At 34.6% G+C, this 132,408-nt stretch overlaps 1 long non-coding RNA gene across 1 annotated transcript; it reads right to left on the reverse strand.

Moving 5' to 3' along the window:
- Nucleotides 1-58,993: 58,993 nt before the first annotated feature.
- LOC132010262 (uncharacterized) lies at nt 58,994-120,262 on the reverse strand. The gene is made up of 5 exons (XR_009402207.1): nt 119,942-120,262; nt 108,684-108,804; nt 93,268-93,323; nt 63,781-63,848; nt 58,994-60,860 (listed from the first exon to the last, which is right to left on the reverse strand). It is a non-coding gene; the product is annotated as an uncharacterized LOC132010262 (long non-coding RNA).
- Nucleotides 120,263-132,408: the final 12,146 nt, after the last annotated feature.

The raw sequence follows: 132,408 nt of genomic DNA on the forward strand, positions 1-132,408 counted from the left end.
TCAACTAAGTTTTGAGGAAAAAATTATTTGTTTTTGTGCTGTTACTGTGACTATGAATTTGGATGGCACACAGCATTGTTGTAAAACACAAAGGTCCTACTAAATTTAGAAAACTATGAAGCAGAAATGTATTTAGACTTGGCTGTGGTACATACATTATTCATAATTGCATCTGAACGGGTTGAGATATTCTGTTAATCCAAGATAAGCAGCTGACAGATTTCATAAAAATTAAGATATATATCTTCATATACATGCATATATAGATATGTATTCAATGGAATTAAATTACAAATCATTTGTAGAAATACTTATTTTTAAGTAAAACACTTTCTTGGATGTCCACCATCAATCAGATTTTTAAAATATTTTTAACTTTAAAAACTAATACAGTTCAAATTAAGTGTTCAAAAATGATTTTGATATTTTTTGTAACTGTTCTATAAACATCATTGTATTTTTTCAAAATTTGATAGTTTTCAAAATGTTCCACAAATCCATAAATGAAGCACCAATAATTTTTAATTTTTAAAGTTCTCAGTAAACTGTAGTTATTGAAAACATACATTAAATATAGGATAGTATATTTTTCCCAACAAAATCAGAGGGAAGAAAATGAAAGAAAATTTAAATAATGCTCAAGATTTGATTTTCATATTCTGTAATATTATCTCAAAAGACTAGACTTCTGAGAATGATCAGTTGAAGATAATCCTAGAATGAGAGCAGAATTAAGTTGAGAAGAGCTACAATTTTTCAAAATCTAAATTTGGCTAAATATTTTGGAATAATAACATTTTGTCTTATGAAGTATTTTTCAAAGAAAGATATTTTGAACGGAGAAAAAAGTATAGTGAAAATTTTGAGACTAAAATATGCATACATTTTAATACAGAAACAGAAGTCAAATTGAAGATACTCTCCTATAGGACTTCCATGTGGCAAAATTTCCTAAATTTAACAAGTACCTCAGGTCTTATGAGAAATAACTTTCTCAATTACAATACTACAGTCTGCAGAGAATCACTTGAAGTTGTCAAAATTTAAGATAAAACATAGGGCGCCTGGGTGGCTCAGTTGGTTAAGCATCTGCCTTCAGCGTAGGTCATGATCTCAGGGGTTTGGGATTGAGCCTGGCAATGGGCTCCCTGATCAGCAGAGAGTCTGCTTCTTTCTCTCCCTATGCCCCTCACCCCAACTCATGCTCTCTCCCTCTCACTTTACTCTCTCTTTCAAATAAATAAGTAAAAATCTTTTGAAAAATATAAAATATAACCACTGTTTACTCTTACTATGTCTTTTGTTTACATTTACAAAGATACTACCATCATTTCCAATATCAGGGAAGAAAGAGGGGCCATGTTGAGACCCCTAGACATAAAAAAAATCAGAGATTACTAAAAATGACTCTACGAACAAAATTTGGTAAAATATATTAAATAAATATTCTTTGTAAAACACAACACTTAACCTAGCAAATATCACTCAAGATGAAGTAGATAATCTGAATAGTATTAGATGAATTAAATAAATTAAAGCAATAGTTAAACCTTCTCAGAAAAAGAACTTGAGGGGCGCCTGGGTGGCTCAGTGGGTTAAAGCCTCTGCCTTTGGCTCAGGTCATGATCCCAGGGTCCTGGGATGGAACCCCACATCGGGCTCTCTGCTCAGCCGGGAACCTGCTTCCCCCTCTCTCTCTGCCTGCCTTTCTGCCTGCTTGTGTTCTCTGTCTGTCAAATAAACAAATAAATAAATCTTTAAAAAAAAAAAAAAAGAAAGAAAAAGAACTTGAAGCCCATTTGCTTTACCAGGTAATGTTACCCAACAATTAAGGAAAAAATAATACAAATACCTCACAAACTCTGGAATTTAAAGAGAAATAGTTATGACACCTCTTATCAAACCAGAATCATTCTGATACCAGAACAAAAGACCTTACCAGAAAGGAGACCAACCAGCATATTCTCTTATAATTTATCAGCATATGGAATCCAGCAATATATAAATGTATATAATGAATAAATGATAAATATATAATACAATTTATAAATACATGAAAATAATAATACATAACAACCAAATGGCATTTATCCGGAAAACACAAGAAAGTTTTCAAAATGAATCAATGTGATCTTCTTGTTAACGCCATAGAGAAGGAAAGCCATGTGATCATATTAATTGATATAGTAAAAGCATTTAACAAACTTTAATGTGTATTACTTATAAAAAATTATTATCACATTGGGAATAAAAAAGGATGTCCTTAAATGATTAAGGGCAGCTACAAAAAGGCCATTGATAACATTACATTTATTAGTGAAAGATTTAATGCTTTCCAGTAAGTCTGTGAACACAGTAAGAATAGCAACTCTCACCAATTTTTTTTTTCTGGTTGCACTGGAAATCAAAGCCAGTGCAATAATAAGAATAATGGTGATGAAAGAAAAATGCAGATTGGAAAGGAAAAAAAAAAAAAGATGTGTCCCTATTTACAGATGAACTGATTATCTTTGTAGATGATTCCAAATAATATATAAATAAATATCCAAACCTAAGTAGTGATGTTACCAATATCATAAGATATAAATTTGAAACATAACAGTCAATCATATTTTTATATAACAATGAACAGTTAAAAAGTAAAATTAAAAAAAAATATATTGTCAGGGTGCCTAGGTGGCTCAGGGGTTAAGTGTCTGCCTTCGGCTCAGGTCATGATCCCAAGGTTCTGGGATAGAGCCCCCCATTGGGCTCCTGCTGAGTGGGAAGCCTGCTTTACCTCTCCAACTCCTCCTGCTTGTGTTCCTGCTCTCACTGTCTTTCTCTGTCAAGTAAATAAATAAAAATTTTTTTAAAAATTGTCATAGCTCCATAAAATGAAATACATAGACATAAAAAAAAAAACCTGCCAGATCAGTGTGCAAAATTAAAAATCATGGATACAAGAAATCAGAGAAGACCTAATAATTCTATGCTCATGTACTGGAAAAGTTAACATACTTAAGATGACAATTCTTTCCAAGTTGATCTGTAATTGAGAATAATAATAATTGAAATTGAAGCAGTAATTTCATTTAGAGATAGAAAATCTGATTCTGAAGTTTATAATTAAGTAAAATGGCCAAAATCAATTTTGAAAAAGAAGAACATAGTTTAAAGGACTCACACTATTCAACTCTAAGACTTACCATAAGGTTGTGACCATGTAAACTATAGTACTGACAAAAGAAAGATACATACAGCATGTATTAATGGAACAAGATTTAATGTCCAGGAATTGGGCTATATGTGGTCATTTGATTTTTGACCAAAGCTCAAAAACAATTCAATGGAGAAACAAGTCTTCCTTGCTTTTTTATTTTCTTTTACCAAGTCTATTTTTTAAATTTATTTCAGCTTTATTGAGGTTTAATTGCTATGTAAAATTGTAAGGTATGTCAAGTGCACATCATGGTACTTTGATATATGTGAACATTGGGAAAGCATGCCTCCCACATTTATCATCTTATATATTTCCCTCTCTTCCTTCCTTTCTCCCTCCCTCCCTACCTCACTTCCTTCTTTCCTTCCTGGTAAGAACATTAAAATTCTACTCAGTAAATTTCAGGATGGACTACAGTGTTCTCAACTATACTCACCATGTTCTGCCTTAGATCCTCAGACCTCATTCATTTTTTGGCTGCAAGTTTGTACCCTTATGACCAACCTCTTTCAACTTCCCCCACCCCCAGCCCTTGAGCAAACACTATTTTACTCTGTGTTTCTGAATTTCACTTTTTTTAAATTTATTTATTTATTTATTTTAGAATCCACATACTGGTGATACCTGGCAATATTTTCTTCTTTCCCTGGGAGCTTCTCAACAAATGAAAACTTAAACTTCACACGCAAGAAAAGAAACGTGTACTTTATACCACACTTTGTATAATAGTAACACAAAATGGGTAATGGATTGATTTTTCAAAAGTAAACCTATAGGGGCGCCTGGGTGGCTCAGTGGGTTAAAGCCTCTGCCTTTGGCTCTGGTCAATTTCCAGGATCCTGGGATCCAGCCCCAGTCAGGCTCTCTGCTCAGCAGGGAGCATGCTTCCTCCTCTCTCTCTCACTGCCTCTCTGCCTACTTGTGATCTCTGTCTCAAATAAATAAATAAATAAATCTACCTTTTTTTAAAAAAAGCAGTTATATTTTTAAAAATAATAAATAAATAAATACCTAATCACATTAAAAAAAAAAAAAAGAAATGTAAACCTATAAAAATACTAGAAGAGAACAGATCAGAAAACCTTTGTGACCTTGGGTTTGGCAAAAAGGTCTCAGATGTGGTTAAAAAATACAGTCCATGCAAGAAATTTATCTTTGGCATGCCTGTGCTTACTTCCTCAGGCCCTGTATTTTCTGATTCAATTTTAGGAAATGAAAATTTGTGTAACTGAGAAACTGCAAACACTTTTTAAAAGTAGTTTGGGAACAACAGGAATACTGGAAAAATGGAAAGATATATTATGTGCAAGAAGTGAAGTGCAAGAAGGAAACACTAAAATTATACAGAAGAACTGTATTAGAAACTTTACAAAGATCAAAAAATTAAATATCCTGCTCTATATCTTACAACCATTGTTTTTATGACATGTATAAATGTCTCTATTTCATCTTCAGACATTCTGAACTTCATAAACTTAATGTTTTCTTCTGGAATGCAATCTTTCAATTCTGAAAGCCTTATATTCTTATTGTTTATCATCTGTCATTTTTTACAAATGGTGTAATAAACTCCGAAATACAAAATACATGTGTGTCTCTGTTACGGATGAAATTAAATCACACAATGGTCTCCAATTTTTCTTCTTTGAACAAAAGATAAATTAGTATATCAATAACTCTAGTAAACTTCTTATCCTCAAAATTATATGTCTGAAAGATTGGGTAATGTACTTTAAAAAGTATGTTATCTTTTCTTATTGCTCTTTTGTTTTTTGTTTGTTCATTGTTTGTTCTAAAATTGCAGACATACAATGTGAGGTATTGATGAGGGAGGCATATATATAAAAAATAGCATTTTGCCTATCTTCCCTCACTCAATCTTGTTTTATCGGCAGGCAAGATAGTAAAGTTGAAAGGCTTTTATACCATCTTAGCATTTCAGGTTTGTTTATTTGCTGTTTTCACTAGCAGAGCAGTGCTGAATTATCATTTATTTTCATTACAGTTTTATGGTTTGATTCTTATCATGAATTTCTATTTTTTTAAATAATATACCAGTTATTGGATACTCATAGAAATATGCATAACAGATAGTAGAAGAAATGTTTTATAAATCTCAATCCTACATTTAATAAAATGAAACTATACCCTCTTACATTTAATTTATATAATTCAAAGCTATTTTGTTCAAAAGTGTTTGGACAAATCCTGGTGTCTTTAAAAAGAGTATAATTTCATTAAAATTGAGAAGAAATTAAGCTGACGCATTTTAAAGTATTCACCGAAATTGAATTTCCATAATTCTGAATAAGAATATATTGAAATCATATTTTTCTAAACTAAAACAGCTTTTCTACTAATGCTAATTGGATTATATCTTTGGCTTACTATCTTGTTATTGCAACATATTTAATTATAAAAGAACATTAACAGTATTACAGTTGTATAAAACATAAAGATATGCTAATTTAAATTTGCTATATCTGCTCCCAATGATGATCAGAGAGACATAAAATTAAAGATTCCAAAGGCATAGTGTAGATTTTAAAACATGTTATCCATATTATCCCCTCATCATGCAGTTTTATAGATATCCTGAAATTTTAAATATAAAGAAAGAGATTGGTATTCGTATGGGATTTTTCTGATCATTCCTTCTCCTCAACAAACACACACAAACAGGCACACACACACATGCTATTTCATTGATACGTATATTGGTAGACTGTCACATATGGTGTGTTAATTAGTTAATTAATTTGGAGAACTGCCACAAATATTATGCATCCATGTTTACAATTTTTGAAATGTAGTTTATAAATCAGGTTTTAAAAATAAAAATTGGAATAAGCACAGGAAATCAGAATGTTAGACTAATACACAGGAACGAACATAAATAAAATATTATATACAAGATGGCTGATAATATTTTATAAGATATTCTCACATTAAAAAATATAAATAGCAGAATTTACCTAAAAGAATGGAAATTGTCAAAAGTACAATAAATGAAGTAAATTGTGAGAGTGAAATTATTCTGACAGCAGTTTATCTCTCTCTTTTTTTTTTTTAGTTTCTATCTCTTTCTGTCGATTTTCTGCTCAATTATTTATGTCATCTTTCTACTGTGAGTGAAATAATGTTCCTGCAGTGATGGTGGTTATCTGAAATAACAGGTAGATAAGATGTTTAGTGGTTGGCAAAACAGTGTTTCTGCTGAGATGGATCAAAATCTTTACCATGTTTTCTTTCCAAATATATAGGAATTATTTAGAAATAGTACCAGTATAATTGTATGTATAACAGAAATCATGCATAAAATAATCTGTTACTCTCTAGGGGTGCTGCTAAGGCTCACTACTGTTCACGTCACAAACTACAACATGAAGGTGTTTCACTCAGGATCCTTACAGGCTAAAAAAACTCCACTCTATCTAGTTTGGGAAGAAAGATTTTTAAGAAAATATTAGGCAATTCAAGACTCTCCTTGAGGACAGAGATCATACTTCACAGATATGCACCCAATGACATTGCCCAACCTTTTCTTCAAGTTGCCTAAAATCCACTGACACCAGAGCTCAGTGAAAAACTTCAGTTGCAGCTGTTCCTGTCTCCTTCAGATCTTGAGAAGATACAACCATTTCTACTCCAGTAGATAGGCTTCCCACCATGAGTTTCCTGCTCGCAAGCTTCCTGCACTGCCCTAACCGCTGTTCCTGCCTAAAGGAACCCTCCCCTTGACCCAATTTAAACTCACCTACTAGCAGCCAGCACAGCCCTTCCAAACTGACCCCCTGCACTGCCCTATAAAAACTCTGTAACCCTACTACCCACCCAGGGCCCAGAATTTAGAGTTTGAGCTCGTCTGGGTTCACCAGGGTAAAATAAACCTGAGTTCTCCTTCTCACTGGTCTGATTTTTTTCCCCCATAACACAGTAACAAAAAATGTTTCTCCCTTACACACTATAAAATTACTTGTAAATATGAAAAGAAAATATTTGGGTTTTTTAGGTCATTGAACATGACTTAAAACAATGTGCTCTAGTCACATTTTCTTCTATGCAGTAACATCCCCATATAATGAGCTATGAAGGAAACCACGTCAATTTATGTAATTCAGTGTTCTTCATCACTGACTTCTCAAAAGTGGGGCAACACAAACCCTTCTTCATATTCTAATTCAGAACCAAGTTTCAGCTTTTATTTCTCTAAATTTCTAAGTGATATCCACATTTCCTCTCCATCCATCCTAATTCTTTCTATTATTCTATATACAAATTTTAAAATGTAAAGTATGTAAAATAACTGCAGAAAGAGTCTGGAGGAAAAGAAAATTATTTAAGATTTATATATAAATGGGGGCACCTGGGTGGCTCAGTGGGTTAAGCCTCTGCCTTCAGCTCAGGTCATGATTTCAGGGTCCTGGGATCGAGCCCTGCATCCGGCTCTCTGCTCAGCGGAGAACCTGCTTCCCCCCACCCCCACGCCTGCCTCTCTGTCTACTTATGATCTCTCTCTCTCACTCTGTCAAATAAATAAATAAAATCTTTTAAAAAGAATTATTTATATATTAATATATGATAATGCAAAGGAAGTATATAAGTAGGTAATTCAATTCTTAGCTTTATAACTGATCACAAGACTGCAATTGGTATTTACGCCTTCTTCCTCTATATCTATATTCCTTCTGTTCACAAGCAGCTCTTTAGCTGATTGAAATTTGTTATTTGATGGGACGGACAATCCAAACCTTCATTCCTGAAGGAAGTAAGTTCACGCTGGTCCTTCCACAGGTGTTTACTTTGTCTTCCAAACACCTTCAATATTTAAGTATCCTCTCTCTTCCTTCATTATGTGGCATCGTATTTGCCTTTGTAAGAGGTATAATTACCCAATTTAACACTGGAAATGTTCATTTTACCAGTTTAAACAGTGGCATCTGAACCCCAAAATAGGAGATAATATTTCAGCTTTTATTTCAGGGGAGCCAGTGCTGCATTCCCTGGCAATTCCTTTTGATACATTCCCACCCTCGAAGCAATCCAACCTGGAAGAAGGCAAACTCTTTCTGTAAAGGGGCAGAAGGTGAGTAGTGTATGCTTGGGAGACCATATGGTGTCTTTTACAACTACTTGGTTCTACTGTTATCTCACAAATGCAGCCATAGACAACATATAAGCAAATAGGTTTGGCTGTGTCCCAATAAAATTTACAAAAACAGATAGTGGACCTCGTTTGGCTCACAGGCAATAGGTCCTTCTTGAAACTGTCTTAGTTTGAGTCTTGGAAATAGGAAATGAATAAATGTGGAAATGAAATATTAAACTTCATAGTAAAAATGCCACTTCCTATTCCACATTCTGAGTTCCCAAACCTGTGTATTTTGGCTCTAAGTGGGACATGAAAACGAATCTGTTTCCAATTCAAAACATATAACACAACCAGTAAGATAGAAATCCAGCTTTGCAAGCTAGCATCTGAGACCTAACTAGGTAACAGTTTTAAAAGGTCCTACTATTCTCGTGGTGAGTTAGACAGTAATATCAAAAATGTTATTAGGTTCAGTTGCCTTAATTAATTAATTAATTAATTACTTTAATCTTTTTGCTGTATATGATCAGAAGCAATGTTGTACAGGTGAAATGGTGATACGGGTATTCACTAATCCTGCAGTTTTATTGGCAAAGACATCTATTCAAAAACGTCAAACAAAACCCAAATATAGGGACACCTGGGTGGCTCAGTTGGTTAAGCAGCTGCCTTCGGCTCGGGTCATGATCCCAGCGTCCTGGGATCGAGTCCCACATCAGGCTCCATGCTCGGCAGGGAGCCTGCTTCTCCCTCTGCCTCTGCCTGCCATTCTGTCTGTGCTCACTCGCTCTCCCTCTTTCTCTCTCTCTCTCTCTGATAAATAAATAAAATTAAATTAAAAAAAAAAACCGAATATAATTTAAATGACATAAAATTGCCACTCTTCAATGATTTAAGGATATTACAATATTCTCAACCTGCCCCCAAGTGGCTGGTTGGTTCCCCATGAATATGATAACTTATAGGGCATGGGCATTGACCTTTCTGGCAGATCAGGCACTTTAGCATTGGCATAAGCAAGGTCAACTTCAGTGAAGGGAATTCCAATATTGATTAAGGATCCTTAATGTGTATTTTAAGGCTCAGTCAAGCCTATTTTCTGCAGATGTAATCTTTTTAAAATTATACACATCAAGTAAGACTTTAATGGCATATGATATATTTTGGTCCTTAGGACTGTGACATATTTTTTGCTACGATTAAAGTGTGGGCCAGTCAGGGTGCTCAGGTTGTACTCTATCTCTGTTGAATACTATAATGAACACCCACCTTATCTCTAGTAGATAAGTGGAGCTAATTGGTTTCTTCCAGCCCAATATCCACTTACCAAACTGCAGTAAGTTTGTTAAAACTGACACAACAAAATAGCATGGACTGGATGGCTTAAGCAGCAGAATTTCTTCTTATAATTCTGGAGGTTAGATGTCCAAGATCAAGGTGACAGCAGGTTTGGTTTCTTCTGAGCCTTCTTTCTTGTCTTGCATATGGCCATCTTCTCACTGCATACTTACCTGGTCATTCTTTGGTCTGTGTGTGTCTGTATTCTAATTTCCTCTTCTTAAAAGGACGCTAGTCGTATTGAAAGGGACCCACCCACCTTTCTCATTTTACTTAAATTATCTTTCTAAAGGTCCCATCTCCAAATATAGTCACATTCTAAGGTCCTGGGGCCTGGGATTTTAACATACAGATTGGAGGAGGACACCATTCAGCCCATAACACCATCCCATTTGAAATCTGGTAATATATTCTAATGGCATCATCTTGAGAAGCTTAGATCACAGAAAAGAACCACTAACAATAATTTTTAGTATTGTTGGCACTCCCTCTCGGTGATGTACGATCTAGGTCAAGATGAAGGGAATGATATCCCACATAGAGGGCCATTATTGAGAAAAGGATGAGCAGATGATATCTGGTAATTCTGCTTCAACATTCCTATCCCTCTAAATTCTGTCTGTTTACTGAAAGAAGAAAATGATGTCATCTCAGTTTCATTTATTACAAGTTGCTGTTAAATCCAGGTTCTAGTCAATGTCTCAGGAAATAATTAAAACTCATATTTTTTAAACTCATATTTTTTAATCTAGACATTGCATACAGAATTTCTGATAATTTCATCTGGTATAAATTCAATCTCATCTCAAATATGTTCCTTTCTTTTTGTTCTAATATTATCAGTATCCATACTGATACATACATATTTCAGAATTTTAATTTATTTTAAAACAGCAATTCTTTGGCACATAGGGTCTTTCTTCTCAGGATCAAAACCTGGTATTTCATGTGAAGGAAATGCTGGAATATAACTCTAGTTATAGTTAGGAACAGTGACTGGCATTGGTTGAGGAGCATGAGGAGAAATGATTATTCCTTGGCAAAACTCAAGGTTTTCTAATATGGCAGGGAAAAAAACCTTATGAGACAGGATGAAAGGCTGCTTATGATGGAAATAAAGCTCAGTGAAATTTAGATGTCAAGATGTTTATCCAGTCAATCTTTAAATTCTGATAAATATCCCTTTTCTAATTCTCAAGGTTCCCTTTTTTCTATGACAATATCCTGTTACATCACTGATACAGTGACTAGGGGTTAAACTTATTTTTAATTTGATGTTTATTTGTGGTTTGCAGCTATTTTAGCCCCATAACTGGAAGAAATGGTGGTTTCCTTTTAGCATAATCATAGAAAATATCTATTTCTCATAACATTTTCTTGTGTGAAATTAAAACTGACAAAAGGCTCATTCTGTAGGTTCTCCAATATATTTAGAAGAGCCAATTAGCCAGTTCTTTTATTCATCTTGAACTTTACAATATTTTTTGGCAAGAGACAATTATATCTCCCAAGAACTTGCTCTCAATTTGCAATTCATTACAGATGATTAAAGGAAATTATCTATTAATCATTTCTCCATTGTATGTCATGGGTTACTAGAGTCTCATACTTGAATACTAGAGGGATACTTGATGTTCTTTAAATTAACTAAAGCTAGTTAACCTATTCTCGATTCTCATTCTCTTAGAATGTGATAGTTGACATCCTGATAAATGTCAGTTTCTGTAATAAGCAGGGTTCTTAGAAGCAAACATCAAAAACTGCTCTTGCAAGTTTCTTCATAAAGTTTATTTATTCAGTGGTGTTTGCTGGTTCACAGACTCTCCGGTGAACCAGAATCTGGCTTAAAGGAGTGATTCTAAGAAAAAAGAACAAACTACAATGGGACCACAATCATAGCAGCTTTAGCTGTTGATTCTTGACAGCATGTACCAGAAAGACATCAACTGCTGCCTCCCAGAGTCAGATGAAGCTCCCACTGTCTCCTCAGCAACAATTAACACCCACACAATGCTTTCTTTCGCACATTGCTCTCTTCTAAGTGAAGTCTGCAAGAATACATCAGACTGGCAGCACCTATATTATATTTGTTTATTTATAGTTAATGGCAATTCATTTTCTGATTTCTACACTAAAGAACTATTTACGAAATGGGAGATATTCCCCAGATGTGGGAGTGGTATGCAAGATATGCTGAGCTGACTCAGTCAAGTCCAACTGAAGATCCTATGACAAATTTTGTTCAACTCACTGTAGAAGATGATTTGGTTAAACCAGTCTCTCAGTGCTCAACCTCTCCTCAGCCCCTGCTGATCCTAGCTTAATCAATTTAAGATTTCTTAGTTTTAAATATTAATTAATTAAGATTTCTTAGTTTTAAAGATCTTTTCTTAGTTTTTGATTAATGTTTTGAGATGTATTAAGGTGTCAGTTAATTTTATTATGATCTTGAGATTCATTGGGTTTTCTGAATCTGAAATTTGGAGGTTTTTTCCTTAACAATTCTGAAAAGTTTTTAATATCCTTTCAGTAAACATTTTTCATTTTTTTTCCATTTTCTAAGACCTTTGGTAACTCTGATCAGATATGTTAAATTGACTTACTTTATCCTACATGCTGCTTTACCTCTCTTTCATAATTTTAATTTATTTTATTTTGACTACATTTTATACAATTCAGTCCCATTCAAATTCTAGTTAAATGATCTTTCTCTTCAAATGCATTTAATATGTTGTTTATTCAAAGCACAAAATCTTTAATTTTGTTTATATATTTTTTCATATGTATATAAAGTCTGTCTTTTTATAGCTACAAATTTTTAAAATCACTTTATATATTTTCCTGATGATTCATGATATTTTCAATATTTTACTCTTTAAAAATAGTTTAAACATATTCAGCTAAATTAGGTCTCATATTATCAATAACTAAAGTCTTCATATGTTTGTTTCTAATGTCTTTTTTTTTTTCCTGGAAACTCACTTTCCTTCTTGCCTGTTTAATTGAGAGCTGTGTAAATTTGTCTTTGAAGTCTCTTGTAACTTTATCCATAATAATCATTTAAGATCAATGTGAAGTTGTTTTCCTCCTGAAATGGATCCCATAATCTTCTACTGGTTGCATGAAATCAATCTTTAAATAAAATTATCTAAAATTATCTATTTGTTTTGGAACTGTATAATATAAATTTATGCCATGAATCCACATAGCAGCTGACTTGTCGATCTTTATTTTCAATTAATATTTCTCAGTTTTTATTTTCTTCATTTACCCAATGTCTAGGTCAAAACAAAATCTTATTTACTGCTTATTTCTTCTTTGCAGATTTATTTCTTGTTTGTCCTTGCATTAAGGTCTATTATTTGAGGATCTTAGCTTTATGTAGATAATGATATTATGCTTTCTGTATTGTGTGGGCTCTAGGCTTTATTTCCTTCATTTCTAATCCTGCATAACCATTAAAATTAAGGTCAAATTCATTAAGTTTTGAAATATTTCTTTAAAGTGAAACCTGACTTTAGATTATCTTACCATACAAGGTTTTTCACTTTGATTTTGTTATTGTGCTCTGGAGTCTTTGATTTATTTTAACTCAAGGATACTTTATTTTATGGATTTTATTTATATATTTGAGAGAGAGACAGAGAGAGCATGAGTCGGGGGAGGGCCCCGGGGAGATGGAGAAGGGAAGCAGACTCCCCACTAGTGAGTGTAGAGCCCAATGAGGGGCTTTATCCCAGGACACTGAGATCATGACACGAGCCTGAGTCAGATGCCCAATGTACCGAGACCCCAGACACCTGTTAAGGATATATTTTTAAGCACAAAAAAATTATTGATCTTTTAAGTATATATTTATCAGAAGGGTCATTCATGGAATCTAGTCTATCATACTACATTATTCTATTGTTTAATATTCTGCAGGAGGAAAATATTTAGGAAAAGCATTTTCAGCTAGCCTATGGGTCTTCCCTCATAAGTAAGGGATTTCTTTTTTGTTTTCCTGCTGTTAGGATTTTTTTTTTTTAATCACTATATTTTGCAAATTTTGCTACAGCATGTCTCGGTGTTGGCCTGCTTTTGTTGATTTTGATGGAAGTTCTCTGTGCCTCTTGGATTTGGATGTCTGTTTCCTTCCCCAGATTTGGGAAGTTTTCAGCTCTTATTTCCTCAAGTAAACCTACTACTCCCTTATTCTTCTGGAACTCCTATGATATAAATGTTATTATACTGGATAGAGTCACTAAGCTCCCTAAGTTTATTCTCAAGATCCATGATTATTCTTTCCTTTGTGATCAGCTTCATTATTTTCTATTATTCTATATTCTATATCATTTATCTGTTCCTCTGGTTCTTCCATCCTTGTGATCATTACATTCAGTCAGTTCCAAATCTTGGTTATTGTATTTTTCAGTTCTGACTGATTATTTTTAACTCTTTTATCTCTATAGTAAGAGACCCTTTGAAGTCTTCTTTTTTCAAGCCAGCAAGTATCCTTATAATTGTTGCTTTAAATTCTGGATCAAACATATTTCTTATACCTGTTTCAACTAGATTTCTAGTGATGACCTTTCCTTGTTCTTTCATTTGGGATATATTCCTCTGTCTTGACATTTTGTCTAAGTCTCTTGTCTTCTTTTGTGTAGTAGAAAAACCTGGTATGTCTCCTGCTCCTGTAAATAATGGTCTTATGAAGAATTCATAGAGTGTCCAAGGCCTGGTATAGGAAAAGCATTTTCTTACTGATAAAAGTAATGAGAAATATGCTTATATCTGATTGACATATTTTTCACTAAAGATTTTATAATGAGTTTTAATTTTAAAGCTAAGTTACTTTTTACCTATTAAAGAGTTAAAGCTATTTGCAAGTGTCATGAATCTTAGGCATTAGGGAATATGAACCAAGATGACTTAGTCCTTATAAGACTTATGACGAGTATTAATTTATTACAGGTAGTAGGTGAATATAAATTATTAATTATGTCTCGATTTTTTCAATGCCCCTTCTATTAGTAATAACATGCATTCTATCACTGCTACACATCAGGATACCAGATATTCAGCAACACACTTTTTTATATAACTATGGTTTTTTGGTCAAAAAATGCTGCTTTTAAACAAAGAAAGCATTGACAGTGATAGTATAGTCACTGGAAATATTATTACACAGTTCAAAAAATATTAGTCATGGTCTTTAAAATGTTAAGTTCAATAGTACGATCTGAATATAGAATTCATTTGAGAGGATTAAAATAGCAAACTAAGTTTCATTACACCAAGTTCATTGGCTAATTTCTCATTTACCAAAGCAAGAAAAAAATGATAATAAAATTAAAGTGACAAAAATCAGCATTTTTACAGTCCTAGATATACTTAGGATTTATTTTCAATAGTCATCAAAGGGTAGATGCGTATTGTATTAAAGAGAAGCATAGGGAATAATTTTGGTTTATTCATAATTTGGGAGTGAAGTTTTATACAAGGGATTTTATATATTGAGAAATGACTTGATAAACTGATCTGAAATATAAATCATTACCCATCAGAGAAAGAGAAAATTTAATTTTATTTAAATTAGTAATAAATATGTATGTGGAAATGGTTCAGAGTATTTTAGAATTATATTACTCCAGGGGAAATCTTAACTAATATCCATTTCAGTGGTTATTAAAACCTAAAATTCCCAATTCTATAAAACAGCATAAAATTTTTATTAATTGAAGATATGAAGTATTCTACTGTTTCAAACATTTCTATTTTGGTAATGACTTAAGGTTACTAAGTGCTCCATTTTTTATATATAAAACTTATATGGAATTTGTGTGAACTTTCAGGTAAAGTAACACAATATTTATATAAGCATTTATAAATTTGTCATGTTATCTTATGAATTATGAGTTATGCACTGATTAGGATTATGAATAACAGTGACCATAACAACTAAACACCCAGCAGTTTATTTTCACAGATAACATCATTTTTTTGGTGAATAACCAGGGCTTGACTTATTTTGTGGCTTAAAAAATTTTAAATACTCAGGCTGAGTCTATTTTTCCACCCTATTGTCCATAAATTTCATTCTTGAGAGTATTTCCTTCTTCAGAAATCCAGTTCTGATCATCTGCACTCTTGTTCACAATGATGATTTGAGAAGATAGTACTAATACCAAGTATCAGAAAGTGCATTAGTGTCTTAATCAGTTCCAGTTGTTACAACAAAAATCTTATAGAGTGGGTGGCTTAAACAACAAACATTTATTTCTTGCAGTCGTTGAGTCTGGGAAGGCCATGATCAAGGTACTGACAGATCAGTCTCTCTCTTCCCAGCTTGTACATAGCTAGTTTCTTCTTATTTCCTCACATGGCAGAGATCAGAGCAAGAAGAAACTTCCCTGTCTCTCTCTCTCTCTTTTTTTTTTTTTAGATTTTATTTATTTATTTGACAGATAGAGATTACAAGTAGGCAGACAGGTGGGCAGAGAGAGAGGAGGAAGCAGGCTCCTTGCTGAGAAGAGAGCCTGATGTGGGGCTCGATCCCAGAACCGTGAGATCATGACCTGAGCTGAAGGCAGAGGCTTAACCCACTGAGCCACCCAGGTGCCCCTTCCCTGTCTCTTCATACAGGGATACTAATCTTACAATGAGGGCTCCATTATTATCTATTTATTTTTAATATTTTTAATTTAAATTTAAGTTAGTTAGCATACAATGTAGTATTGGATTTAACAGCAGAATTTAGTGATACATCAATTATAAATAACACCTACGTGGAGAACTCCATCTTTATGACTCCCAAAGGCCCCATCTTCAAATACCATCATCTCGAGAACGAGGGTTTCCATATATGAATTAGTTAAGGACACAAGCAAGCAATAATAACAATCAAGATGTGCTCTTAATCACTAATATCCTTCACTACTTTTTGGCATAAGCATGAGTATGTGAGGCAGTTCTGGCCAATGGAAAGTGGAAATGGAATCTGCAATTTTAGGGGGAAAAGGTAGAAAAGCTTAATTCTTTCCCTAAACCTTTTTCTGTGGATTTGCACCTGAGACTGCTAGAATTATCTGGCAATGTGAAAGGAGTTAGTCTGAAGAAAAAACCAATATGCTGAAAATGGCAGAATAGAGTGATAGAAAAAAAAATTAGTTTTGTTAAAATCTTGGGCCACAAATTAAACCATGAAGTCTCCTCTAGATTTCTATTCCACATAGCAGAAATATTCTGATTGCTAGAATGAGCTTATACATTCGGTTTAGTTTCTTTTATGTTTGTAACAAAGTGTCATGATTTTACAAGAGCATCAGTAGAAAGTAGTATAGTATGATATGTTTGTCTTACCTGATGATATGTGACTAATCTTCAGGTGTACATTTTGTTCCAAGTCAAGTTGTAAATATTTGTAAGATAAAAATAAAGGAAAAGAAATATAGTTATCCTAACCAAATAAAAGTGATAGGAATGACATGCTGGTTAGTATTGTTAGAGATTAAAATAAATAATATACTATCTTTTAGTTTATTTCAAAAATAATGTGCAAAATTCTTTACAATATGAAGAAAAGGTGTTTCTGTATACACTGCTGTTAGTTTTGGACATTGAAATACTGAACACATGTATGTCTTGCCACCATGATTTAGATTGTAACTTCAGAGGGATCTGATAAAGACACTATGAACTTAGGGGAACAGGTTTACAGAGACAATAGAAAACCATTATTTCTCTTAATCTATGAGAGAAAGTTCACTGGACAAATGTCATATCCTAATTACCTAACATGTCCTAATTATCCTAACTACCCAATTATAAATGTCTAAGCTCTGTAAAAGTTCTGGGAGAAATATTCTCATGTAAGAGTGGCAGTTTTTATTTTTTCACAAACATGAGAAATTTTTGCACAGTTGTGTTCTCAATCATTATTTGTACAGGGACCCTGTGCTTTTGTCTCCCAGTGATGATTATTCTTTGCTTTGGTAGCTTTTGTATACTTTTTCATTTTCGATAATGAAGTATTTTTATATTAATCCACACCTGTCAGCAAGGTACCTAAATAAAAGTTACTGATAGAACTAAAAAAGGAATGCAAATATCAAAAGGGGTAAGAATCTCTTACCTGTGTTATGTTCAAGATTTTCCCCTATTTGAGAATGTATGTATTTTGAATTTCAGGAATGTCATCGAATAAGTAGAATCTATTTGAAGCTAAGACTTATTCTTAAAAAACTTGTTTTCTAAGGAAAAAATTAAAAGCATCAGTAAAGAATAAAGGTAGACATATTTTCAAAAAGACCACTCAAAAATAAGCAACAAGTATACATTACTAAGTAACAGAATTTATCTTCCACACACATCAGAAGTTTGGACTCTTGAGAAGTTATTTTATGATGATAAATGCAAAATTACCATGATTTCAATGAGTCATTATCACAGAAGCCTGGACAAATTATGACTTATGGGTTAAGGATAATCTAGTTGATAGAAGACATTGAATATGTGTGTTTATGCCTATTAATGAATGATTACTTACAAAAAGGCAAAAATGAAGTCCCTATGCCCAGAAAAGAAAGTCACAATTCCTCAGAAGGTTGGTTTGAACCAAAATATGTAAGATAGAAATTGGTTCAATCAAAATAAAGGGAAAGGCTTTGCCTTACTTAAATACTTATATACACAAAGTTAACTTCTAGTAATAGTGTTAAATGGCCACATGGTAAGGTGGTTAAGCAAAGGAACCCTGGAATCCAATAGTCAGCGTTTCATAACTAGTACCAGGTTATAAACTTACAACTTCCACTTGCTAAAGCACGATTTTGAATAAATTACTTCACCTTCCTTTTTATAAGTTTCTTCATCTGTAAAATGCATATGATGAGAATAGAATCTCTGGTGCTATTGTCATTTTCAATTTCATAGGCAAAGAGCTTAGAACTGCCTAGACTGTGATAAGTATATATTATGTGTTGATTTTTTTAATGGGATGTCTATTATTTCTGAATAACATAACTATAAATTTTGCATGAACTAAAGCCGAGGTTCCTTAATGAGAAAAAGCAGCTTCATTCGTGGTATTCACTGTTCTAAGTTTGGTATACTTCAATGTATTGGTTTAATGGCTAAAGATAAAATAGATGAATTGGACTAGTTGGCTATCTGCTTTTATTTTAGAAAATTAACAAAAGAACTTTTGATGATTATGAATTCTAGCATGATTACTATTGAGTATTATTTTTTCAAAACACACAGATTATGAACTACTTTTGAGAAACTATGTAGATGTTGTAAACTGATATGTCCGAAGAACACTGATAATATTAACTTCACAAATTTGAGACATCTTAATAACCACAAACTATTTTTGCTGCTTTTGCACATCTGGTGTCTCTTTCTAAATTCTACAATCTATGCAACATATTTTGTTTGACAAAGACAAGGTTAACAATATTTCAAGAGTGTGACCTCCACTTTGAAATATTGAAAGACAAAATAAAAAGCAAAATATTTGAAATTTCAACATACATTGAATCTTTTCTTAAATGAGAGTAACTTTCTTTGTATATAAGACTGAATTGCTAACAGATACCATGCACATGTTCTTGGCAGCCTTCTGTGAATCACTTATGAACGTCAATAATAAATAAATGAAGCCTGCTAACTATGAAGAAAAATCATAGGAAGAATTGAAGTCCCTGTCATTAAATATGGATTGATAATTCATACAAATGCATTTAATATGTACTCTGTCCCGTGCTTACACAAGTTCTTATTAAGCAATGATCCCATTTTGTTTATATTGGCTTTCTACTCAGACCTTTCTATAATGTTTGCAAGACTTTTTATTCACAATAAACTTCTGACAAACCTAGAAAATACTTTTACATCAACAACTGTTGCTTCCGTTTTCTTCAAGCCCTTGACCCCAGTATACTCCTAGAACTGTGCATTGAGAGTCTGCAAGCTGATGTAGAAAACTTTTCTTGTGGACATTTCCCTGGCATTTCCAGGTTGAGACATAGAATCTTTATAACCTCAAAATGAAGGTCAGTGTCATAGGCATAAAACAAAAAGACAATTCAATGACAAGTTAACTTGATCCGGTTTTAATATGCTGCTCTGAGGACTTGATTAAAAATGAGCTACCTACAGAACAAAATGGACTTCATCTCCTTTGGGCAATTCTCAATAAATATTCAGAGAATCTCAGAGTAATTTATCAAAGGGTTATACTTTTCTGACAAGCACTTGGTGTATCAACATGCTATGTTGTCAATTAAGGACAGACTCAGATGGTATAACTTCCAGGAGCTGGGGTTCTCAATGTTCTCAAAAACATTGATAAGCCATTCAATATAGCTTAATGTAAGCGCATCTTACTACAGTCAGCCTGTACTTCTTCCTTAAGAAACAATTTTAAGTCTTCTCTAATGCAACAGTGAATGAATAAGGCACATGAATAAGGCCAAGGGTTATTGCTACATGATTCTTTTTGTTTGAATCAATTAATTAAATTATTCAAATATGCAACATACATATTTATATGAATATATATATATTAACTGGTTATTATTATGTAATTGGAACTATGTACAATAGCCTTCAAAAATTTTACCATAATGAAAATTTAAAGCAGCTTTTACCAGTTTCCTATTATGAGCATTTAAAAAAGTCACAACACATTGCCTATTATACTTTAACAGTAAGCAGAGTAATATTCTAGTAAAAAGACTTCTAGATAAGTAAATGAATTGATTTACACTTTAGATATGGAGATATCATCTAGATACATAGAAACACCTGTCAAACATAATTATTTTACTTTTAGTGTGGTTCATTTAAGTTTTTTTTAAATCAGTTACATCACAACTCTTGTTAGGCACTACTGACATTAGAAAATTTCTTACCTTTTTGGGATGGCTGGGTGGGTGGCTCAGTTGTTAAGCCACTGCCTTCTGCTCAGGTCCTGATCCCAGCATTTGGGGATCAAGCCCTGTGTCCTCAGGCTACCTATGGGGAGACTTCTTCTCTCTCTCCGGCTCCCCCTGCTTATGTTCTCTCTCTCTCTCTCTGTCAAATAAAAAATATCTTGAAGAAAAAGGGGAAAAAAAGAGAATTTCTTACCTTTCTACTAGAGAACTAATTATTCTAGTGATTCAGGTATTCACCGACATGCTAAATTACTTAATTCAATATTTTTTACCTTATTTTCTTCTTTCTTTCATTTGTAGCTCTTAAGAACAGCAGTAAGGATTAACTTAGTTATCCTATTAAACAACTGTTAGTTAATAGAAGAGAGAATTACAGAACAAACTGTGAGAATCATGAATAGTTCCTCTAAATTTGATTCACATTACTATTTAATACCCCATTTTCATCTTCAATAATAATGTAAGTTTTTTTTATTATCACATGGAAGTTTCATGTAACTACATAATTATATGCACTTATAATAATTATGGATCATAATTAGAACAGGTAATTACTATGTGAGCATATTTAATTACATAGTTGAACACTTAATGCATGCAAATGTACTTTGCACTTGAGAGTAATATATGCTGCACAATAAGTAGTTTTTCTGGAGCTCTTACCAAGTCAAACTCTTGAAATCAATAAAAATAGTAAAAATAAATTCAGATTTTAACAAACCTGGCTTGGAACCAAACTTAGGAAGGACTAAAGTATCTTTTAAAGGAACCAAAATGTATTCATTCAAATTTAATTTAGAATTCCCAATCTATGAAGATATGTTTAATATGCAGAATGTAAAACTTGGAAGTTTTAAGTTATTTTTCAGTAGTTTTGCTATTTTGAATTCTTGATATTGAAATAAAAGCTTTTGTATACCTGCTTTCTAAGCCAACATAGAATATAACCAAATATTTATATTCAAACTTAATATTTGTATATGAAAATAAACTAAATGGAATAAAGAACAACCAGAAAACTTGATGAATCCAAGATTCAATAGCATATATTCTGTCATGTATATATACCTAAATATTCCATAAATCTATTAACTCCAGACATAGCCTAACTATTCCTCATTGTGTTTTTAGACTTCTAAAACTTGTCCTAATCCTGAATTAGTGTGCTATTAAGGTTGGAATCAGCAGAATGTATTGTATATCCATTATTTTCCCTACGGGATGCATACTTTTTTGATATTCCTAAAGTCTGGCCTTTTTCTAACTATTTGACTAAAAATTTACTTTATTATAAATTGCTTATTTGACAAATGCAGTAAATTTTTTTCAACCTTCTTATTAAGTAACCTTTCTAATATTTTGTTTCTTCAGGTTTTTTTTGTTTGTTTGTTTCCTGAATTTTCCTCCTATAGGATTTTTCCATTTGGATCAGAAAATTATAGATAATTTGAAATGCATAGTGCATAAACTGAAGACTGAAAGATTCAGCAGAAGAATAATTATCCTATTTAACTGGTCTAGATGGACCTGAGCTTTTAAATCTTAGTCCCCTTCTCTAGATCTGTAAGTGCATAATATAGATAAAATTTGGATAATACTATTACCTACTAACAACATTATTGTCTAGATTAACTAAAATATTTCTGAAATGTTTGTTTCAATAAATAGAATATATGAAAAGATAATAACTAATATATATTCAACACATTTTCTATGAGGCATCTTGTAGAAGAAAACTCATTTAATCTTCGTAACAATCCTATGAGGACAGATTTGTCATCCCCATTTTATAAATGACAAAGTGGAAAGAATAACTTTCTGTTACTAAGAGATTAATAGCACAATGTATTATCCATGTGAATAAAATTTAAAATGGCACAGGTCACTAGCAAAACAAAAAAATTAAATCCAAGGAACAGACTTAAAAGAATTGGCAATAGTGTGTAGTCACAGAATTGGGAAGATTTTTGTATGCTGAAGGAAGGATATAGTACTTCCAAAATAGTGTGGTCCATGCAACTGGTTTTTGTGATTATAAGAAAGGCTGACTGTATCTGCTATTTCAAACCATTAAATAACTACTTAAAATAAAATATTTTGAATTTCAAATAAATATATTTCACTCGAATAAGGTAGAAATACAAAGTGTTTATTAAAGAATCGTGTTTTTATTGACTGTGCTTTGTCTATGTTCTCTGAAGTTTCCTGGTGCAAATTATCACCTGTAGTCTCACTTCTATAGGAAATATCTTTACTGTCTTACTATGCTTGGTATCCTTACTATCCTTGGTTTTACTTATGGACACTCCATGCATCCTAAAGGACAATCGCCTAATATATTTCAGGAATTATTGAGACTGTATAGCTATCTATTTACAATGCCATGTTTCACAAATTAAAATACCACATATAACATAGAGAGACAAGAACTTACATAGCTTAAAGCACAATATCCGTAGACCACTCTTACATGTGATATGGTTAAGAGCTTTGTAAATGTTCACATTTTGTTTTGCTTTGTTGTGTTTGTTTCGCTGTTGTTGTTGTTTTTCCTCAGTGGGTCATTTCTTAGCTTGCATCTTGCTCTGTGAAAGTAATTTAAGGATAAAACTCTCTTAAAAACAAATGTGTTGCTCTCCAAATAATATGTAACTAAGTGGCAAAGGAAAAATAAAGTAAAAACACCCACTCTCTGATGAAGTTTGTTGAAGGTTGAAGGAAAGTTATGTAAGGCTCTTTTAGATTACTGTAGTAGTAATAGTAGTAATTACTAGGAAATAAAAGGATAATTAAATAAATTTATGTCTTATACTCTTAATTCAGTGCAATCTAGAACTATAACTTTTTAGGAGCTACATTTCTAAAGGAAAGATTTTCTAGATTCCTTCAGAATTCACACTTGGGAGTCAACAAAATAACAGAAACACAACCTTTCCTTCTTAAAGCCATAAGGACATTACACATAGAAATCCCTTCTCCAACATTTCTTTTCTATTCTGTATTAGAGACACCCAGATGATGCTTTTATCACAACCTTCTCCAATTCTATTGTCAAAATTCCTAATGACTTTATGAGGATAAACCCAGTGGTAATCATTCCATTCCCCTATCAGCAGCACGTGACATAGATAAACCCATCTTGTTCCTGGAAAAACTTTCTTTACTTGGCTAAAAAGACACTACACTCCCTTGGTAATGGCCATGTCACTTTGGTTTTTCCTTTGGTTATTCACAGTTTTTTTGTTTTTGTTTTTCAGGGTTTTTTGGTTTTCCCAACCTGTCTCATAGAATTAATGCTACAATATTGCTGCTAAAAAAATCAGAAAAAATATTTTTTAAGAAAAAGGAAACACAGAAAAGTTATCAAAGGTAATACTTTGGTGATTCTTGAAACAGGGCACAACAAATTTCAAAATACTAAAATCATATGGAGAATTTATTCACAGTGAAACTAAATTAAAAATTAAACACAAAAAGATTAGTAGATAATCCATATATGTTTCTAAATTAAGAAATTCCTTCTAAGGGGCCCCTGGGAGGCTCAGTCAGTTAAGCATCTGTCTTATGCTCAGGTCATGATCCCAGGGTCCTGGGATCAAGCTGCCATCAGGGCATCAGGTTCCCTGTTCAGCTGGAGAGACTGCTTCTCCCTGTCACTCTGCCAGCTGCTCCCCTTGCTTGTGCTCTCTATCAAATAAATAAAATCTTAAAAAAAAATTCCTTCTAAAGAAACCATGGATCATGTCTTATGTTAAAACATTTGTTAATTTTTTATGCACTAGATAGCATTGGAACACAAAAATACAGATATCAAGGGTGCCTGGGTGGCTCAGTGGGTTAAAGCCTCTGCCTTCAGCTCAGGACATGATCCCAGGGTCTTGGGATCGAGCCCTGCACTGGGCTCTCTGCTCAGCAGGGAGCCTGCTTCCCTCTCTTTCTGTCCACCTCTGTCTACTTGTGATCTCTGTCTGTCAAATAAATAAATAAAATCTTAAAAAAATACAAATATCAGCATATTAATGTTCTTATAAAAATGTTGCAAGTAATAAAAGGCACCAAGAAAAACTATTTATCATATGTTACACTAGAATACCTCTAGTATATATCCTTACAATCACTAAAAAGGCAAATAGTCTAAAACAAAAATGTTGAAAATAGTGAATTAAAAATTAGTGATAGAATAACAAAAATAGCCAGTGATCATAGACATGAAAATATATTAAAAAATGAGGGTTGCCCCAAGGTGGGCCACTTTGGCATAAAGATTATTTTGAGTTAAAAATAATCAAAACCTAGCAGATGCAAGAAAATCTCTCTGCCTTTCCCTCAACTGTCTAAATTTATATTGGAAAGAAGAACTTGTGCCCAGAAGAGAGGTATTAACAGAAACTCCTCTTAACCTAAGAAACGTACCTGCTGAATAGGGGAACCTTTGTTTTTCCAAGCATCTCCTTTCAGCTTCTTGTTAATAATCTCTCCTCGGACCCTGGCCCCTCTCCTTAGCTCATGTAAGCCTTATGTTGCTTCATTGTCTTTGAAATTTCATATCTGTGTAGATTCCTTGTATGTATGCCTATTAAATTAGATTTTTCTCCTGTTAATTTGTTTCATGTTAATTTGATCCTAAATCCAGTTATAAGGACCATAGAACAGAGGAGTGTCTTTCTCTCCAACACTTAACAGATTGGAAAAAGTTAAAAAAATATTGGCTTTACCTTGCATTGGTGACAACAGTATGACTGTGATTTGATAAACAGTATTTGGGTAGTGATTTGTCAGTATATCTCAAAATCCAAAAACTGTACTCCTTTGAACTAGTAATTTCTATTCTAAGGGTTTATTCTGAATAGATAAAAAAAAATACATGCAAAAATTCAACCAAAGTTTTTGTAATAATTAGATGATTCTATGTAAACTAAAATTTCACAAGTAGAGGATGGACTAAATTGGGATAAATTTAGATGATTCTATATAAACTAAAATTTCACAAGTAAAGGATTGACTAAATCGGGATAAATTTTGGATTAAAACTCTGCATTTATTAGTTAGATATTAAGAATATCTGATGGCATTAGATAAGGAAAAACTATAACTGTGCGACCTTGAAAAACATTCATAAAGATTGGTGTCTTTATCTATAAAATGGAGATGTGATTACTAATATACAGGACTATTTTAAATATTAAATAATATAATAGTAATAACAACTGACATTTAACATCTGTTATTGCTGCTTACATTGCTAGAGGTCTGACACATGGTAAGTGCTCACTGAATGGCAACATTTGTATAACAGATAAAGGTAACTTATTGTTGAAAAAAAGTCATGGAAATTTTTAGCCACTAAAGAGGTATAAAACAGCACATCTTGTTCTATTTTTATAAAAATCTATTGCTTACATATGTGTATAACAGAGTGATGTGTGAATGGTTTTCTTAAAAGAGCTAACAGTATTTATAACTGGACAGTGGTCTTGAAATTATTTTTACTGTATTGTTTGTATGTTTCCATATTTCATGATTTTAAAACAAGAAGGTTGTTTTAAAACTGAAAAACAAATGAAGTAATTTTAATTTTGGAAATCTAGTAATGCATCACCTCTACAAGTTTCCCTGTGAGTAAATTAGGAGCTTAGGAAGTCCTGGTGTTATATCACACCATTTATTTGGAAAATATGGGTGGAAGTAGAGGTAAAGATTACCTGATTAGAGAGAAGTTTTAATAAAATGTAGTTTATGTCCATGGTAACTATGCCTTTGAAAGTTGTTGATCTGGCAATTCTTAGATTAGAATCAGTTCTAACAATAAAAATTAAAATGATGATTCTATTTCCAGTTATTATTTTTAAAGAGCTCTAGTAAATTAAGTTTTCAAACACATGACTTGTCTGATTCGTTTCCTTCTTAAGCTTTTAAACTTTATTCTCTCTTTCTTAAATATTTTGCTGTGATTCAAATACCCTTCATGAATTTTCTAGCTATGAATATGTATTTTCCTATCTTCTTTCTTCCACGAGGGCACTTTCCATTATATTGACCATTCTAAAGAGGATATGGACTTTTCCTTTCTCTCAGCATGCTCACTCACATTTTTTTTCCATGATACCATCTGCCTAATAGGCTTTGCTCTTTGAGATTACCATTGTGGATTCTTCTGTACATCCCCAGAGACTGTGATCCATGTTTTCTCATCATTAATGAAAATCCTTCTCATTTGAAGCAGATTTTCGCAACAAGTTTTTCTGCATGCTCTTACAAAATTTACATACAGAACAGTATGCTCATTTGCCATCCCTCTGGCATTAAAATATATTGGGCACACAGGATTTTGTTCCCCCCACCCAATTCACACTTGTAGCTCTCTATAGGATTAAAAGATTAGTGTGTATTAGCATAAACTCTAAGAAAACAAGGTGTTGTAAGGAGTGGATATTAATCAAATAAAAAGTTGTAATCTCGTGATTTTTATCTGTAATTTTTTAAAAGAAATATGCTGTGTCTTCAAGAAAATAGCGTTTTTAATAATATATAACAACTATATTACAGTATTAACAATATAATTTTAAATAGGAATGAAAGGAAATTGCATTCTGGTACTTAAATCCAATGATAATTGGCACTGGCATATTCTTGGAACATGTGAAGGATTCCTCTTTAAACCAAAGCAGGGCATTTTGCATCCATTAATAATCCTCCATTGGATTTAGGATTGAGACCCCCGAGTCTTGCAATAACTAGCAAATCTTTCTTCATCCCAGTTCCCTTTATCTGAAATTCTAATACATGTAGATGTACTTTATGTAACTTTTCAGCCTTTTGTGCCCTGAGACAGTCTAACATTTAGAGGTCTGATAGAGAAATGATCTCAATAGAAAGAAAACTTCTTCTTCTTTTTTTTTTTTTTGAAAGAAAACTTCTTATATAACTCCTTAAACTGGTGTTCTTATCAAAAGCAATATAAAAAGCACTACACTATTTTGATGTAAAGTTGCTACCAAGAGATAGGAATTTTAATTCTGGTTCTGGTAGTAATGGTGATCTTAATTTCTCAGAATCTTAACTACTCTTATGTAAAACAAGAGGGTTATACAGGATAATTTTAAAGGACCCTTAAAGATCTTTTTTAAAAAATCTATGTTTTATGTTAAATTGTGATATATACTATACTATCAAAAAAAGAGAGTTCCAGACAAGAAGTATAGATTTAAAAATCCATGATATTTTAAAATTTACTTCTGAAATTTCTGGAGCTCTCTTTGATAATTCTGATAACCAAATTTTTCAAATGGATCCTCATTTTATCAGAGAATATAGATATTTCATTTGGGAAAACACAGCAATGGAGGTCTCATTCTGTTGCAAATATGGTGATTTCTTTCATCCTCCTTAATGGCATGGGAATTTTGAGCAATACTATGTGCAATATTCTTTATGTTCATAATTTTATTTCTAGTTGACCCAGGCTAGGCATAATTAAGAGATGGATCGTTCTTTAATAGGGATCAAAAAACCATCTCAAATCAATACTGTGTCAGCTTGAGTCTTCTGGGAAGTAGATGCCAAGATGGAGTGGGAAGAGCAAAAATACATTAAGGGAAATGTCTGAGAATTCTTAACAGGGCAAGAAGCAAGGATAGGCAGGGAGAGCCTTTGTATAGCTGACTCTTGAGAAAGGAGTTAAGGGAAGAGAGTGGGTAAGAGGAAACTTGATACTCCAGAACTGCTCTGAGAAAGTCTCGTCAGGCAGTAGTCATGATTACCTGCTTGAGGTACCCACATTGAGTGGAAATGGTCCAGCTCTCTTGTCCCCACTGCACTCACTAGTTCACTGGGAGCACTCAGAAGTTTGGAATATAGGGGTGCCTGGGTGGCTCAGTGGGTTAAAGCCTCTGCCTACAGCTCAGGTCATGATTCCAGAGTTCTGGGATCAAGCTCCACATCGGGCTCTCTGCTCAGTGGGAGCCTGCTGCCCCCCTCCACACACCCCCGCCATGCTCCCCTCTCTGCCTGGCTCTCTGCATATTTGTGATCTCTGTCTGTCAAATAAATAAATAAAATATTTAAAAAAAAAAAAAAGATGTTTGGCATATACACCTCAGTGAAACCAGAAGACGCAGCAGGTAGAAACTGTGAGCTAACTCAACCTCTGGCAGCAGATTTTCTCTTGACAAGAAGATCTGATTGGCCACACCTCTATGGCTGCCACACTTAGTGTAATTTATATCTCTGCAATTTTACATACTATACTCATTGTACTCAATGCATATAAAATATTTAACTTTCAGGAAAAAGAATGGAAACACTCAAAATGAAACAAAAATAAATCCCTTCTTTGTTACATTCAAAGTAGATAACCCTTTGAGAAAGAATTTTGTCCTGTATGGTTTCTTATACAGTAAATATCTAGTAATATCTGGTAAGACTAAGTGACTGGCTACTTTCCTTATGAATTAATTAAAGTAATTAATTTGTAAGTAGGAAATTAACTGAGCATGAACACTGACAGTCTATTGGTGGGAACTCACTGTACTACCAGGTCATTAAAGGATACCTGTGGAGAGCCTCCAAGGAAATTTTATATTTGGTTAGATGCTTTGAATTTACTTGAATTTACTAAGGATTGTCCTTCATCCAAGTAAAATGGTCTTGCTATAGAGATTGTGAACTCTTCAAAGAGACCTCTATGTACGTGCAAGTTTTGAATAATATCATATATATAGGTATGCACGGGAAATTCACCTTGAAGGAATTTACTCTAAAGTTACTTTTCATGATATCTGCTAGGTTCATTAGCATTACTGTCTACCAGAACACAAGTAAGTATACACTATTGAGAGATTTATGAATGCAGGTGAGAATAGACACTGGCAAAAATATCATTAGCATTACTGTCTACCAGAACACAAGTACATACTACTGAGAGATTTACAGATACTGGCAAGAATGTCAGCAATAGCATTACATGAAGTAATACCACATGAAACTGAAAGAAATTAAGAGAGGAAACCACTAAGAGACGGGATGACTGAAAAATACAGATGAACCACAAGAGGAAGAAAAATTAAAGACAAAATTGAAAACTGAAAACTATTCAAATCTTTAATAAAAATAATAAAACAATTACAATATTAAAAGTTGGTTTACCCAGTTAGAGATCTGAAATCTTCAGAATACACTGAATAATTTTTTTTAAAAAATCATAACTCCAAAGACATTTCCTCTTTTTTCAGAAAAAATAGTGGAAATTATTTTTATATCCCACAGTTTGTTATAGCATATTGAATTAACATAACATATTGAATTAACATAAAACAATGTCTAAGTATAGAGTGCCATGCCTTGCATAATAGTGCCGTGCCTTTACAATTTTTCAAGTAGTTGGCTGTAACAGAGTGTGGGGGTTGGGGGGATGATGATAAAGAGCTTATGTTAAAGTTCTTTCTGACTTTTATTACCAGATTGAACACAATAACAGCTAATTAAAAGATTATGATTTTTTGCTTTTAGGATTTATAGCTTTGTCTCAAAAAAATGCATTTTTTTTACCTGAAGTTTTAGGTTACTATAATCCAGACAGTTAAGTCATAGATAAAGCATATTTTCTCCATAAAGTTGGGAAACATATTTATGAGTTCTGCTGTGATTTTTTATTTCAAAACTTCAGAATCATTAATCAAACTATCATTTACTTTTGACTAAAGTGAATTCTTTATTGGGTTAAAACATAAAGCATATTAAGATAGATTTACTAACAATTTAACTGTCCAGGTGCACTGCTAATTTACATTGAAATGAAACACCTATAACATATATAGCTGTGACAATGTATGATGTAAAAATTCAAAAATAATATAACCATTATTATAAACAAAACTCTTCAGAGTAACTGTAATTAAGAACACTATAGCTGAGAATCAACCTCATAAAATACCATAGCAAAAATTAATCTAATTCATCAAAATCAATTAATCAAACAGTATTAATTTTTAAAACAATTGTTATAACTATAGTGAAAATAAATCCAAATAAGATAAATAGTGGGGCACCTGGGTGGCTCAGTCAGTTAGCAGTCAACTCTTGATTTCAGCTTAGATTTTGATCTCATGGTTGTGAGATCAGCCACATGTTGGGCTCTGCACTGAGCACGGAATCTGCTTAGGATTCTCTCTCCCTCCCTCACCCTGTACCCCTTTCTCTCATGCTGTTGCAATCTCTCTCTCAAAAAAAATAAAAACAAAAAAATTTTTCTTAAAAGAACTAAAATAAAAAATAAACTAATAAGATAAATAGTATTAACTCTAGTATATCTGTGTATAAGATATAGTTACTGATATTTAACATTAAATATTATCATGCTTGTTTAATAATATAATCCAGATAACTTTTTAAAAAATTTTATTCACACAGTTTTAAGTTATCGGGATATGCAAAACTTAAACTGGGTACCAAAAATGTCAATATCTGACATTTTTAAAGCATTTACTCACATGCAATAAAAAATATTAAAATGAATAATATTGTGTGCTCACTCTATTCTGATTCATTCAAAGAGTGATGTTAGGCCCTTCTAAAAGTTTTATATAAAAATTTGTTGGAATAATTAAAATAATCTGAACATTAGTTGTACCTTGATATGTATTTTCTCATATGATTTCAGTAATCTAGACTCCTATTTACTTCATTAGGCATATTTCCAATCTTCTCCATTAAATGGATTCCAAGTACATTGAAGCTAAAAATGATACTTTGTCAATATGCATTTCTTAATGTTGAATAGTTGTGTAAAGACAACAGAGTGTACTTCCAAAAAAAGGCTAAGACTAGCTGTGCTCAAATCTGACGAGGCTGCCATTTCTGGAAAGGCCATTTAAACTGTGTGGTTCCAAATTATTTACCTGCAAAATGAGGGAAAATGTTACCAATGTCACATGACTGTTATGGGACTAAAATTTCAGAACATGCAAAAGTACCTCTAAGGCATTACATGTAGTGAATAGGTGGTGAATTCTGGCTTTTAATTATGACTGGGCACATACTCAGTGTTTTCTGATAAAGCAGATGTCATAAGATGACTTCTATCGAGGATGGAAAGTTATAGTTCCCACCACTAATATTTTAAATCACATATACTTAAGAATTCAAATCTAAGAAGAAAATAAAGGATATGTTATCATCAAATCATTGCATTTTACCAGGGATTAGAATGAAATCGTCTTTTGTTATAGATGAAGCATCATCATTTGTACAACAAAAAGTGTCAAAATCATTTTTTTAAAAGAATTTTTATTTATTTATTTGACATAGAGAGATCACAAGTAGGCAGAGAAGCAGGCAGAGAGAGAGAGAGGAGGAAGCAGGCTCCCCGCTGAGCAGAGAGCCCAATGCGGGACTCGATCCCAGGACCCTGAGATCATGACCTGAGCCGAAGGCAGCGGCTTAACCCACTGAGCCACCCAGGCGCCTCCAAAATCATTTTTTTTCTTTCATGATACAACTAATTTTTATTTTCAGAAAAAAATGTGTTTTAGAAAATAGAGGATTTTGAAAGAATGATGATCACAATTGCTGGAACTTTGATTCTTCTCCAAAAAGTCTCTTATTCTGCTACTATCATTCATCCTCATCATCAGATTTACAAACTAACTGTAAAAAGGATTGTATCATTATCTGTTATCACTTCAAAAACTTCTTTTTTCTGCTTGTCAACCACATGGTTCTCACACAAAGTTGAAAGATTTTTTTTTTCCCTCCCAAGATCACACTGAAAAGACACAGAGTGAACTAGGATTAGAATGTGAGGATTTTATCTAATGTAACTTTTATTCCAGGTATTCACCTAATTGCAAAATTCTACATTTTGATAGTTATTTTCAGTAGCTGTACACAGAATAAGATTTATTCGTCATGTGAACTAACTCATTCACCTCAAAGTCACTTTCAGAAATCTAGCATCTCACAATCTTTCCCCACTATAGTGCTTATCCATATACTTGAAAGGAAGAAATAAAAAAGAAAAACAAAAGAAAGGAAGATATGTTCCTTATTTGAACATGGTTTGTTTTAATTCATTTCTATGAAAATTTTTAATGCCAAGAGATACATTTCTAACTTTTTTTTACAAACATAGTAAAAAAAAATCATTTGGAAATAGTAAAAGCAATACAGAAGGTTATAATCTGAAAAGTCCCTTTCCTATAATCCTTTCCAAATAATATAACTTCATATAAGATAACACTGTGAAAATATTAAATATGTAAGTTCCCAATGCTTTAACTAAGCTTTTATGAAAAGTAAATTGAGACTAAAGGCCATAAATTTCAACATCACCAAACTAAAAAGAATGGAAAACTTCGAGTTGTAGGAAATGATCCTTTGATTTATTATAAAGGACCGAAATACCTATTAGACAACTTTTTGTACAATGAAGAAGGCACAGAATATTTATATGTTTGCTTCCATAAATATACTGAAAATATAAACAGTAACTAGAGTTGTTCAAAAAGTCTCTGTGTTTTCACTTAATCTTACTTTGTTGTTATCATGATAATCATGATTAAATTCTGATTTTTTTTTTAAGGAAACTTCCCATGAGTTTCAACTTTAATAGGTTTATTCTAAATGTAATGCTCAATCTTGATAGAATGACATTTATAGATCATCAAGTAAATTTGGACTCAAAAATTGAATTTGAATTTTCTCACCAACCTTGTAATATTTAACTCAATGACAAAGCTGTCACAGATCTTGATATAAATAATGGTAGTATGGATAGTTCTTATTTACTGGGAGTTAGAAAAAAAATAATCTATGTTTACTCTCTTGCACTAATTTCAGTGCAAATCAAAATTAATATTGCATGTGGGAAAATAATTTAATGGATAAAGCATAATAACTAGATGCATTCCTCAGTATTAACAATTCCTCATGTATCCAACCAGGAACCTACTCTTCCTATCATGTATTTTATATAGGCAATTTATTCTCTAATTTGCTTTAGAGATACCAACATATCTTGAATGTTGAATTATAAAGCTTGAACTGTCAAACAGATGCATGATTTATAGATCTTACCCAATCTGACTGCCTATTCAGCATCAGTATCTGGGAATCTCTAAAACCATCAGATTTGGTTTCCTATTAAATCTCCTCTCTACCACTGGGAGACCTTTGGGTTCTGGAATGATAATCAAGCACCATATGCAATACAAGTCAGTCTAGTGGTAAGTGGCTTATTTCCAGGTGTTATCTTGTTAATCCTGCTTAAAAAAAATGACTGATAAAAATTGAGGCTATCCTAACAGCCCCGAGGTTATCTCCCAGTTAGAAAATGCTGTCAGAAAACACACAGGAGAAAGGCCAGTGAGGTCAAAATTGCTTAAAGCATTGTGAGGTTGGAAGAATTTTACAGACTTGTTTTTTCACTCAGTCTTTTCTGCATTTCCTTCTATTTTAATAACCAGAAGTCTTCCTCATCCCTTGTAAAGGCAGAGCTGTCTATGCTATATAGATGTTCCATATTGTTTTAAATTTTTTAAATTTTTAAAATTTTTTTAATTTTTTAATTAACATATAATGTATTATTAGCCCCAGGGGTACAGGTCTGTGAATCACCAGGTTTACACACTTCACAGCACTCACCATAGCACATACCTTCCCCAATGTCCATAACCCCACCCCACTCTCCCAACACCCCTCCCCCCAGCAACCCTCAGTTTGTTTTGTGAGATTAAGAGTCTCTTATGGTTTGTCTCCCTCCTGATCCCATCTTGTCTCATATACTCTTTTCCTACCTCCCAAACCCCCCATGTTGCATCTCAACATCCTCATACCAGGGAGATCATATGATAGTTGTCTTTCTCCGATTGACTAATTTCACTAAGCATAATACCCTCTGGTTCCATTCACTTCATTGCAAATGGCAAGATTACATTTCTTTTGATGGCTGCATAGTATTCCATTGTGTATATATACCACATCTTCTTTATCCGTTCATCGGTTGATGGACATCTAGGTTTTTTCCATAGTTTGGCTATTGCGGACATTGCTGCTATAAACATTTGGGTGCACATGCCCCTTTGGATCATTACATTTGTATCTTTAGGGTCAACCCAGTAGTGCAAATGCTGGGTCGTAAGGTAACTCTATTTTTAACTTTTTGAGAAACCTCTATGCTGTTTTCCAGAGTGCACCAGCTTGCATTCCCACCAACAGTGTAGGAGGATTCCCGTTTCTCCATATCCTCGCCAGCATCTGTTGTTTCCTGACTTGTTAATTTTAGTCATTCTGAGTGGTGTGAGGTGGTGTCTCATTGTGGTTTTGATTTGTATTTCCCTGATGCTGAGTGATGTGGAGCACTTTTTCATGTGTCTGTTTTACATATTTTTTAAATTTTTTACCAGAACTTTATTATTGAATTCTGTATTTATGACAAGTTTTATAGTAAGTGATGCTGGGTTTTATCTTAATTTATTTTATTTTGTTTTATTTTATTTATTTTTTACTGTGAAAGAAGAGAACAGCTATTGGCAGACAACTAGAAGACCCTGAGTTTAAACCCATTTTCAAGGGTTAGAAAACATTTGTGTATCAATTTTTCCTCTATAATTTATATTCATGTTAATAACCGACTTTGTTTTTCATTATGTTGGTTTTAAGAGCCCTCTCTTCCTTCCTTCCTTCCTTCCTTTCTTTCCTTCTGTTTTTAAGATTTTATTTATTTATTTTGAAAAAGAGAATATAAGCCAGGGGAAGAGGCAGAGGGAAAAACAGACTCCTCGCTGAGCAGGGAACCCAATGCAGGGCTCAATCCCAGGACCTGGAGGTTACAACCCTGAGCCAAAGGCAGATGCTTAACCAATTAAGCCACCCAGGCACCCCAAGAGAACTCTCTATATTCAGATATCAAAACCTTTGTCAGATATTTGAATTGTAGTTATATGTTTTTCCTGGTTTTCCATTTTTCTTTTGATTTACTTTCTAGTTCAAGTTGCTTTTAGACTCATTATAATTGAACTTTTCATGGAGGCTATTTGAAGATTAAAAGGATAAGAGTTTTGTTAATTTTTTTCTAATAAAGTAGTAGATAACATTAACCCATAAACATTAGACTGAATTGTGTTAAAGGTTATTCTGATATTTGTTAAAAAGGTAAGGAATATTGGGGCACCTGGGTGGCTCAGTCGGTTAAGCATCTGGTTAAGTGACTGGCTCCTGATTTCAGATCCAGTCATGATCTCAGTATCCTGAGATGGAGCCCTACTTTCACGCTCCCTGTTCAGTGGGGAGTCTGCTTCTCTCTTCCCTTCTGGCCCTCTGCCCCTACCCCTGCTTGTGCACTCTCACTCTCTCTCAAAAAAAAAAAAAAAAAATTAATCTTGGGATGCCTGATTGGCTCAGTGGGTTAAAGCCTCTGCCTTCGGCTCAGGTTGAGCCCTGTATCAGGCTCTCTGTCCAGCAGGGAGCCTGCTTCCTCCTCTCTCTCTGCCTGCCTCTCTGCTTACTTGTGATCTCTGCCTAATAAATAAATAAAATCTTTAAAAAAAATTAATCTTAAAAAAAAAGAAAAGGTAAGAAGTGTGTATTCAGGACTATTGCAATAAGGGAGAAAGATCAGGCTCAACTCAGACTACAAGGATAAGTGGGAATTTATAGCCAGGGAACAGGGTGAGAAGTTCGGTGGATGGAAAATACTAAGAGGAGACATTAGGGTAAGAGATTGCTTGCTAAATTCATTTAACAGGATTCTTGCTGAAAGCAGACCAGGGTGATCAGTTATGAAGGGTGGAAGCATTGCCATCGAACTGATTGAGCTGGATGCTTGATAAAATTGGCCCAGACAGGCTGAAGACCTGGCCCAAATATGAAGCCTTATCCAAAAACAGCCTCGGGAGCCGAACTTAAGTTTCATAAAGGAGTTTTTGTCAATAATTTTAAGGTAAAAGGAACAAGGTGAAAATGAAACCCCCTTGATTTTGACTTCCAACTTAAGTCAGATTATCCCAGGCTATTAAATATCCCTTGGTAATAAAATAAGTCCGTGTATATGCATTAAAAATGCTGGTAAAGAGAAAGTGGGGCAAGAACAAAATATAATCAGGGATGCCTGGGTGGTTCAGTCGTTAACGCATCTGCCTTTGGCTCAGATCATAGTCCTGGTGTCCTGGGATCCCAGCCCTGCATCAGGCTCCCTGCTCAGCAGAAAGCCTGCTTCTCCCTCTCCTACTCTACCTGCTTGTGCTCCTTCTCTCACTGCACCTCTCTCCATCAAATAAATAAATAAATAAAATCTTTTTTAAAAAAGAACAAAATATATCTATATAGTTGTCATTTGAGATATATAATACCCACACATCAGGAAGCATGTGAGTGATCTTTAAAAAAAAAAAATAAAAAAAAAATATATATATACACACACACACACACACATATATATCAGTAATAAATTGTTAAGTATAATATATTTTGCATTCATAAACAATGACCTGTAATTGTCAAGGCACATGCAACCTGTAAACAAAATAAAATATTCTAAGACTGGAAGAGTACAGAAATTTGAGCCTTTTGTGCTTTGTGAAACATTTCAAATTTTAAAAAATGCATGACATTATAATCAAAGAGATTTGATTTTATTACTAGTTTCAGCTAATAGTTTATGACTTAATTTGGAAAAACAAAAAGATATATTACAATTGGTAAAGAAAAAAGACACCAAATGAACTTTGTTTTTATATGTAACCTGAGATGTCAAAAGAAAATTACATATAAATCATAATTTTATTATCAATATAAAAATATATATGTATATATGTATATTATTAGTTTGGTGACTGTTATGTAATATATATATAAAAAATTCATTTAAAACAAAATATTTGTGTGTTTAGGTTTGCTGGTTAATACAGTAGGAAAAATGCTTATAAAATATATACATACATAGTAATAAAATTCTTACAAAATTTTATCTGAAAAAATATTCATACGTAACTGAAAAGATAAAAATAATAATATGCCTTCATATTTTGCATTAGAAATTTTATGACAGCAATTTCTTTCTAGTTCTGTTATTCTTAATAAAAATGTGAAAGCATCATGTCTAGAAACCAATTTCACTGTCATTATGTATAGAAGAATAAAGGATGACTGAGTCTTTGTAAAAACAAAAAGCTGTAATATGGACATTTTTTAAATTCCTGATGAATGAAATGAAGCACTCATTACATTGCATAAATTAATTGGTAACCACATAATCCACATAATTCCAATGAAATCACAATGACTTTTGTGGAATTAACAGCTCCAGACCATCTTGCAATTATGTTAGCAGCACTGTTTCTCACATAAAAATGTCATAGAAAATAAATGATGTTAATATTTACCCTATGAATAACAGTTTCATAGTCCACATGGTGAGTTAAACCACTAATGGCTAATCAGAAATGATATAACAGTGATGCCAAGGAAATATAACTCACTATAAGAAAAAAAATGCTGTAGATTATTAAAGTAATTCCAACATAGAAAACAAGTAACAAATCCCAAATAAACTATTTAAATTAATAGGAGCTGCTGTTTTCTTGAGACATTACATATCATAATCAGATATAGAGAGTTATACAGACAACTACCCACAATTTTATGTCCATGAACAGAGTCAGAAAACAAAATTCCATTTTATAAATAAAAGATTGTATATATCTCCACCTTTTATGCTAATGTTTGTTTCATTGAGAGTATGTTTTCCTTTTCAATTATATAAAAATGTATACCCTTTATATTTTTATAAAGGTTGTCAGATTAAATATTTTTAATGTATGTCTCTTGTTTTAGAAGTTGATGTTAGTTTTACCTATATGTCCCATGAGCACTTGGCAAATATTTATTGTAATCATGTTAAACCCAATCATTCAAAGTAGTTAGAAAATAGAAATTGATTTTCTACTGTTAAAATGTCTTTATCAAATATTCTTAAAATATAAACGAAGACTTGAGAAATTCTCAAGTAGCATAAACACACACACACACACCACACAGATACACACATGCACACAAATATTTATATACGCACACACAAGTAATTTTTTTCTTCACAGCATGTTGATATGCATAATGTAAGTTACTTTGGCAAGTAAATCTGGCTTTCTCACTGGGTATTCTTCTCAAGGTTGCTGAGCTGAATATTCCTGGTAGGTTACTCTTTAGTAAGGCTCTAACAAGTTTCATCAGAATTTGATCTATATCAGTAAAGATAACAAAAGGATTTCGTCTTGAGGGCCAACCAACTCTGATTAATTGCTAGCATCTGCTTAGAATGTTATGTTGAATAGGATATTAACATTGTATATAAATTTAGCAAGAAAGAGCATTAAGAATATGATATTCTTTGTCCATTCTTTTACACAGTACAACAGAAGACTTGGCATTGAAAGGTCATCTTAGAAAACCAACTAATTTATTCATGGCCATTTATCAAGAAAAACTATTTTCCCTATCTTGTGCACACTTGTAAGTTTTATTCATATTGTAGATGCATTTCATAGAAATTATCACAACTTTTAATCATTTTAAAAGTCATTCTCTAGTACAGTATAAACCTCTTTATGGCATTATTTCTAATAGTACATGCTCAATAAATGTTCATTTCATGAATAAATGAATGAACAGGTGGTATTATTTTGAGGTTTAGACATTAATATCTTCTTAGCGGAAGCAACCCAAAAACAACTATTGAAGATATAGTTTAGTCTTGAGGCCAAATACATGTTCCATGTGTTAAATCAAGTTGGCATGATATATATTTCCTATTCTAATGGACTGTATAATTTAATTCATTGAAAAAGATTTCTTCTCTGCCAAAGGCAGATCTTTCATTTAACCTTATCACATGGTTTGGAAAGAGATTTGTTTCCTGAATGAGTTTAGCTTGATTTCTTTTGAATGCAGCCAAATTTGAGAGAATGGCAAAGATATAGACAGCAGAGAAAGAATGCAACCGTGAGCTTCTACAAAATAATTATTAATTCAGAAGTCTATTGAGTACTAGACATTACTGGAAAAGAGTTTTGTAATGCTATATAAAATGAAAAATGGCACACAACCCTGAAAGCAACGCATTTCTCAAATTTCAAAAATACCTATTTTAACAAGGGATATGCCAAGTACATGTCATTTTTGGCCTTTAACTATGAAAGTTTACATATACTTTTATCATCCACCTGCTCATTTATTTATGCAGTATATTATGTGCTTTTTGTGTGTGTCATTGACTCTTCAAGATACTGAGGATTCAAAGAAAAATAATATGGAAAATCTTCCATGGATGCCATTTGATTCACCTTGCTGGGTTGTTAAGAACATGGTGAGTATGCTTATGTTTATGCTGTCCAAGTATTGCAGTGGGTTCAAAGAATGAAATAATGTTGGGATCTCTTAATATATACTATTTAGAAGTTAGATAGTAAAATACTTCTTGAAAATGAAGATACTGCAAATAATTTTTATGAGCAAATATTTATTTAATTCTGTTATTTTATAAAGAAAAAGCTCTTTTGAAGGTCATGGACTTTTCTTTAGTAATTTCTAATTAATGTTAATAGTACAGATAACACATCAAAAACACAGTCTCCCATTTCCTTATTAAAAAAAATCGAGTGTACATTTTGTGCCAAGCTCTGGGATATAAAAATGAAAATATCATACTCTGTGCCCTTGATGAACTCATATATTTTTTTTTTTTAAAGATTTTATTTATTTATTTGACAGACAGAGATCACAAGTAGGCAGAGAGGCAGGCAGAGAGAGAGGAAGGGAAGCAGGCTCCCTGCTGAGCAGAGAGCCCGATGCGGGGCTCGATCTCAGGACCCTGAGATCATGACCTGAGCCGAAGGCAGAGGCCTTAACCCTCTGAGCCACCCAGGCACCCCGATGAACTCATATTTTAATGAACTTTTCTGATACATGCAAAATACAGGCTAATAAAATGCCTATTTCACCCTGAGGGTATTCAGAGAAAGCTTAGCTGAAACAAGTAGAGGAGCTGGAATAAGAATGGAAAAAGTGATCCCAATAGAGAGGAGAGCATGTGCAAAGGTAAGGTAAAATCAGCATCATAATATGTTTGCAAACAATGTTTTCCTATAGAAGGAGCATAGATTGCATAGGGGAGGGGTTACAGAGGAGAGCTTTGTGCTTTTTATAATACTATAGACTGAGCCAATATGAGCCCCCATGTTCCAAACCAGAGAAATGTAACCTAAAAAAACAGAGAGAAGGAAAGAAAGTAGAAGAGGGACAGAAGATTTGAAAAACCAGTGAAATGTCTTGGCCTTTCTTGGTTTGTAGCTATATCGCTTTAATCTCTTTATCTTTGATTTCATGGCCTTCCTTCTGTGCATCTGTGTGTCTTTAAATGTCTTTATAAGGATACCAGTTGTAGAATTTAGGAAATTACTCTGAAATCCAGTATGACCTCATTTTAATTTTGTTGTATCTTCAAATATTCTATTTCCAAATAAATTTATAGTTATAGGTACCAGGACTGAGATCTTCAACATATCTCCTTGGGGGAGGGTGAAGGGAGGCATAATTGGACCCATAAGGCAGACTAGGCATTTTCATGATATTGCATGACCCAAGATCATCATCACATATATGTGACAAGTCCAAATTTATATTACCTGTCTAGTGAAAGAATTGCTAGTGTGAGTGATTAACATAAAAAGTAATTTCAAGGGGCACCTGGGTGGCTCAGTGGGTTAAGGCCTCTGCCTTCAGCTCAGATCGTGATCGCGGGGCCCTAGGATTGGGCCCGGCATCGGACTCTCTGCTCGGCGGGGAGCCTGCTTCCTCCGCTCCGCTCTCTCTCTCTGCCTACTTGTGATCTCTCTCTCTGTCAAATAAATAAATAAAATCTTTAAAAAAAAAAAAAAAAGTAATTTCAAACTGTTTGAATTCCCAGAGCTTCTAAAAGGGTAAAAGAAAAGTTCTTTCCTAGTAGACTTCATACAGCCCAGCATGAGACGACCACAGAAAAACAAAAAAATCAAACAAAGCAGTAGCATTAAAAATCACATCATGAAACGAGCTACCATTAGGAACCATCAGCTGACACAAGGGACAGACAGGATGCAAGAGGAATTCATCTAGATTCAGCACATCTGTTGCTTACTGCAGTTCCTCGAGATCTACTTGCACGATGGATGTAGGTGGCTACTTCAAGCAAGTGTACTGGTAAATTTACTCACTGGTTTCAATCATCTTTTGATCCTGGAGTAGACATCAGCCAATCCTACTAATGCAACCCTTTAATAGACATCAACCAATCCTACTTTAATACAACCCTCAGATTCTCATAGTGATTTCTATTGGACAATGCCTCATATGATAATATTTTTAGGCTCGTTTTTCCACTGCTTTTCTGCATGACTATATGTCCAGTCTATTGACTGGTGCCCATGGGTTATAAAAGTTTAGCAATATTTCCAACGGTGAAGTATGCATCCCCTCAAATTCAAATAAAGCAATTAGATGCTGATATTCTGATCTATTTTGTCCAATGAATATCTTTAAATTAATATCCTTTATGAGCTTTGGTATCTTAACTAATCACATCTACAATGACCCAGTTTCCAAATAAGGTCACATTCTGAGGTACTAGAAGTTAGGACTTCAACATAATATATTTTTTTAAATTTCGATCTATAAAAGGCCCTTAGAATTTCAGAGATTGTATTCTAAATCAGAACTCTTCAAAAGAAATACATGAATCACAGACATAATTTTTAAATATCTATAGCCACATTTGAAAAATTAAAAGAAACAGGTAAAACTACTTTACTAGGTTACCCAGGGCTTTCTGAAATGGAAACTTCATGGAGAGGGAAGGGATGCTGGCTTTTTATCTAAATTATTTTTTCATATTTTAAAACATTAACAATAAATATTTTATTTATTTGTTAAACTTATATTCTAAGATACAGATTACATGTAGATTTTTTTTTTCAGGTTACAGAATTTTATTTTTTCAAAATGTTTTCCAATTGTGCATGTAAAATATATATACAAAAAGACTAGGTAAATTGATAGTGGCCTAATATGATGGAAAAAAAAAAAACACATTCTTGGAATTGTACATATGAGAAAGCTTTATTCCTTTATATTAGCATTCACAGTTAATTTGTGCTTGTGATATCAGAAGGCTTAATAGTATTTTAATTAAAACTATGCAGATCATTAATTTTAATCATTAATTTAATACTAAAAGATATGTGAATAGCATAGAAATCATCTTTCCGTTCTTTTTTTTTTTTTTGGCCAATTGCCATCTCGAGTTAAGGAAAAAACCTATAATTTTATTTTTCCTATAAAGCCCTGTTTAATTGTTGCCACCCTCTTCTCACCTACCCAGTAAGCACAGACTTTTCAGAGCTGGTAGAATAAAGCACAAGAGCGAAGTCCTGTCAACAAACAGCCTGCCTCACCTAAAGTTATTTTATAATTCAGCAGAGATAATGGTTAATGAGATTGATAAGATGGAACACTTCAGATAATTTTTTATTATCATAATTCCACCATCCACTTCTTCAGTGTTCTTTATTACATCAGCAGGATCAACCTTGCCCACTAACATTTGTCAAAAGGCAGAATTGTTCTAATTAATATCAACATTATACCTGGGATTTTAATGCTATATCGTTATTGAAAATTATATTTTATATTATTTTATTTATCTATATATTATATAAAAATAATATTTTTATATTATTTTGCAGTAAGAAGGAAAAAAGATTTTTTTAAAATAATATAACAATAACATAATAAGAATTTAATAATAAATAATTTTTACTATCATAATACTATGACTAAATGACTGGAAGCATCTTAAATGATTTCTCTTAAATGCAGCACCTGGGTGGCTCAGTCGGTTAAGCATCTTACTCTTGATTTCAGCTCAGGTCATGATCTCAGGGTCTTGAGATCAAGCCCTGCATCAGGCTCTGTGCTCAGCGGGGTGTCTGCTTGGAATTCTTTCTCTCCCTGCCCCTCTCTTGCCTCATCTCTCTCTCTCTAATAAATAGACAAATCTTTAAAATAAATAAATAAATGATTTCTCTTAAATCTACAAACAATAAAGAAATATTTTCAGAGCTTTAGGTATAAATAACAAGAAATATCACTGTATCATTCCTCCTCGTTTTGATCTGTGGCTCATGTTCTATCTAGCTACAATTTACCTAAAACGTAAGGCCTAGGAAGTGCTATTTGAATAGTATCTATTATTAATCAATAGGCTATTTTGACAAAATCATAACCATTCTATTGAAAGCACAATATTGTTGCAATATTTTGTCAAACTACCATTAAAGAAATTATCCTGGTAACAATTTTCCTTTTTAAAAAATTACAAACTAATATTATTAAATGGAGATTTAGCTAACTCTCTAAAAGCAAATTTCTCTTGCTTGTAAGTTAGAAATCGTCATCATTTGAAAGGCAATGTAGGGAAGCCTGTGTGGCTCAGTTAGTTAATCATCTGCCTTTGGCTCTGGTCATGATCTCAAGGTCCTGAGATGGAGCAGGCAACCTCTGCTCGGCGGGGAGTCTGCTTCTTCCTTTGCCTGCTACTTCCCCCTTGTGCGTTCATTTCCTCTCTCTCTCTCTCTGACAAATAAAATCTTGAAAGAGAAAGAAAGAAAGAAAAAAGAAAGAAAGAAAGAAAGAAAGAGGAAGAAAATAAGTATAGTGGTTACGGACTTGTGCAGGTTTAAATCTCGTGTAGATTTGATTCAGTCCAAGGATCAAGGTCAGTCTAAGGATTTGACCTTGGACAGATCCATTAGTTTCCTCACAGAACTTGAGAATAATAATAGTCCCTACCCCATAGTGTTATTGTGAGAAATAAATGAATTGATAAATATATAATACTTGGAAGATTTCAAGTGTTGGGTAGTTAGCTGTCATCATGTCTTCAGTATTAAAAGACAATGATAGTAATTGTGACAAATCACTATAATTGACAAAAGAAAATGGTGAAGAAACAGAAATTTGCTGATCGTATTTTAAGATATATTGAATTATGCTATAATTTCAAAGTGTATCCAGGTACACAGAAAATGCCCACTATGTCATAAGGGCCCGATACACACAATAATTATTTCTATTATTAGTGGTAGCAGTAATTGAATTTTTGAAACTAGGATAATTCTGATCCAAAACTGATAAAGACAGTGCAAAAATGAAATCATACAGGTCTTTGCCTATGAAGTTGAGCCAAATTTTTAATTAAACTATTAGCTAAATGTTTCTAACGCTGTGTTACAATAATGAATCATAACTAAAAAATATTTATTCCAGAAAAAATGTAGTTTATCATCAGAAAAGTCTATCCCTGTAAAATGCCACACAAATATATGCAACAGAAAATCATATTGTACAAAGTAATTGATACATTCAACAACTATTAATTGTCAAAGGTGTTAAGAAAACAGAAATAAACACAACTTTCTCCAACTAGTAAAGGTTAGCTATGTAAAATAAAATATATAATTGTACATAATGGAAAAGCATTGAAGCAATTGCGAACAAAATAAAGATTTATAGGATTTAAGGATAACATTCTAAATCTTTTAAAAAAAATTAGTCCAGATTCAGTTCCAAGCATTTAGATCTGATGTAGTCAAGTCCTTCTGGAGTATAACAGCTGATTTCCATCTTTGCTACAAATATTAGTTTTGAGAACATAGCCAATGCAATAAGACAGAAAATGCAGAAGGTTTGGTATTTTATCTAGAAAATCTAATACAATTCACAAATTGTTAGAAATACTGAGTTTAGAGGCACCTGGGTTGCTTAGTTGGTTAAGCATTTGACTCTTGGTTCTGGCTTAGGTCAGAACCTGACCCCACATCAAGCTGGAATGTTTCAGATGTTCTCTCTCCTCTCCCTCTGCTCCTCCCACTTGTGTGCTTTCTCTCTCTCTCTCTCTCTCTCAAATAAATAAATAAACATTTAAAAAGAAAAGAAATACTGAGTTTAGGGAAGGAGATAGTTAATCAATGGAGGAAATTAACATTTATACTCTCTATCTGTGTTTAATAAAAGCATAAATTCATTGTTTATGCAACACAGCCAGTGTTCCATGCAATACGTGCCCTCCATAATACCCACAAATTTTTGAACACTGAAAAAAATTTTTTAATTTAATTTAATTAAAAAATAAAAAATAAAAGCATAAATTAAGGATTTTCCTAAAAATAAATAAAAATTTAATGAGACACTTAAGGATATAAAATCATAGATAATATTTTATATTGTAAAGATGTCAATTATTGAACTGGATGATAAATTTAATATAAATTTAATCATAATCTCAGCAGGATTTTGTGTGGAAACATACAAAATTATCCTAAAATTTATATGAAAGAACAAAGTGTAGATGGAACTTTTTAGAAAGAATGAAAAGAGCAAATGAAAAACTTCCCTATTACAGTATTAAGACATATTTTAAATCCATCATAAATCAAACTGATGGCACTAACGTATTCACAGACAAATACAGCAATGGTATAAACCAGAGAAAGAAACCATGTACATAATGGGAATTTATAAATGATAACAGGACCAATCAGTTAGGAAAGAATGGATTGCTCATTGGGGATGTGAAATTAGCTCCCTACTTGGAGAATAATATATTAAATCATAAAATTATCCCACCAGAATAAAACACAAGTGAGAATATAAATTCACAGGATATTAAGATGTAAATAAAAAAATATATCTATATAGGACAAGGTGGGGAGAAACATTCGTATTTAAAAGGCAAAAATATGCAACAATAAAATAAAAAATGTGGCTTTATGGACATTAATAGTTTATTTTTATAAAGGATCTCACAGTAAGCACAGATTTGGAGAAGATAGGTGCAACAAAGCATAATAACATAGGACTGAGTCTAATGTACATTTTTAAATCTATGCAAATTAACATAATTTGACAGGCAATTCACATAAGAAATAATTAAAATGGCTAATAAACATACAAGTGATGTCTAAGCTCATTACCAACTAGAAGAATACATATTTATACAATAATTAGAAGTGGCTTTTTATCCACCAGAAAAGCAAGAATCTAATTTTAATAACATAAATTGGTTGTGAAATTGTGGAGAAACATGATTTCATGTCCTGCTGCTAGGAACATAAATTTGCCTAGCCCTCCTGGACAGCATTTGGGAAATGTTCTCAATGATTCAACAATTTCAGTTCTGATATATATACCTTAAAGAATCTTTTGCAAACCTACAAGATACATATACCAGGAAATGTCCTTCAATTAAAAAATTGATAAATAAAAGTTGGTTATAAACAAATGCTAGAATAAAATAAAGTAGTCAATAAGAATTAACTAAATCTGGGGCACCTGGGTGGCTCAGTGGGTTAAAGCCTCTGCTCAGCAGGGAGCCTGCTTCCCCCTCTCTCTCTGCCTGCCTCTCTGCCTACTTGTGATATCTGTCAAATAAATAAAATCTTTAAAAAAAAAATTAACTAAATCTATGTGTGTCATCATGGACAGAACTCAAAAGTAGAATATTCAGTGAAGAATAATAAGAAAGAGACGCACAAAGCTATGTAGCTAATATCCTGTGTGTAAAATTCTCAAAATGGGTATCTTTGAGGTGAAGATATGGTAGGAACTTAGCTTATTGATGAGTGAAGAACAGAATAAAACATAATTAAATAAAGGAAAATAGAGAAATTATTTGTGTATTATATATGGCAAATTTAGATTATTGCCACTGTGTATGACTGACTTAAAAACAAAAAAACAAGTTAGATAGCCAATATTCTTACTCAATTAACTCCTGTCAAAAAACCAAGTTGAACTCTTTTTTCCAAGTTGAACTTTTAATTAGAGATTCTTATAGAGAGTATTAATCCAGTAAGTTAAGGCATAATTTAACTCTAATGACCAAAACTTATATCTAAGCCTTACTACCTAAAATATATAAGTATTTTAAAAGGCTATAAATAAGGAGAAGGGAATTCTCTAACAGTTTGCTGATGGTTTAATTTTCCATCTAGCTTTCTGTGCATAAAAACCACAGGATAACCTACACTTAGTTGGGATTTTCAGCTAATCCATTTGTCTGTAGCAAAAGCTTTTATTCTTGTGGATAGTTTCTTTTATTATGAAGCAAATAATGATTAGGATAGAAAAGATAAAGAGAAATATAGTTAAATAGAAAACTTGCCGTATAGTGCATGAATTCAAATTTGTTAAATAATATCACATAGGCACATAGGGACTTAGTTGTTATGTATGTGCCATAACATTTGCATGGATTTAGTATCTTTAAGTATAAACTTACCTCATGTTAAAAAATAAATGCATATTTTCTGTCCTTCCTTGCCCTTTACCCATATTTTTTTAAATGCTATGTTATGCACAGAAAAACATCTATTACTATTGGTTAAAATATAAGAAGATAGATATGCATGCCATAGTTCTGCAAACAAATTTATATATTTTTGCATAGAACCATAGCTATTTCCTGAAACTCACAAAGCCACTGGTTTCAAATTAAATAATAGAATATTCCATATCCAAGGGATGAGAACATGAAAGAGGCATTACTCCCTAGACCATGTGAAGCTTCAGTGGGTGGCTTAGGCAGCTGATGATTTTCAAGGGAACAAAGAAAATATGAAAAGTTTTTCTAGCAAGCTGGACCTGAGTCATGAAATGCCGTAATTACTAGGTTTAGAAATCAATTCTACTCATCTTAGGAAAACTAAATTAGATCCACATAAAAAGGTATCTGGGAGTTAGTTAACTCTTTTTATTAGTAGCTGAATGAATACTGAGCATGGAACAATTGGTAGCAACTAAAATGGTTAAAATCTGAAGGCAGCATTCAGTAGTAAATGAAAACACTTGAGATTTAATGATGAAAATTTTATGAGATATCAAAACCTAAAACCTGACCACCATTTAAATTTGCTCACTTACATTTAATTTTTTTTCTTAATCCACTGAATTAGATGTTATATTTCTGGTGCATTTTAAACTTTCAGTAGAAATTTTTATTAAAATATGTTGATAAAACATACTAGCAAAACATTAATGATATACTTAGATGAACATTTACTTTAATGTATATAAACAACTAAGAAAGAAGAAAATGAATTGCTTTTGAAATTTGTATCTCTAGTGTTTGAAAACTTTGACATATTTTATAACTACTTAGGAAATGGAGAAACATTAAAAAATAAAACTACCCTCCTTTAGGAGAGTGTATTTCACAGCACAGACTGTGCCCGTCTACGGATGGCACACTCTGGGTCTCTCTGTTGGATGTGTGTCAAGTCAACAATAATTATTATTCTAAAACAAACTCAGAGAGCATCAAGTCTGGCTCAGGCAGATTACACTCCAGCCAAAGACAGGGGTAACTGTCATCTCTGTCATTCTTCTGGCTTTCAGAAATAGGAGGAAAAGTGCACAAAGAGTGGTTTACAAACTCTCAAATATGCCCCATGGATGACAAGGCTGTAATCTTCCATCCACCACATAATTGCCAGAAAGTGAGTGTAGATGTGCAAAAGGTGTAGCTACCATTCTGTATCTTCTTCCCGGTTCATTTGAAAAGGTCAGACCAAAATTCAGAAAATCAGTACCTATCACAATAGGTTGATCAGTATCTTAATTTAGGTTACCAGACCGTGGTTCAATGACTCGAGGGCAAGTAGTTTATTTCGAAGATGATTCCAGGAAACCTCCATAGAGGGGTAGGAAGTGAGGCAGGGCTGGGAAAGCCATTCATTTCCTAGGGTTAGTATAACAAATTATCACAAACCTGGTGACTTCAAACAACTAAAATTAATTACTTCATGGTTCCGGAGGTCAGAACTCTGAAATCAAGGTATCAACAGAGCCACACTCACTCTAAAAGCTCTAGGGTTTAATCCTTCCTTGTCTTTTCAGGTTTGATGGCTCTTAGCCCTCCTTGGTTGGTGGCAGTATACCCTCAGTCTGTACCTCCTTTATCACATGGCTTTCTTTCCTTATGTCTCTGCCTCTTTCTGACTATGATAAGAGCATTGTCATTGGATTTAGAGCTCACTCTAATCCAATACAATCTTAATTCAAGATTTCGATTAGTTATACATGCAAAGACTCAATCTGAGTTTCCAGATGGCCATTAATTTTGATGGGGGAAGGGGAGGGTCATTCTTCAAAAGGCAGACAATTACCCTATTAGGTAACTAGAACTCAATCCCAATGGCAAATTCTAGAAACCCCTGGAGAATGGAAGCCCCAAGAGTACATGCCACACACCCAAATTAAAGGAATTAACACCAACTTTTGTCAGTAATTGGATGAAGTTGTTGGGGGCGAGAGGGAGAAGGTGGCCGAGGATAGGAGGACTCGGGAGGGTCCTGCTCTCCATATTTCAGATAAAGTGGGTTCCATCCACCAAAGAAAGCTCCAGAGAAAAGAGATGCATATGTGAGTAGCTGGAAGTCCTTTGGTGAGTATTACAATGTTAAGACTTGAAGCAATATGGACAGGATATCAACCGCTTTTGCTCAGACAGTTAATCACTCAAGTATCAATTCCATTGCATCAAAAATTTTATTCCCTCACAAAATTTCAGTAAGTAAATTAACTAATCAATGTGTAAATAATGCTATAAAATACAAAAATTCATTTACATCTTTTTAATCAACTTTAAAAGAGACATGTGTTAGAATGGGTAATTAAAACAGTGAAATTTGTGGTTACCAAGGTCCTTGGTTTTAAACATTAGAACACAGTGGGGTATATTTTAAATAGATTAATGACTTGGCATGGTGATTTGGAAATGTTTCCCTGCCATATTCCCTCACCTACAAAAGAATTAGTACATACTGAGCCACTTTTACTAAGAGGGATAGATCTTATCTAGCAAGAGTGTGGAGGCAGAAAAAGGAAATAACTCCTAACCCACAGTAATTTTTTTCTTATATACAAATCTAGACATTGAAGAAGTTATTCACATTGTTCTTTTTTAAACAGTAGAGAAAGATCTTATGATCTGAAAGAAGAAACCCTAACAAGGGAGAGAAACATTCCTGAGCTCTGACTTACTAGAACTAAAGAGGTCCTTTGTTCATAGATGACCTGTAGTAGATGTTGCTTGGTGTCAATAGAAATTCTTTCATAATCTATAGTATATTACAAGATACCTGAGTCAGGTACCTTATGACTCACTGCATTTTGTTTATCTATACGTATATATGGTCACCAATTAAAAAATTCTTATCACCTTTCAATTTGGGAAAACAATTGTGGTTCTTTGCCTGCCATTTCTCCATTTTCTAGAAAAAGTGCCTTGAATTCTGAACTTCCTTTCGGAAATTTTACCATCAGTTTTGCAGTGGCTTAAACACCATCTACTCAGAAGTCCTGGTCACAAAGCAGAAAATCTTGGGAAGAAGAAAAATGAGTCCTCGAATAAGTGTGACCGAGTCAAGGAAGAAACTTGGAACCCAGATATGCCAGTCAGTACATGTAAATCCACCTAGTCATAAGTAGTCATCGGTATAGAGATAGTAACAAAGGCTGGTTGATCCAAACATAGTGAATCACAGGACTGGTTTAAAGTGATCAGGAAACTACCCTTTTAGTAGTTGTGATGATTAATTTTATGTAGCAACTTGACTAGGCCATAGTGCACCCAGACATTTGGTAAATGATTTTGGGTGTATCCATGAGGATGCTTCTAGATGAGATTAGCATTGGATCAATAGACTGAGGAAAAGAGACTGATTGTCCTCCCTAAAATGAGTAAACTTCATCCAGTCAATTGAGGGCCTGAATAGAATTTAAAAATCTGACTCCCTCAAGAGTAGGATGGCACTCTTCCTGTCTGGCTGCCTTGAGCTGAGGCATTGGTTCTTTGATGCCTGCAGACCCAAACTGAAACACTCTTTTTCTGTGTCTGCCACTTGCCAACATTTGGACTAGACCTGGATCACAGACTTTCCTGAGTCTCTTGTCGGCTGCAGATTTTGAGACCTGTCTGCTTTCATAACTATACAAGCAAATTATTTAAATCAATATCTATCTATATCTACATCGACATTTACATTCTGAATCTACATCTGTATTTAGATTGGTTCATCCATAAATTCCCTCAGACTTGATGTCTCCTCTTAGTAAGTTTTATCTAACAACCCCCACATTCTTTAGCTTTACATCCTACTGTCCTTACTGTATTTGGGATGGAGTGCAGTTCTATACTGGGGTCTCTTCTCCCCTATCACAATAGTCCTAAATAAAATTTGCTTTAACTTCTGTCTGACTCCAGTTTTGTTTGCATCCGTCTCTTTCTTTCTTTCTCTTGCTTATTGGTTCCGTTTTTCTAGAGAATTTTGAGAGATTTTGATACTGGGAGATAGGGTATTGCTGCACCTAAAAATGTAGAAGTGGATTTGGAACTTGCTGATGAGTAGAGCCTGGAAATGTTTGGAGGTATGTGCTTTAAAAAGCCAAGTTTAGGGGCACTTGGGTGGATCAGTCATTAAGTGTCTGCCTTTATCTCAGGTCATAATCCCAGGGTTCTGGGATCAAGCCCCACATCAAGGTTCCTGCTCAATGGAAAGTCTGCTTCTTTTTCTCCCAATCCCCCTGCTTGTGTTCCCTTTCTCAGTGTGTCTCTATCAAATAAATAAATAAATAAAAATCTTTTAAAAAATAATAAAAAGCCAAGATTGTCAAGAAGAGACTATTGCTACAAATGTGGGCTTTAAAGGCTACTCTGCTGAAGTCTCAGATGGACATGAAGAGCAGGTTGTTGGAAACTTAAGGCGATCATTACTATAAAAGTGGCAAAGAAATTGGTTGAATTGTATTCTAGTGTTTTGTGCAGTATAAAACTCAGGAGACAGGAAACTAGATATCCAGCTAAGGCTATTTATAAGCAAAATATTGAAGATGCAATCTGGGTCCTCCTGACTGCTTATAGTAAAATTTAAAAGGAGAAACATGAATCGAAGAAGGAATTGTTATGCAAAATGGAACCAGAAGTTGGTGATTTGGAAAATTCTCAACTTACTCAGATTGTGCAAAATGAGAGCTTATTCTGAAGAGAACACTAAGGGTGTTGCCAAACAGCCATTTGATAAGGAAATTAGTATGGGTATGAAGGACAAATTTAATCAGCCCCCATGGAGCAGGTGCCAGGAACAGAAATGGGATTACATGAGCAGAGGCACTGCCAGATGGAACTGAAGGAAGAAAAAGAAAATAAGATGAAAAGAAGGCTACTAGCAAGTGTTATCCTTTAAGAGCAGAGAAAATTACCCCTAAGGCAATGTAAGGATACTGAAGGCTGCCACTCCCCCCAAAGTCTGAGGGCCCTTGGTTGCAGAGTGCAGGGCCCTCACTGAGAGCTAAAGGGCTACCCTCCACCGAGTTGAAAGGGTGGCTTCTCTGTAGAACCATGGGCTGACACCACCATTGCAGTGGGCCTGGAGGACAGAACATGGAGCCAAAGAAGGGCATTCTTGAAACTTAAGATCTAATGGAATTTGTCTTGCTAGGTTTGGGACTTGTTTGGGACCTTTTACCCCTTCCTTTTTTTTTTTTTTTTTTTTTTCTTTCCTGTTTTCTCTCCTCTACCTGTCCACCATTGTATTTTAGAAGTACATCACTGGGTTAGTTTCAGATTCACAGCCAGAGAAGAATTTTGCTTCAGGATGACTCATATCTCAAGTCTCACTCACGTCTGACTTAAAAGATATTTAGATAAGACTTTAGACCCATGACTTTATAGTTGATACTAGAATTAGTTAAGACTTTGGGGCTATCAAATTGGAATTAATGTATTTGCATGGAAGAAGGACATGAATTTGGGGAGACCAGAGGCTGAATGTTATAGACTGAATATCTGTATCAAAATCTGTATGTTGAAACTGTAACCTCCAACATGACTATGTTTGGAGATGGGTTTGTGAGGAAGTGATAAAGGTTAATTGAAGTCATAAGGGTAACACTGGCACCCGTCTGCCAGGACTGATACCCTTATGAGAAGAGGAAGAGACCCCAGAGCTTATTCTCTTCCCACTGTGTGAGAAAATAGAAAGAAGGCAACAGTCTTCAAGCCAGACAGAGCTCTCACCAGAAACTAACATTGATGGCATCTAGATCTTAGACTTCCAGTCTCCAGAACTGTAAGAAGATAAATGTCTGTTGTTTAAGACCCTTATTCCATGGCATTTTGTTATGGTATCCTGGACAGACCAAAATAATAGCCTTCATGCCCTTGCTTATAGTCTCTCAATGAAACCAACACTGAGAACAATAGAGTTAAAATACCAGAGGAACCAAATCCATTTAAAATCCATCTCTGAATCACATCAAGCCTGAAGTCAAATTATTCCTTGACTATTCAAATATATAACCTATACAATTTTTTTTCTTTTTCTGCTTGAACTTGTAAACAAAATTGTAACTAGCACTTGCAAACAAAAGGCAACTGACAGATTAAAATTAACATCTTCATAAATGTAAGTTGGCCTGGACACTCTGCATTTCTAAAGAACAAGTGGTTCTAATGCACAATATCCAATAGACCTCTTCACTTAATGTCCCAGGTGGTTATCTTTAAATTGAACTTTTTCTGTAGTGATCCTATTATCTATGGGAAGTTAAAAAAAAAAGATTTAAAAATATATAAGTGATGATTAACTATTATTGTTATTGTCAGTTTGGGAGGCTATACCAAAATTGCCACAGATTCAGTGGCTTAAAAATCAAACATTATTTCTAATAATTCTGGGAGTTTGTAAGTCCAAGATCAAGGTACCTACAGATCAGTGCATGCTGCAAGCCTTGTTTCTGGTTTGCAGATGGCCACCTTGTTGTTATATCCTCACACAGCTGAGCTGGAGATCATCTCTCTGGTGTCTCTTTTTATAAGGACACTAATTCCATTCAGGAGGGCTCCACAATTACCTCCCAAAGTCTCCACTCCAAATATAATCATAGTGGGAGTTGCGGCTTTAACATAACAAATTTTGAAGATATACAAACATCAGTCTATAACAGTTGTATGCAAATATTAGGGGTTTGTTTTTGTTTTTGTTTTTTTACATCAAAAAAATATATATATATAATGTATTATTTGCCCCAGGGGACTCATCAGACTTAAGTCTGTGAATCATCAGTCTTACACATTTCACAACACTCACCATAGCTCATACCCTCCCCAATGTCCATAACCCAGCCACCCTATCCCTAACCTCCCACCCCCCAGCAACCTTTAGTTTGTTTTGTGAGGTTAAGAGTCTCCTAGGGTTTGTGTCCCTTCTGAAGGCTAAAGCTTTTAAAGCATTAGTGAGGGAGTCCTGTGAGCCTAAACCCCACTGTTGTAGAGCTTCCAAGCAGGCAAAGAGCTTCCAAGAACTGTTATGAACTAGCTGGTGTTACACAGGATGTTATAGCCTACCGCAGATAGACCACCGGGACATGAGGTACGTGCTACAAGCAACCTCAGCAGCAGCAGACGAGCAGCCTCGCACGTACAGCAGACCGCAGATTAACCGCAAGCGCCTTTGACGCAGTGACTGAACTGGCATATAAGCAACACTGGCCCTCTGCTTGTCAGAGTGTGCTCTTGGGACACTCTCGCTCAGATCATCCTCCCGGTCGATGCACCCAAAAGGTGTGCTCCAGGGAGGGGATCGATCACCTTCTCGGTCGATGCACCCAAACGGTGTGCTCCCGAGAAGGGGATCGGGCGGGAGTACCCTGGGCCCTCTCCCTAGCCCACGCGGCTAGAGTTGTCTGTCTTGTATTAGCTATTGTGTGGTATGCGCTAATAAACAGCTTTCGCTTTCAGTTATTGTGTGTGACCCGTTTGCTTCCACCATCGGACCGGCTCACTCCCCTGGGAGCTCCGTGAGCGGCAGAGAGCTCCCAATTAGCATGTTTCTTCTGAAAAATTATATATTTCAGTCTTGGTATGTCTCTGTATCTCTACCTCTACATACGTATTTAAACAGCTTTTGAATTATCATTCTATTTTTCTATTGCTATAATTTTTTCTAACATAGAATTTATACCTCTGAGGTACAAGTAAAACCTTAGAACTCAAATTCCAGAGTCTTCTTGAGAAAAATATGTAAATCAGGTTATCTTCAGTACTAGTCTCCTTTGCTATTTTGTTTTTTTCTAGATAGTGCTCAAAATAGTTTCCTGAGTCATTTTTGTTTTGCTTTTTTGAATATCACCTGTTTCCTGTTATGTTATGAAACTCTAATTGCTTATTCTTCACATGGCTATTCTTCACATGGCTATATATATTATAAATAAAATGAGTTACTTTTCAGGGAAAATCTGACAGATCAAATTTCTAAGGCAAGTCTTTGAGACTATTGGCACTCTTCCATGGAGGTGTTTGTATGTGTATAGATAAGTCCATTTTTCTGAGACAAAGGTTCATAAATTTCATCAGGTCTTATCAGAGGCCCATGACTCAAATCTAGTTAAAATTCTCTACTTCAATAGCAGGAATGGGTTATCTGACATATTCCTGGGAAAAAGACAATGCTTCCTACCCCAAATATCACACTAAAGTATTTATGCCTGTACTGTTAAGGATGGACATTCTTTTTATTATTCTTTTTGCTGGCTCGATTTAGAAAGACCTCAAGCAATGGAGAAATAATGGATTTTTACCAAATTCCTGACAAATATGTCAGTCATTAGAGAGTTAATTCCTTAAAGCAGCATTGAAATGTGGCTTAAAGAGTCCCAAAGGAATTTAAATGAATTCCCCCTGTAAGCAGCTGTCACAGTTTTGGCAAAATGCTCATATGACCTCCCCTTAGACTACATCTGTTTCTTTAGAAAGGTCCTGGGAGCATTTCTTTAAATACTGAGAAGAAGGATTATCCTATTTAATGCACTTGCTTTTGAATTTATTTTAAATATGTTCAGGTCAAAAGTCAGTGTAAATAGATCATGTGAGGTCATCCACCCAACTCTGACTCTGACTAAATTACAGAAATGCTTTCTTGAACCATTCTATTAAACAATGTTTTTATATTTTTTTTAAAGTAAGATTGGAAAAATTTAGGGCCCAGCCCCTCTTTCTAGCCCCAGGGTTTCAGTGCAAAGCTGATATATGAGCGAGTGTCTGGGATTATTACCTACAGAGAAGAAAAGTATTAAATCCTACAAATACCATGATCATTGGTTCTGACAAAACTGGTGTTATTGTTGCTTTTATTAAAAATGCTGAAAACATGGGCACACGGGTGGCACACTCGGTTAAGCATCCGAGTCTTGCTCTCAGCTCAGGTCTTGATCTCAGGGTTGTGAGATCAAGCCCTGCATTGGGTTCCCTGCAAAGCATGTAGCATACTTAAAAAAAAAAAAAAAATGGTGAAAATAAACAGTGGCCACTTTGAACTGACCACGGTGCTTTCTAGACATTAGTTCTCTCTCTTATTAATTTTTCAGTGAGGTTAATTAATTAGTGAGCAATAAAAAGAGAAAAAGAGTGAGACTAAGTAGAGTGCACATATCCATTAACTTTCTAGGGCTGCCATAATGAAGTATTACATACTGGGTAGCATAAAGAAAAAAAAATTAGATTCTTAAACTTCTGGAGGCTAGAAGTCCAAGATCAAGGTGATGGCAGGTTGATTTTTTCTGAGGTCGCTCTCCTTGGTTTGTAGATAACTGTCTTCATGCCGTGTTCTCACATGTCTTTCCTCTGTGTACACACATTCCTGTATCTTTGTGTGTCCAAATATCCTCTTATAAAGATATCAGTCAGATTGGATTAGGGCTCATTCTAATAGCCTCCTTTCAACTTACCTCTTTAAAGGCTTAACTCTAAACAGTCACATTCGGAGGTATTGGAGGTTAGGGCGTCAACATATGAATCTGGAGGCAACACCATTCAACCCATTACAGCTTCTACATTATTGTACAGATCAAGATGCTCTTAAGAGCAAAAGAGAGAACTACTGAAAATTACACAGTAACAGTATTAATTAAACAGAACGTTCCTAGGCAGATAGTCTGGTCATCCTTGCATTTAGATAAACATTATGAAATGATTTCACAGTTCAAAACTCTGGTGATTCCGTGTACCCCTTATTGCCTCCATTGAAGCTTAAGAAGTTTGTTGGTCTAAAGAGCCCTCAGGTAGTGAGTAATCTAGTCTGTCAGGGAGGCCAAGAGTCCCAGAGTTCCTGCCTTTTCTATCATTTCAGAATGAAAGTAGGAAGCATGTCTGTTCTCACAGATTGACCCAAGGTGTTTATTGCTCTTTTTTGTTACATGCTGAAGTGTCAATTTCTTACTACATCATTCGTCCTATTGGAAGTTGCATGAAGTCTCATTACAGCCGTGCTTGCAAAGTGCTGCTTTGTGTTTTCTACAGAATTATGCTCTATCAAATGTTTGAAAGGAATATTGTCCCCTCTAAACACTTTATTTTTTAAATTGAAGAGGCCCAGATGGTTTTTGGAATATATAACTTTCCAGATTGTAAAAAGATAAAAGCATCCTTATATTCTTATAATGTATTATGTAACACTACCAATCCAGTCTTGGGAGTACCCCATTAAAAAAAAATAACATTTATGAAGCAAGATATATTCTCACTATAAGTAAAAAAATAAATATTACACACACACATACACACACCTCTCCCCCCATGCACATAGTATACACGGGCAGTTAGGTCAAATTTGGCTACCAAAACAATTTGACACACATACACACAGGCTATGTATTGCTTGATTGGTACTGGGAAATCTTATAAGTTTCCCTCTTAGGGACATGTCCCACATTAAATGGGACTTAATTTCTCAAATTTAATTGTGTTTTTCCCTCCTTTCCTTTCACTCGCCAAGTTCTCCAAGGAACTCTCCCACTCGGGATTTATTCACTTATAAATCCACTTTTCTCTGTCTACTCTTATTTCCTGATTCCTATGGAACAGACAGGGCATGAATATCATATTGGTGAAGATCAGGAATCTTGGGGGTAAGGAAAGTTCCTTAAATTCAAAGTATTAGGGTTTTTTATTATTTATATATTGTTTAAAGAACTTTATGAGACTCAATATTTTATGCAGTCTGAGATTGTGTGTTTTGCTCAAAAACTGTTTCCTTATCTCCTGTTACAATGACTAGCAAGTAATAGGAATTAAAAAAAAAAAAAAAAACTTGTAAAAGGAAGCAAGTAAAGATTGACACAAGACAGAAGTAAGTGGAGGAGTAAAATAGCTCCAAAGTTTTAAGCCTTTCTGGTTAAGAGAAAAGTAAAGAAAGAAATGTCAAGGAAAGAATGATAAACTGCATTCAAAGAGACTATATTAGAGATCAAAAGAGAGAATATATATTTTTTTAAATGTCTATTCATTTCCCATGGTTGCCATAATAGATTACCACAATCTTGGTACCCAAAAGCAACAGAAATTTATTTTCTCACATTTCAAAAGTCCAGAAGTCCTAAATCAAGTCATTCACGGATTTGTGCACTCTCCAGAGGCTTTAGGGGAGAATCGAACCTTGTCTCTCCTGACTTCTGGTGTCTCCGTGCATTCTTCGGCTTGTGGGTTGCACAACTTTTGTGTCTTCCTTCATCATCCTGTGATCTTCTCTTCCATGTGTCTCTTTTGTGTGTCTCTTATGAAGATACTTGTCTTTGTATTTAAAGTCTACCTTGATAATCCAACATCTATGCCATATCTAGATCCTTAATTACATCAGCAAAACCTCTTTTTCCAAAAGTTTATATTAATAGATTCTGGGTTTTGAACATAGGTACATCCTTTGGAGTGTTCATCATTAAGTCCACTATACTTTTCCAATAAGAATTTGGATTTAAAATTCAAAAGACAGTTCAGAGCTTGGAATAGCAATTTTACAGTTATACATATGATTAGAAGTTTATTCTCCTTCAAGTATTAAAATGCCACAGAATTAAATTGTAATTTATTTCTGAAATACTGTATAACTAAACTAAGTGCTCAACTGAGTCAAGCAGAAGACGTAATTGTATAGGTGTAGTCCCCGCATTTAGTCTGTGGCTTACTTGATGGGATTACTTTCTCCACAGTATCATAAATGGTTATATACTTAAGCCAGTACTTCAGTGAATTGGGTCTTTTAAGGAGTCATTTGGGAACACAAAATCCAGAGATATTTAGGAATTTATCACTAGTAGATTTGGAAAACTCCTTTAGCAACCAATTGAATGATAAAATCATGATGTATTCAGTTGCAGGAGAGGATATGGTGGCAAAAACTGAATTTTGAGGCAAACAAGCCTGCAGAGAAGAATCTAGGCTACAGTATTTATCATCTGTCGCACCTTGACAAGTTACTAAATACTCTGAGTGCCCCTCCTTTCAAACTGTAATATCCATATTTTAGGAGATTGTCATAAAGTATAATGGTTAAGACATGTTAACAAACAGTATTTCATCTTGTACATACTCAGTATCAATAAGAGTGAGGTCTAATGGCTATAAAAAACACAAACACAATTGTCAAAATATGTAAGGGAATTCTGGAAAAGTATTTATGATGTGAGTAAGAACTTTTTAGTAAAACTTTGAGGAAAGTAAAAATGGGTCTTCCTTAGCCCTGACTCAATAATTCCACTGTCCATCCCGTTCTTTCTGCTTTCAGGGCACCTCTAGATGGGTTCTATCAAACTAATTCTTGAGCAGTCATAATAAATCCATACTAAGGTACGGCAGTATAATTTATGAAAACCTTACCAAAGATGCTCTGTAAGGAGTCATTCTGAAACAAGGAGGAATGCAGATATTATAAAAGAATTTTACTTAACCAAGTGTATGTTTTCAAGGAAGACGACATTATACATAACTCATAATATGTTACACCAGAACATGTCTACTTTTAGATATAATGTTCATTTCCATACATACTAACTTGGTCATTAACAGAACCAAATCCCGTCAATTTAAAAAAAAAAAAAAGGCCTTTTATGAAAGAATATTTGGTAGCTTACTAAATCTCTGGGTGATACTGAGTTAAGCACAGAACTTATCTAGCCAAGATCAATGTCGGGTTGTCACTACAGCTAAGTCACTACTAATCATGTTCCTTAGTGTGGATGCCCTCATCTCCTTGGATGCTTGGACCAAGGAGATCACTTGTGATCACTGGAAGTTGTCCTTCCCAAAATTCCCAGAAGAAAATTTTCACACATCGTCTTCTTCTTCTGAAAAACAGTCTGTCGTGAATTCCTGAAGGCCTAAGTCACATGTCTATACCTGAGCCACAAAGAAGATTAGGAAAGAACAGAAATTCATAAATATAATTGAATGCATTTTAAACTGGAGTTGTTCTAAGTTTGCCACCTCCAAATACAGGCAGATATCTTGCTTAGTAACAGCTTAAATGGTCCTGAGTTACAGAAAAATTTACTTTCCTATCCTTAGTATTAACTGAATAGGAGGGGGAAAATGTTTTACATTATAAGGCAAGGGTTAAAAAACAAAAGTAAAACAAACAAGAAACTGTTATTACCCCTAACAATTGTATATATCTTTCAAGAATCCCTTTATAACGAAAATGGAATTTTTCCAGATTTTATATCTATACTTCCTTACTAAAACTTTGTGTTTTAAGTAATAAAATTAAAATGCCCGCAGGGGTATATTTTGTTCTTGTTCTACTGTGTAAATTAGAATCTGCCAATAGTGATCTTCTCAAATAAACAAATACATCTGAATATCAGATGCTAGGGAAAAAAAGTGTTTATATTACCTAATGATTTCACCATAGCTCATAGTTACCTATTATAATCTTGATTATTTATTATTCAGCTGAAGAGCTGTAATCTATTGAGATCACTACAAACAGCTTCAGGGCTTCTGATAAGAGCACTTAAATGGATTATCCATTATCCAGGAGCTTGAATAGGTTATCCAACAGGAATAATCAAAGAGCCTTCAGGGTAGATTTCTTCCAAATTAATCTAAACCCATTTTTTTAAACTCATTTTTTCCCCCTGAACTCCCTGTTCCATCCCCAGTAATATATGTAATAATTGGCAGTGCCCCGTATCAGAATTGGAAACTTTGCTCCTACAGCATTTCTTGGAAGATTCTAAAAACTGACCATCAATCCTCTAAATCCTCTAGCAGTGCAATTGTTGAACATTCATTCATTAAAAAAAAAAAAAAAAAAGTCTAAAACAGCAGTTCATAGAGTGTACTAGTTGGGAAAATGCAAATAGTATCATAAATGAATATTCAGTTTTGCAGTTCAATGTGATAAATAAAACCATAAATACTCATGATAACAGTTTCAAAGGTTTTAAAAATAAATTATAGGTCTCTCCACACAAATAATTAAAAGAAAAATATATGCACATAGTTTGGTATAAATGTCTCCGGACATTTTCCAGGCACAGTTTTCCATTTGTAGTCATAATCTGCCTGACATTAAAATACACTTTGAGCAGCAAATTTTTACAAGCCATTGGTAATTAAACAGGAATCATTCCTTGTGATATGGGACTTTGAATGTGTTTAAGATGCAAGAGAAAGCCTTTAATTAACTCCTTATAAATTTATGATGTGACAAGATATTGTCTGTTTCTTTTTCACAGGAGACCTCCCAGAGCCAGAAGAGGCCCAGCACAAGCTATTAGTTACCTTTCAGTGGCAGCAGAGGTACTGGAGAGTTGAATGGAACCCTCACTCTCATGCTGCACATAAGAACAACTGCATAAAATATTAATCACTGCAGCTCCACATGTGAAATGTTACAAAAGAGAAAGTCAAAGAGGAAGGGGGAAAAGAATCACCATGGGGTGCCATACATTAGCATCAACAAACCACTTGTAATGGCTAAAGCAAAATGTGGTGGTCCAAGTCCCACATGCTAATAATTTTCAAACTTTGGTCATGGTTAAATAATGACCTAGCCACAGTGGGATGCCCTAGTATAAAAGAAGGGGGCTCTGTCCTAATGGGGGAAGGAAAACAGTCTAGTGCCAGTATGACAATTGAAATAAAAAACAAACCAAAATGTTACATTGAATCTGATGTGTTCCTAAAGCTGGTTATGAAGGATAGCACTCTTCTTAGAATATACAGATGACACTAGCTATTCTTTTTAACCCGTCCATCTCATTCTCATTCATTCCATACAGCAGGTCAAAAAGGTTGGTAGTATTATCCCCAATTTTAAAGGTAAACTTGCCACAGGTTAATAAGTGGGAATTTTGAGATTTAAGTCCTGGTTCAAGCAACTAACCCAGAAGCTTTTAGCCAGTTAATGGAAGAGTTAGCTATACCTTCCTTTTGTTCTTCATGAAGATTTAATATTATTTTGGCCCTATGATGATTATGTTTGCTTTAAATGGTATAGTCTATACCAAATATTATTATTTTTTAAGATTTTATTTATTCATTTGTAAGAGAGAGAGAGCACAAGCAGGGTAAGCAGCAGGCAGAGGGAGAAGCAGGAGCATCTGCTCAGCTCCTGCTGAGCAAGGAGCCCTGATGTGGGACTCAATCCCAGGATCATAACCTGAACTGAAAGCAGCGACTTAACTGACTGAGCCATCCAAGCATCCCAAAATATTATTTTAAAGGGTCCACAAACACTTACAATTAATCACTATCATACACTAACAATGTTTAAAAAAAATAAGAAATTAAACATGGTTGAAAAGGAAATTTGTTAGCACCAGATTTATTTATTACAACTATATACGTAATGTATATATTTCAAATATATATTATATTATGTATTTTTAGGTTCCAAAGTATTTATACATAAAAATCCTTGAGATGACAACGACTATCTTCTAAAAAAAAAAAAAAAGAGAGAGAGAGAGAGAGAGAGGACTTTTAAGTCCTTTGTCAGTCTACAAATACATCCTAACCTCTGGTGAAGTTGCAAAGGTGAGAGAAGAGTAAACAGAATGGTAAATAAAAAGAGTACTACATATAAGAGTGCTACATATTCAAATATGCCTCTGTAGGCAGAGTAATGTAAACAAAAGTGAATTGAAGTTGGAAAGATAAGAGGGGGAGGGGTGGTGAAGAGAGATATTAGTCAGGAGGTTTAAGAATCAGGTTAGTGACTGACAGCGGAGGAGCGTGCTTTAGCAAGGGGAAATGGAATAAGAAGAGTTAGGCTCAGATCACAAAACTATCAAACCCAAAGCTCCTTTACCGGAGTTTCAGCATCTTCTCATCTGAGAATACAGGGCTCCTTGATTGTTGACTCAATCTACTTGGATCCTAAAAAAAAAAAAAGATCTTTAGCAAAAAGGTTTCTTTATTTAAGTTAAAGGTTATGTTTGAATAAATTGAATCAAATATTGCTTTACTTAATGGGATTAAGAAGAAAGACAGAGAATTCTCCAAATCAATCAGATAGCGTTTAACAGCTCAACACGTATCTATCAGTGTAATAACAATTTAAAAAACTCACATTTAGTAGGCATTTGCTATTTGGAAAACACTGTTCTAAATGTTTCACCAGAAATAGGTCATTTAAATTCTAGTATTATTTTTATTCTACTGAAAAGGTTAAATGAACTGGCTAAGGTTTAAATGTGAAAATAGAGAAAAAAGAAAAAACTGTATCCAACATCAGGAATTCTGCCTTTTAATTATACTTTTAACCACTGAACTCTACAGCTTTCCCTAGCCATGCCTTTTGTACTTAGGTGGTATTTCCTTCTCTCAACCTACTTAACTATCTATGTGGAAGCTGGAGTGATAATCAATAAATGTATCCAGGTATTTATAAAATAAAATAATTATTGGGGCGACTGGGTGGCTCGTGGGTTAAAGCCTCCACCTTCCACTCAGGTCATGATCCCAGGGTCCTGGGATCGAGCCCCACATCAGGTTCTCTGCTCAGTGGGGAGCCTGCTTCTTCCTCTCTCTCTGACTGCCACTCTTCTTACTTCTGATCTCTGTCTGTCAAATAAATAAATAAAATCTTTAAAAAAAATTTAAAAATTTAAAAATAAATAAATTAATTAAATAACTATTATTACTTTGTGTAGGTGAAAGAAAGAATGGCTTAGGAGAAGTAGCGTGTCCAAATAAGAGAAGAAATTAAAGTTGGAGGATGTAGGCCTGAAATCATGATTAAGTGAAGCAAAGAGTAAATTTGAAAGGGAACATGTTTTCTTTACAACTGTTTAGAAACCAGTTCAAAGTTGGGGAGAGGACATTAAGAACAAAGAAAGGTTTCTGTAATAAGAAAAAAATCTACTAATACTGCAGTATACAGGGGTGAATTATGATCGAATGGAAGATTTCATTGACTCAGTGTGGCACTTTTTATGAAGTCAGGAAATGTTATTTCTCAAAGAGAGAAGCCAAGATTTTATAAACATACTTTCTGTACTCTTAAATAGTGTTATCAATCTATCTATCTAGATAGATAGATAGAAATTGAAACTCATGGCAAATTGTTTTAAGGGAAAGGAATTCCTATTGTAGGGGTTCAGGAATTAAAATTATTGAAAACGCAATTAGTATTTATTTGTATTCTAGAATCCAGAAAATGATATTGAAATTTGATATTTGATTTCTATATTGGTATCGAAATACTATTTCTATGACATTAAATACATATAAGTTCAAACCATATGAAATTGCCTATTATAGTCAACCAATTTGGTCTACAAAAGAAGATCATTTCATATATTTAACATAAGTCACAAAGTGCTTGAAACACCACATAGTAGAGAAAGATTTGGACACACGAATTAAAGTTAGACCATGGTTTGGTTTCACTGATTTCTTGATAATAAGAGAATTCTCAAAAAAGACTAATAGTGAAAACATAAGCCTGTAGCCTCAGCGTGTTCAAATTATTTTAGCACTTGTCACCAGGAAACCCTGTGTTTATGGACTGGAGCACAGTGGAAGTGCACCTCTTACATACATGCACTCAGGGAGTTGTTCTGGTTTGTGGGCAGCTCTTCTCCACTCAAACACCCATGAATCTGGCAACTTCATCTTCAGTTCTGCTGCCACCAAGGCCTCTCCACCATCTGGCCAGAGGGAGAGGGTAAAGATCATAGCATAACAAATGTACTTCCCAAAAATATTGGGTGGGAAGTGACACACGCCACAGTGGTTCACATTCTCTGGATAAGAACTAGGAAAGAAGCCATATTTAAATGATAAAGAAATCAGAAGATACTATTTAGCTGAGTGCCTTGGAAGAGAAAATTGGTCCTGAAAAGAAACTAGAAGGATCTACTACACCCCTGTAAAAAAAAAAAATTACATGGTTTATCTATAATGTAGTGCATTTTTAAAACATCACCAAAAGTAAGTAAATGAGTCTCACTGAAAATTGTTAGAGTTTCCTTGTTCATAATACTATTTAATCTACCTCTTAATTCCCTAGTAGAACTGGTTCTCGCTTCAGCAATATGTGTGAGGGAGAATAATTAGCACTACCTTTTACTAATGAATTTCATTGGCTATATTGTAGTGTTTAGAACTTTTAAAAATATGATTTAGAAACATTAAATACATATCATTTTATAAGGAAAGTGATTTTGAGACTATATGCCAAAGTCAGTACCTTTGAAATAGTATTTTTAGTTATTTATAATCACCATTTCGTAATAAGCAGATTTAGATTCTTAAGGAAATAGATAACATAAAAATCTAGTTGTCAATCTAGGGGGTAAACTGAGAATAACAAATGATAAAAATTGAATTGCAAAATACAATTCAACAGAAAAAGAAATGTGAAGTTAAAATCTTTCTTAAAAGATTTTATGTCTTTATTTGAAAGAGAGAGCCCACAAGCAGGGAGAGAAGCAGAGGGAGAGGGAGAAACAGGCTCCCCACCGAGTCGGGGGCCTGGAAGCAGGGCTGGATCCCAGGACCCCAGGATCATAACCTGAGCCAAAGGCAGGCACCCAAATGACTGAGCCACCCAGGTGTCCCTAAAATTTTTAAATTAAAAACTGTTTTAGTCCTCATTCTGCTTTCTACCTTTACTCTTTGTAAGAGTACATACTCACATACTTTGTAAGAATGGTGATTTCATCCTCATTTTATCTGTAAGCATGTAAGTACAGTGACAGACATTTCTGAACTTTTTTAATATTCTCATTTTGCAAACCCTGAGCTCTTCAAATTAGTCTAAATAATTTAACCCCTAGATGGCATTTCTCCTATAAACATTTGCTGCGAGAAATCTACACGTGTATTCCAACGTTAAGGGCAATCTTTTCCCTTCTTTCCTAGCATTGGTATTTGCTATTGTTGCTTTTTGTTTTCTCATTTGCTTTGAACTAGAAGCCATTGTTCTTATCTTTTGTGGTTAAGTTCCTTCTCCTCTATTTACCCATCTCTCTTTTTCAACATTTAGTAGAGATGAGCCAACAGAAGGTATTATTCCAAATACCTTCTTTTACAAAAGAAGTATTTTACAAAATATTGGTATTTTATTGGTATTTTACAAAAATACCAAATTTACAAAGCACATCTGACAGAACTTGGGTGTTTCATATCCTGACACATCAAGTAACATCTTTCTGTGGTCTTCTAGAGGAAGGACTGACAATCAAGAGAGTGGCAGAGAGGGGCGCCTGGGAAGCTCAGTTGTTAAGCACCTGCCTTCAGCTCAGGTCATGATCCCAGGGTCCTGGGATGGAGACCCACATAGTAGCCCCTGCTCAGTGGGAAGCCTGCTTCTCCCTCTTCCTTACCCCCTACTTCTGTTCCCTTTTTGCTGTGTCTCTCTCTCTCTGTCAAAAAAATGAATAAGATCTTAAAAAAGAGAGAGAGAGAGAGTGGCAGAGAAGGCAGAGAGAAAAAGTACTAAAATCTTATTCTAAACTATGAGTGTATTAAAGACATAGATAAGAGTTGAGCCACCTTTTCTCTTCGACCCAGCAAACTAGCTAGTATGCAGCAAGCAACATAATAAATGTAGGTAGAAAAGAATGAATTATTTGACTCTGGATAATTAATATTTGAGTAACAGTAGAATATGGGAAAGGAATTGACTCATGTAGAAATATTCTGACAACTCTCTTTTGTCAGATAAACCGTAGACATTTATATCACTGTGTAATATGTATAAAGAAAAATTACATTTTTACATCTTGAAATTATTAAGAAAGGTGATAAAAATTTCATGGCCTTTAAATAAGAGGCTATATATTCTAATAAGTGAATTTTGTAGATATGTCTTATTGAGCTAGAGTATACAGAAATGACTCTGTTAGAAATCTGGAACTATGTAGATTTCTTAACAAAGAGTTTTCTTAACCCAGCAATATTTTTCTACAAATGAATAAATTAAGTCAGCCATTGTTCATGTTTTTGGAGAAATAAAAGATACATTTTTAGGAATTTTAATAATGATGGTTTTAAAAAATTGTCACCAAAATGAATTTAAGCACACACACACAAAAATCACTAAGACCTTAAGATACTGACCTTTATAAAGAGAGACCTAATTGGCTAATCCTTTGGAGGTGTGTGTTGTGTGTGTATGCTTTTAGTTACTATCTGAAAGACTTTTTAATCTGCTCATTATTTTATTATGATAGGTATTCTACCATATCCTAGCTCTGCTTCCCATTTTCTTGAGATATGCTTAGCACTCTGTCACACTCAGAATTCTCCCCTGATAAATGATAATGTAAGAAAAGTCATTTTTTAGTAGTATATTATACAAATCAAGTATTTTCCTTAAAAACTGTTATCGTTAGCAAGAAATATTCTCCTGTTTCTTACTACTTGAAATAATTTCATTCTTTTTCACAGTCATCAGTCTATGATCATTAATAAAATTAAGTTACTTTCTCCAGAAATCCCATTATAGTAGAATGATCAATATTCAGTTAAAATATATAATAAATAAGAAAAAATATATATACATATGTTTTATCTATCTGTGTATATATATGACAGTATATATACTTTAAGTACATTCCCAAATCTTTTCACCTATAAATCTGTTTTTTTGAAATGTCTTAAATATTCCATTTTTCCTTTCCCAAGCCCATCAAAGTAGCATAAATTACCTCACCCACAGATAACAGTCACTATGAAAACAAGCTGCTAGAGGATATATATTGTTTTGTTAAGATAAATTTCCTCCATTCTCTCATATCACTTTTCTTCTTTTTTGTTTTGTTTTATTTTGTTTTGCAATTCATCTTAACAAAAGACTGTCTGCTAGTGAAGTTTGCAATATTAATAGAAATTAATTTCACGCTGAAAAGAAATCTTCTTTCACTGCAAATTGGTGTGCTGCCAGTATTTTTTTCAGTGGAATGAATGAACTATATCAGATGCACAATGCATTTATTCCTGCCTCAGCAGACTGGGATTTTTCTTTCTTCTCTATTTCTCTGTATGAAATGTAGATAAGCATGGCTGTAATAGGGTCTGGGCAAAAATTCAAGGTGTTTGCCAAAAACACATGTCTGTCCAACACACAGGGGAGATGATAGCCTTTATCTTTAAACTCCAAAAATTACCAGTGTTTTATTACAATCTTATTTCAACCTTATTCAATTATAATTGCATATTTTTAAAAAAATAACGAACCCAGCAATTACTCTTATTTCACAGCCTTAATTTGATATATACAAAGAATGGTTGTAGGGTTCTATTTGGTTTGGCTTTGTCTTGTATTCTTTTGTAAAACAGATTAAACAATGCACTTCCAAAGCTTGAGTTAATTATTAACCAAAAAGCAATCTCTCTAGCCAATGATAGTCTTGGAAGGAGATTCATAATTTTGGGCTGCACTCTATTTTTTTTATCCTCTACCATTCTTTGAGAAGGATGCTTTTAGTTCTGTACTGTGGATTACTGAAACTGCAGTCAAATAATTTTTGCCCCAGGCTCTGCAGCCAAAGGCAAACATCTAGAAGCTAAATTAGAAAGAAAATAACCCTGTGACTAATATATCATAGGTAGATAATTAATCATTATGAATTTAAAAATAAAATTAAGGTATAAATGTAGGCATCTACAAATACCCTTGTTAAATTAAATGAGAGATGATTGAACATATAAACTAGCATAAATGATAATAATGACAAAATAATATTTTTAAGCAGTTACTAAGGACGGACACTGTTCTGTATCCTCCTCAGATAGAATTAATCTGAGAAACCACGTTATGAAGTAGATAGAGTTACTATCTTCCTGGGGAAAGTAAGCACAGAGAGTTTAAGTAACATGTCTCAGGTCATGGATTTTAATGAATTTGAACTAGGTAGTTTGATGAAATTTCACCTCTATTTCAGCCACATTTCAAGTTTCCATGCTAAACCTACTGCGACAAAACTATGATCAGTGTGGACACTGGCAGGAGATGTTAAATTGATCAAGGAAGTTTGAGGCAGGACTTTCTTTGTGGTTGCAGAGCCTGTCTCAAGTACTTTTTTAGTTAAACATCTAGCTGTGGGTAGAGAAAAAATGTGACAAGTATTGAAAACAGAACTGGCTCATTCACAGAAGTTCTGTAGATATGACTACTGCCTTTCAATTTTGTTTTCTGTCTGTTACTAACCCAGTATTGATGTGCATGGAAACGACAGGAGGTTATTGATAGCTACATAACGTAGAGGCATCTGTTAGTAAACTGCAGAGGGCATTTCATTTTGGATACAGAAAATGTTCCAGAAATTGTTTTATAGGGAATTTGTGCAAACAATGTAGATTGTCAATTTGTTGTACTTGATGGAATACGTTAGAATTATTCCAGGCACCTATAAAGTTTTATGTGGCCACTTCGATGACTCCTAAAGTCTCCCAGGAAGGGATCTGATTCGTGCCCACCCCTGCCCCAGAAGTGGTGAAAGAACCTGAAGAATGAGATTAGGTGACAAGTATTAAAATTGTCTCTGTGTATTGGCTGGATCACTAGATGTAAGAATGACCTTTCCAGGGTTCTCCCAAAATAAACTGCCAGGAATAGGAGACTCTTGTACATGTATATCTAGACTGTATTACAGCTACTCTCACTAGATATCCTACATTGTATGTGTTATGCAGGCATTCGAAACCAAGTATCAGCCAAAATGCTCACCATACCCAGAGATTTTAGGGCGCTTATCATGTAATGAAGTGAAACTGCCTATGATAGAAGGATGGCCAAATTTATAGCTGGTGTAAGTCTTCCATAAGCTCTTGTCTGCTCTTCTGTTCTAATTTCAGGATGTCTTTTCTATATGTCAAATGTAATATTAAAGCCTTTTCGTAAAGACTGGGTTATATAGACTCAGCCCTCTTGCACAGTCCAATACAGAACATAAGTCAATGATGCTCAAGAACTATGTGAATGCTGAGGCAACTGGGAATCTGTTAGTTGAAAACTATATTCCTAACAATATTATGATGTCTTTGCCCTTTTTGTCATGTTGACATGGGTCTTGATGGAAGTAAAAGAATAGGCACTTGCGGAATCAAAGCAGCAACTTTGAAAAGTCATTGAATTCTTCACTAACACTCACATAGCTGACAAATAAAATTTCAGTTTGACTTAAAAAATATTCTTGACGAAGCAGTAGATTTATTTATTTATTTATCATTTGTTCATTTGTTTTTTAAAAGATTTTATTTATTTTTTGACAGTGAGAGAGACTGCAAGAGAGGGAACACAAGCAGGGGGAGTGGGAGAGGGAGAAGAAGGCTTCTAGCCAAGCAGGGAGTCTGATGCAGGACTTGATCCCAGGATCCTGGGATCATGGCCTGAGCCAGAGGCAGATGCTTAATGACTGAGCCACCCAGGTGGCCCAATAAAATTTTTTAAATATTGACTCTTTTTTTTTGTTTTTTAAAGATTTTGCTTATTTATTTGTCAGAGAGAAAGAGGGAGAGAGCAGAAGCAGGGGGAGCAGGAAGCAGAAGGAGAGGGAGAAGCAGACTCCCTGGTGAACAGAGAGCCAGATAGAGACCACCATCCCAGGACCCTGGAATCATGACCTGACCTGGAGGCAGATGCTTTACTGATGGAGCCACCCAGGTCTCCCTAAATATTGATTCTTGAGTAAGCACCTTTTTAAATATTCTGTGTGATAAAATAGAAAAAAGCATACAGGAATTATTTCTGAGGTATACTAAAATACAAAGTTTCTCTCAAGGAAAATAACTTGGGTAAATGAGTTGTGAGCTGAACTAGCTGCTTTTTTTTTTTTTTAATGAAACACTGTTTTATTTCATGAATTGCTGTTAAACCATGTATATTGGGACTTGACAGCTACTTTGTCAAAAATGAAAGGAGTGAATCCACCTACTGCTTCAAGTTAAAACCCAGCAGTATTGATTCCAAGCATTTGGAATTTTGGAGATTTTGTCTTGACCACCATGATATTAAGAATTTCTCATTTAAAGACTTTTTTCTTTTCTCTTTTTAACATTTTATTATTTATTTGACATTTTATTCAATTTAATTCAATTTAAAATAATATATATAATTACCCATTTCTTTTACCTTCCACTCCCTACCTCTCACAACAGCAATCTGTTCTCTGTATCTATGAACTTGGTTATGGGGGTGCTGTTGTTTTTTTCTTTAGATTTCACTTAGCATAATGCTCTTGAGGTCCACCCATGTTGTCCTTAAAGGCAAGATCTTAATCTTTATAGCTGAATAATATTCCACTATATACATATACTGCAATTTCTTTATCCATTTATCCAATGATGGATACTTAGATTATTTCCATATTGGCTATTATAAATAATGTTTCAATGGACATGGAGATGCATGTAGTTTTTCATATTAGTATTTTTACTTTCTTTGAATAAATACACAGAAATGGAATGCTGGATTATATGGTAGTTTCATTTTTAACTTTTTGAAGAACATCCACACTGTTTACTGATAGTGGTTGCACCAACTTACATTCCCACCAACAGTGCACAAAGATTCCCTTTCCTCCAAGGCCTCACTAACATTTGTTATTTTTGCCTTTTTGAAGAGCTATTCTAAGAGGTAAAAGGTGATATCTCCTTGTGATTTTGATTTGCATTTTTCTGACAAGTAGATGTAGACCATCTTTTCATGGACTTGCTAGCTATCTGTATGACTTCGTGGGAGAAATGCCTATTAGTATCTTCTGCCCATTTTTTTAAAAATTGGATTTTTTTTTTGCCATTGAGTTGTGTACATACTTTATATATTTTGTATACTGGTCCCTGATCAGATGTATAATTTACAAATTCTTTTTCCCATTCAGTAGTTTGCCTTTTCATTTTGTTGATGGTTTTCTTTGCATAATGCTCTTGAGGTCCATCTCAAGATGCTTTTTAGTTTAATGTAATCCCACTTACTTATTCTTATACTCCAAGACCCATGTCAAGGAGTTTACTGCCTATTTTTCTTCTAGGAATTTTATAATTTCAGGTCTTACATTCAAGTATTTAATCTATTTTGAGTTAATCTTTGTATACTATGTAAGCTAGTGGTCCAGTTTCATTCTTTGGCATGTGGCTGTCCAACTTCCTGACATGATTAATTAAAAAAGACTATCCTTTTCTCATTATGTATTCTTTGCTCTTTCGTCGTAAGTTAGTTGACCAGGTATGGGTGGATTTATTTCTGTGATCTCCATTTTGTTCCTTTGATCTATATGTTGTTTTTATGTCAATACCACACTGTTTTAATTACTATAACTTTTAATATAATGTGAAATCAGGGAGCCTAATGTCTCCAGCTTTGCTCTTCTTTCCCAAGTTTGTTTTGGTTATTCAGGGTTTTCTGTGGTTCCAAGAAAATTTTAGGATTATTTGCTCTATTTCTGTGAAAAAAAAAATCATTGAACTTTTGGTAGGGATTGAATTAAATCTGCAGATTGCTTTGGGCAGTAAGATATTTTAAAAATACTTATTGTTTCAGGGTACCTGGGTGGCTCAGTTGGTTAAATGTCTGCCTTTGGCTGAGGTCATGAATCCAGGGTCATGGGATCAAGTCCCACCTCAGGCTTCCTGCTCAGCAGGGAGTCTGCTTCTCCCTCTGCCCCTCCTCCATGCTTGTGCTCTTTCTCTCTCACAAAAATAAATAAATAAAATCATAAAAAAAAAAAATTCTTCCAATCCATAAGCATGGAATATCTTTCAATTTATTTGTGTGGTCTTCAATTTCTTTCATTAATGTCTTATAGTTTTCAATATACAAGTTTTTCATCTCTTTGCTTAAATTTATTTATTATTTTTGATGTGATTGTGAACAGGATTTTTTTTTAAAGACATTTATTTATTCTAGAGAAAGAGAAGGAAAGAGGGGAGCAGGGTAGAATAGAGAGGGAGAGAAAGAATACTCAAGCAGATTCCCCGCTGAGTGGGGGAGCTCAACATGGGGCTTGATCCTAGGACCCTGAGCTCATGACCTGAGCCAGAATCAAAAGTCAGCCACCAGTCTGACTGAGCTACAACAGGCTCCCCAACAGGATTGCTGTCTTAAGTTCTCTTTCTTTTATTATTGTGAAGAAACACAATAGATTTTTGTGTATTGATTTTGTATCCTTCAACTTTTGTTTATTAGTTCTAACAGTTTATTAGTTCTAACAGTTTTAATGGGTTTTCTATATATAATATAATGCCATCTGTAAATAGCGACAGTTTTATTTCTTCCTTTTCAATTTAGATATCTTTTATTTATTTTTCTTACTTAATTGGTGTGGTGGACTTCCAATTCTACGTTGAATAATAGTAGTGAGAGTGGACATACTGGTCTTGCTCCTGATCTTCGAGGAAAAGCTTTTAGCCTCCCATTATTAGGTATGATGTTAGCTGAGGGCTTGCCATATGGCTTTTATTATGTTGAGGTACGTTCCCTTTCTACCCACGTGTTGAGAGTTTTTATCATAATGTATGCTGAACTTTGAAGTTTCTTCCGCATCTATTGAGATTTAGAAAGGCTGTAGGATTTTTTATTCTTCATTTGGTTAATGTGATGTATCATGTTGATTGATTAGTGGATATTGAATCATCCCGGAAACCCTGCACTAAATCACACTTGATCATGGTGTATGATCCTTATCATGTATATTTTTTTTAATTTGTTTTTCTAATACTTTGGTGTGGAATTTTGCATCAATGTTCATTAGGGATACTGGACTATAATTTTTTTCTAGATACCCTTATATGATTTTGGTATTAGGTTAGTACCAGTTTTGTAAAATGTATTTGGAAGAGCTCTCCATCCCTTATTTTTTAGAAGAGTTTGAGAAGGATTGATATTAACTTTTCCTTGAACATTTAGAAGATTTAGAAGGTTTAGAAGGTTTAGAAGGTTTAGAATCAACTGGTTCTGGACTTTCGTTTGTCAGGAGGTTTTTGATTACTGATTCCATCTCCTTAATAATAGTTACTTTTTTCAGATTCTCTTTCATCATGATTTAATCTTGGCACATTGTACATTTCTAGGAATTTATCCATTTCTTCTAGGTTGTACAATTTGTTGGTCTATAATTGTTCATAGTGGTCCCTTATGATCTTTTGTATTTCTGGGGCATCAGTTGTAACATCTCCTCTTATATTTGTGATTTTACTCACTTGATTTCTCTTTTTTCCTTGATGAGTCTAGTTAAAAGTCTATTAATTCTGTTTATCTTTTCAAAGAACCAACTCTTAATTTCATTGATCTTTCTCATTGTCTTTTTAATCTCTTATTTATTTCTGATTTAATTTTTGTTTTCTTCCTTCTACTAACTTTGAGCTTCATTTGCTCTTCTTTTTCTAGTTCCTTACAGTGTAAAGTTAGACTGTTTATTTGAGAATGTTCTTGAGGTAGGCATTTATCTCTCTTAGAACTGCTTTTGCTGCATCCCACAAATTTTAGTATGTTACATTCCTATTTTTACTTGTCTGAAACTATTTTTTGTTTTCTCTTTTGATTTCTTCTTTGACCCACTGCTTGTTCAGCCGCAAATTGGTTAATTTCCACATCTTTGTAAATTTTCCAGTTTCATATATGCAATTAATTTCTGGTTTCAACTGTGATGGGCAGAAAAGATGCTTGATATGATTTCAGTACTCTTAAATTTACTAATAATTGTTTTATGGCCTATCTAACAGATCCATCTTAGATAATGTTCTGTGGGCACTTGAAAAAAGTTTGCACTTTGTTGTTTTGGGATATAATGTTCCATTATATATCTATTAAATATCCATGTTCCATTAAATAGTTATTAAGCCCATCTAGTCTAATATATCCTTTAAGACTGATGTTTCCTTATCAATTTTCTGTGTGCACTATCTATACATTGATGCAAGTGGGGGTATTAAAGTCCCCTTCTATTACTGTATTGCTGTCTATTTTTTTCCTTTAGGTTTGTTAATATTGCTTATGTACTATTTTTTTCCTTTAGGTTTGTTAATATTGCTTATGTACTTAGGTACTCCTATTTGGATACATAAAATAAAGACCCCAATCAAAAGACGGAGTGGCAAGGAAAAAAAAAAGAAAGAAAGAAAAAGAAGAGTGGCTGATGGATAAAAAAAAAAAATCCATCTGTATATTGCTTATAAAATACACACTTTAGATATAAGGACAGACAGACTGAAAGTGTAGATATGAAAAAAAATATTTCATGCAAATGGCAATCAGAATTTTTAAAAAGGTAGAGTATTTATACTCATATCAGGCAAAATGGACACAGGGCAGTGGGGGAGCCTGTAATAATAGACAAAGTAGCATGCTATGCAAGATAAAGAGACCAATCCAATAATAGGATGTAACATTTATAAAGATTTAAAGACTTTTTCTATGAGATTGGTGGTGATAATAACAAATACAATTTTACTTGTTATTTTATAACAGAAGGTACCAACATTATAGCTCAATGAATCAGTATTTTCCAAATGACCAACACAGGATGTTATAAAGTCATATATAGATAACATACCCATTCAAAGTACAAGATACATCAATGGATATATTAGAATACAGCATGAGAAATTCATAGCTGTGATTTCAAATTCCACATTGAAATTAACATAATAAACAACTGCTTGTTGAGTTTTGGTATAGTATCAACAAACAATATTCATATCTATCTGAAAAGATTATTAAAATACTCTTTAGTTTCGAATTATGTATCTGCACGAGGCCATATTTTCCTCATATACTTCAATATAAACAACACATAGTAATACATTGATTACGGAAAAAATGTGAGAACCCGGATAGATTCTATTTAGCCTGAAGCTAAAGAAAATTGTAAAACTGTATAAAACTCTTTTTATATTTTTTTGGTTTTGGAAAACACAGTTACTTTTTATAAATATATTTTATATTAACATGTTATGGATTGCTACTGTTATTTTAAAAGAAATTAATAATTATTTTATAATATTAATTTTAACTCCTAACAAGATAACTTATAGAGAGATGATATTGCTATATGGGTATAAAGATAGAGATACAGATATAGATTTAGATGTAGAGGTGGCTATAAATACAGATATGGATATAGACAAAGATATGACTCAGATAAACAAAAGTTCCTCAAGATCCTCAATAATTTTAAGAATATACAGTCCTAAGATCATTGTATTTGAGAAATGTGATATATTTATATATCTTCATGTATTGTGTCATATCTGTCTCCCACAATAAATTGGGTTGGGCCGCTGCCTTCGGCTCGGGTTGTGATCTCGGGGTCCTGGGATCGAGTCCCGTGTTGGGCTCTCTGCTCAGCAGGGAGCCTGCTTCCTTCTCTCACTCTCCATCTGCCTGCCTCTCTGCCTACTTGTGGTCTCTGTCTGTCAAATAAATAAAATCTTTAATAAAAAAAAAAATCTAAAAATAAATAAATAAATAAATTTACTTTTATTCAAAAGTTTCCTACTAAAAGACATTTCCTGAAATAACAATACCACTGTATTGCATCTCCTTGGCTTTGTTTAAGCATTTACACTTTTCAGAATTTCATATTTTCATTTTTATTTTTTGTTCACCTGTTTATTTTCTGTGTCTCCCCTTGGAATATAAGCCCCATAAGGATAAGAATTTTGTTTGTTCACCATTGTATCCCCCCGCCGGTGTCTGAAACAGTGCTCAACTAATAACTGATGCATGAGTGAATGAATGAATGAATGAAAATGAATAACATGACAACATCCTCTCAAATATTTTATTTTATTGTACCCAAGATATGTTTTCCCTAGTTAAACATTTGATGGTGTCACTTCAGGGATTAGAATTTTCATTGCTTCTCTGTCAGAGTCAAATGTTTTAACGAAACATCTGAGGACCTCTGTAACTCTCCAAACTTAGATCTCTATACCCACTGTTTTGTAATGTATGCTCTAGTAACTTGGAACTATGCATAGTCACCCACATATCCTGTGGTTACTGGTTACAGTTTCTTTCATTTATAAAGCTCATTTAATTATCCCCTAAACAAAAATGAATAAAACATATATGTGAATAGACAAATAATATTCCCCTTCCTGTAATAATATTAGCCATTATATAATTATTATTTAATAATTAACCTTTGATGTTTATTATGATATTTTAAAATCTCAGATTAAGAAGTCCAATAAAAGGTTCCAGTAGATAGTGAAAAGACTGAAATCAGTACAGCTGTATGCCTGTGGTGTGGGGATGTATATGGAGGAGGCTACTTCTGTAATATATTCAGGAAAATTCCTCTTCCCTGAGATAATATGTCAGATAAGACCCTAATTACAAGAAGGAATCAAACATTTGGAGATCTAAGAGTAAACAGCAACTGCCAAGTCATTGATGTTGGAAAAGACTTGATATAACCTTACAAAATAAACAGTTCAAGATGTCCGGAGCTTGTGAGCAGGGAGAAGGATGGCATGAATTGCAGTCAAAAGCTAGACCAGGACTAGGTGGTATAATTGCATGCATACCACCTGAAAGGACTTTATTTATATTCTAATCACAGTTGGAATCCATGGGAGAGGTTTAAGGAAGAGAAAGACATAATATTATTTACACATTAAAAAATTGGAGGACCAGGTAAAAGCAATGCATTAACTATGTCACTTTATATAATGTACTTGTTTAAACTGAGCCCAAAGGATGTGGCCAGAATTATAGATTTCTCTTTTGTATGTTAAAGTATAATAAAACATGTATAATGAATCTACAGACTTAATATAGTTGCTATGCATAATATTCACTTAAGAGAGCAACAATTCATAAATAAGTCTGTTAAATCTCTTCTGAAAACATTCCAACCAGGTATGAAAAAACACACTACTAAATTCTAAACATGAAAACGTGAAACAGTGGGAATCAAGCAGCTTACAGGGTAACAATTTAGATAACTTTTGCATTTCCAGGGATGTCATACCTACTTTTAACATCTGTGTAGAAGCAATTTTTTGAAGAATTTTTTGTGGCCTCAGAAATAAAAATATTTATATTTAGGATTCTAATAAGATTGTATTTCCCAAACTCAAAGCAATTTAAATGAGAAATATGTGTGCTTTCATACATGAGGAGACATCACTGGCCTCCAGCGCAGTATACTTTTTCATTTCACTTCTCACTGATGTTCACTATTATATCCTTGTACCAAAGTTTCGTACACCGATCAAGAAGAAAACATGTGCTAAGTCCTCCTTGATAAGAGCTTTAGGGTCCCCTCTGATCTGCCGTCTTTTTTGACCTTTTACACTTTGGACTGGTTTTAGGAACTCTTAGCTGCTGTCACCACCAGTCAAGTGCCATCCTGAAGTGAGGTTTCCTGTGAGGTCTGCTATTCCACCCTGAGAAGTAAGACAGTGGTTTTATCTACTCTGGAGTTTCTACTACTGGATATTCTCACTGACTTCCCCATTGCCATATTTATTTAGGGAAGATTTTGATACTCTTTGTTTAAGTTTTTGGAAATGTTCCCATTAACAATTCCATTCTTCCTTTTGGTTTTGTCTCATAGTTCAGGGAAGAAAGCTCTGCTTAAACTCTTTATACAGCCACCTTATTGGTGCATTGCAAAAATTCTATATACTTTGCTTCGTCTAAGATCTAACTTTTAATATTTTAATTTTTAATATTTTATTTATTTATTTTATAAATATTATATACACGTTATATATAATATACATATTTTATCTATATATTTATAAATAAATAAGTTTATTTATTTTTAATATTTTAATTTTAATATTAAAACCAAATTTGGGGGCTCTCACTGAAATATTTTCTCAAGTGTCTAGGTCTAACATTCATTTCAAAATATTGCCTTGGCGACATACTTAAAAACAAACAACAAAAAAGCTTCTTCTGTGAAACAGTTTTTTAAAATTCTATTGTAGATCCATTTTCTTGATTAAGAATAAAAGCCAATAATTCAATGGGTGTAGTACCTCAATCAACTTTGAATAATCAATAGTTACTAGGAACAAAATATAGTCATCAATAAATGAAAATAAGACCAGGCATTTACAAGGGTAAACTTTAAATCAGGAATCAGAAATAGAATGTCTATAAATATGTAAATATTTTAGAGACCATCAATTGATATTTGAAAATAATTTGGAAACACAATAAAGAAAAGCATTGACTATAGTATAAATCTCCACCAAATTAGCAACTCAACACTTAAATAAATTAAAAAATATTGTAGAAATTTATACTCTGGTTAGATTTTTCAAATATCACATTTTATATTAGGAAATGCAATGACTATAATAAATGTTAAGGGAAGATGATAGGAATTCATGTTCTGAGATTTAGTTTCTGTTAAAAGGAGAAAATTTCAAGGTTACTAATTTAATACATATTTTAAATATACACAATTACTTTTATATTAGAATAAAATACACAGAAAAATACATGAATAAAAATAATAATGAGCATAATAACTTCTATAATGCAATAAAGTATGATGAATCTTTTTATCATCAAAATTTTATATATTGCTAAATGCTTTATAGCCAGTAAGAGATCACCGTTATGAACAGTTATAAAACTTGTCACTTTTTAATGCAGACAGTTCATTTTTACAGAAGCATCCATCAATTTCTTATTCTTCATAAAACTTTTTATTTGCCTTATGAATATTTCAGTTTTCATGATCTTTTATATACCAATTATAAATGTAAATGTTTTTGACAGAGGATATTATGTAAAACAGCACCCTATTAAAAACTCATATTTTTTAAAGAGGCCTTGACATTCAATACCCATAGCACAAAGTTTTTATAATATTTAATGTCACTAACATGTCATCTATCACTTAGAAAATGAATATTTATTTGTATACATGGACATGGATTCTGTATATTTTCTCAGTTGTGTACTCTATGTAGAATTATTTCTATATTTGGAAGCCCATGATTTTTTTTAGTAAAAATTAACATAGAACATGCATATGCAAAGATACCATGTATATTCTCTAATGTGAAATGTCAGTATATCAATCAGTTTTCATCCCCCCAATTTTTAAAATACCTCTTAGCTTCTCATGGCTTGGAACAGTGTTTCTCAAAGAAAACTTTATCATCAGAATCACTTGGAATGCTTGTTAAAACAAAACATTCCTTGCCCTTATCTGAGACTTACTAAATAAGAATTTCTAGTGGAAGAGTCAGGATCTGAGTTTCATAATAATTTATTTACTGTTACATGGAGCAAGGTTTGAGTACCATTGTTCTAAAGAATTAAATGATGTACTCCTTGTTTAAGTATACAAATCTCTTTATTTAGCCTCTAGCCTTAGCTCCTCAGGAAATCAACCCATACTGCCCATGTACCGACTACTCAGCCTTACACAAGCTATAATGTTCCATAATTCTCATCTCTCAACAGATATTTATGTTCCGTTTAAATTCCTCATTTGTTTCTTTGATGAGGTAAATGACTAAAAGGGATTCTTCCTGACAAAGTGAAGACCAGAATCCTTGTGTCTTAGTTACTTGCTTTGAGGTATATCCACTCTTCAGTTTATTAAAAACCAAAATAAAAATGAATGATGTGTACAGCATCAAGAGATTTTACAGAAAATCTTTTTTCATGCTTCTGAGAAATTTTGTTTCTTACTTGGTTACAAACTGGAAAGCATTCATCTAATGCCTTTTTAGAAGGATTTTCTGAAATATACTAAAACTAGATGTCAGGGGTATCTGGGTGGCTCAATCAAAGAGCATCTGACTCTTGATTTTGGCTCAGGTCGTGATCTCACAGTCCTTGGATGGAGCTCTATGTCAGGCACCCCATTCAGTAGGGAGTCTGCTTCTCTCCCTCTCACTCTGCCCCTCCTCCCTGTGCTCTCTCTCTCATGCTCTCTCTCTCTCTCTCTCTCTTTCTCTTACTCTCTCTAAAAATATATAAATAAACTTTTAAAAATAAAAATAAAAATAAAACTGGATGTCAGCTCTACTTATGGTTATGCTGGTTCTCTGAATATGAATCATAACCTTAAATTTATTTATAAATCTTTAGTTTATCCTGATTGTTACTTTAAGTTGACCTATACGTATTAACTCTGGACTAAGATCATCTAACTTTTTATTAATTATTTTTATTAACATATAATGTATTATTTGCCCCAGGGGTACAGGTCTGTGAATCATCATGCTTACATATTTCACGGCACTCACCACAGCATGTACCCTTCCCAATGTCCATAACCAAGTCACCCTATCCCTACTCCCCCACCCCTCAGCAACCCTCTATTTGTTTCATGGGATTCAGAGTCTCTTGTGGTTTCTCTCCCTCCTGGTCCCATCTTGTTTCATTTTTTCCTTCTCTACCCCCCAAACCCCCCACGCTGCCTCTCGAATTTCTCTTATCAATAAGATCATCCAATTTTAAATGAATTTGAGAGTATTTGGTTGATTAGACTCAATAAATTTTTAAAAGTTAAAATTATAAATAAAAAGTTCACATAATAAAATTAAGATGTTACATATATAAGTAAGAAAATAAAATCTGATTTAATTTCCTGTGGAACTATTTTTTATTAAGATAATCAACATGTACTATTAAATTAGTTTCAGGTGTGCAATAATGATTCAATAAATGTGCATCTTGTGCAATGATCTCCACAATGAGCCTAGTTAACCATCCATCACCATACATATATATGGAAATTTTTTTCTTGTGAGAATTTTGAAGATCTAATCTCTAACTTTCAAATATGCAATATAAACACTGTATTTGCAGCATTAATAACTATACAATAGTATCTGTAGTCACACCTTTCACCCCCATGGCATTTTTAAAATAATTAGATGTTTATTCCTCTAATAGAATTATTTTTAATATTTACTTTTCAGATGTTTCTTAACATTGAATATTTGAATTTTATATAAGAATTTTGGTCCAGGGGCACCTGGGTGGCTCCAGTGGATTAAAGGCTCTGCCTTCGGCTCAGGTCATGATCCCAGGGTCCTGGAATCGAGCCCCACATCCGGCTCTCTGCTAGGCAGGCTCTCTGCTTCCCTTCCTCTCTCTCTGCCTCTCTCTCTGCCTACTTGTGATCTCTCTCTCTCTCTGTCAAATAAATAAATAAGATCTTAAAAAAAAAAGAATTTTGGTCTATAATATTTTACTGTTATTCAATATGTCATCATATCAAAAAATATTTTTCAATGTTGTCTGCACTAATTTCAAGGTAAGAAATTTAATTTGGCACTAGGTGATGGCATACATGGCAAGTACTTGTGTTTATAAAAAATCCCACAAAGCCAACAAATCTCTATCACTGAAATGCTCCAGAATGTGTAATTCCACACACACACACACACACACGCACACACACACACACACACGCACACAAAATAATCATGTTGACCTAAGTAATGTCAGTACCTTTGGGACATTTTTGAAAATACAGCAATATGTAAGAATCACAATATTATTGTTATTTTTTTTTTCATCTGATTCTGGATGAAAAGGATGTGTAGTGGAGGATCAGGAAGTTGGAGAATAATGAAAGTTGTGGGGCATGAAAACAAAAGCACTTCCAAGGGTTCACTCTGGAGAGAGAGAGGAAATATCAAAAAGGTACTGCAGAGGTGCCTGGGTGGCTCGGTTGGTTAAGCTTTTGCCTTCAGCTCCAGTTATGACTCCTGAGTCCCCAGATCCAACCCTGCACTGGGCTCCATGCTTAACAAGGAGTCTGTTTCTCCCACTCCCTCAGCTTCTCCTCCTGCTCATGCTCCTTCTTTCTCAAATAAATAAATAAAATTGTCTAAAAAAAAAAAAAAAAATCCAAAAGGTGCTGCAAAACTTCTGTTTTGCTTAACCTTAGACTGAATTATGGACATGGATGCTCAGTATAATGGGACCATTTTTATTTTCAGGGGAAAAAAAAGCCAAGCCATTCACAATGTTTAAGTGATGCTACTAGATTTTTATTTTAAAGAAATCAATCTAGTTTCAATGAGAAAAACTTCTTAAACATGTGTCAGAGTATTTGTGGTTATCTCATGCAGAGAAATCTTATGGAATCTTATGATTCCATTTTGAAATGATAGGGGAGAATACGGTAAAGAATGCTGGACTGAGAAGAATCAAAAATCCAAAAGACTTTCTGACATTTCTAAAGTGGAACAAAGAAGATTCAAATATGCTAAATAAGAGTCTATCTATAATATCTATTTTTACCAGAAAAAAATATTTGAATAATTCATACAAAATCTCTATTTCTTCTTATGATACATTATGCAGTTTTCTTTTTTAAAAAAGGTTTTTTGGTGGTTTTTTTTTTCCTGGAATGATATAACTGCATTGATTTTCCTTCTGATGTCTTAAGCCTATTGAATGATTAAATCATTTCAAAGCAAATCGAATGTCAAAGTATCACAACCTGTCTGGAAATTTTTTAAAAGACACATGAAACTAACAGTACAGCCAACTTGCAGCTGTTTACTTCCTTATAGAGATCTAATTATCCGTTAAAAAAAAATTTAGCTAAATTTCTCAATATTTCCTTTTCCCCAAGTTATTTTAAAGTGTAGCCAAAACTATGCACCGTTGTCTTATAAAACCTCATATTTAATTAAAAAATCATATCCTACAGAATATATGCATATAGATATTATAGAAGATGAAGAGGAGGCTCTGGTAGAATAGAACATTAAAAGGGAATTAAGAAAAAACATTGATTCCAATTAGAGGTGTATCTTTTTTCTTAGATCCAAAGGTATTGGAGCGTTAAGCCCTTTAAAATTAGAAGTAGATCAGGGCAGATGTAAAACTCTTAGGCTTTAAAATTATTTGTGTATTAGTGTATCATAACCAGAAAAATCAAATGCACAAAAAGATATGAGTTACACAAGACAGAAAATTTTCAAGAATTGAAAGAGCACTTGTTCTTAAAAATGTATGCAACATAACTTTTGTGAGGTTAAAAATGTCATAGAAATATGACTTCTCAATAAGTAGATAATTTAATTTAATTTTTATTTGAAATTTGAAGCTGCAAATATGGTTATAGTTTTGAATAATCATTATTCACCCATTATGAGGTTAATCATATCCTTCAAAAGAGATATGTTGAAATCCTAATCAACAGTATAATAAAATGTAACCTTATTCTGTGGCCTTATAAGTGACTTAAGGGTCTTTGTAAAGACCCTATTTAATTAAATTAAAATAAAATCATTAGGGTGATCCCTAAGCCAATATGACAGGTGTCCTTACAAAAAGGGGAAATTTTTAAAAAATGAATAAACAAAAGCAGAATTAGAACCATAAATACAGAGGACAAACTGATGGTTGCCAAAGGGGAGAGGGTGGGCAGTTGGGCAAAATGGGTTAGGGAATAAGAGATACAGACCTCCAGTTAAGGAAGGAGTAAGTTACCAGAATAAAAAACAGAGCATAAGGAATACAGTCAATGATACTATAATAGTGATCTAAGGAGACAGATGGTAGCTATACTCACGTTGAATATAGTGTAACATGTAAACTTGTCAAATCACTAAGTTATACACCTGCAAGGAAAGTAATGTTGTATGTCAACTATGCTCAGATAAAAACAGGCGGGTTGAGAGTCGAGGAGGGGGTTTTGGACACAGAGTTAGATCCATCCAGAGAGAATACTATGGGAAGAGGACACAGGGATAATGTTATGTGGAAGTGAAGGTGGAGACTGGAGAGACACACTACAAATTAAGGAATGCCAAAGATGAGAGTTAAAAACCAGAAGCTAAGGTGCTGGGTGGCTCAGTGGGTTAAGCCTCTGAAGGCCTTCAGTTCAGGTATGATCTCAGGGTCCTGGGAGAGCCCCCCATTGGGCTCTCTGCTCAGCAGGAAGTTTTGTTCCGTCTCTCTCCCTGCTTCTCTGCCTACTTGTGCTTTCTCTCTGTGTCAAATAAATAAATAAAATCTTAAAAACAAACAAACAAACAGACAAACAAACAAAAACCAGAAACTAGAAGAGAGGCTTGGAACAGATATCAATTCCTTTGAACCATTCAGTTTTGGGTACTTGATGATATAGCAAACCCAGGAAACTAGTACATCATTTGAGTAAATAAATTTACTTCAGAATATTAACAGATTGAAGAAACACTTTCTTAACACTCATGCGATTATTTCATACTAATTGAACATCATTATTTAAAATACCATTAATTACAGAAAATATTATCATAAAATACAGCCATCTGGCCACCAGTCAAAGCTTTAACCATATACTTAGCATCATGGAGAAAGTATTAGAATTTGAATTCACTCTTGCTTTATTACAAAAAGAATTAGACTACTACTAAAGAATTACACTACAAACTTAGTTGTGTTCGAGCTAGCATTTGAACTTTAAGTTCTTTGACTGTACCCAAGCCACTTGGGAATCTTTTTCAAAACTAACCCTGCATCTGACATGTTATATTTAGTTACAAGTTGTTCAGTGTATCAAAGGTGGATACAAGCAAGGATAAAAATAGGTCATTCTCAAGTTTTAAAAAGTAGAATACTAAAATATAGTTAAGTCTTTCTCTCTTTTGAGTTATTTAAGAAACAGATACATAAAGCAGATCTGTTAAGTAAAATATATATATGTCTACAAAGGTATGTTTTGTAACAAAATATATATATGTCTACAAAGGTATGTTTTGTAACAAAATCTGATACTTTTCTTATGTTTGGAAAGGTTGTAGTCAGTGTTTTCTGTACAACATAAAAAAAAAGGTATACTGAATGAAGAAACAATAAGCAAGTTGTTCCTTAGAATTTTCTCTTCCTTAATGTATTTTCTCTGAGGTCCCTTGAATTCTTTAGAAAATTCATGATCCCAAACATTTGGTCAAGCCTCACTTACTTATTTAAAAAAAAAAAGCAAATGAACATGTCTTACACTACAAAAAGATTAGTACCAAAGAACTATAAGCCAAAAAAAAATCAAAACAAGTATGGGTTACCATGAACTGTTACTGTAATCAAATAGTCCATCTCAAACAATTACTAGAAGTAACTAGTAATAGGAAAACTAACATTCCTATTAATTTAAAACTAAGAACAACTCAAAACCTTTCTGAATTGACTCAAATACTTCTACAACAGTGAGAATTCTCACTGCATGCATAGGGAGATTTCCACTGGGTAGAATTTTGAGTGAGGGTTCCAGGTCAGGTGGATATGAGCCTTGGGTATACAGCAGCTAAGTCAGACACTGTGATGTGCTGTGCAGTTCAGCATTAATGGATGGATTTGTTACCTCAGCCACCAGAAATGTGGTCAACCTGCTTAGAGATTCCTTCAGAGCAAGAGTTGCCCTATCCAAGGCCACACCCCTTCCCAGAGCTGTCATACCCAAAGTCTTTCAGGCAGGGCTTGAAAAACCCAGTCATTGGGAGTACAATGAGAAAACATTACAAAGGGTAATTCTTCCTTCAGAGCTCCCTGTGCTGTTGTCTGAGTTTGCCACTGGGCCTTCAGTGCAATTTAATTCTTCTTTCTGCCCAGTTCTGCTTCTTCCCCTTCCTTTTCCAAGTGTGGATGACAGAGAAACTAATAAAGATCCTGCATGCTAAACCCCATGGCACAATCTGCTTTCTAGGGAATGCAATCTGAGATGGTTTTGGAAAGCAGACACTCAGAATGATTCTGGGATTGAATTTCTTGGAGTCCTGCTGGGAATAAGGTGCCATCACTGGTCCCATCATTATATCAGGAACATAGAGATTTCCTGACATACATGGCAGACTAATTGTTAAATTAGTGGAGAATTGGGATGAAAAGAATGAATTAGCTGGTGCAATGTGTAAGATATTTGAGAAACATAGGAGAAATAGTAATCATGAGTATAAGAGGATTAGGTAGCTGTTATTAAACTTACTAAACTCAAATGGGACTCTGTAAAATAACAAAATGTCAAGAAAAATTGATCACCTGAAGGAAAGGTAAAAGCCAGAGAGACTCTATAGCAGCATGTGTTTCTGTAAAAATTAAAAAACAAAAGCAAAAACAAAAAAAGACAACAACAACAACAAAAACTACGCTTATCAGCTTAGCAAAGCTCCAAATAAGATTAAACTCTCACCTAACATGGGTCTTCCATGTCAAGTTCAGGACCCTGATTTGAAAAGAATATGATGCTGGTAAAGAATAGAGACATTTGTGGTGATGCCCCTGAAAATCTTCTTTTATTCTTTTGTTCTTTTTCTTCTTTTCTATTTTTATCTTCTTTTATTTTTAATTTAAATTCAATTAATTAATGTATTGAGTATTGTTGGTTTCAGAGGTAGGGTTCAGTGATTCCATCACTCGTATGAAACACCCAGTGCCCATTACATCATGTGCCCTTACTAAGGTCCATCACTCAGTTACCCCATCCCTCCACTCACCTTCCCTCCAACTACCCTCAGTTTCGTTTCCTATGATAAGAATGTCTTATGGTTTCTCTCCTGCTCTGATTTTGTCTTGTTTTATTTTTTCCACCCTTCCCCTGTGCTTCTCTGTTTTGTTTCTTAAATTCCACATATGAGTGAAATCATAGGATAATAGTCTTTCTCTGTCTTATTTTGCTTAACATAATATCCTCTCATTCCATCCACATTGTTGCAAATGGCAAGATTTCATTTTTTTGGTGGTGCCCCTAAAAATCTTGAATTCCTAGATTCTCTGCCTTCCCGGGGCTTGCAGAAGTTCCCAATATCTTCCTAATAGGAGCTAGTACCCACCTACTCACCCACCCACCCCCACCTTGCTTGAAAATCATTCAGAAAATTCTCTTGAAATTAACCAGTGTCCTCCTTATAATCTGCTCTAAACTCCTCTCGTGGCCTCTATGCTTATAATATAGGATTAAGTAGCAAGAGCTTTACCTTGGGACATGCTTGGTCTAATGAAAGAAGAAAGAGGTCATATATAAAGGAGCTCTAAGACTTAGCCAGAAAAGAAAAAAAAAAAAAAAAAAATCACAAAGAGCAAGGAGGATAGGTATGGGATGGGTTTCTGGAGGTCCTTGATTAAGGGAGGAAACTCAAAAAGGAAGTAGAATAAGAGAGATAATTCAGGAGCACTTTCTTTTAATGTGGGTTTTAATACTGTCAAGAATTCCAGGAAGTGGTATAAATTTGTTTCTGGGTTATCTCCTAGAAGTGTCAGTGTGATTTTTACCAAACATTAAAGAGGAGTTAATATCCATTCTTCTCAGATTGTTCCAAAACCATGGAAGGGTAGTGGTCCATGCTAAATTGAAATGCAAGATTGCCATAATACGAAAAAGATGAAGGCATTAAAGGTATCAAAGAAGTCGGAAGGCTACAGTAGCTATACCATGTAAGGCTGGAAAACAACCCAATTATCATGTCCTATAGGTAGTCAGGAGGACAGGCCATGTGTAAAGGCCATAAAAAATGCACCGGGGAGAAGGGTATCAGCATTGCCAGAGGCTCTGTGGTGGCTTTTCTCTGCACATTGACGATGATCTTAGAAGAGGTGGTTCCAGAACTTGTCTCACTGACAGGTGAACAGAAGTGGTTGATAGGACTCCAGAACAATGAGGCCAGAAGACAGCAGGTAGAAGACAATTGAATGTAATTATCTTAATGAGGTCAGGGAGGTGGTCAAGAGGCCTGATCAGCAAATGGAAATGGATAACTGAAAACATGTCCAGAGGCACAAAATAGACAGACATCCAGCAAAGTGAATGAAAAGACACTGATATCATTTGCTTCAGTAAAAACCCATAGTCTCTTCTCCAGTTTTCAGACCTGAGCTGGTTTTAATCTGGAATCCACTGAAGTAGAGGTCATGTCCCTAAAAGCAAGGACAACACAACAGATGATGGGTGTACTTGGAAACTACCATCCTGATTATTATGTAAATGCAATTACCACCATTTCATGAAGTAATTATACATTGGAGAAAGGGAATATCCAAACATTTTTGAGGATTGTTGGCCTGAGGTGACACTGATACCCAGAGTTCCCTAAGTATCATGTCAGCATTATGTTTGAAGTGACCAGCATTGATTCTGAAAGGAATAAGATATATTTCAAGTATGGGTCTGTCTTTCTGCTCACAGAGCCTTAGTCAATACCAGAATTGAAAGGATTATGAAGTGTTTGATCCATCAGCATGGGATTCCTTGTATTATCACCTCAAAGAAGGGAACCCAGTCTATAGAAAAAAAAAAAAAAAAAAGTGTCAGTGGAGCCCATGACCAGGGTATCCACTGCTTCTTGGAAATTAAAAAATCATTGACTTCTCAAAAATGGCTAATTCTGATTAATAAACACCAAATTTTCCTAATATAGTCAACAAGTCATTAGGAAATATCCTAATGCACATAAACATAAAAGTATAAGATTCACATTCATTTGCCATTAAGCATCATAAAAAGACCTGTGCATTTTGACTAAGACCATAACTGGACTACAGATCAACTTTGAAATGAATTGCTTTTTTTCAAGCGATGACTAACCCTATAGACTTTGCCTAATTTTATGGATTTGCACATGTTTTCTGATTAGGTTTCGGTGCCCTCCCTTTCTATCTGATGTACAGCACTGAACATGCCCATGCCTAGCATGAAGTCAATTTGAGCCCCACTTGATAGGCAAATAATAGTCGTTATGCCCCAGCCCATATTTACTTTATTTCACCACTCAGATTCCTTCAGTCAATGAATATAATATAATATTGAGGAAGCTTGTTAGATCATGAGAAATGAGACAAAAAAATTAAGAAAACTTTAGCATTAGTCCAGAATATTAAAATCTATATAATAGGAATTTTAAGGAAAGAGAAAGGTAAGATAAGGGGTTAAAAAATAATGGCAGAAAATTCCTTAAACAGATGCTAATAAGATAATTAAATAGCAAACAAAACAAACTGAGGGTTTTGGAAAGGAGGGTGGTGAGGGGTTGGGTAAACCTGGTGGTGGGTATTATGGAGGGCACGTATTGCATGGAGCACTAAGTGTGCTGCATAAACAATGAATTTTGGAACACTGAAAAGAAGTAAAATAAAATGGAAAAAAAAATAAAAACAAACAAAACAAAAACAGGTCCCTTCAAAAAACTCTTAAGACCTTCCAGAGATAAGAAATGAAAGAAACAATATTAATTATTTGGCCATTAATAGAGAAAATGTCCAAGGCCACACAATTATATTTGTCAGAATTTTCATCAATTCTAAATCCCAAAAATAATGAGAACAATTATTAATAAAGACGATTTTCAGACTAGCATTTAATAACAAGCCAAGCAAATATTCTAGTGGGAGAGGAGAATACAGATACACAAAAATTTAGGGTGTTCCTAAAAAGAATCATTTTATTTGGCTTCTGGGTGTCTCAGTCAGTTAAGCATCTGACTCTTGGTTTCAGCTCAGGTTGTGAACTCATGGGTCCTGAGATCAAGCCCCAAAATGGGCTCCTAGCTCAGGGGAGAATCTGCTTGAGGATTCCCTCCCTCTGCTCCTCTCCCCTTTACTTGGTCTCTTTCTCAAATAAATAAGTAACTCTTAAGGGGAAAAACAAACAAACAAACAAACTTTGATAAATTCCAGAAAACCAAAAGACTAAAATAAAAAGGGAAATGTAAGAGAAAGTATTGGAAGTAATTCAAAAGTGAAAAACAATAACAACAAGAATGCTCCAGGATGGCAGCCATGTAGCAGTCTAAGAAGCAATCAATGTAATGTGGAATAGAAAGTCAAAGGGTTCTGAGAAGAATGTCTTTAATAATATAGTGCATTTTATTACCCAAATTGTATGATTAATGTGGTAAAGGCAGTGTTTCTCTAGTGAATGGCAAGGGAGGAAAACAATCCCAAAAGAGACAGGAAAAGGCTAAACAATAAAGCCATAGTCCGAATGCAAAATAAATTAAGATATGAAATGGTTTTGAGTAATTGGTGGAATAAATGAAACAAAAATAAAAAAGGACTTCCTTTTAAGACACTCTTCAAGGACCCTAAATTTACTGACATTTTTCTTTCTAGGAGTCTGGTCACAGCACTTGCTCCCTAGTGTATGATACTTCTATTACATAAGATTTGAAACATTTTATAACATATAGTCACTGTGTAGGTTTCCTCTGGTTGCTTGTAAGGAATTGTCACAAATAACAAATCACTTGTAATTTGTTACAAGCAACCACACAGTTTCCTGTGGCTAAAACAATAGGATTAAAACAACAGACCTATTCCTGTGGCTTTAAACAGCAGACAGGAGTCCTGTCCCAGTCCTAAGGGGGCCAAAAGTCTGAAATCAAGGTGTTGACGAGGCCACACTCCCTCCAGAGGCTTTAAGGGAGAATTCTCCCTTGACTCCCCTAGTTTCTGGTAATCATTGACATTCCTTGTTATGGCTACATGTCACTCTAAACTCTGCTCCCATCCTCAGGTAGCCGTCTTTGTGTTTCTATCCAATTTCTCTCTGCTTCTCTTTCACAGAGACATATGACTGCATTTAGACACACCCAGATAACCCAATTTAAGCCTCCTCTGGGCTTTATCTTCGTCACATGTTTTGATGTATATGGGAATGTGCACTCGTTTTACGTATATGGTAATGTTCGCAGGTTTCCAAGATTAGGAAATGAATACATCTCTGGGGGGACACTGTCTCTGCCCTCCACAACAACAACAACAGCCACAACAACAACAACAACAACAAACTGATTGATGGGAAAGAGATGGAAGAAATTCTACATCCTACTTTATTCATCTTTTATTAGAAGCTCTGCTTAAAGTCACTGGAACAAGAAATGGAGGTTTAATTATATTTAAAGTCATAAAAGTAAGTACTAGAATAGCTTAAAGGAAAATATAATTAGAAAATTTTGAGAAAGGATGTGATGAGCCCATGGGAATAATGGGCGAAGCTAAACCTTTCAGCACTTTATAAAGGGGAGTCAATGATTTCAATGTTCTAGCTAGATAAAAAGTTAAATGTCCATTGTTGAACATTATAAAACAACTACAAAGGACATAAACATAAGAATAGGATAAAGTGATTTTGGTGGATAATCCTGGTAGTAGGGTTGAGTGGAATAAGACCCTTACATTTTTCCCTTTTTATATTGATATTCTAAAACACCATGATGAATGTCTGAATATGGATAAAAAAGTCTTTTACACTAATGTTCAAAGTAATTTCATTCTTAATAACAAAGAACAGAAGACAAATAGAAATAACCCCTTTACATTTCTTTCAATTCTACTTGCTCATTTGGCCATCAGCTTATGCTCATAAATTTAAATGTACAAAACCATGTTTCTCTTACAGAGAAATAAATAAATAAATATACTTACTCAAAAGTCTGTGTTTCTTTTCTTTTTTTCTTTTTTCTTAATCCCAGGGAAACTGGCTTTAAGAAAAAAATGAAAAGTATATTCACGACATCGTCTTCCTACTGACTGAGTTTCTTTACTTATAACTAGTAAGTTAATCCCTCTCGAGATCCTGTTTTTCTCTGTTAGAGGAATGTTGGCTTCTCAACATAAAAATCTGACAGACTTGATCTAATTCATAACACCTTATGCATAACATTCTTATGCATCTGTGTCAGCCATCATTTTGTTTGATAAATTATACATGACTATTAATCAATGACTGACAATCTCAGCTCTGAAATATTAGTAACAATGACATTGCTCTGATATTTATTATTAAGAAAATACACTTTTGAATCTTTGCCTCTGAAATTTATCATACAGGTGAGAATGAAATGGCACATTATAGGTTCTCACAAGTTACCATTTTTAATGTTTTATCTAATGTAGTTGGGCTCTAAGAGAACAATTCAGTGTCTAATCCCAAGAGCTTTGAGAAATAGAATATGTGAATCTTATTTGTTTTATGAAATTCTTATAACAGAACTTAAGCAACATTTTAATTAAACTCGGGCTTCATCACTAGACTTTGCTTATTTTAGATAGCTCTAGCTTTACACAACTTATGTCAGGGCTGAAATGTTACACTTTAGCTGGTTCAGCCTATAAAGCCCTTGAGAATACTGCCAAGAGTCTACAGTTATATATCATTCTACTAGAATGAATGTATATGGAGTATTATATTCACTTCTTTAGTCAGAAGGCCAATGAAAGTATGGTGCTCAGCAAAAAAGGTTCATGGCATGGTATTTGTACATGGCGCACGCACGTGTGTGTGTGTGTGTGTGTGTGTGTGTGTGTGTGTGTGATATTTTGAAGGGATAAACAAATGATGAAGAGGATTGTCACTAGGAGAACGCTAGGGAATTTTACTAGAATCAGAATAAATTGAATACGATAAAATGCTGACCAGCAACAAAAATTCTTTCAGATGTGACAATCATCAGTTGGAAAATTGAAATTTTATAACTGCAAATTCTTTAAAGACAGAGTACCAACTTCATCACTTGGCTCATAGAAAAGTTGAATAAAAGGACAATGAAGACCATATATAGTTTTAAAATACTGCTTTGAGCTTCTCATTTCTTTGAGAAATTAGAGAAAATTTGAGAGAATTTCTCTAATTGTCATCATCCTCTTTGAGGCATTTAATGGTTTGTCATCCATGGAAAATTTAATGAATACAATAACACAAATACAGAATCCCAATTTCTAGGGGAGTGAGGTTAGCATTCAATAGATAGGATAGGAATTTGGATCAGATGTCAGAGGTCCTGCAACTAGGCTTCCCTTAAGCCCTAAAGTATACATAATAAAGAAGTCCTAATTCTGCAGGGATAGCAAATTTGAGAGAGAATTTGATGAATTTGACCTCGTAAATTTGCGATGCTTATATAAATGGAATAGGAGCTTGGAAGAGGGATTAAGAATAAAGGTGTATAATGTTTTATAAATAAAAAGTCCAGTGCTATGAAGATCACCATCATTTGATGGTTCTTCTTAGCATCAAATGTGTATCACTGAATAGAATTACCATTACAATCTGGATTTTTAAAGCAGATTAAACTCATGTTGATGGTTTAGATGAGTGACCTAACTGACCACTGCCTTTTAAGACATTTATTAATTAAGGTTCTTATTACCTGATTTGGTTATTCTGGCCAAATCATATCTCATTCAGTATAAAAGCTACAGAAACTCATGTTTTCATAATTTCTTTTTAATTCTTGCTCTCTAGTAGCTACTTCTTTTCTGAAAGCAAGCACACTTCTACCTGTCCTGTAACACCTTGGTTCTTGTTACCTCCTTGAGCGACCATTGTACCACTCTCAGTAAGATTTTCAAATGTGTATATAATGTTTATCTCCATTTTTGGTCTTTTGGTGACACATTTCTGAATACCTAGGGACTTAACTATCTCTCTTATTACTTTGAGGACTGGACTTGCAAGATGGGTAACTAAGAACTGTCATGTTGGTAAATCTAGAAGCATTTCCACAGTCTCATTCTCCACCATATTTGTCATTTTTTATTTCTACTGTTCAGTTTATTCTGGGTTCTTTGTGCCCTTGGCTTCTATGTTACCTCATATTTATGTTTGCTTTCCTATCTCTGGAGTCACTAATTTTTGGCTCTATTTCCTCTGCTCACATTCTAAATGCAAATGACTTCCCAAATTCTTTTTTTTTTTTAAGATTTGATTTATTTATTTGAGAGGGAGAGAGACAAAAAGGAGAGGAGCAAAGGGGAAGGAAGAGAAAGAAAGAGGATCCTAAACAGACTCCACACTGAGAGCTCAGAGTCCAACGTGGGGCTCGATCTCACAACCCTGAGAACATGGCCCGAGCTGAATGCAACAGTTGGATGCTTGACCGACTAAGCCACCTGGTGCCCCTCTTCCCAAATTCTGACCTTTATCCTTTTCTCCATATTACACCACCACCTTTGATCATTAATTCCATAGAGGAGCTTGTAGAGTCATTAACAGTCAAACCTAAATGTGTGATTCCCCAACATACATCTTGTTCTCAGTCTATGTCCTTTTGCATTAGTAGACATATCCTAGGATGCTTTAGTTCTATTTGCTTATTTGCCACAGAATCCTTTGTCATTCATTTTGTCCACTCAACATCTAAATCTAAGTGTTTGAAGAATTCCCCAACTAATAAAATAGACCAAGTCTCATGTAGAAGCCAAATACACTGAATCCTTTCTTCCCCAGTCCTTGATGGCTAAAGTACTGACACATAAATTTTTGCTAATCATACATTGCGTCTAAAACAGAAACTAGAGACATAAAGAAGGAACATAATAAAGTGTCATCTGGTGACAGGTGTCTGGAATGACTGTAGCTAAATCCAGAGGCCAATCTTAGCAGTGGTTGCATTACTAGAGGCAGTTTCTATGACTTGGTATCAGCCGTTTCCTTGGGGCATCATCTCGTTCCCAGAGGTGGAAGAATTTGTGCCTTTTGTTGACCAGATCTGCATGATGATTTGAAAACTATTTCTGGATGTGTGACCTCTAAGATCTTACAAGCTGTCCATTATCTTTCCAACAAATTTGTTGTCCAGAATCAGTTATCCAGAATTAGTTCCTCTTTTTTCTACTATGAACTCTTGGAATTAGGTCTACCTATGTCAGCAGGTGGGGCCTCCACATTTTATATTATTTATAAATTACTTTGTTTTATTCATTTATACTGCAAATTCCTGTTCTCTGGATGTCTATTCAAACTGCAATCCATTATTGGTTTTACTTATTTTGTGTGACTTCCTCTCCAGTCATCCATTTTTTTTTTTTTTTATTCTGTAATACTCCATAGTTGGCAGAAAAATAAAACAGCTGCAATTACACGGTGTCTTTTCCTTCTCTCCTACTGTATTCACTCCACAGGCATCATTTGCTATGCTAATTCTCATCCCGTCTTGGTTGGTCATCATTATTGACTTAGAATAGTGCTGTGGTCTGTAATATATCTCTGACACAAAAATCATTTTTCTTCGTTAAATCCTCTGCACCCACAGCTGCCTGCTGAGCTTCCCTCTTCACCAAACTGCAGACGCTGCATTTTCTCTGATTGTATTTGTGGCACACTCATGCATGCTTCTTGGGTACAAAATCCTTCTAAACCAATAAATCAAATCAATAAATAAGTCAATAAATCTCTTTTGCTTTACAAACATCATCAATCTTTAGTGAATGAATCACTAGTCCTTGTCCCTACCTTTTGGACCCTTTGAAATGATTTCATCTACTATTAGAGTCTCTTTTGGTCCTGTGTTAATGCTTACATTAGATAACATGCTTGACCTTGTACAAGATCCAAAGACATTTGACCTTAGGAGTCAATTACAATGAACTCTGGTTTTCCTATGAGATTTCCACAGGGAATAGAGTATGTTGAAGAAAGTAGTTTAAACAAAACTCATATATATATACACATACACATATAATTTTATATATACACACACACACACGTGTGTGTGTGTGTATATATAAAATTATATAAAATTATTGGTATATATAAAATTATTGGTATATTTATATTATATATGTTTGTATGCATGTATATATATGTAATATCAAATATTTAAATTGTGATTTTTATATATAGTTAATTTCCGAAGAATTAAATTTCACGTTTTATACCTAAGGTAAAATGTATGGTTAATCCCATTCTTTTTGTAATCTTACTAAATTAATAGAGTATAGTGGAAGTCAGTATAAAACTCCCCATCTTATATATTAATCAAGACAAGAAATTCAATGTCTCGACTACTTAATGGTCCCAAAAGGTTATTCTACTTGAACTGAAAACCTTATTCTCATCTCTGACCTCCAGTCCATCCTTCTCCCCTCTCCCTACACACGCACTTATTCTCCACCACCTCTGCTCCATTTCATGCCCGCAGATGGGTTCCTACAAGTCACAGCACCCAAGCTTTCTTGTCCTCTGGCATCCAATTGGATTTCGCCAAAAGGAGGCTCAGACAAAAGATCTAAGGGTATGAGGACAGAGTTCAGAATATCTCATCTCCCTTCCCTCCTTCCATCAGCCCTTTCCCACTTCCTCCCTCTCTCTCTCTCTCTTTTGTTTTTTTGTTTTGTTTTATTTTTGTTTTTGTTTTTGTTTCTCTTGCAGTGGTCGTCTCATTTCTCTAAATTGTACCATAGCTCCTGTCAACCTACCGTAACTCCATGATCTAGCTCTTAACCAGTTCTGGTGACAGAGTTTTCTCTCCTTGCCCCTTCAGTCTTGCAGGTGGCTTCTTGTTACTACTAGTCTGTGGATGCCTTTTGAGTTGTATGTAGGACTAATTAAATAGAAAGATAGAAAAGAAGATAAACAGATGAGGATAGATAGATAGAAAATAGATAATAGAAAATAGATATAGAGATAGATACAGAAATTTGATTTTATTAACTTAACAAAGTTATAGCCAAGTGTGCTAAGTGTGTTTCTTGCCAGGGCTTTCACTGCTGCAGATTGTACTTATTTTAAGAAACAGAAAACAGAATTTAAAAAAATAGTCAGAGGTTTAATATTTGGTATGCTCTCAAGGTCTCAATGACTATTAATTCAGCTCCCAGAATTTCCTGACTGACTGACTAATTCACCTCTTTCACCATGACTATGTGTAATCTACAAATTATTTCTTAGAATCCCCTCAGTCTTCTCTTAATTTTAGTGTCCATAATATTCCTTTCCTGCTCTGTGACCTGCTTCTGATTTCCCAGTTGTCTGTGATTGGCAAATGCACTCAAAAATTTCTTCTAAGAGATATTGATTGGCTCCTGCCTTGTGGAGTACAATTTCTCTAGCAAGCAACATTTTTCACCTCTCCCACAGAAGTCTGAAATCACGGTCCACCAAACTAAGGGTTTTTCTTATTCTGTAGCTCTTAGCTTTCTAGGCTGTGTCATAAGAATTTTAACTTACTTACCTTATCATAAAGTTTTTCTGCTTCAAACATTGCTCTAATTCTTGAAAAGATTTGACAGTGCAAAATTACTTTGCAATATGACCAAAGACACATCACCAACAGATAATTTTATAGAGAAAGTAGTCTCACAACTAGCTTGAAATCGAAAACCAAGATGTGACTACATGACAATGGTATTCCTGACACCAAACATAATTTGTTAGTATAAGTAGAAGGCATACAGTTTTTCAGTCACTGAATCAGGAAACAGACCCAGAGAGACAAATCACTCAGTCAGATAGAAAGTTGAGACTAGATTTCATATCTTTCAAATTTTAATTCTACAAAACTGCGTTATAAAAAATACAAATTTTAACTAAACTAAATTAACAAGTGTGCATTACTCTGAAAATAATAAACATTTAGACTTGTACATTTATTTTCCTCAATGAAACTTTCCCAAATGTTTTTGTTTGAATATTTTGTAACTTAATGAAGGCAAAGTTCAGGTCATTTCTCAATAAAGTAGATAGTATTATATGAGCAAAATACCCCCATATACATATTTCAAATACAATATGTCGAATATTATGCTTTAAAGAACCAGCAGGCTTGCTCACATTATGCTTACAGAATATTCTATATGTTTTAGTTTTCTAATGTACAAAGTAGATTTGCCTAATGCCCAGAAGACATATACTTACTAAATATTGTTCCTGGCACGACTATACATTTAATAATCTATAGCTCTTACATTGCAGTATTAACAAATAATATTTAAAATAGCAAGAAATGAACTGATGCAAATTGAAATATCTTTAATTTTCCATTATTTTGAGTGTGCAAACCTAGTGGAAGTTTCAGAGATCATTGGAAAAAGGAGATTCATGTTGTATTTTCTGGTTTTAGCCCTGGGATAGTTAAAATCCTCAGACAGTTCTGCTTGTGCAAACATTAACGCAGTTTTTATTCTGTTATTGTTGCTATGGGTTTATCAAGTATTCATGACGTTCGCAGATATGGTGGGCTGATGTGTTCAGGGACTGAGCATAAACCTTTGTGTCTAGCTGGCAGTAAAGGTGAGCAATTTTGTTACATGTTTAATTTCAGTTCTCTTTCTCTCTCTCTCTTTACAATGTCTTAGCTATTTTTATAGCTAAGAAATCATGTTTTAATTAGTTTTATAATTTTCCCCCATTGGTAATGTATTTTGCAGCTATTTGTAAGAAAAATTGTAAAGGAGCACAACAGGAAAGAATAGAATTACAAAATGTAAAATATCAAACACTATATCATGAAAATGTTTCCATTGAATGACACTTGGAGTCTGGGACTCATGCCAGGAAATAAAAGCATTTTGGCTATGCAGTTTCAAGATCAAAAGATCAAATGTTTTTCATAATCTATCATGCAGAAGTTATTTGTTTGATTTATAGTATGTTTCTTCCATTCTCCGAGGGGGAAAATAGATGAATATAAAATACAGTAAATATTAAGGAATATGACTTATGTGTATTATGGAAGTGTTAAGATTTGGTACTCATCTGGAGAACTTGATATCTCTGAAATTATGAAGTATATGTTGTGCTTTGTCTGATCTGTACTCTAAATACATTTCCATATTTATAGTTCCTAGGTAAAATAAGCAAAAATCATCATTTATTTTAAATATATTTTAGTACATTTTAACTCCTTTAAAATTAACACTAAGTTGGCATTGAATAGTTCGTTATGATTTTTCATGTTAAAAATAGAATACAAAGCTCTAGGACTATATTTTTAAATTTTCATTTTTTTTTATTCAAGATTAGAGAAAATCATCACAATGGCAAACATAAGTTGAAGATGAAAAGTAATTGAAAGAAACGACTTGCATTTTTCCACTATTTATAAGCAGCCTTCTCCCACTTCCACACCTTATTAATTAATAGAATTTTAAAAAAATCACTCTAAACCTAGAATATCGATAAAAATTTTAGAGCTTCCCATAAAAATTCTGTATATTTTACATCGTAAGAGTATTACAAATAACAAAGATTAATTTTCTTAGCCCCTTAAAAGAGATTTATTTATTTATTTTAGAGTCAGAGAGGTGGAATGGAGGGACAGAGAGAGAAGGAGAGAGAGACTCCCAAGAAGACGCCCTGCCAAGTGTGGAGCCCAATGAGGGATTCCATCTCATGACCCTGAGATCATGACCTGGGCCAAAATCGAGAATCAAATGCTTAACTGATTGTGCCACCCAGGTTTCCCAGATTACTTGAATTTTTAAATGTTTTATTCACGTGGCACATTCTTACTTATAAAAAAAGTAATTAAGTCCACCATGTTCTTTGTTGATGTGACAGCATAACTTGTCAGATTTTGAAATTGTCTATATTTAGATTAACAGTAATTTGTCCAGAATATAACTGTTCATTGACATCTTTTAGAATGAGGATATTTTTTCTTTTCTTGTCAACTGAACTACTGTACCACCTTAGAAATGAAGAAGAAAATTACTCAGAGTAGGCCCAGGCTGGCAGGCCCCAGTAGATGGAAGACTACTAACAATAAGCTAGAGATAACCAGAAGCCCTACTGGGAGCAAGACATAACCAATCTTTTCTGCTTTTGTAAACAGGCTTCCTGCCACAGGCCCCTTGCACTACTATTTCTACCTAAAGCAGCCTACCCACCTCCAAGTTTAAATCCACTTATGAGCAGTCAGCATAGTCCTTGGAAACTGACCCCCTACACTCCCCTATAAAAGACCTATAACCTATTGCCCGGGGACCAGAATTTTGAGGAGGAGCTCATCTGGGTCTGCTGTGCAAAATAAATTTGAGTTCTCCTGTTTCTCCAAGTGTCACTTGGTCTCTCACCAGTCTGATTTTAGTTTTTTTGCAAAACCAGAATAGATTATGTTTGACTACACAGCTCTATCTTTGGAATAGTTATGACTTAGTAAATGCTGAAATGATGTGATGAAAGATGGTTCAAGGCAGTTAAACAGTCACTGAGACAAGTTATTTAATTTTATTGTAATTAGAAGTGAAATACTAGAAATATTTTAGATATATGCAACTGACATGTGAATTTTACATGGGATTCAGTATTTAGTAAGAATATAGAAGATTAGATCCTTGCATTGACTCTAGTTAAGTAGAATTAAATTATTACATGATTTAATCACTATAAAGTAAAACTTAACATGAATAAATATCTGTGTATTTAATACAGTTGCACTATGGTTTATATCATAACTGTTCCAAGTCCTAAGAAAACTGTCTCCAAAGTTTTGCTTAAGGACTTTTAGACTCCACTTGATTGCTTACTATGCTGGACATTGTTAAAAACACTTTATTTTGGGAGCACCTGGGTGGCTCAGTGGGTTAAGGCTCTGCCTTTAGCTCAGGTCATGATCTTAGGGTCTCAGATCAAGCCCGCATCAGGCTCTCTGCTCAGCGTGGAGCCTGCTTCCCCCCTCTGTCTCTGCCTCTCTGCCTACTTGTGATCTCTCTCTCTGTGTCAAATAAATAAATAAATTTTTTGAAAAAAACATTTTATTTTTTATCATTATTATGTTCAGTTATGTAGTGTTCAAAAATTCCTTAGTTGCATGTAATACCCAGTGCTCATCACATGTGCCCTCCTTAAAAAAAGAAATAAAAAAAAAAAAAAACACTTTATAGGCTTTAACTCATTTCACTCATTTCAGCTCTCTTTCTAGATACTTCCAAGATATTATTATATCTTTCTTGCAGATGGGAAAATTGAGGGAAGAATATTTCCAAAGTCATACACCTCGTGAATAACCATTCTGAAAAGAATTCTGTTGGAACTCTAGAAAGTTTAGATTGTTATAAAAAGAATTTCATAAATAAGTCTGTGGGCAGTGCCATTCTTGAATCACACCTCTTACTACTTGGCTTTCAAAGCTTCTGTGGTTTAACTCATAAATTATTTATTTGGTTGGAGTGCCTTTAGTTGCCCACAAGTAGCAAAAAACTTATGTATTTTAAGGTTATACTGGTGTCTCAGAATACAGTAGCAAGTTTACAAATGAAAACCAGATTGGAAAGTCATAGGGATGTCAGGGAGATGTTTCTCCTGTTTCTTATTTCTTCTTCTTTCTATGTGTCTGCCTCCTTTGTATATCTAGTATATGTGCTGCCGAAGCGAGCACCTTTGTATATCTAGATAGATCTCTACTACTTCTCTCATGTTTAAAATCAGTGGCCAGATGTGTACATGAGCAGCCCCATGGTACCCATTCCCCTGTGAAACACTCATAATTGAGGAAAATTACTAGAATCTGTGGAAGTTGTCATAAGGCATACAGCAAATCAAGAAACACTTGTTCAAGAGAATCTGCTAAATTTCAGTAAACACAAGCATCTGTGACATTTAAGGTACAGTCCACTTCTTCCTACTTCCTAGCTCAGCTTGCTAGAAGTTCCGTATTGAGTAAGTACTGCCAAGATGGGTCTCTCTCCTTGTAGCTCAAGTTTGCAGTGAATTGAATATTGTGATTTATGGTAAGAGATACATATTTGGACTTCATCTCCTTTCCCAGGCACAGAGCCCCTAAAATCTTTGGAAATTCCTAAGTGAGGAGAGTGACAAAGGTGTTGTTTATTATGTTAAGGAGGTGACTTTTGGACTATACCTGAGAAGGAAGGCTGATTACCAGTGGAGTCAACCATGTGACTGCAGGGGTGGAAATTTCAGTCCCACCTCTTCCACCCCACTTCAGCCTCAGCGGTTGGAAGTTATTAAGAGTGGGTTAGTATAAGTACAGCCATCTTAGCTTGGGCAGCCATCTCAGGCCCAAGGGCTGACCTTTCCCCTACTTTACTACCAGGGACCCCCACCCTGCTTTAGTCCCAAGAAAGTACCTCACCCTGCAACACCCCAGCAACAGCTAATCAGCTTAAACCACCAGGGTGGCTAGGCGGTTGCGGTTGCGCCATGGGGACCAGATGCTGAAAAGAGCTTATCTTACTAAACCACCAGGGGGGCACAAGTCAAAAATATGTATGGTCTCTGAAGTGATGGAAAATTACTGTGAGTTGGGTGTTTTAAAAAAATGCTATATAAACCCTTGACTTTGAGTGCTCGGGGTCTTTGTTGAAACCCGCTGCGCCAGGCAGATACTTGGACCCCAGCTAGCTGGAAATAAACCTCGCTGTGTGACTTGCATCATCGAGAATGTTCTCTGTCTAATTGAGGGGTGGTCGACTCCGTACCCTAACAGAAGTTAAGTTTAGTCAGCAATGGCCAATGATTTCATCAATAATGCCTATGTAATGAAGCCTTCATAAAAACCCAAAAGGATAGGGGTTGGTGAACACTTGGAGATATGGGGAGATGCACACCTAGAGCAGGCAATGAACCTCCACTCTCCCTCCCTGTACCTTGCCCTGTGCATCTTTTCCATCAGCCTGTTCCTATTCCCTTTTTTAATAAACCAGTATTCTAGCAAGTGAAATGGGTACTATTAGCAGCTCTAGCAAATTAATCAAACCCAAGAATTTGGATGGCTGGAACCTCCAATATATCAATGAAAAGATAGAAATTATTAAAAAGAACTTAATGGTAATTCTAGAGTTGAAATTGAAATAAAAACTTTACTGGAGAGGCTCAACAATAGATTTGAATGACAAAGAAAAAAATGGGAAACTTTTAGATTGCTAGAGATTAGTCAATCCAAAATACAGAAGAAAAAAAAATTATGAGGAAAAATGAACAGGTTCTAAACATAATGAGAGATACCATTAAGCATATAATCATACATGCTATATGAATATCAGGTAAAGGGAGAAATGAATAAAAAAAATATAATGGATTAATGGTAAGAAACTTCTCAAATTTGATGAAAAATATTAATCTATACAACCAAGAAATACAACCATCTCCAATATGGTAAACACAAGACACTCATACTCAGATCAAATTAAAAATGTTGAAATCCAAAGACAAAAAAGTTTTTGAAAGCAGCAAGACAAAATGATACATCATGTGAAACAATCCCAATTAGAAATAACCAAATTCTCATAAAAAGCAACACAGGAAAGAAGGCAGTGAGACGATAAAGTGCTGGAAAAAACACTGTCTACCAAGAATCCTATATTTGTCAAAATTTTCCTATAAAAATGAAGTCAAAAACCACAAAATTCCCAGGCAAATAAAAGCTAAAATGGGGCTGGCTCAGTCAGCAGAGCAAATAACTCGAACACAAGGTTATAGGTTTGAGCTCTTCCCCTCTCTCTCTGCCTGCCTCTCTGCCTACTTGTGATCTCTCTCTCTCTCTCTGCCAAATAAATAAATAAAATCTTAAAAAAAAATTTAAAAGTTGAGAGAATTTGTTATTAGAGGATCTGGCTTGAAAGAAATAATAATTGAAGTTCCTCAGGTTAAAAGCAAATCACTGAAAAATCCACATACAAAATCCACATACAAAAATACCAAGCAGCACCAACAAAGATAATTGTTTAATTATAAAAGACAGTACATATGGACACTTCTATTTCCTTTTCTGAACTTATTTTATAATCTATAATGTAAAACAATGTGTATGTAATTGTAGCATTAGACCTAACACATGTAGAAAAGTAATATATTTGATAATAATATTATAACATGATTGTCTGGAGTCAAAACTATATTATAATGAGGAAATCATACCAGGTAGTAATTCAAGTCCATAGTAAAAATAAAGAAAACCAGATAAGATAAGTAAGAATGTTAAAATAACAAATTTTGTAAATATAAACTTGCCCCCTCCCCAAATAAAAAAACAAAAAAAAACAAAAAACAAAAAAAACAAAAAACATAGTAGCCAAACTGTCCTGAGTTTAGAGATTAGAGATGCAGGCCAGATAAATAAACAAATAAAGGGGAAAAAAAAAACCCATATCTCTCTCTCTCTCTCTCTCTCTCTCTCTCTATATATATATATATATATATTAATAATAATCCATTATTAATGGAGATTATCTATCTATCTACCGATAGATAGATAATCTCCATTCCACATTCATGGAGAAAGGACTTCCTGGCTTGGCTAATTCCAGATTCAATCCCACCTCTTTTACCTGCCAAAACAAGAATAACCATAGAGATTGGCTCATGTTTGCTATAATAAATATTGATCAAAGCACAGTCACTGACATGGTGGGGAGAAGCATTTTCCACACAAAGGAAAAATTATTCCTTTAGGGCTATTCTGAGATGCCCAGAAATATGAAGCCAGCCTTGAACCTTATGAATATTTCCTCAAAGTAAGATTTCTTTTGACACACTATTTTCACACCTCCAACCCCACTGGGTGATACTGTGCACACAGAACAAGGGCAACTCTTTCTGTCTTGATGAGGGCTGGATAAGTTCCCAGACAAGATGACACATGAGTCAAGTGTTGAAGGATGCACAGGAGCCAAGCAGGATGGAGATACTTTTTCCAGGCGCAGAGAGCATCATGGGTAAAAACACCAGAGGGCATGAAGAAACATGTACAAGAGAGAGAATTCGACACAGGCTAGTTTGTCTTTGTATGCGCCTCAAATTTAGAAAGTCAGCCTCAATTTAATGATAATTGAAGTTAGAGACTGATGTTATCAGCTGTAGATTGTAGTCAATCACACCAACATCATGATAGAACTTAAAATGGATGATAGCAAAGGAAACCATTCAGAAAGTTGTGACAGTGACCCCGATGCCTTGGTGCCATGCTTCCAAATCACTGCGCTGTGTGCAGGAATGAGCCTGCAAGTGTTCCTTATGAGTCCACTGTCTCCAGCGCCTAGGAACCACACTGGGCTATCCTGATAACTTGGAAAATACAAATAAATCTTCATTTCAGTAAGTTTGTATGTTCCATGTTATGTAAGTCTTATAGCATATATTTTTCCTGCTGAATGTTTAGTATTACAAGAAAAATTAAATACTATTTCATATTTTAATTACTAATTGATAGTCTTCAACTATCTTATATTTAAATCAAACTTATTAAAAAGAAATATGAGTGATTTAAGTAGAAAAATACACCTACCACAATTACGACAAGGAGAACAAAAAGTTATCTTAAGAGTAATTTTAGTAATCTATATGAGAAATAGCTTCAGCCTTACCAGAAAATTTTTACATATTTGAGTCCTTTATGTGATTCATCTGTCAGCTTAACTGCTAAGAATTATGTGAATGATTCTTACTGCCTTATAGAGGTATTTTAGCTAAGATAAATTCAAATATAGAAATGTAGTAGACATAATTTTCTCTTACTTACCATGTAACCAAAAAGAAAAAAAAAAACAGAAATATTCAAATCATTGCTCAAAAATGAAAAAAAGTCAAATATTTGCATAAAAAAGTTTGTAATACTAGAAAAATTAATTTAAAACAATGTTACTAATACCATTCTTATATGTAACAATATGTCAAACAGTTGTTGCACTGGAGGATCATGTTTTATAATGTTTAAAAATGTCTGCCTGATGCTTATTTCCAATTTCTTTCTTTGTTATGGCTTCAATATTTTAGGACAAAACTCATAAATTATTTGTGTTCTTTAATTCTGAGACAACATGGTACTCATTATAAAATGCGTCATAACTGAAGAAAGATGAAAACATTGTAATTTTTATAATTTCCAATAAAAACTCTTATAATTTATATTATCCTGAATTTACTACTGTGTTCATTAAATGACTATTTACATGCAGACATTAATATACCACTAAAATGTTAATATCTGTCTAAATTTTAAAGTCCATATTAAGTCCTTTGTTGAATCTTGCTATGAAAACACATTAATTAAGGGCTGAACTATTACACAGTAGGTTATAAAATAGAGTAGGTCATAAAATTTGAATGTGAGTACATAGTAAAGAGCAATACAAATCACAATTAGAGAGCCGGGTTCAATTTGGCTATTGCATAAAACAATGAGATAATAATTCAATTTATGTAAACGTCTACTCAAAAAAAGGAATTTTTTTCAAGTGAAAGCAAAATCTATATATTTTAAATGTAGTCTTAACAAAATATGGCAAAAATTGTTTAAGTATTAATATATTTAATAAGCATTTTTGAAATTTCAGAAATACAAAAGGACATCTGTTTTACCAAAGAAAGTTAACTGTGTTAAGTTTAAGGAATATCCAGGTAAATAGGTAATTGTGTGTGCTGAATAGAATTGATTGGTCCTCAATATCCATTCTTACCTCCTTTTTTGTATCTTGATGTACCAAAATAATTATAAAATTTACAACTATATTCCTACTGACCTTTATAGCTAGAGTACTATTTGTGAATTATTTGGAAGGTGTCAGGGAGAGATCATCTGCTTGCCATGATTGCTACTGCCATCCAGGACCACAGATACGTTCTTGCTTGCGGCCAGTTTCAGGATTCCAAAATACAGTCACTAGCTCTTGGCTACAAGTGACCATGGCAATGGCAAGCAGCAGCATCTGGATTCCAGCTGTATTAATTTCTTATTGCTGCTGTGACAATTCACCATACAACTGGTGTCTTTAAATAATATGAAATTTATTATCTCACAGCTTTGTAGACAAGAAGTCCAAAACAGGTCAACAGGGCTACATTCTCTCTGGGAGCTCTAGGGAGAGGATCTGTTTCCTTGTCCCTTCTAGCCAACACTCCTTGGTTCTTAGTTCCAGTGTGTGGCCACATTTCCTGACACCATCCTATCACTTTCTTTGACTCTGATCTTCCTTCCTTCTTTTAAGGACTGGTGTGATCATATTGGACCAACTCAGATAATATGAAATAATCCTCAATGTAATCAAATATACAAAATCCATTTTGCTTTTATAATAACTTTTTAGCAGGTTCCCGGGATTAGGATATGGACATTATTTAAAGAGCATTTTTTCAGTCCACAACACCAACTTTGCTCTTGTACCTTTGAAATCAGTAGTGCAGTAGTCGTCTTTTGACGCCTCCTATGTCCACAGCCCTTCTAATAATCTTCAAAACACCGTATTAATTCTCTGTATACTTGAAATTCCTGGTGTTTCCATTTCCTATACAAAATACAAATTAATATCTTTCCTTTATTCAATTGATTTTGCAGATATTGATTTAGTTGGCATTTATGTACTTCGATTACATGATCCTTGAATGTTAAGGTACCATCTTAGTTGCTTTGGATGAAAGCACTTAGTGTTTGGATCACAATGGCACTGAACATACTTGGATGTTAATGTTGGCTTTCCCAATACCTGAGCCTCAGTTTTCCTATGTGTAAAATGAATACTGTAGAATAACTGGAGAATTAAATCAGAAAATTTGATTTCCACATTCAATATAGTTCCTGGCACGTAAAAGACACAAATAATGAGAGCTATTGTCTTGAGTCTCTGCTTGCTTTTCTTTTTTATTTTGGTGAGAGAACAGATCAAGATAAGCATTGCTTATTTATTCTCTCAGTTAATGAAAGACGTGAGACTACCAAGAAATTTATACTGCTGGTTAGCTATTTCATAGAAAGTCAGTAATCTGTGTTGTGGCAACACACACCTTTACTTTTTGCTTTGTTAGGAAAATCTCAAATATATTCAGACTAGAACAATAAACTTCTATAAACTTATCATCTCATGTTAAAAATTATTAACCCCTGGTCAATATAATTTCATCCATTTTTTTATTCCATCCCCTCCTCCTTATACTATTTTTAAACAAATCCCAAACTAACATTCTTTAAGTATTTCATTGTGTAGCTCTAAAATATAAGGGATCTATTTTTATTATATACTAACAATATCATTATCACATCTAAAGAATTTAACAATTATCTTTAATTACATCTTCAAAATTTTAAGTGTCTCACAAATTTTATAATGCTTTAAAGATTATTTATTTTATCAAAGGCTCAAATAAAGTCACACATTATGACTGATTGGTAAATATCATCTTTTTTATGTTACAGTTTCTGGTTCCATCTCTCTTTTGTTTAATTGCAATTTATCTGTTAAATATATACATGATATTTAATTATATATCTATATGTCTAATTTTAATGTTCAGTTTACCATGTACTAAATCTCTGTCAAGAAGTTTCTTGCTATGGAGTGCCTGGGTGGCTCAGTGGGTTAAAGCCTCGGCCTTTGGCTCAGGTCATGATCTCAGGGTCCTGAGATCGAGCCCCGCATTGGGCTTCTTTGCTCAGCAGGAAGCCTGCTTCCCTTCCTCTCTTTCTGCCTGCCTCTCTACCTATTTGTGATCTCTGTCTATCAAATGAATAAATAAAATCTTTTAAAAAAAAATTTAAAAAAAGAAGCTTCCTGCTATAAAAATAGGTTGTTGTTGACACTTTGGGAAGGAATAAACTTACATGTATGATGAAAAAAAGAGTAGAAATTAACATAGTATTTACATATTTCAAAACTATTTAATCTTTTTTTATTTGATCAGAGATATTAATTGTAGCTTTTGTTAAATGTAATTGATATTTGAAACTATTCCAAAAATAATTTTAAATAAATTATATTTTGTAACAAATTTTAGGTTTTTATCCCCCTTCAATATGTACTCCAAAAAGTTACTGATTACATAGAGCTTTTTCATAAAGATTATCTTTTATAAATTATATCTATGAAATATTTCCCTTAAGTCTATTCTATGGCCTGAAGTAGCATGACCTAAACTAATTCATTAAATCTAGACTATTCAATATAATTCACCAGTGTACTTGCTATCACAATTGCTTTGGGAAATGGCATTACTGAAATCAGCAATGGTCAAGTAGACAAAGCCTTATTCTCAGGGGATGAATTTTAATAGATACAATTATATTTGTTTAAAGATTTCTTAAGGGCTAATTTTATGTATTACCAAACTGATTTGCTCAGAAAAGGAGGAAACCATGTTAACCCTGACACATTTAAACAAGAATGGGCATGTTTTTTGCTTCATTCAGTATGGGGTTCTATCTATTGATCTCTGGAAGGAAGGAAGGACAGAAAGAAGGAAGGAAGGGAGGGAGGAAAGGAGGGAGAGAAGGAGGGAAGGAAAGGAAGAGGGAAAAGAAAGAAAGAAAGAAAGAGGAAGGGAGGGAATTCAGACTGCAAACCTATATTAAATGAATAAACATCCATCTCTAATAATAACTGATATTTTTAAATTGATACATTATAAACAGAATAAAGAAATCATTGAGAAAACCTGAACATATCATATGGAATAAATTTTAAATAGTACTCCACAGCTATCATAAATCTATGTGTAGATAGACATTAGGAATTGATAATTTATTCCAATGTGTGACTGATTAAAGCAGTATTCACTCATAATTACTGTATTATTAGATTATTCTTTCCTAGCATACTTGTTTCATCATATTCCAGAGACAAGGAAAGGATCAACTGCCATTCCTATGAACCAAAAAGTTGAAATGAAGTACTTAGTTTGTGTTAAGTATCATGGCTTATACAGTGTAAAAAAAAAAAAAAAATATATATATATATATATTTCATTTATAAGCACAGGCCTTTTAAAATAAGAATAAATACTGCAATGGGTCATGAAGACTCTAACTCACCTCTAGAATGCTTAGATAAATGCTCTATTCATTTTCTAAACCCCTACACTGACTCTATTAATTGTGCCTTCTCAGCTTAGAGGGCTGGACAGTGACTTTGTCGTGATTCTGATTAAAACCTCCTCCTTCATCCCTCTGACTCTACCCTATTTGCTTCTAGTACTTCTACAGTCCACACCAGGACACACCAGATTTGTTACAATCTTGGATTAGTGCCAACGTAGTGATTATGAAAGCATTCCTGAAGGCATACTATGCGACACCATTGGGTCTATAGGGCACTCATCCCACACAGGTGTCAGCCCAAAGCCACTTTCTGCAGCGTGATTCTCCTCTAAGAAGACTGAAGTGTGTGGCTTTCCTCCGAGTTGCTGGGACCACCTATCTTAACTCCATCTAAGCTCGGGTCACAGAGTGCAGTGACCGTAACCTTGCTTTACTGTTGTATCCTCACTGACAAGGCCCATGTATTTCATCATTACATAGCTAGTGACTTGCATGGTGTATGGACTGGAGCAGATCTGAACAAATGTTTGTAGATGCTTTCATGAATAAAGTAAAATAACACAACCACTAATCTCCAGCTGCTTAGCTTTTAGAATTGACAGACAAAGAAATAAGAATAGTTGGGCATTCCAGTGTAAATAGGCACAGGTAAGAGCACAAAAACAGCCCGCTAACTAGTGTGTTGGACCAAAGAAAGCTTCACAGAAGAGAGAAGACAAGAGCTGAATCTTTTTTTTTTTTTTTAAGATTTTATTTATTTATTTGACAGACAGAAATCACAAGTAGCAGAGGGGAGGGAGAGAGAGATGGGGGAGCAGGCTCCCTGCTGAGCACAGGGCCCATGTGGGGCTTGATCCCAGGACCCTGGGATCATGACCTGAGCTAAAGGCAGTTACTTAATCAACTGAGCCACTCAGGCGCCCACAAGAGCTGAACCTTAAAGGAGGAATAAGAACTATTCCATCTGAGGAAACAGGAAAGAGGTTCCAGGTAAAGGAGCAATACGTGTAAAGGCATGGAAGATGACAGACAGAGAGAATAGACAGGAGAGTTTCGGGTATACCTTTTGTGCGCCATTAAGGAGTGTGAATATAGCACTCTAATGGGAGGGGTCAAAATGTTATTTTAGTAACAGAATGCTCTTATCAGGTTTTCTGCTAATTATTTTTAATTAAGTGTATTTATCCAGCAAGAGGTGAGTCTGGGTCGAAAGAAGGATGAGATGAGAATGGGGCAATTGTACTGAAAGCAGGTGCCATAGGCCGCATGGGAGGGCTGTATACCCACCCGGTGTGTAAATATTTAAATATTTTAAATCAAGGTACAGAACTATTAAATACAACATATCCAGCCTTCTGTCCTGGAAATTTACCTTCATAATGACATGGAAGACCAGGTCATACAGATTGAAATTCCAGTAATTTTTGGAATTCCATCCTGGAACCCAACAACTCAAGATCTTATTCCACATTTGATTTCATCCTAGATGATGGAAGACTTCAAGCATACACATATGGACTCCAAATTCTATCTAATACCTTTCCCCCAGAAAAAGACCTCTTTGGGTTATCCCTCAACTTTCAGGTCTACACACTGGAGGACTGAATTGGGAAAAAGGCTTGCACAAGCCCTGAAAACAGACTCGGGGCCACATGAGTAGACATTTTCAGATTTCTGGTACTGAGCACATGGTATAAAACAGGGAGGCAGTCTCCATGGGGTCACATCTCTCTCTGACCCTGCAGACCTCTTGTCCTGACCCAGTACACCTGTTATACTGTGGAACCATCTTGGAATTGCACAAATGTTGCATTCTAAAATAGAAAAACACTTAATCCTATTGCATAGATTTCAGAGACTAAATTCCTCCTTCTGGTTGTTCACTGTCTTATTTAATGTCCTATAGAATGCAACACTTAATCCTATTGCATAGATTTCAGAGACTAAATTCCTCCTTCTGGTTGTTCACTGTCTTATTTAATGTCTAAATATTCCTTTTGAATGTGTCTTGTCTGCCAACGCTTTCTACAAAATTCTTTAAATAAAGATTGCATCTCCTTGGAAAGTCTGCTATTACTGCAATGAAAAGGAGAGAAAACTAGCCTGGTTTAAGAGGGTAAAGAGGACGTGCGGTCTGCTTTTGTCATTTCTGAGATTCACTATCAAAGGCCACAGCTGCATAAACTGGGGTTAAAAGCCCTCCGCTTGCTTCCTCATTGTATTTTTCCTGGTTAACTATCTTCTAGCCAATTACATGTATGTTACTTTAGCCTAAAGATTTGTGTTTCTATTCTAGTCTTTACCATTAATTATCTGGATGACCTTGAACACTTGACTTCATCACTCTGTTTCTACCTTGTTCTCTTATTATTTGCTTGTCACTTCAAAGAGTTACTATCCTAGGAGAAAGTGAAGTATACAACCTTACTTTTAGAAGTTTCATGAAGTAGGTACAAATGCTATGATCAAAAAAAAATTTTTTTAATGAGTGTTTGTTTTTTCTTTTTTGTAAAAGAATGTTAATTTGCTAGTTTTTAATAAGTCCCTTTGCCTTACTGAAATGAGTGGAGATTTATATACACTGTGGAATTCCAATAATATCCTTTTCTTCCTAATGTGAGTAGCTGGAGTGGATTAATACATTACTTCAAACCAAATAATGATCGTCATTGTCAATAGTATAAACATGACTTAATTAATTTGTTCTTTTACTAAAATTAAACTTCACCTAAAACTGTTTAGATTTTGCACGAATTTCTCTCCTATTTATTTTGCATGAATTTCTTTCCTATTTGCAGTCACAAAAGTATATTTATTGAAATAATTTTAAAAGATGTATAACTATGTTCAATTAATATAAAATTCTAAAAGAGAAGTATTTTAATACTTTCAGAAATTGTAAAATCAAAATTCAATAACATGTTATATTAAATTTATATTAAATTCAATAACATGTTCCAAGGAACTTTATATGGTATCTTATTAACTATTTCATCAATATTGATTCATGTTATCAAAAAGCTAATTATGAACAACCATAGAAAACTATAATTGTCCCAATCTATCTAAAAATATAAAGACACTGTAGATCCATAACACTTGTGATGTTAAATTTGACTTATGTTTTCTCTTCCCCATTAAAATATTTTCTAAAATATTTCCTTTTAAGTTTCTGAGATTCTTGCTATTAGAGATTTCATATTCAGTTTGAAATTAAAATGAAAAGTTGTGAAATTGGATATAGGTCAACTTGTTTGATAGAGATAGGTCCAAGGTGTAAGTCTCAAACATTTCAAAAATCCAGATCACATTTTGTCAAGGAAAACAAAAAACAAAATACTTACCCTGATTTGACTGATGACAGTATTTGTACTTTAATATTTATTGACTAAAACAAGACAAGAAATAGAGAAGCAAGAAGATATTTTTGTGGGGTCTGAATTTAACACAATGATTTAGATCTACCAAATATAATTCAATGAAAAAACAAAATAATTAAAGTGGTTTTTCCACCTGTAATTAATCTCTTTAAAAAAAAATTATTTTTTCATTTGGCAGAAAGAGAGATGAGCACAAGCAAAGGAAGCGGCACACAGAGGGAGAGGGGGAAGCAGACTCCCACTGAGCAGGGAACCGAATGCAGGGCTCAGTCATGACCCTGGGATCATGACCTGAGCTGAAGGCAAATGCTTAACCCACTGAATCACTCAGGCACCTCTCCTTGTAATTAATCTTACCTCTCTTTTTATCCACAAATGTCCCTGGGGTGATTTTAAAAAAAGAGAATTTAGAAAACATGTTACTATTTTTCTTTAGGTTAAATGCTCAGTTTTTTATGATTTCTTTCAAACAGACTTCTTTTTTATCTTTTCTTGTGTGACATATTGATATAGAAAGAAGTTTATACAAACTCATTGGCATTGAAGGGATCTCTGGTCTATATGTTGCCTCCTGCCTTCTTCCCTGGATAGTGGAGGAAAGCACATGTCACCTTGCTTTGGGCATTGATCCCTGTCCTATAAGCATTCATTAGAAAGTGCTTGTGGCTAGTATAGTTGATTGTGCTCTTGCAAGGAGAAACACTATGATTACTCACAAGGAACTTGACCATCACCCTCTGCTGACTCTACATATTTAACAAGCAGGCATATAATGTTTATCAGGTAGCAGATAGTATTCTAAGTGTCTTACGGTTATAACTGATTTAGTTTAATAACAGCCCTGAAAGGAAGGCACTATTAATAATCTCATATAGATGATGGAATGGAAGTTCAGTGAGGTTCTGTAATCTGCCCAAAGTCACACAGCTCCTAAGAAGTTGGAATAAAGCCACACAGTCACTGTCTTGAATGCATGCAGTGATGCTTTTAGGCTTTTCCCCACACCCCTCTAGGGATGTTTAAACCAGAGACTACACTGTATTCTTCCTCTAACTGTGGCTTAGACCTGCCCAGATAGCTTGCTGTCTTATAGGAAGACCTCTACTCGGTCTTCAGCTGAATCCTAGTCAGGACCACCCACTCGATTTTCAACTACTTAAAGGTGACACAGGAATTGAGATGTTAATTCAATGTCTACTCTAGTTTACTTGGAAATAGGATCCTTGTCTCAGATCTTTTTCCTGTCTGCACATTTTGTTCTCACTTCTGTTTTAATGGCTACCTTCATGAGCTCCAAAAATACAAACGGGACCAAATTTCTCTCTACTTAACTTCCGTTTCAACCTATATGGAGGGATAGGGGCTAGTTGGTCAGTGTTAAGACCCTTTGCAGGGATCCAGTACAGCCTTCACCCGGTATCGTCTTCTCCAATCCTGTCGTGTAGGCTAACCTTTCAGGAACCCTCATAAGGACACCACGCTCCTTCCTGTGGGGAGGAAACATGTCGTGTGTGCATAGTTTTCAAATAATGACTTATAGTAAGCTTTGTTCTTGAAGACTTTGAAACTAAAAAATTTTCTCTTTACAATAACTTCTAGTATTTCTATTTGACTCAGGAAATCTAATTACAATCCAAAGATGAGAATTTCTGCAAAGCCAACTCTTTACAACAACATTACACAGTAGGTGGGGAAAGGTAAGATTGTTTGTGAGAATAAAAATGTATTGGTTTTGGGGCGCCTGGGTGGCTCAGTGGGTTAAGCCGCTGCCTTCGGCTCAGGTCATGATCTCAGGGTCCTGGGATCGAGTCCCGCATCGGGCTCTCTGCTTGGCAGGGAGCCTGCTTCCCTCTCTCTCTCTCTCTCTCTCTCTGCCTGCCTCTCCATCTACTTGTGATTTCTCTCTGTCAAATAAATAAATAAATCTTTAAAAAAAAAATGTATTGGTTTTATACCAAATATCTCTATAGCATTACTGCATATAGGTATCTCTTCTAAATGTATTTACATATTATTTTTCACAAAAGGGTCTTCCTATAGTTGAGAAGGTTTGGTACTAGATAAATAGGGTATTGTCCCTTTAGTATATGGTCAATATTTGATAGGCATGGATATTGGAGGGTTCCTCATAACAACTTCTGGCCACGCTGTTTGCTTAGCAAGTCTGGGATTCAGATATGAAAAACTAGTAATGCATAAATCATGGGTGGTATAAGGCAATTTCATGCTGTGGGGAATTTGGTTTCCTGTAACAAAGAAAGGATAAAATGAAGGCAAATCACTGTACCCTTAAAGAAAATGTAGAAGGCTAATGGACTAAAGTTCACATTTTTCCACAATTAGGAAGCCATATTTTTGGATCAGGTGTTCTAAAACTGGTGAATAAGCACATTAGAAAACTAATTGATTTGGCTAAGAAAGATTACAGAAATCATAGTTTCGTATTGTCAAAAGGACCCTGGAAAGTGACAGCAAAGACAATAGCAGCAACAATTTGATGGCAGTTCTCCAAAGATCTTGTTTTCCTGTTTAGAGCTCTCAAAAGGCTCCCAATGGTATGAATGCTTTATTAACATTTAGACCTCAAGAGGTGGCTTCTGTCTGTGGATAAAAAACAAAGGCACTCAGGGATTCCAGTTCCACTCACATCTGTAGCTTCTGCTTTTGTCTAAATTTGATATTTTTGACAATACACCCTTCAGTAAAAAGCTTCAACAGCTTGTGTAATTATTAACATGAGTGCTGCAAACCTTTTGTACTGTACTTAAGAGTTGCCAACCTTCACTGTCAGGAAAATCATGGAAAATTAAATTAGGACAATAGATGAAATAATGGCTGTGAGAGAGTGAAATCCCTAAGTGCTTTGGTCATGCTGCTAATAAAGAAAGACTCCCCCCACCCCTTTTCTCTCAGTTGTGAATATCAGATCTTAGCATAAAAGTCTACTTTATATGCTATTTTCTTTTTTATATAAGCTGCTAATGATTTCTTGAGTGGCTCCTTTAAAGTGGTCTTTTTTAATACACTGTTTCCAAACCACTGTTGCATTAACAGAACTGCTTTAAAATAGGCCAACTTTCAAATTACAAAAGAAGAGAGAGACACAGAAAGAAATAGAGAAAAAAAAAAAAAAGGAAGATGTAAAGGAAGCTATCAGATCTGGCAAGTCTTTAGAGTATGTGTCTAAAAGCATTTTTATATGGGCCTCTATTAAAAATTACACAGAGTGACCCAAACACAATTATGTTCCTACAAGACCCTATTGCATGAGATTATGTATTACTGATTCAGTTAGGAACAAAAACAGAGCTTCCCACAGAAACTAATTCATGTATTATTAAACATGATAATCAGGGATTACTGTATCTCTCCTAGAGCTTACTTCATTTATTTTCTAATTTTATGGGAAACTTTACATTAATTTTATCAATTTCTAATTAATTGTGAAACATCAGTATAAATAGAAGAGAAAATGGTATCATTTTATAATTGGGAATCATCAGCGAGAGACAAATGAATTCAGCTGACTGTTGATATTACTAAAAAAAAAAGTCAGGTACATAATTGGAGACTTCAAAGGAAATAATATGGAAAAAATGGTTGAAAAAAGGGGAGAAAAAAGACCTATCCTGCCCATCACCAGCATAATGTGAGTTAACAAAACATCCTACTAAGTGTCTCTGCTAGCACTTTCAAAGAACTAGGAAGTACAAAGAACAACTTTAAGAGCACAGAAGACGTTTCTTCTGGTAGGTGCCCCCCCGCTCCCCACGTCAGGGGACATCAGTGAGGATGGGAGCAGAGCTGATCATATGGTTTGGTTAAATGCATGCAGTAGTCTAAGAAAAGAGTTGTCAAGTATCTCAGAACAGAAGTTCCCCTTTTAATAGCAAATATTTTATATTTACCTTAATTAATTAATTAATTATCTCATTTACCATATACATAATTTTAAAAAAGCAATACATTAACTTTACCGTAAAGGAGAGAAAAGATAATGTAATTTATAACAAAATGTTTTTATTTAGAAATGCTTAGGTATAAGTACACTAGAAGACCTAAGAAATTATGTCTACACACACACACACACACAAACACACACTTACACAGACAGAGTCATGAAACCCAGCTACAGATGTAAGTGGCACAGGAATGTTTTACTGAAAACTTAAGTACCATGATATTTTTGATATCCAGAATTCAATTTCTTGAAATGAATGAACACTAATTCCTTGTATTTTTAAAAAATAACAAAATATGTCTTCTTAAAATGTATGTTGTACATATTGTAGTATCCTACCCCAGACTTTTTTTTTTTAATATTTTATTTATTTATTTATTGAAGGCGAGAGAGAGCACAAGAGCAGAGCAGAGAGGCAGAGGGAGAAGCAGTCTCCCTGCTAAGCAGGAAGCCTGGCTGGGTGGGGGGAAGGGGAGTGGCTCCATTCCAGGACCCTGGGATCATGAACCTACTAAGCCACCAGGCAACTCTCTACCCCAGATATTTTATGGTATATTTAAAATTCTGAAAAAAATACTTTATGTTTGAATACAGAGCATGTTTTGTGTCACATAAGATTCAAGAGACTTTTCACATAATTAATTAGCTGAGAGAGATTTTGGATTTTTTGAAGTGCAGGATAATTCTTCATTGTGAAAGACTATCCCAGACATTTCAGAATGTCTGAGGTACTTTACCTTTTCCCATTAAAAACCTGTAGCTCCTGTCACCTCTCCCCCAGATCAAAACCTCCTTTAGGGAGGGGGAGGAGTCAAGATGGCAGAGAAGTAGCAGGCTGAAACTACTTCAGCTAGCCGGAGATCAGCTAGATAGCTTATCTAAAGATTGCAAACACCTGAAAATCCATCGGCAGATCGAAGAGAAGAACAACAGCAATTCTGGAAAGAGAAAAAAAACCACTTTCTGAAAGGTAGGACCGGCGGAGAAGTGAATCCAAAGCGACGGGAAGATAGACCCCGGGGGGAGGGGCCGGCTCCCGGCAAGCGGCGGAGCAACCGTGCACAAAATCAGGACTTTTAAAAGTCTGTTCTGCTGAGGGACATCGCTCCAGAGGCTAAACCGGGGCGAAGCCCACGCAGGGTCAGCGTGGCCTCAGGTCCCGCAGGGTCACAGAAGGATCGGGGGTGTCTGAGTGTCGCAGAGCTTGCGGGTATTGGAACGGGAAAGCCGGCTACAGAGACAGAGCTGACAGTAAGCTCGCAGCTCCGTGTTACCTTGAACCAGTCGCAGGTTCGCTGAGCTCGGAGCGCGGCTGGAGGTCAGGCAGACGGGAGTAACTGGGCGCTGTTCTCTGAGGGCGCACTGAGGAGTGGGGCCCTGGGCTCTCGGCTCCTCCGGGCCGGAGACCAGGAGGCCACCATTTGTATTCCCGTCCTCCGGAACTCTACGGAAAGCGCTCAGGGAACAAAAGCTCCTGAAAGCAAACCCGAGCGGATTACTCACCCCGGCCCCTGGTAAGGGCGGTGTAATTCCGCCTGGGGCAAAGACACTTGAGAATCACTACAACAGGCCCCGCCCCCAGAAGATCAACAAGAAATCCAGCCGAGACCAAGTTCACCTACCAAGGAGTGCGGTTTCAATACAAAGGAGAGCAGCAGAATTCCAGAGGACGAGAAAGCAAAGCACGGAACTCACGGCTTTTTCCCTGTGATTTTTTTTAGTCTTGCAGTTAATTTAATTTTTTTCTTTTTCATTTTTGTTTTTTTTCTCGCCTTCTGGTAAAATTATTTTTTAACTTTTACCTTTTTCTTTTTTAACGTTTTTAACTAGTTTATCTAATATATATATTTTTTCTTTTTTATATTTTTCTTTATTTGTTTTCTTTTTTTAATTTTTTTCTTTTCTTTTTTTTTTCTTTCTTCCTTTTTGAACCTCTTTTTATCCCCTTTCTCGCCCCTCACAATTTGGGATCTCTTCTAATTTGGTTAAAGCATATTTTCCTGGGGTTGTTGCCACCCTTTTAGTATTTTACTTGCTCCTTCATATACTCTTATCTGGACAAAATGACAAGACGGAAAAATTCAATGCAAAAAAAACAACAAGAGGCAGTACCGAAGGCTAGGGACCTAATCATTGCAGACATTGGTAATATGTCAGATCTAGAGTTCAGAATGACAATTCTCAAGGTTCTAGCCGGGCTGAAAAAAGGCATGGAAGATATTAGAGAAACCCTCTCAAGAGATATAAAAGCCCTTTCTGGAGAAATGAAAGAACTAAAATCTAACAAAGTTGAAATCAAAAAAGCTATTAATGAGGTGCAATCAAAAATGGAGGCTCTCACTGCTAGGATAAATGAGGCAGAAGAAAGAATTAGTGATACAGAAGACCAAATGACAGAGAATAAAGAAGCTGAGCAAAAGAGGGACAAACAGCTACTGGACCACGAGGGGAGAATTTGAGAGATAAGTGACACCATAAGACAAAACAACATTAGAATAATTGGGATTCCAGAAGAAGAAGAAAGAGAGAGGGGAGCAGAAGGTATACTGGAGAGAATTATTGGGGAGAATTTCCCCAATACGGCAAAGGGAATGAGCATCAAAATTCAGGAGGTTCAGAGAACGCCCCTCAAAATCAATAAGAATAGGCCCACACGCCGTCACCTAATAGTAAAATTTACAAGTCTCAGTGACAAAGAGAAAATCCTGAAAGCAGCCCGGGAAAAGAAGTCTGTAACATACAATGGTAAAAATATTAGATTGGCAGCTGACTTATCCACAGAGACCTGGCAGGCCAGAAAGAGCTGGCATGATATTTTCAGAGCACTAAATGAGAAAAACATTCAGCCAAGAATACTATATCCAGCTAGGCTATTATTGAAAATAGAAGGAGAGATTAAAAGCTTCCAGGACAAACAAAAACTGAAAGAATTTGCAAACACCAAACCAGCTCTACAGGAAATATTGAAAGGGGTCCTCTAAGCAAAGAGAGAGCCTACAAGTGGTAGATCAGAAAGGAACAGAGACCATATACAGTAACAGTCACCTTACAGGCAATACAATGGCACTAAATTCATATCTCTCAATAGTTACCCTGAATGTTAATGGACTAAATGCCCCTGTCAAAAGACACAGGCTATCAGAATGGATAAAAAAACAAAACCCATCTATATGTTGCCTCCAGGAAACTCATTTTAAGCCCGAAGACACCTCCAGATTTAAAGTGAGAGGGTGGAAAAGAATTTACCATGCCAATGGACATCAGAAGAAAGCAGGAGTGGCAATCCTTATATCAGATCAATTAGATTTTAAGCCAAAGACTATAATAAGAGATGAGGAAGGACACTATATCATACTCAAAGGGTCTGTCCAACAAAAAGATCTAACAATTTTAAATATCTATGCCCCCAACGTGGGAGCAGCCAACTATATAAACCAATTAATAACAAAATCAATGAAACACATCAACAATAATACAATAATAGTAGGGGACTTTAACACTCCCCTCACTGAAATGGACAGATCATCCAAAAAAAGATCAGCAAGGAAATAAAGGCCTTAAACGACACACTGGACCAGATGGACATCACAGATATATTCAGAACATTTCATCCCAAAGCAACAGAATACACATTCTTCTCTAGTGCACATGGAACATTCGGTCCTAAACACTCGGTCCTAAATCAGGACTCAACCAGTATCAAAAGATTGGGATCATTCCCTGCATGTTTTCAGACCACAATGATCTAAAGCTAGAACTCAACCACAAAAGGAAGTTTGGAAAGAACCCAAATACATGGAGACTAAACAGCATCTTTCTAAAGAATGAATGGGTCAACCGGGAAATTAAAGAAGAATTGAAAAAAATCATGGAAACAAATGATAATGAAAATACAACGGTTCAAAATCTGTGGGACACAACAAAGGCAGTCCTGAGAGGAAAATATATAGCGGTACAAGCCTTTCTCAAGAAACAAGAAAGGTCTCAGGTACACAACCTAACCCTACACCTAAAGGAGCTGGAGAAAGAACAAGAAAAAAACCCTAAGCCCAGCAGGAGAAGAGAAATCATAAAGATCAGAGCAGAAATCACTGAAATAGAAACCAAAAAAACAATAGAACAAACCAACGAAACTAGGAGCTGGTTCTTTGAAAGAATTAATAAAATTGATAAACCCCTGGCCCGACTTATCAAAAAGAAAAGATAAAGGACCCAAATAAATAAAATCATGAATGATAGAGGAGAGATCACAACTAACACCAAAGAAATACAAACAATTATAAGAACATACTATGAGCAACTCTACGCCAACAAATTTGACAATCTGGAAGAAATGGATGCATTCCTAGAAACATATAAACTACCACAACTGAACCAGGAAGAAATAGAAAGCCTGAACAGACCCATAACCAGTAAGGAGATTGAAACAGTCATTAAAAATCTCCAAGCAAACAAAAGCCCAGGGCCAGATGGCTTCCCGGGGGAATTCTACCAAACATTTAAAGAAGAACTAATTCCTATTCTCCTGAAACTATTCCAAAAAATAGAAATGGAAGGAAAACTTCCAAACTCATTTTATGAGGCCAGCATCACCTTGATCCCAAAACCAGACAAGGATCCCATCAAAAAAGAGAGCTATAGACCAATATCCTTGATGAACACAGATGCGAAAATACTCAACAAAATACTAGCCAATAGGATTCAACAGTACATTAAAAGGATTATTCACCACGACCAAGTGGGATTTATTCCAGGGCTGCAAGGTTGGTTCAACATCTGCAAATCAGTCAATGTGATACAACACATCAATAAAAGAAAGAACAAGAACCATAATACACTCTCAATAGATGCTGAAAAAGCATTTGACAAAGTACAGCATCCCTTCCTGATCAAAACTCTTCAAAGTTTAGGGATAGAGGGCATATACCTCAATATCATCAAAGACATCTATGAAAAACCCACCGCAAATATCATTCTCAATGGAGAAAAACTGAAAGCTTTTCCTCTAAGGTCAGGAACACAGCAGGGGTGTCCATTATCACCACTGCTATCCAACATAGTACTAGAGGTCCTAGCCTCAGCAATCAGACAACAAAAGGAAATTAAAGGCATCCAAATTGGCAAAGAAGAAGTCAAATTATCACTCTTTGCAGATGATATGATACTATATGTGGAAAACCCAAGCGACTCCACTCCAAAACTGCTAGAACTTGTACAGGAATTCAGTAAAGTGTCAGGATATAAAATAAATGCACAGAAATCAGTTGCATTTCTCTACACCAACAGCAAGACAGAAGAAAGGGAAATTAAGGAGTCAATCCCATTTACAATTTCACCGAAACCATAAAATACCTAGGAATAAACCTAACCAAAGAGACACAGAATCTATACTCAGAAAACTATAAAGTACCCATGAAAGAAATTGAGGATGACACAAAGAAATGGAAAAATGTTCCATGCTCCTGGATTGGAAGAATAAATATCGTGAAAATGTCTATGCTACCTAAAGCAATCTACACATTTAATGCAATTCCTATCAAAGTACCATCCATCTTTTTCAAAGAAATGGAACAAATAATGCTAAAATTTATATGGAACCAGAAAAGATCTCGAATAGCCAAAGGGATATTGAAAAAGAAAGCCAACGTTGGTGGCATCACAATTCTGGACTTCAAGGTCTATTACAAAGCTGTCATCATCAAGACAGCATGGTACTGGCACAAAAACAGACACATAGATCAATGGAACAGAATAGAGAGCCCAGAAATAGACCCTCAACTCTACAGTCAACTAATCTTCGACAAAGCAGGACAGAGTGTCCAATGGAAAAAAGACAGCCTCTTCAATAAATGGTGCTGGGAAAATTGGACAGCCACATGCAGAAAAATGAAATTGGACCGTTTCCTTACACCACACACAAAAATAGACTCAAAATGGATGAAGGACCTCAATGTGTGCAAGGAATCCATCAAAATCCTTGAGGAGAACACAGGCAGCAACCTCTTCGACCTCAGCCGCAGCAACATCTTCCTAGGAACAGCGCCAAAGGCAAGGGAAGCAAGGGCAAAAATGAACTATTGGGATTTCATCAAGATCAAAAGCTTTTGCACAGCAAAGGAAACAGTTAACAAAATCAAAAGACAACTGACAGAATGGGAGAAGATATTTGCAAACGACATATCAGATAAAGGACTAGTGTCCAGAATCTATAAAGAACTTAGCAAACTCAACACCCAAAGAACAAATAATCCAATCAAGAAATGGGCAGAGGACATGAACAGACATTTCTATAAAGAAGACATCCAGATGGCCAACAGACACATGAAAAAGTGCTCCATATCACTCGGCATCAGGGAAATACAAATCAAAACCACAATGAGATATCACCTCACTCCAGTCAGAATGGCTAAAATCAACAAGTCAGGAAATGACAGATGCTGGCGAGGATGCGGAGAAAGGGGTACCCTCCTACACTGTTGGTGGGAATGCAAGCTGGTGCAGCCACTCTGGAAAACAGCATGGAGGTACCTCAAAATGTTGAAAATAGAACTGCCCTATGACCCAGCAATTGCACTATTGGGTATTTACCCTAAAGATACAAACGTAGTGATCCAAAGGGGCACGCGCACCCGAATGTTTATAGCAGCAATGTCCACAATCACCAAACTATGGAAAGAACCTAGATTGTCCATCAACAGATGAATGGATCAAGAAGAGGTGGTATATATATACACACAATGGAATACTATGCAGCCATCAAAAAGAAATGAAATCTTGCCATTTGCGACAACATGGATGGAACTAGAGCATATCATGCTTAGCGAAATAAGTCAAGCAGAGAAAGACAACTATCATATGATCTCCCTGATATGAGGAAGTGGTGATGCAACATGGGGGCTTAAGTGGGTACGAGAAGAATAAATGAAACAAGATGAGATTGGGAGGGAGACAAACCATAAGTGACTCTTAATCTCACAAAACAAACTGAGGGTTACTGGGGGGAGGGGGTTTGGGAGAAGGGGGTGGGATTATGGACATTGGGGAGGGTATGTGCTTTGTTGAGTGTTGTGAAGTGTGTAAACCTGGTGATTCACAGACCTGTACCCCTGGGGATAAAAATATATGTTTATAAAAAATAAAAAATTAAAAAAAAAAAAACCTCCTTTAGGGAGTGTTCACTTCCCTGTTGAGACTTAAGTCTCCAGGAAAATTTAGAAAATGCTTTCAGTGATTCCAGTTCTATATTTCAAACCAGGTGAAATCTATAGCAGAGATTCAGCAGGTTCCCTTGGTAAAAGATGACTTCCATGTGCCACACCTAGAAGCTCCAATCCAAGTCTCTGATGGCACTTATGCACTGTTCAGGGTCCCAGTGGGTATCCAGTGGATGCCTACCTGGGATACTCAAACTCAGTAGGAAGACCTGAACTTTGCCTGATGTTTATAACACCATGCCTGGGTGCCCGGGTGGTTCAGTCTCTTAGGCGGCTGCCTTCAGCTCAGGTCATGATCCTGGGGTCCTGTGTTCAAATCCTGCATTGGGTTCCTTGTTCAGTAGGGAGCTTGCTACCCCCTCTGCCTGCTGCTTCCCCTGCCTGTGCTCTTTCTCTCTCTTTCTCTGACAAATAAACAAAAACATCTTTATAATACCACACCTAAGAATTCTATTCTTTGTTGTTCTGTGGCACTTCTGTGTGGTACAACCAATGAGACACTTTGGCCTTGTTCTTTAGCTGTAATGTCCAGGAAAGACCTCTCCAATTAGGGGGAGCAATTAATACTACCCCAGAGCTTCCTTTTGCTTTCCGCTACTTCCTCTGATTGCCATGAATTGCTGAAATGAATGCTGTGTCAGAACTCAGAAACATGTCACGTACCAGACCCTGTTCTTTTTCTTTTTCTTTTTTCTTTTTTTTTTTTCCCAGCTTCTATTTTTACACACCAAAATATAAATGAGAAGCATGGTCGAAAATATACTCCAGGCTATTACTGGAGTGGCACATTGAAAACAGAAGATAGTTTCAGTTGTTTCCCTGAGGCTGGACACACAACACATGTAACCATGATTTCTGACAGCACAGCAAATTTCAGGGTCATCATAAGTACAGAAGTATAAGTGTAACACCATTTAAGTGAACCGAAGCAAATGATGTTTTCCACAGAATAACTGAAAAAGAGCAGATGTGTGTGATCGCAACCTTCATCAGGTTTCAGGAATTGGGGCTGGGCAGAAGAAACACTATTTATACCTTCTCCCCCGACCTGGACTTTCATCTTTTTCCATAACTTGAAAAAATCTCCCTAGGAAGGTGCAACACCATTCTGTCCACATCATTATCAAAATACAGGATGCTTTATCTAAGGATCCCCAAGTGTCCCAAAGGTAAGCCTTAGATTCCAATTCCTTACTGGCTTTAACAAGATTGACCTGCTCTCCAAGCTGACTTCTCTTCTCCTGCAAAGATTTTCATTGCTGTCCCTATCCTACTTCTTTTTGAATCTTTTGATTTTCAGATAGATTCAGCTTGTTCCTCCCTTGTTAAAAGTATTTAAATCCATATGGAAACTAATTAATTATAAATTAGTCTGACAAAACGGCTAATGAAATCTTGACTTCCAACCCATTACCACTTACCACTTCAAAGCCAAGTTCACCCTTGTGTTTCTCAGTGTCCAAGATTATTACATCTGAATTTATCTCAATAACAATTCAAATTGCTCTTCCCTTGGCAGTAGCCTGAGCTCTTTAATACTAATTATCATTTGTTGAAGAGAGAGTCTCTTTTCTGTTATATATTCTTACCTGCTTTGTGGAAGACTAATTGACCATAGAGTTGAGGATCCATTTCTGGGCTCTCTTTCTGTTCCATTGATCTATGTGACTTTGTGTCAGGATCATACTCTCTGGGTTGTTACAGCTTTGTAACAGAGCTTGAATCCTGGAATTGTGATGCCATCAGCTTTGGTTTACTTTTCAACATTCTTTTGGAAAAATTGGACAGCCACATGAATGAATGGTCCAGAATGAAACTAGACTATTTTTTTTATACCATACTGTAAATAGACTCAAAATGAAGGAAAGACCTAATGTGAGACAGGGATCCATCAAAATCCTAAAGGAGAACACAGGCAACAACCTCTTTGACCTCTGCCACAACAACTTCTGGCTGTCCACTTCTCCAAAAGCAAGGGAAACAAAGGCAAAAATGAACTGTTGGAACTTCATCAACATAAAAAGCTTTTCCTTGTATGTTTGTTTTAAAGATTACTTATTTATTTATTTGACAGAGAGAGAGAGAGAGAGACAGCAAGAGAGGGAACACCAGTAGAGGGAGTGAGAGAGGGAGAAGCTGGCTTTTTGCTGAGCAGGGAGCCCCATGAGGGGCTCCATCCCAGGACCCTGGGATCATGACGTGAGCTGAAGGCAGGTGCTTAATGACTGAGCCACCCAGGTGCCCCATAAAAAGCTTTTTGCACAGCAAAGGAAACAGTTGGCAAAACCAAAGACAACCAACAGAATGAGAGAGGACATTTGCAAATGTCTTATTAGATAAAGGGCCAGTATCCAAAATCTATAAGGAACTTACCAAACTCAACACTCAAAGAACAAATAACCCAGTCAAGAAACAGGCAGAAGACATAAAAAGACATTTCTCCAAAGAAAAGACATAAAAATGGCCAACAGACACATGAAAAAATTCTCAACATCATTCAACATCAGGGAAATACAAATCAAAACCACAATGATATACCATTTCACACCAGTCAGAATGGCTAAAATTAACAAGTCAGTAGATGACAGATGTTGGTGAGGATAGAGAGAGAGGGGAACCCTCCTGCACTGTTGGTGGGAATGCAAGCTGGGGCAACTACTCTGGAAACAGTATGGAGGTTCCTCAAAAAGTTGAAAATAGAGCTACCCTATGACCCAGAAATTGTACTACTGAGTATTTACCCCAAAGATACAAATTTAGTTGTCAGAAGGGACACCTGCACCCCAGTGTTTATAGCAACAATGTCTTCAAAAAGAGCCCAGATGGCCATCAACAGATGAATGGGTAAAGAAAACGTGGGGTGTGTGTGTGTGTGTGTATATATATACACATATATATATACGCACAATGTATATACATACATTGGAATACTACTCAACCATCACAAAAAATGAAATCTTGCTCTTTGCAACAAAGTTGATGGAACTAGAGTTATATGCTAACCAAAATAGGTCAATCAGAAAAAGATAATTATGTGATCTCACTCACATGTGGAGTTTAAGAAATAAAATGGAATCATAGGGGAATGGAGGAAAAAAGTGAAACAAGATGAAATCAGAGAGAGAGATAAACGGTAAGAGACTCTTAATCATAGAAAACAAACTAAGGGTTGCTGGAGAGGAGGTGGGGGGATGGGGTAACTGGGTGATAGACATTAAGGAGAGCACATGATGTAACGAGCACTGAGTATTATATAAGACTGATGAGTCACCAAACTCTACCCCTGAAATTAATAATACACTACATGTTAATTAATTAAATTTAAATTAAAAACAGTTAAAAAATAAAATAATTCTAATTAACAAATACCCAGCAAAGATTGGATCATTTATCTTATCACTTGCCTAAGGCCATCTGTAATTTGCATAAGGAGTTTGCTATTAGATTTTAAGCTGCATCATCTTATCACTTCCTCTCTTTTGCTTAGTTTTCTGCTTTCCATCTCTCTAGCTATTTAACTACCTTTTAATTTCTGTAATCCACAGTATTGGCATACCCACTGGTCATCTTATAATAGTATGTGCATTGGAAAGCTCTCTGTAAAACTTACCATGTTACATTACCAGATCTCTGGTTAAAATCAATGTTTTTGAATGTTAGGTAATTTATATTTCATGATAGAGGAATTTTAACTTAGTTCTGTGGCACCATTTGATTCAGAATTATCATTCAGCCAGAATGATAATCAGATGAGAATGATCATTTTTCTTTCTTTAACTAATACCCAATATGTCTATTCCTAGATGAAGGCAAGGAAATGGTACAGTCAGTGTCCTAGTTACTTCACCAAACATCAACACTAAGTTTTGAAGGATGTGCAAAAGAGTCCTTATGTAACCGTCATGCCTTGTATTTCACCCATGTAGTCTTCATGTGATAAGAAATTAGAGGTAGTACTTGAAAGCAATTATACCAGAGTCCTTAGTTCTTTAGACCCTGGGAAGTCTATGAAACTCTATTTCCCCAATGCAATTAAAACCTCTCCTATTTGAGTCAATTCAATATTTTTGCCCTCCTCTAGGCTATTCAGTTTCATTTTCACTTCCAGCCATGATAGAGAGTTTGTGAACTGTCTGAAATATTACTCACCAGTTTATAAGTTAATGGGCTACAGTTATGAATGCTGACAGTAGACACAGGATTCCTGGATTAGAAGCAAAGGATTTTATTACTCCTGGCACAAGTCCCATGTCCCATGACCCCAAGTCTTGGGGCCCAGTGTGGAAGCACACTGTGGGTCTATGACCTGGAAAGAGACTTGGTCTTTATTACACCAGACAGTAAAGTTGCTTAGTGCTTGCTCCAGATGTAGGCACTACAAACATCTTTGAAAAGATAATCTAGAACAAAGGCCACCAAGGCATCGGCTAGCAAGATATACAGAAATGTGAGAGACCCAAGAACACTTGTCTACCAGTAGATCCTCCTTGCCCACACACTTCTATACTACTGGCCACACTCCTTCCCCTACTTGAAGATGGAGAAATGCTTTGGATTCAAGAAGTAATAGATACCACTCTGTGCAGATTCCGAGTCTATCAGTACATCCCTATTCAATGTTACCTTTAAAAAGTCATTTACAACCTTAAGTAATGACAAATAATTTTGTAATTTTGGAAATGTTTTACATATGTCAAATAAAATAATATAATCATTATTGCAAAAATACTTTTTAATTCTCTAGGATTTGTGTGTGCTTGTTATCCTGGTTCATTTCTTTAAGCAGAACAAGTCCTCTCCATTTTGAACTTACATATTATTTTTTATCTTACAGATTATTGCTTCTTCTTATATTATTGTCATTATACATTTTCAGCAATCATATACTATAATATGTAATAATATATATATTATAATGTGCAATATAATATATGCTATATATATTATGTATATACATATATATAATCTATATTATGTGCCCTTTCTAATAAAAAAAGTATCAAGTTCTATAAAATCTATACCTGTATCAACTTTCACATCATAAGGATTCAATCTGAAGAGCAAATTCATGAGAGAATAATGAATAAATGAAATGTAATTGATTTTAAGTTCTTAGAAGGCAAGATCATATCTGATTTGTTCATAATGACTATCTAATTTCTAATAAACTGCTTCAACATTGAAAAAAGTGAACTGGGTAAGATGAGCTTCATTTTTTTTAAAGCTCTCTCTCTCTTTAAGGTTTTATTTATTTATTTGAGAGAAAGGGAGTGAAAGAGAGAGAACATGAGCAGGGGGAGAGGCAGAGGGAGAACAGACTCCCCACTCGGTGGGAAACCTGATGTGGGGCTTCATCCCAGGACTTCAGGTTCATGACCTGACCTGAAGGCAGACACTTAACCAACTGAGATACCCAGGCACCTTAGCTAGGATGAGCTTTAAATATCCCAAAACTCCATTTCATTTGTAACAATTTCAATGCTATTTATTTCTAAGAAATTTTAATTTCCATTAAGATTAGTTTTTCCAAATTATAGGAGGATTTTTTGTTTTGTTTATTTCTTATTTAATTTTTTACTGTTCTATAACTTAATTATATTATAGTCACTAACTGTGTTCTGTATAACACTGATTTTTCAAGTATTTATTGGGATTGTGTTAAGTAAAGCACAACAGACAAAGGCCACCAAAAAGCACATTTATGTTTAAGCTAAGTTAGATGATTCAGTTTGATACAGCAAAGAAGAACACATATAATTTTATATTTTTGTAAATATAATTTTGAGGAACAATGGTAGCTTATTGTACACATTAAAACAATATACAAGTCTTGACAACTTAAATCATGGGAAATTAACCTCACTATGGTGCTAACTAGAATATTGTATTTGCATTAATTTTTGCATGGTGGTAAAATGGGGGAGAGTTACAGAGCTGTTTTTAAACTAAGACTGAATTTGTCAAGATGGTCTTCTCTTTATCAAGAATATTCTATAAACTCATTTTAAATAAGAGGAAATTGTACAGACACTTTAAATCATGCCAAAAGCTCTGAGTGCTTTGCTTTTCTTATCTTGTAGCTTAGCAACAAAGGCCATTAATTAAACTCATAGATAAACTTTTTTCTCTTTCTCAGTTGCAGTTTGCCAGGAAAAAAATATTGAAAAGACAATAGATATAAAGAGCTAGATTTTACGTTTCTCTTAGCTAAAATAGGACAATTAGTTGCCCACTTCCCAAAGTGTAAGAAGAAGTCACAAAGGAAAACATTAGAAGTCACAATTAGAAAACATTTTTAATTGAATGACAAGGACAACACAACCTTTCAAAATGTTTGTAACGTAGTTAAATCAGCACGTAAAAGAAAGTGTCTAGCTTTAAACGTACATATGAAAAATAGAGAAAGATTTAATATCGGTCACAAAGGAAAACATTAGAAGTCACAATTAGAAAACATTTTTAATTGAATAACAAGGACAACACAACCTTTCAAAATGTTTGTAACGTAGTTAAATCAGCACGTAAAA

This window comes from Mustela nigripes, chromosome 2 (genome assembly GCF_022355385.1).
Source record: "Mustela nigripes isolate SB6536 chromosome 2, MUSNIG.SB6536, whole genome shotgun sequence".
NCBI classification, from domain to species: domain Eukaryota; kingdom Metazoa; phylum Chordata; class Mammalia; order Carnivora; family Mustelidae; genus Mustela; species Mustela nigripes.